The 144,179-nt window shown below is 42.9% G+C and overlaps 4 protein-coding genes across 4 annotated transcripts; 1 reads left to right on the forward strand and 3 right to left on the reverse strand.

Moving 5' to 3' along the window:
* The first annotated feature begins 20,584 nt into the window (after positions 1–20,584).
* On the forward strand, positions 20,585–28,418 carry slc1a2b (solute carrier family 1 member 2b). Its single transcript, XM_041938514.1, has 10 exons — positions 20,585–20,724; positions 22,696–22,848; positions 23,076–23,326; positions 23,495–23,642; positions 24,244–24,370; positions 24,587–24,820; positions 24,904–25,098; positions 25,954–26,088; positions 26,203–26,455; positions 28,347–28,418. The coding sequence occupies exons 1-10, from the start codon at positions 20,595–20,597 to the stop codon at positions 28,416–28,418; spliced, it is 1,698 nt and encodes a 565-aa protein (XP_041794448.1). The 5' UTR covers positions 20,585–20,594.
* Positions 28,419–34,427: 6,009 nt separating this feature from the next.
* cd44b (CD44 molecule (Indian blood group) b) lies at positions 34,428–47,576 on the reverse strand. Its single transcript, XM_041939076.1, has 9 exons — positions 47,165–47,576; positions 40,011–40,176; positions 39,352–39,494; positions 39,165–39,230; positions 37,655–38,086; positions 36,805–36,894; positions 36,549–36,627; positions 36,156–36,399; positions 34,428–35,527 (listed from the first exon to the last, which is right to left on the reverse strand). The coding sequence occupies exons 1-8, from the start codon at positions 47,229–47,231 to the stop codon at positions 36,189–36,191; spliced, it is 1,254 nt and encodes a 417-aa protein (XP_041795010.1). The 5' UTR covers positions 47,232–47,576; the 3' UTR covers positions 34,428–35,527; positions 36,156–36,188.
* A 7,066-nt stretch (positions 47,577–54,642) lies between these two features.
* pdhx (pyruvate dehydrogenase complex component X) lies at positions 54,643–80,687 on the reverse strand. Its single transcript, XM_041939218.1, has 11 exons — positions 80,544–80,687; positions 77,574–77,657; positions 75,420–75,520; positions 69,872–70,080; positions 68,771–68,869; positions 63,458–63,623; positions 62,646–62,793; positions 61,246–61,304; positions 59,564–59,722; positions 56,467–56,531; positions 54,643–55,592 (listed from the first exon to the last, which is right to left on the reverse strand). The coding sequence occupies exons 1-11, from the start codon at positions 80,677–80,679 to the stop codon at positions 55,337–55,339; spliced, it is 1,482 nt and encodes a 493-aa protein (XP_041795152.1). The 5' UTR covers positions 80,680–80,687; the 3' UTR covers positions 54,643–55,336.
* A 4,783-nt stretch (positions 80,688–85,470) lies between these two features.
* ehf (ets homologous factor) lies at positions 85,471–93,797 on the reverse strand. Its single transcript, XM_041939026.1, has 9 exons — positions 93,617–93,797; positions 90,415–90,553; positions 89,703–89,960; positions 88,560–88,604; positions 88,396–88,440; positions 88,232–88,294; positions 88,073–88,117; positions 87,787–87,982; positions 85,471–86,183 (listed from the first exon to the last, which is right to left on the reverse strand). Exons 2-9 carry the CDS (start codon positions 90,488–90,490, stop codon positions 86,084–86,086), a joined length of 828 nt encoding a protein of 275 aa, XP_041794960.1. The 5' UTR covers positions 90,491–90,553; positions 93,617–93,797; the 3' UTR covers positions 85,471–86,083.
* Positions 93,798–144,179: the final 50,382 nt, after the last annotated feature.

Below are 144,179 nucleotides of genomic sequence, written 5' to 3' on the forward strand. Positions count from 1 at the left end.
AAAGAAATATTTGATGCTCTAATAACATTATATAGCGATGGTATCAAACTAAACTAAAATAATGATAAATGAAATGACACCTGGAAGCTATTTCAGGCAGACAGCACAAGAAGTGCTATAACTTTCCTCTCAAAGGAGCTGCTCCCTAATAGGCCAGATTCTTTATCACCCTGCCCGCACTCGGTCTGCTGCTGCCAACAGTCGCTGCCCCCTGCAATCGTTTTCCTTTGGTTGTCCGCTCACTCCTTGACAGTGTTGCAGTCTGGCAGCATCTCCGTGTCAGACAGCGATGTGTGTGTCTGGGACAACCTGGCGATACAACTGCTGCTGGAGCTGCTGCTTTAATGGTTTAATAGTTTCCTGATATGTCACTACACATTTGCAGCACTCAGAACTGCTAAATGAAACAAATTCATTCATCTTTGCTAAGAATAATGCTGCATTCTGCCATGCCCCTTCCATACCTGCAATTACAGCCTTGCATCCTCCTTTTCCTCAGCAATGGCGTCAAAGCTCCAACAAGAATCAGTGAAGACTCTAATTAGTGCCGCCCACACAAATACTGCCACACAGCAGCCATATATACACAAGGGCTCGCCAAGATGTAAAATAAACAAAATACAAAAACAACTGGGTCCTTTTCAAAAATGCAAACTTTGCACTTAGTCATATGTGCACAAGTGGAATATCACCTCAGCTGAAAAGGTGCTCCGCCACTCTCATGGCAGAGTCAGCAACCGGCTTGATTTCTTGGAGCAGTTTTGGGGATCGCTCTTATTACTCCCCATGCTCTCAGTTTGCTTCCCAATAAACTTGAAAGGCATAGGGAGCACCGACCCAAATAAAATTGCAATAACAATTTAGTCTAACTTGAGTAGTCTGACGAGCAGTATGAGGATGACCTTGAGTGGTGCTTCATCACCATCTGGGGAAGTTGCTGTGTCCGAGAGGAGCTCTGTCTTCACAGGCCAGCTTGTGGCTGCTTGTGGATTTTGGTAGGCTGACTGACAGGTAGCACCAGGTTTTGGAGAAACAGGATGCGAGCGGCCGTCTCCCACGTCAAAGTCACATGCTTTGATGACCAATCCATCCTGAACTCAGTGAGATGTTGCAGCTCTATAACAACATGAAGCTACAGTGAGTGCTTGAAATAAGCTGGTTTGAACAAGATGTTGTCTGAGAAAGTGTTTCAGAGCTGCCATGTGCGAAGGAAAGGTGAAAGGCCTGCTGTCAGGATCAGGGGTGGTAATCATTTAAAAGGGAATAACAGTACACATCTCTTCTTAAAGACATGCGTGGAGTTGCGTGCATTTGAGAAAAGACGGATGTACTTGTATCAAGAGTTAGAAAGCTGTGATTATAAATAACCAGATACGATTTCACTGCACTTGCACCACAGAATACTCTTATTAATGCTTCCAAAGTTTATCCCTTTTTCCTCCCTTAGTTCCCGTTGTCCTCTTCTTGTTGCTCAATCAATAGACATGTATCTTGTCACACTGAGCCATTGGTAAGGCTAAAAGCACTAATGCAATGCAGGACATGTACTGACCTGACATGAGGCAAAAACGCTTCCACGCCCCTCTCCTTCATGGGCTTCACTCACTTTGGTCGTGCGGTTTGTGTTTTTGTTTAGTTTGTAACAAAGGTTAAAACGGAATGCATTCATTCCCAGTGGAATGTATAGCCTACTTCACTCTAAGTTGTGCAGCTAAGATATTTTTCTGTTGACCTGCAGTAGATCATATACTAGAAAATTGATAGGATGCTGCTCCCCCATAGAAACTGAGCCCTGGTTTAAATGAGTTTTAGCCTGCAGTGCTACAAAATAAAGGCCAGGAAAACATCAAACACTGGTTAGTAAGGGCAAGAGAGGCTCTGAGAACCTGCAGGACACCATCTGCATGTTAATGCACACTCTAATTAGAATGCTTTCTATGGTTAGGCCCAGGTTTGACGAGTTTCATAAAATATGGGAAACCCAGCTCCCTGCGCAACAACTAATCATGAATAGATTTTGCATCAACTTCAGGTTGTTCAGGCTGTGTGTGTGTGTGTGTGTGTGAGAGAGAGAGCGGGTGAGAGAGAGACACGGAGACGTAGAGAGAGAGGAGTACGGTATAGGCTGCATCTTCAACCAACGAGAGTTGGCATTCCCATGCAGAAGAGACAAAGAGGGGGGAAACGGGCGGAGGTGGGTGGGGGAGTAAAGCGCCGAAGAGTGAGGTGAGGCAGAGCTCATTCAGTGGGATCGTTGAGCTGCGGAGCTCCTCGGATTGTACTGACAGAAAATCCCTCCGTTTGGTGTGTGAAGCGCCCCTGTCCTGGACCGCCGTGCGCCCTGCAGCTCGCTGTGGCTGACCCTCTCTGAAGCGGATGCGTCAAGACCCTGCAAGGGGACAAGACCAAAAAGTTTTCCCACCGTGGTTTTCAACAAAGGTGAGAGGCTGATTTTATTATTATTATTATTTATTTTAGCTTGCAAACAGGATCCATAAACGCGCAGTAGTGGGGATGCGGAGGGTGTGCATGGCTTGTCTTGATCGTGACTTATTGTAGCGCATTTGCTTGTTTATCATCGCAATGTAAAGGTTCATTGAAATAATCGCCTTCATGAAGAAATGGCTGCAGGTGCACCGGGGGCTCGTGTTTGAAGGCAGAAACCACACAGAAATACAAGAAACCACCAGTTTGCAGATCTCCCTGACATCACCCTTTCACTTTTGCTCTTTGTGCAATTTTCATATCCCACAGATACGCATAAATTAAGAAGTGACTACCTGAGGGAAAAAAAAAAGAAAAAGAAAAAGAAAAGTCCCGGAGCGCGGACCGTCAGCAGCGAGCGCGCGCTGCACATTACATTACACGGCTGAACAAAAGAGCTGCGTTTACTCACATCTCGTACTCTTTCAGGGTTTCACTAATTAGCCTGCAGCCTGAGACGCGCGTGCATCAAATAAAAGTCGAATCGATTTGCCGTAGATGAATGATCTAAGTTCACATGCACGCCCAGTCACTTCCAGTCCCATCACAGGGAGGAACGAGCAAAGATGCGCCTCTGCGCGGCTGCCGACGCAGCAGCCGCTGGCGGATCTAACCTCTGGGACAGACGCTTGTCCTCAGTCTCCGGCTGTTCGTGCGCTCGGTCGCGCCTCCAGCAGCCTTCTCTCCCTGCCTCTGCCTCAGTCTGGCGCGCGGCGTTTGCCTTCTCGTAAACTGCCGGGCGATCCAAAGAAAATGAAGTTGTTTTGAACTGAATTATAATAGGAAGATTAACTTTAAAAGCATTTACTCCACAGAAACAGCCGAAGGCGTCAACACGTTATAATGAGCCTGGAACGTTTCCTCGCAACTTTCTGAGCAGAATACAGTAAATCCTGCGGGGACTCTGCTTGTGATTGTATGTTTATTGGTTAACAGTCACCGCTGCTCCTTTGTGCACTGATTGTGATGGCAAATTAGTCAACAAGTGGCATCTTGAGTTCACAAAGTGGCTTTGCTGATTTAGGCTCACTCTGGCTGATTCTCTAAAATAAATCATGTCGGCTGCACGACTTCATGAACTTGCCTGATGTGAAAAAGAAAACAGCGATCTGTAGTTTATTATTCGGTTAAAAATGTTTGCAGCATATTGTATTTGCATGATAACCATGCAGCGGAGCGGTGCGGGGTCTCTCCAGTGTCCATAAGCTGGCTGTGTTTTCAATTTTTCACCATGCAAGCATCATATCACGGAGCTATTTCATTTTGAACTCGGAAACGTTCCTGGAGGGAAAGACGGAGCGCCTGTCACCTTACTATCGCCACCCACCTTTTGAGCCAATCGTAGCAGCCCATTCTCTCGCTCATATTAAAACGCATGGACTCGCACGCACGCACGCACACACACAGTTTTCCAAAAGCACCATCAATGTCACCATGGAAACCAGCTCTCTTGGCACCGACAGTTGATCGCTGTCAGCATTACTCCTGGCTTGTCACTTGAAAACGGGTGCAGGGTGTGTTTGTGGATGCTTCTCTCAGCAGCACGTTCACTCACGCAACCTGGAGATCAGGTGGGCCTTCTCCTTTTGGGTTTTTTAGTGGGCATGCGTTCCACTGGTGGTCCTGGCTGGCTGCACCATGTGCAGGGCCGGGATCAGAAGGGGCCTTGGCCCTCACTGTAATTGCTGGGGGAGCCTGTGAAGTGTCCATGCAGCTAATGCGTTTTGTCCTTTTCCCAGAGGCTGCCCTCTAATACTGTACTGTGGCATTTGCTACCTTACATGAATGAGCACGACAGACATCCGAGGCAGAGTCAGACATGCTGCAGGGCAGGATGAGTCATTTAGTGTATAAATGCATGGATTGAATCTGTTTCTCTCTTCTTCTTCTTCTTCTTTTTTTTTTTTTTAAATTAGTGAGTGTATGTGTTTATCATGTGACAGGGTTGCATGTTGTGAATGTAGCCATAATAACCAGTTCGCATAAATGAGAATCCACATCCAAATCAATGGGAGTCTGTTTGGGCACGTTATGCACATATTTAGCATTTGTTTACAGAGAAGAGCATTGTTAGTGTAAGGGAATTTATGCAGAGACTTTCATGTGCGGGAGCTCCTTTAATCCCTTTTACCTGCATTTGTCGGAAAATGATAGAAAACCAATTATTTCCTGGGGGTTAATGTTTTGCCGTATGTTTTTCTAGGAAATATATTCTATTTAATGTGGGGGATTTTGTCTTATGTTATTGCCAGCTCATAGAAATGCTCACATTCACGCTTCTTTCGAATAGACTGGATGTATCAAAGTAAATGCAGCATTGTGTAGAATTCTGTCAGGATAACTTGAAATTCATTTTTAGATATCATCCAGGAAACACTTCTTCAGTATGGTCACTAGTAGTCAAAATTCAAAGCTACATCAATTGTGTGATATGAATATTTGGCTATATAATATTTGGTTTGTCACAGTAACAATCAATGCTGAAAACAAACTTCTCCTTAGGTGACTGTTCTTCAGAGTGAATAAGTCCAGTGTGTAATCATGAAAATATTAACCCCTCCGAGCATGAAAGCATCAAAGGAATCATGCACGCATACACGCACAGCATACAGAGGCACGGCCAGACAAAACCCTGCAGCGCCGGCGATGTCCCACTGGAAGGGAAAACGAGTCCAACTCATATTCCTCAGAATCTGTTTGGATAACCATCTGTGAAGACCTTCCTTTAATTAGTGTAGACATCGCTCAGGGTACTCAGGCAGAGTAGATGTTTGCATGAACATGTGTGTTTGTGAGTGTGCCTTTGTGTTTAATGCAGGCTGTTCTAGTGTGAGGCACACACACACACACACACACACACACACACACACATTGGGGGAGGGTAGTTGTGGAGCTATGCAAGGCAGGGGTAAATAATATGGAAAGGAAAAGGAAGTAACAACACGCTGGTCAAAAAAAAAAAAAATCAATATCCTGGCTAACTAATAGCTTCTTCATTGACTGTGCTTTACTGGGAAAATCACATTTTACCAATCAATTCAAGCAGTTTTATGGATTGATTGAAAAAGTCGTCTGTGCTTCAGGATTATTAAGAGAGGAATCCACTGGATGGATTTGGACACTCGTAGATGACTGGGAACGGTTGACCAGATGGCAAGTGAGCCATCACCAGTTAGCAGCTATGAACTGATTCAAAGAAGTGGCATTTCCACTGCAGACTCAGCTGAAAGACGTTCACATGAAGTGGACTGAATTAGTTCTATTTTTTGTGTGATACCTGACACTTTAGAAAGCAGGCAGGCAGCTGAGCGTGCTGGCCTATTTTCTTCGCTGCCTTCACATTTTGCACACTGCTCCATAATGTACTTTGGTGCAGTTTAGTGCCTGAGAAAAACAAAAAAACAAAACAAAACAAAAAAAAGCCCAAGAACAATGTGGAAACACTTCAGCCTCTGCCAGACAAACTGAGATTTTACACTGCCAGAAGTGTTAGATAGAGTGGGAGAGTGGCTTTAAGATGTGGGAGTGACGGGAAGATGAGGAGGACAGACTGTAAAACATAGAACTTTTTCTTTGGTTGAAAAGAGATGAAGGATGGAGGGAGTGAGCAGGGGTTGTTTCTCCTCTTTTTCTTTGGGAGCGGAGACCTCTGCCCATGCATGAGGGCCGCACATGCAGCCTGAACGTGGAGGACATGTCACCTGTCTGCGGCCTCTCCTCTCACTGCTGCGTGGAAGGGCTGCGGCGAGAGAAAGAGCGATAAAAATAGAGAGTGAGAAAAGGGAGGTGGGCCACAAGCTGGGAAAAAGTGTAGGAATGAAAGAAGAAGGAAGTGAAAAGGAGCGAGAAAAAGAGGGAAACAGGTGAAACAGACACCAGAATATGGCGGGGAGACATCCACAGTGATGTGGATCTGTGGTGGTGTTGTGTGTCTCCATTCAGGGAGCTTCTCTGTGGTCTTGCTGGCAGTCTGTGGCATCTAGTGCTTGAGTAATCCTCCTGGGAACATGCTGAAGCTGCCAAAGTGCCATCCAGCTCCTCTTTTTGCTTTTCACCACCCTCATGCTCGTCTATCTCTGTCTCTCTTTTACGCACTTTCTCAATACTCCTCTTTCTCTCCCCTTAGCCGTTCCTTTCATTTCAGTCCTTCCTAATTACCTTCATATCATCCAATTTCATTTGTTTCTGCACTCGATGCTCCCTGTATTCCTTTCGCTTTTCTTTGCTTTTCGGGACTCCTCGTCACTGTATTCCTGATGTGAATCTTCCTGATGTGTGGGATTCGTGCTCCTTCCCCTTTTTTCTTGTAGTCTTGCCTATAGAATCAGTGTTTCGGTTCTCAGAGAGCAGAACAGAGTGAGGCCTTTCCCATGGGTTGACCAAACAAAGAGCCTGGCTCCCTTCACTTCTGTATGACTGCACAGGAACAGAAACACAGGCATTCACTAGCGAGTCTGCTGCTGGGCGGCGAAACGATAGATCTCCGCTGGCCATCAAGGCATGTCTTCAGTTTCGCTATGAGACGGCAGCCGTCGTTAAACTGCTCTGTATTATCTGCGTTGATGTGTGAGGGATGGAGCATAATCTCCAGAAGTGGAACCATGTGTGTTTATCACTTTATCAGTGCATAAACAGTTATTTCTGAGGGATTTGCCTTTTAGTGTCTGCTTAATTGTAAATTGTGCATAGAAAAGATTAATTCCATTTTCAGTTCCAGACAACTTGCATTTGGTCTGAGAATTATCATGTGAAACTCACCTGACAGCTGCCATGTGGCAAAAAGACAGCAAATACAGATGCAGATTTAGCAACTTTATTATCATTAAAACAAATGTTGTGGAACTTGCCTTGGTGCAGGGCCGACAACATACAACACAGCATACTAATAAAACAATCATATACTGTAAATAAAATAGATTAAAGTAGACAATAACTTCAATAAAAAACAAATGGCTGAAAACAAAATATATCTTAAAGTGTCCAGATATACCCCCCAAAAAAGCAAAAATAAAAATGTTATTGTAATTAGATGTAATTTCAACTGTTTAGTAGTTTCTAGTCTATGTGCTGTAAAAGTGAAGCAAAAACAGTTTGAGATTGCAAAGTGTGCAGCCGATACAAAGAGCACGTGGGAACTTTTTTGTTTGGTGTCATCTGGTAGACACAGGTGAAAAGTCACGGACAAAGGAGCCCGCATGAGTACAAATAGCCTTCAAGTCCACAAGTTGAAGAAATGTCAACCAAGATAACTAAGATAAGTTATCCTGGGCCAACACATCCTGAATGACACAGTATATACACACACACGTTCCTCTCACCAGTGAACTAACTGGTTCGCTGTGGCTGTAGCCACTCTGTAAATGATTAAATCCGTGCTTTTTATCCCTTTTTTCAAAAGTATTCAGAGTCAATAGAATTAAATATTGTAAATTATCATTTACATGCTGGGTGGGGGGGCCTCAGAGAGGACCGATTCAGTGTTTACTGAGGTACAGTGAAGGCCTCATCCCACCCACCTCTTCACCACTGCCACTGTCCTCCTCCCCGAAAACCCCAAACCACCCACATCCCAATGACACCTGCTACATCGGAATTCAGGTCAGCGGGAGGAGTCACGAAATTGCTCTGAGAGTGATTCGTAAAGGGGAGAGGGGACGGACGGGGGGGTCGTGTTTTGTTTTTTCTCTTGGCACCAGAGGCCATGCCACTGAGAACAATCACCTAATTGTGCTGCAACAAAAGAATCATAATTAAAGCACATTAAGGGATGCATTCAAAACAAATAGCAGACTTCGGCATCGGCACAATTGTCACAAGATGCAGTCTGACAGATTCACACTGGTTATCAGATTGAGCTGCGTTTGTTTATGCCAACAATAAAGCAGAAGGATAATGAACTTTCACTTGAATTTAAGAGAATTCGGTCTCTTCTAAATGTATCACGTGCCCTTAGATAATCAGAACAGCTTTTGAAATATACTTAAAAATACATTAATATGAATAGTTTGACTTCTTTTGAAAAAATCATTTTATCCTGCAGGAGCTGCTCTGCTTTTCTCCTCCTATCCTTCTTTTCTGGAGTAAAGCTTTCATGACAGTTTCATAATGAGGATAATGGGAGGATCAGCGAATGGGGAATAAAGGGGAGGAGGAGAATGAGGAAAAAAGAAAAGGATTTGATGAGTTTCCATATGGTGACAAAGCTGAATATGATTTTCACATTTGAGGTCTGGCCTCACCAGAAGCTGTTCAAGAAAAAAAAAAGCAAATAACAAAAAATCATGTAAAAAAAAAAAAGTTCAAATTGAGGTAAAACTAGTGTCATTGCCCACTTTTACCCACGAGCCCTCCCCATCTCACCCACCTTCCTCTTGGTTTGCCCCCTTTTTACTATTCCACAAATCCTCAATTAAGAGCGTAATGGGCCTCTGAGGCAGGTTTGTGTGCTTCTTTGTTCAGCTCTGGGGGATCGGCCGGCATTAATGTTCCTCCTGAGTATGTAAATAGCCTGAGCCTGTGGGAGCGCAGAGCAGACCTGCCACTTGTCCGCTTAATCGCGGAGAGCTCCGTCACTTTCGGACACGTTGGGGAGCCAAAACGGGACATGCATGAGAACTTCAGCACCAAATACAATGCCCACACTCGGAGGAGTAACCTCAGCACCCATGTCCGCCTCCCGCTTCTTCCGGATAAACCCCTTTTGCTCTCTCACCCTCGGGACTCTTTACCCTTCTACCTTCCTCTCCCCCAAAAAGGCCCTCACCCCTCCTACTCAACGGATCCCCGACCAATCGTCCCTCTGCTTGTGTGCTGCTCCCCACCGCTCGGCCTATCCCATCGCGACGAGCCCAGCTGATAGACCCTACAGTCCGGTTTTGTTTACCTCACCCACTTGTCCAGCGGAACACACAACAATCCCCTTCATTGCATGTTTGTCAGCCCCCTTTTCAGAACTAAAGGAGGAGAGAGGGGTGGGGGGCTTATACAAAAACAAAAACGAAGGAAACAATTAAATTGCCCCTCCTCCCCATGAACCCTGCGCTAGCGGTTTCCCAGCTCTAGACTCTGTGAACTAACTTGGAGGCCTGTAAAGTGGCCCATTATTCTAGTAGGGGTGGCGTGTTCCAAGAGCGGCTTGCCTCAATGGCTGATGAGCACAGAGAGGGTTTTGTTAGAGGGTTTTGGCTCACTACATTATGCACTGGTTAATTAGGAGCTCATCTATCTATCTATCTATCTATCTATCTATCTATCTATCTATCTATGAACGTGTTGATAACATAATAGTTTATCTTCAGATCTATGAGTTGACGTTGCATCTGAAAAGGAGAAAGGATCATAAATATTGTCCAAGTTTCGTGTCGAGTCAAATTAATTTACATTTATTTAGTGCACTGAAATCAGTTTTAACATACTACACACTGCACACAATCCTGCTGCATCCAGATGGATCCTGACATCACTGGGACTCCCGGGTCCTCTCATTGTATGAGGATTACAGTGAACCAGGATTTCGGGGAATTTGTGTTGTACGCCTTAAATCTCGACTGAAGGGGGTTTACCGTCCTCGAGCAGGCTAAGATGAGTGTGCTCTGGGGATTTGGCAGTAAGTGGGATCAAACAGTGGAAATGTGCTGAAAATGTTTTCGCCCAGAGGTTCTGATCATGATTGACTGTGACTATAGGCAGGCTGTCATAATTAGGCGGTAGAAAAAGCCAACGCGGGCGTGTTCGCTCTCAATGGCATTCCAGTGCTGCGTGTGACTGAAGAAATATTTACATAGTTTGACAAAGTATGCGGCGAATAATGACGTGGAAAGAAAAACAATGAAGTGAGGAGCAGCAGCAGGAGTCCCTCTGTGGCTTTTCACGAGTAACAGGCAGTGGTTGGCTCTTATTTTTACAGTGTTTAAACGATATGAGAAAATTGCCCCTGGTTCATGTGTATGGATGATTCTGAAAGAACAGTGTCAGTGAAGTGGTCCTGAAAGGAGAGCAGCCTTGCAGTGTCAGAGGCTGGAAGTCATACTTACGGGTTATGGCAAAGACAAAACAGAGAGAACAGGAGGGAGAGACAGTGAAAAAGTGTGTAATGAAGAAGGGAGATGCATACTGTAGATAACACACACGCACACACACAGTGAGACTGTGTGTGAGAGACTGACAGCTCTGTCCCACTTCCTTGCTTCACTGATAAGCTTCCCCATTGTTTTCTGGTCATCCTTTATGTGATGTGTTTTCCTCAGCGTTTAGAAAAAAAACAAAACAACACAATGCATACAGGGACTATTTGCATCAAAAACGTCTTTTCAACTATATGATGATCATACCTGCATGACACGCAGCCAGTATATACCATATGGTACCATACTATCCCAAAAGCATAGGAGTCATTTAAGCCAAACAGTGCTGTATGTAAATTAGTAATCCATGTCTAGGAATTTCTGTGGCTGTATTGACAGCAGGCAGTACACAGCTACCACACACTCAATACATTTGTCTAAGGTGAGCTGTGCTGGATAATTTGAAACAGAAAAGTTAGAAAAAGGTGCCTTTTCCATTAATTTATGTGGCTACCCTTAGAGGTCGGAATTATGTCATTACTGCGTTTTGGGGTAGTTCAATTGACTTTAGGATTTGATTAAGCATACAAGCGTTCTCTTGTTTTGTTTTAGACATGAGCTAACATGCATTAGAGGCAGTGAAAATGTTTGATTGAATACCAGCCTTTAGGATTTGGTGTGAAATGTGGACTGTATGCTTATGTGCGTGTGTGTATGTGTGTGTGTGTGTGTATGTGTGTGCATATGTGGTCATCCAACCATGCTGGCTGATGTAATGAGCTGTGTGTGTGTGTGTGTGTGTGTGTGTGTGTGTGTGTGTGCAGGAATGCCCTTTCTGTCAACACTGCGGGGTGGTGTGAGGAGAGCGGGGCACTGCCACTGCTGCAGGCCGTGCACAGTCCCTGCAGACTCCAGTGTTTAATTAGTGAGAGAACATCCATCCTCCTTAGTCCTCTTATTGGCAAATCCTGAGTGAGACTATAACCCCCTCACCCCGCCTCCAATACCACAGCACTGGACCAAGTGAGATTTATGACCACAGACAACAATGCAATATTGCGTGTGCATGCCTGCATTCATATGAACTCGCATAAATGTGAGCAAGAGGGGGGTCAGGCAGCGAGTGTAAGTGCATGTATCGTCTACGTATTTTTAAATTTGAGAGTGTGGCAGGTGAGTCCAGCGATGTATGAAACGTGATTTGTGCACTAATCCCATTTCACAGGGCCAGCTGCCCAACACAGATGTCAGAGCTTCATGTATCCACAGATAACCTGATAACGCAGAAACCCTTCATATACTCTATACGTAGCGACATGCTCCATCTCATTCTCCACTTCGATTGATTGCTTTAATCCGCCCTTCGTCCAACCCTTTCTCTCCACCTTCACTCATTTTGTCATCTGTTTGCCATCTCATTCCTTTGTCTCCATCCTTACCTTCATCAGCCACACCTTCCCTTTTCCACCCTCCTCTCTTTTCCCTTCACCCTTCCCCCATACATTGTTACACATCTATCTTTATGTGGTATTCTTGCCGTTTCACCCCTCCCACCCTCCCCTCTGTCTACCATACGCCTCTCTCTCTCTCTCTCTCTCTCTCTGCCTCAGTCATCCCCCTCTCAGCAGCGTAGCGGGTATACCATAGCAGTGGTTGTAGTAGGGGGTGGGGTGGTCCTGCCTCGCTGGCAGATTTAATGAGCTCCTGTGGGGATCGGACCCACGCCATCAAAAGCTGCGTGCTGCTATATAGCCAGCTCTGTTAAACAGATGCGGCTTTGCTAATGATCGTAGCATCGCTTCATATGTCGCCGGCGCGAACGCAGCAGCAGCTATAGGAGGAAAGAGATGGGAGATGACTGTGTCTGCACTAGGTGTGTGACCCCTCATCTGATAGAGGAGGCTGTGGGGAGGTAATCTCACATGACTATGGATGATCTTCGTTTCACCGCTGACCTTTCATCTGTGCAGCTTTAGGCAAAAGGTGGGGGCTGGGGATAGGGGATGCTGGACGGGCAGAAACAAAATCCTTCTGGTCCCAGCTTTGAAGGACACCACTGAAAACACAGCATCACAGTTAGGACTCTTAGAATACGATGGAAGAAAGAGTGAGAGATTCAAAATCTGAGACATGCAATATGAAAGCCAGATAGTTTGGAAATTGCTCGCTTTGAATGCAACAAATAAAGAGAAAAGAGGAGACTTCAAGGTGGAGTTGGAGAGGGAAAGACATGTGGGGATGAGTATTCAATTATATTTGAGCTACAACTGTAGCCCCGGCTGTGAAGTGGGTTGTGGCTGGATTAGATGCCATCAAACTACTGTAAAGCTCTCTGCAGATTTTATCCAGATGAATGGGAATCAACCAATTCATTCTTATAACAACCACTCTTCAGTGTAATGGGCTGTTAGCGCATAATTACAGTGGGATTGGTCACATCTGAGAGACCTATGCAGTCTACAACACTAGGCTCAGGATTCCCAGAGGCTCCCTCTAATGACTGCCTCATTACGGACACAAAGAGTTGCGAGCCAAACAAAGGGAAACCTTAGAGGATGCTGAGGGACAGGCACGTCCAGTATGGTTCAGTCATGCGTTGCCAGGACGCGGATGCGCCCTGACTGTAAAACAGAATGGCAAAAATGGAAGGGAACTACAGAGGTACAGCTGTTACATACAATGTAAATCACTTTGCATGATGGTGACTGACTGAAAAACACACACACACATTTACCAAAAATCGACAATTTGCTCCCAGAGGTCAGTGTACAGTAAGCATGTGTCTGAATTCCTGTGAAAACTTCATCTGTCTACAGTTTGTAGAACAGTGTTACATGCTAATCTTTCAACAACAGTGGTGTGTGACAGCTTCAGTGCTGGAATGTCACTGAATGCCTAGGATAAGCTGTGGTGCAGGCAGGCTCCTTCAGCACCGCTTCTCAGGTCGGTGTGAGCTGAGGAAGTGAGGCTGTGTCACTGACCATGGTACTGAACGCCTGCCCTGCTACCACACATCTGTTTGGAACGGTTAACCCTTCAAGACTGCCCGTACACAGTCAGTGTAGCCCCTGTAAATCACCTGGAAGATGAACAGGTCAGTATTTACAACTGCAGCTAAAATACAAATGTGATACGTGGACGTTAATGGCACAATTTTTTAACACATAGAATCTCCATATAAACATTTTAACTATCAATTTAAAATGCAGATTTGTAGGCATTTAATCATTGTGCAATATATAGGAATTAAAGCAAAAAGCATTTGTTTCTGTTACGCTGTTGTTGATGGCTGTGTGTGGCCTGATTTGACAGATATATTATAGTGTAAAACAGGGTGTTTTCCATTCCCAATTATTCCCAGAATAACCAAACACCAGTATATCCCTAACAACATAAAATAAAAAGATTTCCTCTGTTCTGCTTCATTACAGAAAAAAAAAAAAATCTGATGTACACGAGCACAAAGTAAAACATTACAAATGGACTCATTTATTCCACTGAAACTGGATCATAAAATTGGGAACATTGCTTGTCCATTAGAATGTGTTATTTTCTCTCCATTTATTGATTAGCTATTTCCTTCAAAAGTGAGTGACAGTGTGAATCTGACTTGAGTGAATATGAGTAAAAACCTGCTTCACTCAGTGTGCTGCTTCTCTGGCTCTGTGCCAGTCTTTGAGCAGGACTGTACTCTTGCTGCAAAGTTCACTTGGAAGCGGTTCAAGACGGCTTTCACGTGGACTGCTGAGTGACTCTGCACACCTACGTTGTGTGTCGCTCTCTTAAATGAGCCAAATCGAGAAGTGTGTAGCAGTTGTTTAGCAGTTGTGTGCTTCGGATGGATATACTGTTTGCACACAGTGGACACAGACACAACATACATTTAAAGCATTCTTTTGCAGATCAGAGGCAGATATGAAACACTTGTAAGATAAGAAACACATGATATAAGAACAGTCTTTTTCATCTTTAAACATTAGTCTCCAAGAGGTGTAGTAAAGAAGCTGGTACATTTCTTTTAGGCTTCTGACAAGCGTATGCTGTGAATAACAGGGAAGCCTGGTGTTGATTGTTGCTCGGTATTTGGGGTTATGCGAAGTTCTGAGGCAGCTTCCACCCGATGGGAAAGTTTTTTTTTTGCCTGTTCATAGGAGATATTGTCTGTTAGTAAGCAGCACTCTTTGAAGGTCTTCAGTGTTTTGTTGAGCTACTGAAGAACAGGCTGCATTGCTGACGGAATAATCCAGATTTGCATGACAGTCCATACATCTCTCTATCGCTATCTATCACTAAATGCATTCATCCCGACACCCATCAAGCGATACATAATTGAGAGGCGCAGAGTGACAAAGTTTTCCTTTCTTCAGATGCTGGAATTTATCTCCCACTTCCTATGCACAGCACAACCTGGAGTGTTTGCTGAGAGCTTCATTTGAGGAGGGGGCTTTTTCACAGCTCCCAGGCAGCCAGTATGTGTGAGCCCATTTCTTCCCACTGCATGGCAAGTGGCTGTGAGGCCCAGAGGGGCCAGATATATCCGGAGCCTGGCCCAGCTCCAGTTGTCTTTACCTCACAGTATATTGTGATGCTCCAGTCATGAGAACGGGCATCGGGCCCCTCCAGGGACCAGTGGGAAACTTCTCACTTCTTCCTGTGTGATATTGCATGGATCCCAGTAACCTGAACTAGACAACTATGACCACGCAACCGGTCACAATGCAAAGTGGATGGTAGAGTGGCATTGTATGGCAAAGTGTGTGACAGTGTCTCATTAATTATGCAGCATGGACACCAAAGAAGCCAAAAACCAAAGAGTGTTTGAATGCTTCATCAATTCTTTGTCTATGAAATGAAATTGTCTTTGCCGAGGTAAAGATATAATGCATCTATCTGTTTGCTAATCTTTAAAGCCTCTCTCAGTCTTTATTTGGTGTGTGTGCACGCTGTGTGTTTGTATTCTGGGTGTGCGTGCATGTGTGTGGCTGTGAGCTTCCTCTTTCCCCTTCATCCCCTTCTCTCTAAGCCGCAGAGTGTTGCTAGGACAACCCCTCGTGGTCCTTGCTGCATCGCAGCGGTCCTCAATACCAGCACTCAGGGAACCTCCTCACACTGGGAAGGCAGCATAAAATCGGGATAATCGCCGTCGATTATGGGACACAATGGGCCGCAGCTTCTGAAAGATTCATTCATCCTGGAAAAAGAGACTGTGGAGGGGGAAAGAGAAAGGGGCGCCTTGGTCCCTCCGCTGCTCTCCCACGGTGGGCACAGGCATGACATCAGTGGCCTGAAAGAACTGGCATTCTGGACATGCCCACTGCCCCCCTCCCCCTCCCCTCGCTATACCCTTATACCCCCTCCCATTCAACCCCCCCTCCCTCCTTTTCTCGCCCCTGCCAGTTTGGATGCAGCGCTTGGCCGGGCGAGTTGGGGCCACTGCCACTGTTTGCGTGTGAAACAAAGCCCCTCAGAAGGAAGAGAGAGGAAGCAGAGAGCTTCACATGGTACCAGCCAAGAGCAGGGATGGCTGCCTCGGCCTTCCCCTCACAGGCCCCTCTTTTGGCTAAGAGGTGCTGGTGTGACCCCAGTACCCCTTTCTCCCCTAGTGTCCCTCTTACTTCCCCCTGTAACCCCTTCCTCTCTGCCCTGCTCTCTTGCTCCCATCCTGAAAATGCTCCCTCTTCCCTCAGAGGGCCCTTTGAATGAGTATGACATGTCAAGGGATTTAGGATGAGTGATTTCTCATGACACAACCTCTGCCGGCAGAGATGGGATTCCTCTGGCTTTTGTTGTGCAGTTGGTCATTTGTTTGAGGAGGAAATAGCTTTCCGACACATTTCCCTAATTAGAATAATGTGATACTGCTCAATGCAATGTGAAGTCCCATGCTGCTGGGAGACTAGAGGGAAATCAGCGTGACACCGTCCTCACATGAATCACGTTGGTCATTTGTGCTTTGGAGTTCAGTGCTTTGGAGTTTTACTGAATAGTGAGGACACGTAAATCTATATGTTGTAGTGTGTGTGACCTGAATGTGTGGATCTTAATTTGCCAGTATGTTCAAAGACAGATATTTTGTGTCTATTTTCCCTTTTAAAAAAGAGTATTTTTGGAGTTATTGAGGACCTTATATACACACAATATATTTATATTTATATATATATTGATTATATCTTTAAATCCAACGATTTGGACTTTACAGAGCGGAGGACAGAGTACACTCATAACATTATGCTCCTGGGCCGCTGTGACATAATATGTCGCAGCGTATCTACAGAGAGCAGTAAACATTAAACTATCATCTGCTGTCCATCAGGATGACCTCAAAGCCCCCAAACGGCAACATTATGGATGTTAAATCTTCCATTCGTCATTCCTTTGTCATTTATTCCCCTCTCGGCTACTTACAAAGCACTACTGTCTGCGCTGTGCCATTAGCAGGCATCATCATGCTCATCTCCAGCAGCCTGGCCTTTGCCTCGCTGTCCCGTGTAGCTGGATGTGTCTAGGAGGGTGCTCTATGGGGGGATTACTGTATCCAGGGAATAGAGGGTCTCTGGGGGATTTGACTGTTAAGCTCAGATATTGACTCCTCCCTCCACTTCTCTTCTTTGTAGTTATTTATTTATTTCTAGGTTTGTTGGATGTGCGTGTGTGTGTGCGTGTGTGCGTGTCTTGGTGTCTAGCTGCTTGTGGGTGGTGGTGGTGGTGGTGGTGGTGGAGTCAGGGGGTGGGGGCTGAGGGGGGTGCGCAGACATCAGGATGGGGCAATTCAGGTTGCCGTGGCTGTGACTGGGGCTGCGTCTGGGCTGTGTTGACTCGCTCCTCTCTGGATGCTTTGGAAGAGCTGGTGGACAGCCGAGAGCTGCTAGCTGTCAGCAGAGCTCTGGTGTTTGTCGGCCACCGGCTGTACTGGGGATCTTATCTGCTGACGTCTGGCAACATTTTTGGATGGAGCGGTCGGGATCCCGTTAACGATTTGTTGTGCTGGTTCAACTCTTACAAACCAAAGGCTGGAGATTTGACCCTGGTCGATGTATATAGCACTTACCTCAACTCCAAGAGAAATGAAGTAAGTACTGTGCATCCCATTTACACTCCTGGGCATAATATTTGATTACTTCTTTTACATTTTCTGCTCACTCACTTCAATCGCTTAATGATTCTGTTGCACTCAAGAAGCTGATTTTAGTTGTAGTCAGAGTAGTTATTATTTAAAGTGCATCAGCAGAAACTAGAGGGAACCTCTCTAACCTCTCTAGTGGAGAAGGGAACATGGAAGTATATTAATTTGGGAGAATTTGAACATCTTTCAGTTGGGTTGACACCAGGTGTTGTTTTTTTTTTTTTTTTTTTAAACCTTCATTAATTCTTCATGGCTTTGTGGTCCTGTAATGCAATTAATCTGGACTAAGCCCTGGGCCAAGATTAACCGGTTCATAAGATGATCCCATTAGAGGCTGCGCAGAAGAAGCTGTGTTTGAATGTGAGTGTGTGTGTGTGTGTGTGTGTGTATCTGTGTGTGTCGGTTTGTGAACGTCTTGATCACTTGAGTTATGAGGTTCTGTCAGACTTTTTAGTCGTAGAAACCTACTTTATGAGTGGCTCTTAACATCTTAGCCACATTTCTTGTATTCACAGTTTCTAAGACAAGCAGCTCAGATCCATTTAAGTCAAAGGATGCTGAAAGCTTAAAAAGCTTAACATGCTGAAGGGCAGAGAAAGAATTCATAAGACATGATAACGTGTCATGAAAATAGTTAAGTTCACGTCATGTTAATGAAAGCTAAAATTAAGTACAACAGGGGGAATGTTCCATCTGGTAAAATGATTCTGTGGCATGAAAAAACACATATTTTTTCCTTTGGTGCTGTAAAATGATAGTTCCCTGCTGTAGTTTATTACTCTTTGCAATAAATTTTCACTTTCATCTATCACTGGGTCGCACAAACCCTCTCCCTCATCTGTCTCTGACTCGGTGAGAGAAGCGCTAATGAGAGGATCATGACAGGAATAATATCCGACCTCGGTGATGTCCGACGTCTGCCTCCTCTCTCTCTCCCTCTGAGCTAAAAATAATGAAAGTGGGAGAAAAGGGTGAAAATTCAATTAGCAGCACTCGTCACTCTTATGGAAAGGGATTACATGGTAATGCAACATTTTCGCCGTTTTATTTCCGGGCTTTTTGCTAATTCATTCAGCTTTTATGTTAGGGTCGAAATAAGGCAGAGGTAGAGTGTAATTATGGCTACTGTTTGCCTGCTGTGTCCTCTGTATTTCACACTTTGAAATTAACAAGAGGAGATAGGACCGGTCCATCTGTGTGCCTGGAAGCTGACCATTTGGTCTTCCTATAGCCAAGCTTGCAACGCTGCAATACACAAAGCTGGGGGAGGTGTGTGTAAATGTGTGAGCCTCTGTGCGTGTTCGAGCGGAATTATTAGCGAGCACTTACACAACAACAATAACACCATAAAGAGCCTTTGGTTGGGAGGAAGTCTCCTATTGATTTGAGCTGCCTGTCTTGCCTTTGATCAAGTCTCAGCTTTGAAAAAACTTGACAGCCAACATGATTAATATCTATAAAGTGTTTGGACTTCATCGTGGACCGTGGGGGAGGGTGTGAGGACAAAAAAAAAAAGTCACCATTGAGGCTTCCATTTGTGAGTTTTAAGCCATGACCCCCAGGGTTGAGGTGAAAGGTCAGAGCCACATTTTTTTCTTCTTTGCTTTTCTTTGTAATTCATCGCAGCGCACATTTTCAAGGGCTTATTGTTTGACGAATAGCAGCACAGAGGCGTTTTTTATTTCCCTTTAGACAAAAAAAATGTCAGACCCAGCAAAGATAGTTTGATAGATTGTTCCTGCAACTGGTTGAAGAAACGATGAATATAAAGCCACTGCGCCTCTTTGTCTTTCTCATCCTCGCTCACTTTCTCCGACAGCTCGAGCTGTTGAACACCTGCCTAACTGGCATGTGACAGACACAGCTGGCTCTCCTCTCACTGACAAACCCATTCATACCTCGTCGGGGGCCACAGGAAACTGCTCTGTGCCGCCTATAATCGGAAATCACGTTTCATACCATTAATTAGCCTCCGTGACTGAGCCCTCTCTACCTCCGATTGTATTTGAGGTTTTGTTTGCTGCTATGATCGTTGCCGGGAGAGAGAATGTGTAAGTGGGTGTATAAGTCTTGACAGGCAATATGTTTGCTCCTTTTCTCTGTACTCCATCAAACTTTGTCAAGTCGGCATCTGCCTCACTTTTTCATCGCTGTCTTACATCTCTAGACACTCACCAAGGGCGAGTCTGTGGTTGTCTACACCGTGAACAGCCTCATACAGGAACTAATTAATAAAACGCACATATGGCATGATATGATATTTTTGAATCGCTACGTGTCTGTAATTAGCTGGGTTTGAAACTTCAAAATGCAGTCTACTTCAGTGTTCTGTGTGTGTCAGCGCAGTGCATGTAACGCCTTTAATTCCTGCCACGTCTTCATGTTATTACAGTCAGAACAAATGATGCAATGGTAACGTGCCTGTGGATTCTTACAACACTCCCGACAGTTATTATTTTATCAAAACACAGACCAACTCTCAACAAAAATCTCTAACAAAAAGCTGAGATGCACAGATTTACAGTTTTTAATAAAGTGACTTGGGACGCTTCCTGTCTGAAGTATCGCCCCAAAGGACTGCAATTTTACAAGCAGCAGCTTGGAGTCCACTTCCATCTGTTGGATGCTATAGTAACCGTGAACAGTGTTGGAGTGACAGCCTGGCAACACACTTGAATGCTTAACATTTTTCACTGCACATCCAAAGGATCTCATTTCTGTATTATGCATTTGATCATTTTATGTCTTGTCCTTTCTCATAGTGACCACACATGACAGAGCGTGGCCACGTGGTAAACATACAGGTTAATGATGCTGTGTGGCCACCAAGTGTGTGTTTTTGAAGGGGCTCAGCTGGACAGTTTTGCATTTTGTAAAGGAGTGTTTTGTTTGTTTTTCTGTCTCTCTGTGGCAGTGCCAACAGTATGCCTAAACAAGTTGAGGTGAGGATGCACGAGAGTCACCTGGAGCCCATTGAGGCCAGGCCTCAGTCCAAATGTGCCAAACTCTGCTCCAAGATGTTCAAGAACCTTCTGCTCACGCTCACCGTTCTCGGTAAGTCACCTCATCACCGCTGCATTTTTGTTTCTTTCTCCCCTCAAGACCTGATGAAAAGCAGGGCACGCTAAAGATGGGCACCGACCACCGCTGAGCTCAGTGTGCTGTTAACTCAGAGCTCCATTATGCCGCTTGCTCATAATATGAGGAGGAGATGCCATCTGTGCTTGCTCAGTGTTCCAGACAGTAAGATGACTGGGTGTCCTGACCTTCCCCAGCTCTGTGCCACCTGTTGCTATCAAAAGCTCTCTGCAGCGCTGGACACCCAAACAGCCTCTGGTGGTGCATGAAAAATATCGTGATTATAGCGGTGGCTCGGTGCTCCACAGGCGGAGATTTAATGAAAAGCAGAAAAGGCACTAAAGCAGCGATGCAATTTCTGGTCTGGTCTTGAACCAGATTTGTGTTTAACCAGCACATATCATTTATTCCCCCAGTCTTACCATTTAAAAAACATAGCCTGTGAACCTTTTAAACTGTATAAATGCATATAAATGTGTGTACATGTCATTTATCCATGTGTACCCTGTCTATCTGTAGCCTGCCTGCATGGATGTGTGTTTGTGTGAGCATGTGCAATGTGTACATCTCACCCCACTTGGCAGGACTCTCACAAGGCAAGCGAGCCAGCGTGATCATTGATCATCTGTCACTTGGCAGATAAGAGCCTGAATGGGAACTTGCAAATGGGCCAAAGAGAAGGCACAGGAAATCAAGTGGCATCCAAAACCATTGGGTGTGCAGAATCCGCAGGATGCTGCGAGACTGGAAGATAGATTGAAGCACAGAGGACAGTTTATAATCTAAAAAAAAAAAAAAAAGAAAAAGAAGCTGGGGGGCTTTTGATTCCAGCATGTGTTATTAAACAACGTCTCAGGCTGTGTGATCTTTGGCAGTGGTGTGGTAGCAGAGGAAGTGCAGCCACTGGCGGGGGGGACTGGAGTTTTGTCTTGCAGGAGACAGGCAGACACAGTGGCCAACTACTGGGTCTGGTAGGCAGAGCTTCAGGGGGGTTGGAGCACACAGAGGTCATCTCTAATTTGTGAGGGGGGGTGGGGGGGGGGGTACTGTGTGGCAGGAAAAGAACTGTTTATGGGAAGAGATATGTCAAGGGTCAACAGTGGCTTTGTTAGGGAGGGCCTGAGCTTTAAAATGTCATTGTTTTCAGGCTTCAAGAGAGCGGGTGGAGGGCAGAGGATAGGTGGTGTAGCAAAAAACTGACTGAAAGTAGAAATATATAATATAATAAGGTGAACCTGAGATTAATGACAACTACTGTATTTCTTTTTTCCCCTTTCATTGAATCCAAGTGTTAGTCTCTTTTAGTTGCCCTGCAACAAAGTGAAAAAAATCCTCGAAAACATTTTGGGTTTGCGGGGATTAAAGAGGCTTCACCAGGGAATCTGACATGCTGCCTCCTCCCTACTGCTTCAAAGATCTGATCTTAATCCACCATGAGCTTTACTCTCTCTTAGGAGGTTTCCATTTTATCGTCTCAACCCACTGTCCGCTTTAAAGGACCAGTGTGTAGGATTTAGGGGCATGTAGCAGTGAGTTTGCAGATTGCAACCAGCTGATACCCCTCCCCTCACCCACCCCTACTGTGTCTGCTAAAAATGTGAGTTTCGCTGCCGCTGTAGTTTCTCCTGCACGGGAGAGGGGGGGGGGGGGTCACTTGTCTGCAATCTGCAACCTCACCACTAGATGCCACTAAATCCTGCACACTGGAACTTGAAGGAGAAAATCATGTCTCATTTGTGATTTCATGGATTATATCTTTAGCACAGATTAGCACAGAATGCACCCATAATAAATGGCTTTTCACTTTTTTAGATATTTAATCCAAATGTAATATCTATTTTTCTTCTCTCAGACTTCAACATATCTGACTTTATCCCTGATTATCTTCTCTTTTGCCTTCATACACTCTTGTGCTTACACTCACTCATGCTTGTCCTTGCTCTGCAGGTGTGATCTTGGGAGCTGTATCAGGGATGTTGCTTCGCGTTGCCTCCCCTATTCACCCAGATATTGTCATGGTGATTGCTTTTCCTGGAGATATCCTGATGAGGATGCTGAAGATGTTGATCCTGCCACTCATCATCTCCAGTTTAATCACAGGTGCAAATACGTTATAATATTACAAGAATATTGCACGCTTTAAACATGTTACTGGTGTATGTAATACACCATGCCATGCATCACATGCACATGATTAAACACCATTATGTAATCTCCTAATGGTCTTTGCGTCCAGCCTTCATGGCCTGCAGTATTAAGTCAACATTTCCATTCAGCAAGTCCAAGTAATTACCAGGTAAACAGAATATTGCTTGCTTTGGCTGCAGGTCTGGCCGGTCTGGATGCCAAATCCAGTGGTCGCCTGGGCACCAGAGCTATGGTCTACTACATGTCCACCACTATTATTGCTGCTATCCTGGGAGTCATCCTGGTGTTAGTCATCCACCCTGGCAACCCCAAACTGAAGGAGAATCTGGGCGAGGGCGAGAAAAATGATGACGTGTCCAGCTTGGATGCCTTCTTTGATCTGATCAGGAACCTGTTCCCAGAGAACCTGGTCCAGGCTTGTTTCCAACAGGTAATGGAGGATGGCAACGTCAAGATGATACGCACGGCTTAATGCTGAAGTTTGAGTGTCAGTGCAGGCCCTAAATGATGGAATCCAAGTGCATATTGGTTTATAAAGACTACCAAAGAAGAGGCAGATTCAAAGTCATCACTCATATCTTTCCCTCCTTGAACTCAGATCCAGACGGTCACAAAGAAGGTAGAGGTGGTTGCTGTGGAGGATGTCAATGCCACCACCATGGAGGGACTGGTGGCTAACATTACCAAGGAACCTCAATTCATCATCAAAAAGTCCCTGCAGTTTAAAAGTGGCATGAATGTTTTGGGTATGTAACCAACTGAAAGCACTCACAATATAAACGTGGACAATTAATATTAAACAGGACTAAGAGTCTCCAGCCATGCTAATGGCTTTGTGAGGCTGCACGTAGGCACAGTGGTGCTTTGAGCTGAATGCTAATATCAGCATGCATCATGTTCAGTATGTTATCATTCACATTAGTGCTAAACCGGGAACAGTTAATATCTGTGCAAATTCTGTGCCAGTCCATAGAGGATATTTCTTAGGATAAGTGAAAACTTTGACCTGCTGGTGGCACAAGAGAAAAAGTTAGGGAGTCACCTAAGTCATTAGGATTCATTCTCTGGGCACCATGAATATTTCTACCAAATTTCATGGCAATTCATTCATTCAATAGATGTTGAGATATGTCAGTCTGGACCAAAGTGGTGGACCAGCCAATCGACAGACTCATCGCTGATATGTACAACATAACATTTACAGAATTTCAAACATCTGGACAAACCTAATGTTTTTTGGCTGTAAATGTAAAACCTTTCATCTAACAATAATTCTCTCATGTGGTAGTCACCTCATCTGTCCACAGTGGTACTCAGAGTTGACACATTTATGATTTTCTGTCACAGGTCTGATTGGTTTCTTTATTGCATTTGGCATCTGCATGGGCAAGATGGGAGAGAAGGCCAGACTCATGATTGAATTCTTCAGCATCCTCAATGAGATTGTGATGAAACTTGTCATCATGATCATGTGGTTAGTATCACTTCAGAATCTCATTGACTCATCTTGAAACTCATTGGATTACTTTGAGTCAGAAATAACTGTTAATGTCAAGTTATTTCTCAAGTCATCCCAACATTTTAAAAGATTACAAACACTTGAAGCCGAATTTGTGTCCTGTCAAATTCTCTGTCGTCTGCATTTAAAGCTAAATTTAAAGAAATAACAAAAGCTTTTTCGCCTCATCAGGTACTCCCCCTTTGGTATTGCCTGTCTCATCTGTGGTAAGATCATCTCCATCAAGGACCTGGAGGTGGTGGCCAGGCAGCTGGGCATGTACATGGTGACTGTGATTATTGGCCTCATCATCCACGGAGCAATCTTCCTCCCCAGCATCTACTTTGTTATCGTCAGGAAAAACCCCTTCACCTTCTTCCTGGGCATCTTCCAGGCCTGGATCACTGCCCTGGGGACAGCCTCCAGGTCAGGGCCGAAATGAATGCATTGTTGTTTCTTGATAATTCTACAATTCGTACAAAGTATAACCTGCTCTGTTTTCCCTCCAGTGCTGGTACGCTGCCTGTCACCTTCCGTTGTCTGGAGGAGAACTTGGGCATTGACAAAAGAGTCACTCGTTTTGTGCTCCCAGTCGGTGCCACCATCAACATGGATGGAACTGCTCTGTATGAGGCTGTCGCAGCCATCTTCATCGCCCAAATGAACGGCATCCAGCTCGACCCTGGTCAGATTGTCACTGTCAGGTCAGGAGACACCTATGATGGTTTACCTTTGTACTGTAAACATATCAGATTTTACTAGTTGATCTAATTTGAAATTATGTCGTGAAAACTGAAAATATCATTGCACAAATACTCTATTGTCTCTGGACACATATAAGACCTGGATGCCCTGTGGGACGTAAACATCTGACCTGTATGAAATGCCAATATCAATGAAACATTCCATGGTTTTTAAGCAATACCTGTATGAAAAGAGGCTTCTTAAATGGATTCTAACTTGACTGCACAAAGTCAGACTGGTTCAAGAAAAGCAATTCTCAGTCATGACAGCAAGAACTGTAATTCCCATTATTTAAAGGGGGTTTAAATGGAGCCCCAGGGATGCAGTTCAGCAAACACAAAGCAGAAACTTTATAGAGGAAATGCACTGCTGAGCGTATAAACCACCAGGAGGACAACATGTGCCAGTGCAGAGTCTCACGCTAAGCAGGAAGACGAACACCAACCAAGTATCTGTAACTATCCCTCCCAAATGCTCTTCTGTTAATGATTCAACGATGGACGACCTTCGACCTGACATTTTTATGACATATCAATCCACGAACCCTCAAATTAAACATCGCATCTCTCACATTTAAACCTCTCTTCATTTGCGATGGAGGACCCACTCTGGTGCTCTTTGGCTGCTGCTCTTTATACAAGTACCATAGAGACTGAATGTCTCCGTCTGTAGCTGTGCAGTGCAGCCATTTCACGATGATCGGCGTCTGAGGAGCTGTGGCGGGAGTGGAGAGTCGGCTGTGGAGGACGTGGTTAGGTGTTGGGTTTGGGTTTGGGAAATGTGACTGAGTGCTGCTTTGCTGTGTGTTCATCCAGTCTGACAGCCACCCTGGCCAGCGTTGGAGCAGCCAGTATTCCCAGTGCCGGCCTGGTGACCATGCTCCTGATCCTGACTGCTGTGGGCCTCCCAACACAAGACATCAGTCTGCTGGTTGCTGTTGACTGGCTGCTGTAAGTTTGACATGCACACTGATTGCCCCGTTTGCATCTACGTTTTTCATGCATTTGGCATTTCCTCACTTAATAAAATATGCAAAACCATCTTGCTGGATTCTCTCTCCTCAGGGATCGATTCAGGACCTCGGTGAACGTGGTGGGTGACTCCTACGGTGCAGGCATCGTGTACCACATGTCCAAGGCAGAGCTTGAAGAGCTGGATGCTCACGCGGCTAAATCAGACGACATTGAAATGATGACGAAGACCCAGTCTTATTACGATGACATGAAGAACCACCACGAAAACAATTCCAACCAGTGCGTCTTAACCGCTACCTCTACCGCCAGTGCTAACAATTCTGTCGTAGTAGATGAATGCAAGGTACAATTAATGCTTACGGACATAGAAACTTGTATATAACCCTCTCTGTTGTTGCATGCTCACCCTGCACCTTTGCTTGACTGTGTTTGTTTTATTCATTGCGTCTTTGTACATAATAATGTAAATGCACCCACTGTTATGTCATGACAGAAGTGAAGCAAGAGAACAACACATGCATGTGCACGTATGTATTTCATTCCTCTGGAATAGCAGCTTTTGTGGTGAATGAAGGTCCAAAGCGTACGGCGCTCTCGCCAAAAGGTTTCTAAAATGAAACAAACTGAAAAATGATTAAAGGTCAGTGCATGCAAATGAGGGATAAAGCAGTTAGCCTAATCTGATGTCTGTAACCTGTTGGGGATTGGCTCTAAATCAAAAGGCAGTGACAGATAATCCTCATTATGACCCTGAGGAATTATTTAGCAGACCTCCTATCTATCAAAAGCTCCCACAACATCCATTTTCTCAAAGAACGGCTCTAGAGAAGAATGCTTCCCCTTTTCTCTAATCATTTTAGTTCTCATTTCCCTTTTGTTCAGTTTAATGTCCGATGCGGTTCATTCTGCTTCATCTTAAAATGTAGCTGACTGCAATTGTTTAACACGTTTATTTCCAAAGGGTCGTCCTTTCCTAGAGGGTTTAAAATGCAAAGACGGAAAGTGTTACAGTTAATTAGCAGTTCATATATTCCCTATATACACACATCCACCACTCTGTCACTGAGTCATTCGAAGTCAGGGTTTTTTGCATTTTGACACCAGCTATTTCTGCACATTGTGAGAACCGTGTTGTGAAATCGAAAGCTGTGAAGTAGCTCCCATAATGCGAAACATAATGCACTTTGAATACAGTCTTTGAATGTATTCCAGGCTGTCAGAATAATATATGGGAGTTCAGAAAGCTTGTTCCCTGACACACACACACACACACCCTGGCAGAAAAGGTCTACTGATGAGCCTATTCATTTATTAAAGGATGACAGGTGTTGCCTAGCAACGCTGGCCTGTCACAAGAGTAATCTGTCCATAGTAAAGTTATAGCCTCCTTTCACAATTTATTAATGGACATTTACATATAAATGTGACACAAAGGCTTGCTATTTCCAGCATCCACCATGACTTTTCTTTTCTTTTTTCTGCTCTGTTTTGCCTGTAAATAGTAGGACTCACATTTCTAACCCTTTTTCCAAAGATGCAAACCACTGTAGAGTGCTTGCAAAATAGCTATAACACAACAATGCATTCATTCTGTAGTGTTTGTACCTTATTTTCTATGCAATCTGACTGTTTTATTTATAATTTATTCATTTGTATACATGTATATATTATTTTTGAGTTTTTGGTCATCGTGAATTTGTGGTCTGTTCCCAGGTCAGTAAAAGAAAGTCCACTCTTAGGACTACCATAAGCATGCTCATCAGTGGTCAAACAGGAGTTCCAGTGTTCCTTCATAGTTTTTGCATGTTTCAAAATATCTATGATACCTAAGAGACTGTGTTTTAATTGCCAAAGTTACCAGCTCCCAAAATTACAGATAAGAATGTCCTAAGTGGCTTTACACTTCTGAAATGTTTACAGTCATGTGTATTATCTGAAACGTTTACCTCATCATATGACTCTTCATAGCATGTAGGTAGGTGATTGGTAAAGTTGCTTTTTTGATTGCACAGCAAGCAATAAATCATGGTCAACCAAGCTTTATCAGCTTTGTAAGTGACCAATCAGATTGCTTGGCTGAAACCTTAAGTAACATGATCTCGTAAGTGGGAGCGCTGAATCAATAATGCAGTGTTATTATAAGCTCTTTGATTGAAAGCTTTATGAGAATTGAACTGTGCCTTTTGTCTGTGCCTTGGATCAGCTGTTTAGATTTCACTGCTAACTGCTTGCAGGTAACCTCAGCCACTAACGGCTCTGCTGCGGAGTGCACGCTTGTTGAGGAGGAACCATGGAAACATGAATAATGGCAGCACAGAGATCCCCTGCTCCTGGGCTCCACAAGCTTTCCTACCTGGTGATAAAAAAGAGTGAATGGAAAAAAAAGTCACAAGAACAGAACTACTAATTGTTTTTTTATGTAGTTTAGTTTCTTTTTTTTATTAGTCCCTTTAAAAGTTTTTGTAACTGTCTACCTGACTGATATATAATACTAATTCACTTAACCGTGAAATGATAACAGAGGTATACCTTTACCTGTTAGAGCACAATTATGTCCTATATAGCAGATACTTGCACAACATACTTCAAGGCTTGGGGAGGGAAGGAAGAGAAAAAAAAGTTAGATAAGCTACTGGTAGCAATGCATCTACATTTGGTTCTACATTTCTAAGACGAGCGGCAGATAACCGGGGATGCACTGAGATCATCGCCCAAGTTTCATATAAAAACAGGTGATTCATTCTTGAAATGGCGGAAGATAAGTGGGAGTTAGAGCATTAATCATGACAACCAACGTAATGTTTATAATGAACTTCCTCGCTTTACATCAGCACCATCACAATGCTTCGCTGCTCTTCCTCCCCGGCACAGTCGCTTATCGAAGAACACCACATCTGATTGGTAAACCGTCAGAGCCTCCGAGGTGCGTCTGACTGCTGATTGCATTTGCCCAATATTACCCGCTATCCCTGAGGTCCGGCAAACTGATGAAAGGGTAGGAGGCAGGGAGAAAAGGAAAAACCTACAAGCACAGTCACTGTGGAACTATAAAGCACACATCGTACCACGGAGCCCGTTTTTTTATCCCCTTTTGTTTTCCTGTTTTGTCGACTTTCAAGAAAAGGGACTTTTTTTTTTCTTTGTGTCACCTGTTGAGTGAGATATAAAACTATTTTGTGTGTGTGTGTGATAGAGAGAGAGAGAGAGAGCTGGGGTTAAGAACATGACCAAGTTAATTATAGGGACCAAACAGGCAGAAAATCAATCAACTCACAGAGGCCTTTGAACTGCCTCCATGACGCCGCTCACACCCATTTTTCAGTTTTCTTACAGTGACCATTTTAATCTGAATGGCACAGCAGTTGATTTTTTTTTTCCAATGAAGCCTCAACACTTGCACCACTGCCCCAAATATGAAACCTTATTTAGTTATTACTTCCCCTTTACGGCCAAAATAATTTTGTGATGCCAATAAAAACTAAAATAAATTAGTATCAAAATGACTTTTGTCAAAACAAACACTGAAAAAGATTTCTGAATTAATAGCACAAAAAAGAGATTATGTAGAGCACAAACAAAGTGAAAGAGCACAAATAAAGCCAAAATGCCAATGAGAATAATTTTGAGTCAGTCATGCACATTATCGTTCCACGTCGACACTGATCGTATTCCAAGTTAAAAAAAAAAAGATTTTAATGACACAATGAGGGAACAGCAAACAATACTCAGGCGTGTATGTTTACTCTTTTACAGGGAAAAACGTTGTAATCCTTAAATGTTAACTCGCTCACTAGAGCGTCAAGAAAAAGGCCTCTCAACAGCACAACTTGGACGACGGTGACTGTTGAAAAGACAGTCACGATTTCTTGATATGACAGCATGCTGGGAAGCACATTTAGGAAGCACACAAACATGTATCAGACATTCAAGTGGTCGAATGATCCTCAACCTGCGTACTACCTGAAAGCACAGACGTCACTGAACACTGACACGAGGTGAACCAGCAGAAAAGTGTCAAAGAAAAAAAGACATAGATAGAAGCGGCGCGGCGCTTGGCTGTCAGATGGATTTTTGGCTCGCACAAACACAGACGGATCATTGATGTAACACTCTCGCTTGCCAGCTTCTTGTTTAGCCAGACCTGAAAAGGTAAACAACGTAATATTTTAGCCACCAGAGCTCAAGACTGTTTCTACAAACCCTAGATGCTGCAGCTGTGTGTCCATATTGGTGCGAAGACTTCTTAGGAAACTCAGAGCAGAACAATGGACACTTCACACGCGTTAAGACAGAATGTTGCCAACTATCAGGTAATAAAATAAATATTCCTCTCGCAGAACCAAATGGCTTAAAAAGATCTGAAGACACACAAACAAAGCTCGGACTACTGGCTGTTAATCTTTTGTTGTTTTTAGCCTGCGTGAGTGAGAGGTGAGACTCCTGTGATGTCGGTGTGGATCTGATTTCTTTATCGTGTCCTTCTCTCCTGTCTCGCTTCCTTTCGTTTGCGCTTAACGACAACCTCGCCTTGGAGATGTTCACGTCAAACAAAAGCCAATTAAAGTAACACTAGGAAACCTAACCAACCACTTAGCACAGCACTCTGTCCTTTAGTTCCTGAAACACACCCTCAGAAGACATCCGTCACCTTGCTTTTCCTTAAGCTCGGTTGGCAGAGGTGCGCTCTGACACGACACGCGGCACGCTCGGCGTTCTGCCCTACGCGCTGACGCACGCTATGCACACAGAAACAAGCATGCACACACACACTCACACACACATTCACATGCATTTGTTTTTTTTTTTCAAAAAGCACACACATCAACACACATGCAAACACTCTTGAACCTCGAAGGTCACTACGTTTATAATTGTAATCAGCGAGCTGCAGAGCACGGCACTGACACCCTAACAGGCCCTTTGAGTCTGATCTTTTGACCTTGTGATCTTCAGGAAAATAATAATAAAAAAAAACCTCTCCAGTGAGGAGACAATACAGACCATAGTGTCATCGATGGGGATTGAGTGTTGGACCACTATTATGTTCAATCTCACGGTTTTAGAAGCATGAATAAAATAAAATGATAATTATTTTTTTGCACCACTATCTTAAAAGCATGATATTTTGAAGTGCCTCCTTGCACTTGTGTATATATTGTAGGTAACAGATTTTTTTTTTTTTTTTTTTTTTTTGTCTATTTCGTTCCTTTTGTTTCCTTTTGGGGGGCTTTGAAATGGTATGTAGGAATATAGTTTCATTGCTGTGACATTTTTAATGTAATCCTGTAGAAAAAAAAATCATCTATGTCCTGAGTAAAATTAGATTAGACAAAATGTATAGAGAGGAAATCGTGTAATAAATTGCCTGTTTTTTTATTCTCTAATAGCTGTTAACTAGTTGTTTTACTTACCTGTCACACACCCATATATAAATATCTTTTTTTTAATCTAATGTAAGCGTTCTGAATGTTTGTTCCATGAAGATATAAGAAGTGTGCATTCATTTTCATTGTACATAAATAAATATATAATTGTTCTGTTCAGTGGCAATGCAGAATTTTCCAGAAATTACAGCGATCCTGAAGCAAACACGGTTTGCGTGAAGACGAGAGAGAAAGAGAGTGAGGAACAGAGAAGAGAGAGCGAGGGGAAGTTTCTGGTTTGACAAAGGGGGCCAATGTGAGTTATTTTGGTGGGAAGTACTGCGATAAAGGTTGCCGAAAAGAGAGACAAACAAAGGAAAAGGTCAAATTTGCCCTGTACGTAGGATAGAGTGAGAAATCAAACACGGCGTAGTAGTTGATTTGAGTGACAGAACAAACATCGGACATATTCAACTGCCTGTGACAGTGTAGAGCAACATTCCTCAGGTGACTCATCTGAACCATTTTGTCTTTTCAGTGGAGAAAACTGGCTTTAGTCTCAGGCATCTTTGTTTACCTGGTGCATGTGCATTTAAAGCTGTGAGACATGGACATCTAGATCCTTTAGATTCTGTCTTACCCTGTCTGCATGCCACATCTTCACACGTTTGACCTCAGACGTGCCATCAGCATCACGGAGGTTTATAGAAATCCCACTCGGTAAACTGCCTTTACTCCACTTGCCTTTTTTTTTTTTTTGCTTTCTACACAGAAACTTTATGCACGCACAAACACCTGGAACTTGCTGAGCTAAATGGTACTGATTGAACGGAGACTGATTGACAAAGTATTTCAACAAAGAGCCAGTATATCTTCAAGCTTGTCCTTTTCTACTGAAATGTGTCTTTTTGAAGAAACTCCTAAACAGAGCTGATAACCTGTCTCACTCCTGCCTACAACGCGCTTTCCTGATCTTACTTTTCTAGGCCTTCCCTCTTTGTAAAGCTGTTGTAATTTTGATGTAAAGGCAGAGTGTATGTCTGGAGGAGATACACCATCAAGAAAAAGGACAAAAAAATACATGAATTCTTTCCTCTGTCTATGGTATACATAAAAAAATCTGTTTCTACATATCAATAAGTGTTGTACCTTTGGTGTACATATACAAATATAACTAATAAATGTTGATTCATAACTAAATATTGGCTAATTTGGATTTTTTTTGTTTTTCTTTTTTCTTTAGATCTTGTCACATAGCTTTCACACATGCCCACACAGAGAGATGCATTTTTCACCTCTGCTTCTGTCATTCAGCTGGTGTAACGATGACTCCCAGACAGTCTAGACAATCTAATTTTTACTGATGCGTTATTCTAAAAACATTACTGAAAGCAAAGCATTCCAATATGAATACTGCGACGCAAGCAAACAGAATCTAAAATAATTTGGATTACTAAATTAGGAGCTAAATAGGCTGTTATGGACAATGAGCTGTTGATTGGCTATTTTTAAGCGACACCAGCCTGCCTTCTCATCTATGCTCTATCCCCCAAAGATGACACACAGGGTAAAGACAAAGAAAGCTTTGCTAAATCCAGGCTTGTGTACTTACTGTATATATTGCGTATCAACTCCATACAGAACACTAAGATCCATGTCCAACACCAACTGAGAGATGTACAAAAAAACATACAGAAATGTCAAGTATAGAAATAGACATTGTTGAGGTGGTGGTCCAGGTTCAGATACTGTACCATTACCAGGATGATTGGATATCCAACAGACAATTTGGCAATAACTGAGTGTAAAGGAGAGTGGAAAAAAAAATGTTTTGCGTGTGTTTTAACTTAATACTTTAGTGAAAATCATTTTGCTACAAACAGCACAGCTTTGTTTGGAAAAACTGATTAAACTCACTGGAGCAAAATCAGCCCAGTCGCCAGAAACTAATGTTGGCATTGCATGTTTCTGCAAACCACGGGTACATTAAATTTGTGCATCTCCTATGTATCATATCAACACTTCTACAATAGGTATCAAAGTGACATGCTTCAGATTACTGGCACATGTATATGTGCTGAGTTTCAGCAGGAGGAGGAAGAGGAGGGAATGGTGGCGGCGTGACAGCTAGGCGAGATGACTGCCGTGCAGAAGGTGAGGCGGCGACGGGGAGCTGGAGACGTGTTTGCGGCGACCAAACTGGGCATTTTAAAGGAGATGTCAGGACATTTTCCAGCCATGTTTGCGGCCACCAAACTGGGCATTTTCAGCCAAAACGTGATCTTTTTCCTAACCCTGAAGAAGTGTATTTTATGCCAAAACCTTTAACCAGACCTCAACCGCATGAAACTGAAAATTGAAAATCAAAGAAATGCAGCATTTTGACATATCTGTGGTTTGCAGAAAAGTACAATGTCAACATTTATTCTGGTGATTGGGCTACAGCGAGCAATAATAATAAAAAAGATGGTCTTTTTGCTTGTCTATATATACCCATTAGTCTCCAATGTATCACATAAAGACAATAGCTCATGCAAAAATAGAGAATTATATTACAAAATGATAAGTGAGTAGCAAAGAGAATGCACGTCCTCAAGATCTGAATAATTTAGTACATGTAAGTCAGCTGTGATGGCAGCATTAGACCAGTATTTAATGACTGAGTGCACTGCATAATGCATGCATGCTAAATAAGCAGTAATGAAGACCGTTTGATGATAATACACAGAGTTCAGCACTGTATGGAAAGATGCCACCAAAATGGCTGTCTTTATCCCTTCGCTTCCTGTGTTAACATGTTCTCACATCACGACCCCGGTGCCATGGAAACCTCACTTCCTCCTATGTGGGGGCAACGCAACCGCTCACATTCCCTGTCACGCCATTCACGCGCTCGCTTTTTGTCTTCACACATACAGAGCAATGAGTGAGCGAACACCACATTCCCGCACATCTCTTTCTATACACATTTATTTCATTCATGACTTTACAAATCTTTTTCAGCGATGTATTTTGTTAATTTGTGATAAAACCTGCCTACGCTAGTACATTTGCTACTTCTTCTCAAAATGAATCATATAAGAGCAAAAGCAGGAAAAAAACAAAGTAGAAGAAGTCAGGAACAAAAATCAGTTTGCAATCGCTGTGTACAATCCAGCGTTTCACTGAAGACCAGGAGAGATTAGCTGTCACACAGGGAATAATATTGATATGACACAAGGTATGATATATTTCACCAATGAGAGGGTCAGTAGAAAAACCGCAGCATTTCGTTTACACGTGTGAATGTACAGAGTGACCGGCACATGGAGGCCTGGGCGAGCACACAAGCCTCATTCATCCCATCCCTCCCCCTCGTGAGCACACAGCGTTGTCACGGCCTCTTTCATATGAAGAAACCGTCACCTCGCTGTGCGTTTACAGCACACGGGCCCCCCATTATCATATGTGCCGTGTAGTTTAGCATCTAAAGCTAGGCCGCTGTCACTCACTTGCCTCGACTGAGTTGAAATCTTGTGTTTAAAAAATGGTTAATCTACCATATCCAATTGCTTGTTTTTTTGTTTTTAATCAATGTACACACTGTGTATATAGTATGTATGCATCATCTTTATCACTCTACTTATCCTCAGGATAACATCAGGGACTTCATATCATCATATTCACAACTCTACATAATTGTAGACCATATCAACTGACTTCAGTGGTGCATCAATTGCGCAGTTTTGGATGCTAATCATCAACTTGATTCATACAATATCCACTCCACTTTGACTATTGCAAAATCCATTCACAATTGTTTACCTCAGAGGTACTGTTTCTAATTAAATAACCCTCGAAAAATGACACATTCCTTTATTTAAAAGGGATACAAAGCCCCTTTCTACCAAACAACAAAAAGCACTGGCAGCTATTGCTAAGGCATTTCCAAAAAACATATACTTTATATACAGAGACCAAGAAAAAGGGAACCAAAGCTGCATAAATTAAGGTAGTGACATCCCCAGTTTTCTTGAAAATGGAAAAACCAAACTCCAGTCCACAGGCAATGTCTGAAATATACACAAGGTTACAACAATAAGCAAACGAAACAAAGAAATGAAACATGTTGAAAACATCAACGGTTGTTTTGCTTGAAATGATCTTCTTCTATTTGCAGTATATCAAATAAAATAACCCACTTCTGACCAATGATTTGTTATTTCCCATTTAGGCTGAAAGCCCCTACAATTTAAAATCCACCAATTCCATTAAAAAAAAGAGACTAGTTTGTCATTTGCACAAATTAGACCCTTGCCACCCCCTCCCTTTAAAGCCCAGGTCTCTCCAGCCCCATCATCAACAAAGCATACAGCTGGCAAACACAAAGAACTGACACAAAACACATTCACACGCCCTGCTATGCACCAATGCATGATACCCCACCGTGCATTCAGTCCCCCCCCTGACCTGGCATACCGCATGAACGTAATGCTGCACATGTTGGTTTGAAAGGCCCGGTCCCACTGACAGGCTTTGTACCTCAGTCAGACAATCTTTCTAAATAACACACAGACACACACACACACAGCCTTCCTCAGTGTCCATTCAGTGCTGGCCACCAAAGCAGTTTATACCCCCGGTGTTTGGAGCCCCACCCCCCACCCGACCACCTCCTCGCTCTATCCCTCCTGTCCTCACCTACTCCTTCCTGTCTGCCTCTACACTCCTCTCTCATGCCAGCTGCTCTTTGTCTGGCGACTCCTCTAGCGTGATGACGGTGAACTCCTCCGTGTTGCCGTTCTCCTGGATCTTCTCCTTGTTCATGAGGGTCACCATTTCCTGCTCTCTCTCCTGGGCGTGGGAGCTGGATGCTGATGCCGCCCCGTTCCCCTCGCCGCCATCTTTGGGTGTGATCATCAGGGTCTGTTGTTTGCCGCACCAGCTGCAAGAGCGCATTAAGACACATTTAGTTGGTATTGATTTGTTTTGGACTGTGGGGACAGTATCTCAGAGAAACAAGGGTTAATATTTACATCCAAACGATGGTACATGACAGCTCTATTAGTGTAAGAAAAGCAATCAAAGTCATACGTGTTTCTTTTGGCAACAGCTGCGCACACCAGGAGAATAGCAGCAACTGCCACAATCACTCCAATGATTACCAGCCAGTCTAGAGGGAGAAACAACAAGCCATGAGTTGACAGTATTAAAGCTGAGTCAGTAAGAAATAACAATCGCTCATAAAAAGTGGATCTAAACAGGAGTGCCCTTTTCCCAGCGTGGTCTTATGTGACCGCAATCACTGTGGACGTCTGGGTGTTGGGGCTATATGTGAAGAATTGCTCACTCGATGAACCGCTGTCCTCCTGCTGATCAGACCCAGGCACAGCGGGACCCAGGACTCGTCCTTTGCCATTAGGTTGTTGTGGTTGTGAAGCTGCATGTCAATAAAACAAAAGGTAAACATTAGAAGCATCTGGGATCTGGGTATTTACTGATATATTATACCCACTCATGCAGAAATGAGCACATTTAAAGAATAAAACTAGAAGACATATTCAAAAGTATGCGTGGCTGTATTGCAGAGGGTGTCTCTCACTTTCAATTAAATCGTACATGCATTTTCATCGTGGGGCTGTGTGTGGCACCAGAAACTGCCAGCTGAATTCAGTACACACTCTTATGCATGTCGTGTGTTTGTTTCAGATGCTGAGCCTGATTGTAAGGGAGACAAAATCACTGGGGCCTGTTTTGGAACCATTTCACTCCACAGCTCAACCCAACACAAGGGGGCGTCATGAGTGCTTAAAATTAGTCCTCCCAAAACCTGTTGCATCTGGTGTCAGGAAATGCTGTTCTTTAAGAATATAAATCAACCCAAGTATTGCCATTTTCTGTGATTACTCTATGGGATGCATACACAGGGCAGACCAAATAACAGGGATCTTGCAATTTAATGCAATCCAAAAATTACTATACAGTTCAATCAGCTCTTATTCTCTCTGATACAGTCTCCACATTAACATTTAGAGTTGCTTTCTATTGCACAGCTATTATATAAAATGCACTATGTTATCAGGCGTTATTTCACCCAAATCCTGAATGCCTTAGTGAGCTGTAATCATACACACAAAGCTGCCTGTGCTTGGATTTGTAGCAGTTACGTGTTGATTGATTTCTGCTTGTGCTTTTCTTACGCTCTGTTCTGCCATAATCTCCCTCGGGCTCTATTGTCTCGTTCTGTTGCTCATTTTCAGTGGTGGGTTGTGCTGCCTCTGGTTCTCCGACAGGGGCCATCGGAGAGGCTCCGTCCTCCTCGGAGAGGGGTGGCAGCATCCCAGAACCAGTGGGCTGGTCAAACTCCCCAGGAGTGAATTCCACGGTGCTGTTGTCACTCCTTCCAAAGTGTTTTTCGTCCACAGCGGGACCCTCCGTGGCGGCCTCTGGCTCTTCTGGAGTCAGTTCTGTGGGGATTGCAGTGGCTGACGGGGTCATGATCACCTCCACCTCTTCCCCGGTGGCTACCATGGGGTTACCACCCTCACTGTCACCCTCAGGGGGTGTTTTTGCAGTTGCCTCTTCCTGGCCTTCTGCTGGGGTTGGGGCCTGATGCTGTGCTGAGGGCTCATCTGATAGGTGAATACAGAGGGCCATGCATGGTTAAACTCATATATAACTGATGTGTTTGTGAGAACAACATTAGCCATTTATCAGCAATATCACAGCATCTGTCATTCCACACTGCTGTAAAGCCTGATTACCTCATCTTCTGGGATTTCTTTTTTTTTCTTTTTTTCTTATCATGCCAGCATTCGCTGTATGTTCCAATAATAATACATCATGCACATTAACATGCATGGTAAACAGCACAACCACACACAGCCATTGCTGCAGGTGCTACATAAGTATACAGTACAAAATGAGTCATATCCTGCTTCAGTCATTCAGCTCTGTTCTCTCTGGGTTTTAAACATTAAAAATCACAGCTTTGATTTTGTTATGCTTCTTCAAATTCATGTTAACCGACGGGGCATCTTTCTCTTTGTGAAAGCAGGCCTCAGTTAGAGTGTTCTTCCCTCAGAAGGGCGTTGTTAGACAGCTTTTATCTCAGCGCACTGTGCTACTGTAATTGCCATCAAATCCATGTAAACACTTACTTATGCTTTCACCAATCATTATCCTGTTATTACACAAAACAGTTTAAAAGCTTGCAATGAGATCATGTAAAAGTGCTACCACAGCTATGGATGACAGGTAACCTGGTGCTAGGCTAGAAACTGATCCCTCATCAGCACCCAAGGTGGTCTTAAAAAGTGACCCAGCTGTCTTCTTGTTCAGCCAGAGATGATCTGGCTGAGCTGGATGTTGGCAATGGCTATAGAGATAAGATCATTTGGTACCTAGACCCAGGCGGTTTGTTTTCTTTGCTTGAAGTTGTTCATATAATTACACAGAGGGTTTGTGGATTCTGCAACAGGAGGTTGAATTTCTAAATCTTTTTTTTCAGTTTCATCACAGATGCCAAATATGAATTCATGATCAAGTACTTTTTAGCACCTGCAAATGGTGCATGTTTTTAAATGTTGACATCCAGGAGACAATATTTCAGTAGGTCTAATGACAGAAGCAGATTACAGTGCTTTTGCGTTTTGGGTATATGGTGACAAATGTGTACTGCATGAGGATGAATGGGCATATTTTGCTAACCTGGTTCATCTGAAGATAAATGGTAATTCAAGGTGAAGGCGTGGTCACAGTTCTTCTCAGTCCCGGCTAGCACGTGGAAGACACACAAAGCAGACATTACCAAACTGGAGAAGCAAACTGGCACTTAAGTGATTTGAGCATCATCATCATTTGGACTGCGCTGATGAAGTGGTGTGGATGTGTTCACCTTCGTCATCATAACAGTAGGCATCGAAGGGATCCTCTGCATTTACACGTAAATTAACGATGAACCCAGTCATGTTCTTGGCACAGTTTTCATGGTGCGTGTGTCTGAGGATGGCAATGCTCACGTTGTTGGTCCAGCCGTTCCTGAATGGACAAAACAATGTCATTACTAGAAGACATATTTTTAGAAACTTAGATACTTCTTGAAACAGACTGCAATCTGTCTGCAAGCAACCAGGTCTAAACACACCACATCACGCTGCTTAGAGAAGTAGAGACAAAAGCAGCTGAGGAAAAGGCGTTTGTTTCCTTTAATTCACATTGTTTCTACCACATGACTAAACGTGGTGCGTCTGTGTTGAAAAACTGGAAGACCTGCTTCTTCTTCTTTTCTAGTCTCTTGATGATGTGCGATGACCCCAAGTGCATTTAAAGTTCAAGTTCAGATGTGGGATTTTCTTATGGTTTCTGAGTATGAGTAAGAGCATTTCCTGTGGCATTTCAGGGCTGAAAGAGATCCAAAAGGTGATGAGGTGATGAAAGATGTGAGAGGGCCCAGCTCACGGCAAAATTGCTTTTAAAAAGTCATCAATAAATACAAAAAGTCATGCTCAAAACAATCAATACAAATATTTATCAAACAGAGGCTTGCATTTTCACCTGCATGTTTCCATGCTTTCGTTGTAGGCTGCCTGGACCTGTTCTGGGCTCGCCAATGTGCTCTTCAGCTGCTTGCACACCTTCTCAGCCATGTCAAAGTTCAGGGAGTGGCGGCTTGCTCCCTCGACCAGAAACACCCCGGCATAGCTGCAGCTGCGAGAATTCACTGCAGGGAAAGACAAGGAACAGACACAGGTTCAGGTGTCTTACAGGACTTATCACCAGTTAGATGCAGCACATGGGGGTGGGAGTAGCTTGAGTCGGTAGAGTCTGTCACTGCTTATGTTTTTTTTTTTAACCGTAGCACAAAGAATTTTATGTGAAAATCATTTTTAGCCAGTGAAAAGGATCCACAGTGCAGCCAAAGATTTTAGAGGACCCTAGCTACGGAGGGAATACAAGTTGTTAAATCTGATAACAAAATGATCATCTATGTCTTCAAAAACTCAAAACATACAAATACATTGTATGTTTTGACTGAGATGGAGTCTGTCTGTGAAGATTCTCATTCATCCAGGACATGGTACTCTATCTCACTTAGAAGTGCTCATTGATATTTTCTTTCATATTTTTGGGATCTCTGGTGTTTTCGGCATCCTTGTGCCTTATTTTCCCTGTAGGAAACAGAGCTGCTCACTCATCTCAGCACCCTCCATTCAGACGTCTCAGTTGGTGATTCCCACAAGCCCCTTTCACAACCGTAACATGCATAAGAAGTAAAATCTTGACTTATACATGCGCGCCGTGATTTGCGTCAGTGTTCGAGTGTGAGTCATGAGTTCTCGGGGAGAGAAGCAGCGAAGCATCATGAGACAGGCAGCATGCTCATCTACAGTGTTTAGCCCCCAGGCCTCGCCAAGAGTCCGCTTTCTTCTAAACAAAATGTGCAAACAAGTGTATACATAACAATTAGAGAAGAAGGAAGGATAGCACACACACACTGCCACTGTGGCAGTGGAGAAAGTTTCTTTGTCTGAAATCTAGGTAGAATGCTTTTGAATTGGAAAGTGGTTACAGTAGAATAAGGAAAGGAATATATAATTTAAGAATTGCTTAAACAATGTTTCTTGATACAGGAAAAACCTGTCTGCCATGGTGGCCTGACATCTTTATCTGTCGCAGCCATCGTTTACCCATATTTGGCAGGCGGCAGGCAATTTCATTCCCTGCACACACACTATGCTGTGTGCTTTGGATGCATGGCAATTAAATACTCAATTAAAGAAAAAAAAAGTTTCTAAGCACTCTGAGCACCACACCAACTGACCTCTTTCTCAAAACGCCGGAGGTTTAGCTCTCATTCTGTTGAACTGGCTCTTACTTGAAGGTAAGGCACGCCTGACGTTTAATTAGTATTCAGAAAAGCGTTCAATAGTCAATATTAACTCAAGACTACAAGAGAATCTGAAGAATTTATGGGATTTGGGTGGTAATCCTCAAAACCTGCTCTTTGTAAAAGTAAAATCAATCACTTTTGATCAGTGAAAGTTTGTTCAGAGAAATCTGGCCACTGGTGCACATTGCATCTCATGTGTGATTCTCAGCCTATTTGTTTAAGTTTGCTTGACTAAAGGAGGGAAATGACTTTCCCCCATTGAAATGAAAACAAAAATGCAAACTAAGTCTCGTGAATGAGCAGATGAATTGGCAGCCTTTGTGTGTGTACTCATGGAGATGACTCCAAAATTCAAATAGCCACATGTCCATTACAATACGAATGTAATGCTTGGAATTGGCAAGAAATTTATTTCAGAGTTTAAACTTCTGTGGGGTTTTCTGGTGTGAGCAGGTGAGCATTTGCATTGTGAAGAAAACAGGCCCCAGGACACATTTTAATGCCAGGTGTGAACAGGGCCAGAGAGATGCCACCTGGGAAGAGTCTTGTGATAAAACCAACGACACGCAGCCCACACTCCTGTGACTTTTTCTCCACAGTGATCTTTGCATGGCTTCCCCCTCCCACACAGAAAACAAACTAAAAGTTTCTACTGAAATATTGGGAGCTATTTTTAAAAGATCTCATTTCTATTATTTGAAATAACATAAAATTCATTTTCAATTTCGGGCACCCTGAAAATCTGATCAGGAAACTGATTGTGATTCTGTGCAGGCATAATTCTGACTAAAGTGCTGCATTTGTGCTGCAAAACTCACCTCATAAAAACAATAAATTGCACAGTGCCTCTGGGTTTCGTATCCAATTTTGTTTAGATACAAGAATGATTTGCATAAGAGAAAGCCAAATGTAGGAACCTTTACCACAAACACAGAAGTCACGTGAGCATACACTGAAATCTGCACTGTGCATGCAGAGGAAACCTGTATCTGTTTGGTGCTTGTTTCAACGTGCTGCCATGGTGACGGATGCACGGGTTGTGAAAGACGTCTAATGCTACAAGTGGAAGCGACAATGCGGGAGGTGTGCAGGAAAACACCACACACACGACGCACAGTGCCATTTATGATGGCTGAGCATCACGCAGTGACGATCAGCACTCCACAAAATTTACACTAGATAAATAGAACCTGATGTTTCTCACCTGGAAGATGTTGCCCACAGTATCAGCAGTTAAAGAACCTGCGCAATCATATAACCCCTTGACACCAGACCAATTGAGAACAAGGTCTCTTAATATAATCTAATATTACGTAATTGTCCTGCAACGTATAAGATAAGATTAGAGAAATGCAATCAACTTTATAGTCATTTTGGTTTGTGCTGATGGCACAGGATGTTGTCACATAGAGATCACAAGACCTACTTGACTGCTTTGAGCCAAGAAAATGAAAAGAAAAAGTGCTAAAAATATCGAGATGACAAAGAGGTTTTGCCATGCTGAAAAGTAGCTGTTATCCCAACTACAGATACTTATATCCTGACCCTAAAAATGGTAGCTATTGCCACAACTTTTAATAGGAAATTTGCAAAAGAAAACAAACTGCTATTTGTTATTTAGTGATCATGTTTAGCACCTTTCTGTGGAGAAAGCTGACTTCCAAAAGACCAGATAGGCTAAAAATGGCCCCTGATTTTTCCACTGGCCGTTATGAGTAAACAGAGAACCAGCAGCAGCAGGAAGTTCAGCTCTCTGCTGTTAGTGGCGGTTGGGCAACAAGAGTTAGTGCCAACACTTGTTTTGTAAGGCAGTTTATATTTCTTACTTCTCTCTCTCTCTCTCTCTCTCTCTCTCACACACACACACACACACGCACATGCACGCACACACACCTGAAAGAACCCAACACATGCTGCCACATGGCACAGCGTCCCTGAAAGTAAAGGGCCTTGGCCTTGCAAACATGCCCAGAGAGATCAAAGGGAGCACAGCTTACCATCACTGGGCTGAAAAGGGGTCTGACATGAATCTGAGGCGTGATCATTAGTATGCAAGGGGGAGAATCATGGGTGTCTTTATACAGTGGAGGATCCCGCTATGCCAAGGTACTGACTCTCCCAAAGGCTCCATTGTCACCTAACAGAGTTGAAACCAAGGAGACTGCAAAGTCTGGGTGCACAGAACCTGAGAGAAAGGGAGCTTTAACGCAGCGTCTTGCCAAAACCTCCAGCTGCTTTAAAAGTAATAGACAAGCCGGACTCTCCACTCCCTCTTCACTTTCTCTTTCCCCCATCTCTCTCTCCCTCTCTCTTGTTTTCTCTCATTATCCTCTGTTTGTCTTTTCTATGCCAGCAATAAAGTACAAATTACCCCCTGCATGCAGGTGCGCAAACACACAGGCAGATCACAGATGCACACAAACACAATTTCTTTAGTCATAACCTTTGTGGAGTCAAGACACAGCATGGAGCACAGCAAGAGAGCCAGTATGCTCAGTATCTTGATGTCAAGATTAACAACGCACACAAGGTCGGCTCACTTTTTTTATTATTATCTCTTCTCTGCATTTTTCTCTTTCCTCCTGTCTTACTGGAAATCTTCTCACCAACGTTTTCTCAGCACATCATGTGTGCGGGCATCCCATGCTTGAACACAGAATCGACATATGTCCCACTATCACGGTAAGATCCCGTTAGCCACAGTTGATCAGCTGCTGTGGAGAGAGAGACCTCGTTCCCATCACCCCCACAATGATCTGCTGTCCTGCCTTATCGCACCTGAGTGAAGCTGCTCTGTCAGCAGAGACGTCTTTCCCTCACCTGGTCACAGGTCCACCAGGCCAGTGGCACAGGTGAAACATGAGATCTGGTGCAAATATGTTTGCACACACACACATAAGATTACCTGAAGGTCACACGAAGGACTCTCACTATCTGTTTTTCCTCTCTGCTGTTCCATTTCCTTTCACACCTTCCGCCTCCCCTGCACCTACGCCCATCACATGCACTTCTGAAAGCAGCCCATATTTCTTTCAAATACAAAAGGCAGGGGCACTTTTTTCCTTCTGCCTTTTAATAACCGTTAGCCTTTAAGCTCTCCTCTAAATTAAAAAGCAGCTTTCATTGAATCCAAGCAGATGATCTGTGATAAGACACTCGACCTCCAACATTCTTTTCAAACCTCCAGATTTGAAGATAAAGGAGACTTCAGTGGAAATTACACACATTAATACAATCATTCCACTGCAGTTTCGTTAGCTCTGTGAACTGACAGACTCTAAACACATCTTACCAAACAAAAAAAGCACTTATGTCCACCACAATGTGCACATATTTCATCAATATCATGGGGGGGGGGGGGGGGGGGGGGGGGGGTAGTTTAGCCTAGCTTAGCATATGTACTGGAAAAAAAACCATCTACTCGAGTGCTCAAAAGCACATCTCTATTTGGGTTGTTTTTTACAGAAATGTAAAACAATGACACATTAGACATTGCCAAGCAGTTTTCCCTCTGCTTCCAGACATTATGCGTGAGCTAAATTTTGGCTAACTTAGGCTATACATTGTCTCTTTTGCCAGATCATGGACCAAGGAACCTCTTCCTTTTTGTCCCAACATGCACTTTTCAGTGCCTTTGTGCATAAAATCAAAGTATAGATCCAGGATAATCTGCTGTTATGCCCGATGACACAGTGAGTTAGGAAATCACCGCCTCATGCAGGAGGATGTGTGTACATTACAGAGCTCTTTCTGAGCAGTTTTCCCAAGGACACAAAGACTTTAGTGTACATGGGAAGGGAAAGCAGATGGGAGGGGAGTGCAGGTCGGAAGACTGAAACTCACAAAAAGGTTTTAAAAAGTAATTAGAAGGTTTGACAGCACATAAAGAGATCAGCGAAAACCTGGAACATGAGGACCCTTGGACCATTTAAGGCCAGTTCAACCAGTGTTAAAGGCGCTGGGTAAAGAAGAAAAAATTAAAAGAGGAGCAGAGTTATACAAGATATTGGTGCAGAGCCATTCTGCTTCAAGGTGGTTGATTTGTAGAGGAGGGTACTTCGGTAGAGAAGGCAAACACGTGTCTGAGAGTCTCAGGTAGCAGGAGATGGTACTCAGAGCCTGTACAGGCACAAGCCCTCTTTGTCAGGGCCCGGTCCCAATCCACAGGGCCCCTGGCCACCCCTCACCTTGAAACATAACACGGGTGCATGCAGGAGGGCTCGTTATGCCATGGAGGCAAATGCGGCCACATCAACAGGAAGTTCAGCAGTCGGGCCGGCCCTAGTGCTTGCATTGTTGATCCCGTGCATGGAACCGGCACTCGGGGTCTGTCTGGTCAGTCTGTTATTGCCGGAAGTGGACAATCTGCACTGGCTGTCTACACGGCAAACTCAGAGGGCTTCTAGATCAGATAAAGTTACAGAGAGTTTTGGATGCGCTGAAAGGTCTGCGTGTTTTCATTCTGACAATCAGATCATGATAGATCACGTGTCAGAGACAAGAAACTGACAAATCATCACATTCAGAGTCTCACAGACTTTACAGTGCCATGATTAACTGAACTGGTGAACTCTCCATAAATCCAGTCTTGGTTAACTGGCCTGGCCACGAAGTCCTGCTAGTAATGATGTGCAGGTTTAAGGTTCAAAGACAACGCCTGGACCAGGACGAGCTCTAACCACTACACCACCACAGGACTTCTTGCCAGACACCAATTACTCTCAACACTTGAAGACAGAGAAACGTGCACACACACACACACACACACACACACACACACACACACACACACACACACACACACATAAAAGCTCACAACTCCTCAGCACACAAGGAGCGTTCAGGGAGCGAGCACATGTTGAAGCACAGGGGTGGGCGGGGGAGAGCGGGTCCAGCCCCTTCCCTATTCCCACATACAGTGCACATACAAGCTGACTAGGTAACCTCGTATTTGCCTTTAAATACTGGTCAAATTTACGGCTTGATGCTGATTGTTCTTTGGCGCAGTGCCAGAGGGAGTCTTTGTGAAACAACCCCACCACCACCACCACCATCACCGCCGCCTCCTCAGGGAACAAACCAGACGAACCCAGACCTGTTTGATTCAGCACCAACTTCACCTCCAGAGATATATCGCTCCGAGCGACAAATCCAATCAAAACCTTACACAGAAAGCAAATGTGAGAAAGAGACAAAGAGAAAAGAGGGAGACGGTGAGGGGGGGGGGGGTGCAGCTGGTGCGATTGCTGAACATCCTTTGTGTCAGAGAATAAGGCATTAACCGTGACTCCAGCTATAGCAGCACAGCGAAAAAAAAAAAAAAAACCCACAACAACTCTATTTCTGCTTCTTCCTGAAAAGAAGGACTACATATGAAAGCTACACTGATCATCCAAAGCCCCGATAAATAACTTCCCAGTGTGTGAATGTGTGTGAGACGGAGAGTGAGCAGCAGCGCCTGTCTCCTTTGTGTCTATCAGGAGTCTCAGACTGCCAGACGTGAGCCTGTCTGCGCTGGTGTAGCACACGCTCTCTTGCCGGCATCCACTCATCCATTCTACAAGCAGCAGCAGCAGCAGCAGCAGCAAAGCACAGCCTCTTTCTTTCACTGTCTTTACGTGAACGCTCACTCACATTCTCAACAAGGCTCAAGAAGAGGGAAAAAAAAACAAACAATACGGTCTGGTCCTGGAATCTGGCAACAAAGGAGTGTTGCCAGCCAGCCGCAATTTAAGCAGAAAAAGATTAAAAATAATAATAATAATGTAAAAAACAAAAACAAAGAGCTGTCCACCGGGTGAAGGCACATTCCCCTCACCTTGAAGTTGCTGCGAACTGGCAGAGGCCAGTAATCCAAAGGTGACCCCCAAGAGAAGCGTCCACATCCTGGGCAAAGCGTCTGGCGATGGCTGGGTGAGTAGCTGGGCGTAAAGGTGTGTAACAGTTCTCCTGTGGTCCTGTCTTCCCTCTGCCAGGAGTGACGGGAGGGTTGTGTGTGTGTGTGTGTGTGTGTGTGTGTGTGTGTGTGTGTGTGTGTGCCTGTGCGTATGTGTGTGTGAAAGAGAGAGAGAGAGTGAAAGAGTGAGAGAGCTGTAAAAAAGGAGAGAGGAAGAGAAGGAACCTGTCACTGTGGAGGGAGTCGCTGTGAGTGTCTGGTAGCCGCCGGAGCTGACTCAGACTTTGCCCCAACTTTTCTATTCTCTGGCCGAAAGACACAGAGCCGAGTGGCACACACGCAGAAGGGGAAGAGTGGTTCATGTGAGCACACACCCTTCTGCCTCTCCCACACTTGCCCCACCTCCCCTCCCGCCCCACCTCACACAGCCTCCCCTCGCCTCTCTCGCTCTTTCTCTCCCCTCTTCCTGCCTCTACAGTTTGCAATGGGTAAGAAGAAGGTGATCTTTCCTTCTGTCTCCCTCCTTCCCCACCGGCCTCCCCCCCCCCCCCCCCTTCCTCTTTTCATGTTCCTGACAGCAACAGTTTCTGAGAGCCCATCTGGTCTTTTGTTCAGTCCTCTCACCATTTTCAATTCATCCGATTTTCTTGTCTCTGCTCCCTCGTGCTTTCTGTCTCTCTCTCTCTTGCCGTACGTCTCAGTGTGATCCTGTGCCACCAACTAAAAGAGGACACATCCATTTCACAGACACGCCTCTTTTTATAGTTCAAAATGTGTTTTTATGCATCCAACACATTGAGTGAAAACTCTCTGTGTCTAACACCTGTTTTACCTGCCTTCATCTCATTGCACTGATTGGCCGGCATACATACATTCACCAGAGGAAAGACGTTTAAGATGGAAAAGCAACCGCCATGTGAGCTACTTATTTAAATCTCTGTCTACTGGACAGAGGAATAACAAAAAGAATGGTGATGAAAATATGTTCCAGTCACGCCTCTAGCTAAGAAGCCCCCCTCATATAGGACCATGCCTGATACTATCTGCAACATCTCAACAACCACTTCCATATTTTCCACTCGCCTCCACTCTTACCTCGGGTTCAACGTTTCACTTCAACATGTGACGGATGGAGTCATCTCAGGTTTCTCAGGAATCTCCCCGGCAACAACTTTGTGCTGTTTGATGCATGACTGGTCTGCGATTTTGTGATTTAACCATTGTAGAATATCTAATGGCTCAGCATGGCCAGCAACTTTGTAGTCACGCCTTTAACTGGCGCTTCGCTCGAACACATTTAGTATTGCGCTCAACAGCTTGTGGCACTTAAATGACAGTATTTTCTGCTCATTCAGCCGATACCAGGGTGGGACAAACAAGGGCATCTGGGGTAATGGGTAAATCTTAAAACCACATGAACACAGATTCCTTGCAGACGGTAGATGTGCTCATCAACAGGAAGGTTCTGACACACACACAGCTGTGAAACACAGGAAGTGTAAATATAAAAAAGAGTCTACAGCCATACCAGCGTCTTTGTAAGGCAATAATGCCTTAAAGCCCAAAATGCTAACATGCTGAAAAAGGCAAGCCTAGCATGTCAAGCAGGCTTAATGTTTACCATGTTCATCTTTGTTTAGTGTGTTAGCATGTTTGCTGCTTAGCACTGAAGAACAGCTGAGGCAGATGGGACTGATGGGAGTTTTGCAGGTATTTAGTTCAAAGCCAAGGTCTTGGACAAATGGGCTTGGTGATGGCACTAAATAAAAAGTTAAGGGATCACTAAAATGATTACCATTCATCCACCGTGGACCATGAATGTCCACACATTTCATGACGATCCATTAAATAGTTCTAATAATCGTAAACCCATGAATATCAACCTCACTGTGGCTCCAGAAGGTAAGTCACAGGGTCACCAGTGTCATTAGGATTCATCTTCTGAGGGCCATTAATGCATAACACTTCATGGCAATCCGTCTGATAGCTGCACCAACCAAGTGAATGACAGATTGAGATAGCTAATCCCTTGAGCCGAGGGGCCAGCATGGCTGGAAATATTAGAATACACCTGAACACAAAGACTGGAATAGGAATAGGAGGAGGAATAAGTGGAACTAATAGCGGAGCAATGCTGAAGACACTGAGAACAATGTTCCCCCGGTGGATCACCAGGACAAGCTGCTTGGCTTTCTTCAGCCTTTACTGACCTGTGGTCTGGGGCAAACCACAGACCGGACCAATAGACCAAGTGGTTTCACAAGAGGCCATGAACAACAGAGAGGATGATGGTCTTTGAGTGAATGCAAAGACTAGGATGTAATTGGACAACATTTTGATTTAGTTTGGAGGACATATTACAGATGGATAACACCGGGTTTTGGCAATGATTTCACACACAGATTAAAACACAAGTCTATTTTCAGATGACTGAGCTCACACCAACCCAAGAAACGAAGATAAAAAGGAAGCAGAGTACCAGAATGATTCACACCTCTTACCATGCAGATCCCAGTCACTTCCTGTTTTAGCTGCTGCCATGGCGACACTTGTTTATCTGAGGTAATGACAACAAAGAAACAGGCATATTTACAACAAATGTGACCGTGTACGGTTGCGTTCGGCTCAAGGTTTTGTTTTTCCATCTCACCCAGATGGAAATGTTCCCAAGCCCATGACCTGTGGTGCGTAAATAAAGTTTGTCTTGCCTGCTGTTGAAATGTGTTCTTAGGTATGAAGAATCACGTAAATACGGCTAAGCTGAAAGTAGTTTATCGTCTAATCTAATAATAAAAACAGCTGAAAATGAAACCCAGACAAATAAGATAATGAAAGGAAAAAAAAGAGAGAGAGACTGTGAAGACAAACGACTGTCCAGCCTGAGCTCTGTTTCCCCTTCAGAACAATGTCTGTCCTAGTTTCTCTCTCTGGAGAAACAACATTGACACAAGCTGCAAAGACGATCAACCATTTTAAACAATAGTTGGGTCAATATGTAACATTTCCTGTGAATGATAAATCTCTTTTCAAACAGCTGAACGTACACACTGTCCCATGTAAAAAGAAATAGGGTGTCTCGTCAACACTCGAGCACGCTGGACAGCACAAAATACTCAATCACTGCCAGCCTATAGAAGAAATATAACCCTTCATGCTTAAAAGCTTGTGTGAACATAAATGTGACCTAATGCCTAAGTGGGTCATGTTTCTCATTTAAGTGAGAATGGGTTTTGAAAGACGATGTATAAATGAGAGGGATGGATGCAGTCTATTTGTAGCCTGACCAGCATGATAATAACCAGTTAACCAAGGCTCTGAGGTTATTATCTGGCTAGTTTTGCTGTGTGACATAACAGCAGTGCACCAGAACAGCTGCGAGCTGGGCACTGCTGCAGCCGAAATTAAACACCAGACTGCTGAGTCTACCAAGAAAATTTCCGTGATGGTTACACAGCGAGGACGCACACATGCGCGCTCGTCAGACGTCCTTGTGGTCGGGAATCTTGTGGTAATGGCTGACTAATGGCACCTCCTCAGCATTCCTGTCAGGCAACGTGCCTTTTTCCCTCCGAGCGGCGCAGTCACTGGAATGCGACTGGGAGAGATTGGGAGATGTCCATATACGCACAGAGCAGTGAGATGAAATCCACCGTTCACCGTCAAGCCACCCAGTGCGAATGAGTGCTTGCGCAGATGTGATGTGATGATGAGGATGGTGCAGTGTACACTTAGTGTGAAAAATCAAGATGGTCACAAAGATGGCTTTGGGGGGGGGGGGCATGTGATCTCTTGGGAATTATCAGACAGATGTTTGTGTCTTCCTGTAACGACTTACTGCTGAGATGCAGTCAGAAACCCGTCAGCGCTGCCGCCTGCCTGTGCTGGAGGTCTCTGAGGAGGTGAGAGAGGTTGTGTCCTTGTTGTGTATCTTTGGCCGCTGGCTGAGCCCTGCCTCACCCTGCCTCACCCTGCAGTGTCTCGGGCTGAATGAGCTATCCTGGCGTCATGGGAGCATGACTGGAGTGCTTCAAAAGGCCGGGCTTTGTGCAACGACAACAAAGCAAGGGCCTCGCTTGTGTTTGGGTGCTGGGACGGCAGAGCGGGCGTGTTTAGACAGTGAGCGTCACAGAGTACTGTATAGCCATCTGGAATGTCCTGTGTCATCCCCAATCTGGGTCGTACTCTCAGCCAGCACGGTGACGATAACCCACAGTGATCTCACAGGTGAAATGTTTACGGACGCCGCTCGGTTTCTGGTTAGGTTACGCGTGCTTCCTTTCAAACAGGATGCCATGAGCTGAGCTACGATCGAAGCTTTTCTGAGAAGCACAAAGGTCTAAGTGTAGTATAACTCGGACAGAAGGAGGAAGTGGAAGTACGAGGTGGAAATTTTGCGACGGGCTTTGCGAGCAAAGTCTGCATCCCAGTTAAAAGACGATTGAATAGAGAAGTGCTGGTAGTAAGGGAAAACGGGGAGACCAGAGGAAATCCTGTCAACAATGGTTGAACAAACTTGAGCGTGAGATAATGTGGACGAGAGCAAGCCTCTCACCAACCCTGGTGATCATTCACAAAGCCTGTTCACACAGGGAAAAATGTGTCTGTGTGTGTGAGACCAGAGAAAGAGACAGGGAGAGACCCCTGAGAGGCAAAACTGACTAAAATGGTTCATTATTGGATGATACAACCATCAAGTTCCTTTTATAAGGGGGCAAATTATTCATCGCTGATCTTTTTTTATCCTTAAACACACTACCCCTTGAGAAGAAACCCATTAAAAATCCATTCGACTTCATTTTATTGCATTTGAAATCCTTAGGAGTGTGAACACACAAAGGGTTCCAAGCTTTGGGACAGCCCAGGAGGGCTGGAAGGGGCCGGATGGAGGCTTAGGAAAAGGGTGGGGTGCAGACTCTGGGACTGCACCACACACCCCCACTCCATGCTATTTTTTCAGTCAAGAGGTGCCTCCAGCCCCTCATTGGACGTGCAGTCGAAAACCCTCAGACATGCAATTCAGTCATTCAGACCACTTCTGCTTGGGCCAACGAATCCACGCAACACATCTGAAGGACGTCCAAATATCAGCACAACAGAAGCGCACGCTCACACACTTTGGTCTCCATAGCAACTGCCTCCACCACTCCACACCACGCTGCGTGTCCGTGAGTTTGACCTACACGCCAGCCCGAGCCCTGCACTATCTTCAAGACCCTGCGCGCAGTCCATCAAAACGTCTGTGGGAACAAATCTGATTCCTCCCGTCTGGCGGCCCTCTTATCCAGCTGTTACACATAACGAGATTGCTGGGCAGAGATTGGCGGGCGGCGGCGAGGAGAGTAAATGTCACACTGTGACAGGAAAGCCAAAGAAATGTCAGATTCTGTTTTGGTGCATTTTGCAGAGCTGATATCTGGAAGGGCATTGTTCAACGGCTCTGCCCAACAGTTCCAGCAGTTGTCAAGCTGATAGCAAAATGCGATACAGCAGGAAGTGCTAATAAAGGAACATGACTTCACCATCTTGACATACAGAATCAACCAAGGGGACATTAGACCCAAAAAAGGATATTGCATCAAGAGCAAGAATTATCTGCTTCATCTAAAAAATATTAGGCCTGAAGTGTACTGCATACCAATGACACAAGGAGGCTTTATCTCATTAGGCTTGAAGGTATGATGGTATCAGAACATGAGACAACATTTCTGAGAAAATTTACACGTGGTTAGCACTAGGTCTGAGCATTTTAACACTGCTGTCCTGCCAGTGAGCTGCTGTGGTAACAGCCATCTCATTTATGGGTGCTAGAAAACACAAAATACCTCCACAGAGTGCATATAACAAGATTGTGTTCACTTCCTGCCTTGTGTGATTTTTTTCAAATGTGCTCTGATGGCAGCTCGCACATTGGTTTTGCCTTCTTAAGCAGCTCTGTCAATTTTTGCATTCGACTTGATCTCAGGTTGATCCATGAAGCTACTGTATCTCCGCTCAGCAGCTGGTGAAGCTGTGCGCACAGATAAATACTTGCACAATACAGCGGCTGGATTATGAGCACGGCTCACCAAGCAATAACACATTTTTACTCAATAAGGAGGAGATTGGGAAGGGATAAGTCTGGCTGAGGCTGAGAGCAGATGATGTCAGATGATGGAATATGGCCTCCAGTGTGCTGTAATAATAGACATAACTTACAAAACTGAATGATGCGCAAATATTTAAAAAAAAGCCAATGTCGGCCAAAAATTCCAAAAGAGGCATGAAAGATGAAAAGGCAGTTTTTATAGTGACGTTTCAGGCTTATAAAAATCACAAAATGAGAAATACATGAAAAAGAAGCTGCACGTGCACATCAGTGACTCTTCTCCACGTTAATGTTTGGTGATTATGACTCAAGCTTAAATGTTAAAGGGCAACGTTTTTGTCTTCTCCTCACTTTTTATTTGAGTGGACCTTCCATCACCTTGGCAACTAGCACCGTGGAAGGTGTGTGTGTGCGCGAATGGCTGGCGGACGGTGTGCACACTGTAGAAAACAGCTGGACTGTGCCAATTGCCTGTTCGCCACCCCCCGTCCCCTGCCTGTACGTCTCCCTCCCGCAGGATGCACACTTCTCTATCTGATACCACAGCAACCACAGAACAAAATGTCCTCGATTCACAGTCATTAGAAAAGTGGTTGGTTAAGCGCATGAAGAGTTGCAGTCATAGCAGTAGTAGTAGGGAAAAGGGCTGTCGGAGTTTCTATCAGACAGCGATTTTCACTACAGATCTGGCCATAATAGCATTAAATATTCATGCAGTTCCTGTACCTCTAGTCCACTGCTACCTGCATAGTCCACAACTCACTTTAGGTCATTTACATTCTGAGCCAAAAATGTGGCTCCCATAATGCAGCGCATAAAGAAGAGGCATGAATTTAAACGTGTCTTAGCAGCGTCTTTGCATTGTCAGGTTGCATTAAAGGCACCTGTGTTCTTATTGTAGATGCTGCAACTGTAGCAGTATGTGTGGAATGGAAAATCTAAGTCGAAGACAAGAGAAAGACTGAGGTCACAACTTTCCCCATTTCAGTCGCTCCTTCCCTCATCTCAAACCAAGCCCTGCTCATGTACATCTAGGATAAGCTCTGCCCGACTGGCACTGATACATATGTAAACAGCTGTTCTGCCCACGCTTACAGCAAAGATAAACATCTGCCAGCAGAGGCTGACCTGTATACTCAGCCCAGCAAATTATCCTAATTGGCTTCTATGAAATAATTATTATGTAATCTCTTTAGATTCTAATTAAATAGAAACAGACACACACAGACAAACACATCTGTGGTTTCCCTGGTAGTTGTGCAACATCATGAAGGTGGGGAGAAACATGTTTTAATGAGGCGCACAGACATTTCAAGGTTGAACAGTGTGTTTTATTGGCATCTACAGACACCAAAAACTAAACGATTGTGTGTATTTTTTATACACGTTGACTTACGAGATTAGTTTTAGGCATGTCACGACATCTGTTTCAAATAAGTTAAAACATATTAACATGAACAATTAGTTCAGTTGTTGAATTCTGTTTGAACTTTGCAACAACAGGAAGTGGTTTATCTTATTAGGAACAGCGTTGCCACTGATGCTCTGTAATAAATATCTTTGACAAATGAACATGGGGGGGTTTTACAGCATAATTTGCATGTGTATTAACAGTGACAGAGAGGATGCACTGGGATCGAAAAACAGAACTAGAATAACCACTTTATATATATACACAACAGTGGTCTGATTGAACCACTACCTCTATTACAGTGTGTGGGATGCTACGCCTGTCTTGGTAATATTTGGCAATGCTGCTAGGATCCTTGACCACTCTAGCAGAAGCCCATTTTAACTCCTCCATCACAAAGCCTGGCAATTATCTATCAGCGGCAAGCCACAAATAGAAGTTTATACTATGTACAAGCCTACTTCGTAAGCCTTAATCCAAGCACGAATGGGAATCAACATTTTAAGAGCTCTCTGCTTGTGAAAGCAGGCTTTGTCATGCAGGTGTTTCTTGATTTCTCTTTTTAATCACTTTCACACAGCTATCTGACTTTGCTTTTTCAGGCTAGGGCCATGCGCTGCGGTTGTTCTAGGTTGGCACGGAATTTGTCTAGAAACCGCGAGGCTAATTCGTCATCCACCACTCGTCCGTCACTGGACAGTGTGACTGTCATCAGCTGCTGGGTGCGCAGGGTCTGGTCATCCTCGCACAGTCGCAGCTCGGCCCTGGAGGTCCCGACGGCAAGGATGCACGCCTGGGGAGGGTTGATCACGGCGCTGAAGCCACTGATACCGAACATCCCCAGGTTAGAAATACTGAGAGAAACGGAGAAGGGAGTGGGGAAGGGATGGGGTGGGGAGAGAGAGGAGACAGTAGACGTATTACATCATTAGTCAAGATCAGCAGGGGAGAAAATGCATAAAAATTAACCAAGTGGACATAATAGTGGTTCTAAAACCAGGTCTTTGATACAAAAGAGTGAATAAAAAATTAGAGGGTGAACTGAGTATATAAATATAATTGGCTGAACACCTTATTTCACAAAATAGAACACTGATCAGTAGAGATTGATACTGCAGCACCAGCTGCAAATCTCTCCCTAAATGTTGTGTATGTTGAGCAAGACTGACCCGAGGGCAGTCTGCAGTTTGCCTTAATGAGAATTCTAGCTCAGGGGGATGGAAAAACGAATAGAGGAAGGGAGTACACATATATCCTCAGGAGGACAAAGAGGGCTGCATCTCCATAGGAATTCATCGCTCCTGCCTGACACAGAAACCCCATTTATGTCTAAATGACACCATTAATTCTAATGAGTTGAAAAGCCTCCCTTTCACTTTTCTGCAATTGATGGCACAGTAACGGATGGCACTTGTCGCCCAAGACCACGTTCAGTTCAGGCCTGCATGAAATGTAGAATATGCATTATGTATCGACTATCTGCAAAACCGGATTTGAGTCATAATAGCGGAAATTTATGATGGCTATCTTATCGCTGAGCAACCAAGGAAATTGTGAAACAGAATTTGGTTAGAAATGAAAGGGCGACTTTTCCCGCACATAAAAAAAAATCACTTTATTGAATTGAGAAAATACTAAAGACTGAAAAAAAAACATTATGTTTTATAATGTTATGACTTTCCATACACCTCTTCTTTACCTAAAAGATGATGTGTGTCCTAGGTTTACCTGAATGAGCCTCCCTGGTACTCCTCAGGAAGAAGTTTCCCATCTCGAGCCTTCTGGGCCAGTGCCTATGGGAACATTACACATCAATCAGACTCCTAGTGTCAGAGAAGCACAGGGCACAGTACTGGTTAAATGCTGTTTCATGGCAATCCACCCAATAGATGTTTAAATATTTCAACATGGACCAAAGCGGTGGGCCAACTGAGCGACGCACCTCTGACAATGCCAGCCTGAGAGCCATGCCCCTCGCATAGCGAACAAGCCGTAAAGTCCAAAATGGACATATTTTCCAGTGAAGCCAGACACCATTAAATATTCTAATTAATGCCACAACATCCTATAAGTTCTGCTGCACTGACAGGTACCAAACCTCGTCTATCCTAACAAGTCAACTTCTTTTCTCTTCTTTTATTTCCCCTCAACTTTTTGAGCAGAGCAATACTTCTAAAGTGTTCAAAACTCTTCAGTCACAGTTCTGTACCATTCAGACCTTTTGGTGAAAGGCCACAGGGGTCAATTTTCAAATATCATGTTCAAGAAAGTGATTAAATGTCCAATAAATAGCGAGCACCGACATAAATGGAAACTATCAGACTGTGCATTGCTAAAATGAAGAGAGGGAATTGACAACACCCAGATGGGAAGATGAGACATCTGGCAATGAAACGAACACATCGCTGCAGCCAGGTTCTGTGAATTCATGTTCTATCAGAGCATGAGCGAGAGTGACAACCTTGGAGAAAACGGCGTGTCTGTCAATAAAGAGCGAAGTATGTTGATGGTGTCTCGTGTGAGAATGTCTGCATGCATGTGATCCACTAGACCTTCACTAAGAAGCATTCCTTTGATTCTCTACTGCAGGACAAGTACAGGCCATGTTATGTTACCACAGACCTTGCTGAAATAACAAGTAGGTTGAGACCGCTGGATGACCATCATGTCTTTATTCAAAATTAACTTTATTCGCATGGAAATATATGTAAAGGTCAATGCCCGACCGCCACAGAGAGTGGAGAATGCCTCACAGTAGCATGAGACGCTGTGGGATACGGTGAGCACATTTGGGATAAGAGCTTTAAGCACAAAAGCTGTCTGATGTTCCACTCTATCACATCAATAGCCAGCAGCGGCCTCTCCATGCTTTATTCAAACCACATGTTGATTTTAATTTGACACCAATAAGGACTTGCAAATGTAGATTTAACTCAAGGCTGCAGTGTAGCTTTGAAAAGCAGTGGGTGGCAAAGCACATTTTGAAGGCTTAAGTGGACTGAAATGTCCGCAGTATTAGTGCCTGTGCTTTATAACAGCTGCTGTGTGAGCGTGCTCTCGTGCAGTGATTGGCTCACTAAGCGCCAACAGGTGTGCAGAAAGTTTAGCTCACGCTAGATTATGTGACTTGAAGTAACCAAATTGTTTAATAAAGATAACATACATAACAAATGCAGGGATGCATCTTTTCCTCTAGGGCTCACCATAAGGGCAACAAACCAGAAGGATTTCAATTCTCAAAGCTTGCAATGTACACCTGCAGTCCAAGTTACACGTGCATTTTGGCTTTTCAAAGACAGCTTGACAGCTTGATGCAAACTAGCCACTATTCTGGAAGCAAAAATCACGCCTCGACTAACAAAAAATAACAAAAGCGGTAACTGTTCAAAACATGATTTCTTAACTTGCTGGAGAACAACCAAAGTATGTAAGAACTGAAATCCTGGCTCTGAATGAGACTATACATAAGAGAACACTGAACATCATTAATCAAAGGACAAATCAGAGGACAGATTATAGATTATTGCAAATTATGTGTAAACTATGAATATATACGAAAAAACCCTCTACTATGAGCAAAAAAGTAAATTAAAACAGAAATAACGCACTCAAAAAGGGATGACAATGAAGAAATGTATAAACCGAAAAATGGGCAAGGTGTGTCGAATTGTGATAAAATGCTTCATGAACGCTACTAATCTGTGCAACCACATGTTGGGGCAACCCATCAGCACTGAAGCACCACATTCACTGCTAGCATTACCGCGCTGAGACATGTGTCCAGACAAACAGACAACAGCTCACGGGCTGAAGCAATCACATCTGTTGCAGTATCTGTTTGGGTGGATTCGTGCCATTACAGCACAGTCATAAAGGCTGGAATCTGAGTGTCTCAGTATGTCTAAAACCTAATTACACACCCGACCACTCCCTCACTCAACAAGCCTCACTGACACACACAGGCAAACTGTGTGTGTATTCCCCAAAAACTACCACACATATTCGCACTTCTGCCACACTGAAATGGGTACTGTCACTACATGCTGAATCAGATATCACATTTTCACTGAGACACGTCAGCCCTGATCATTTAGGTATATTACACTGAGGTCACTGCTGGTGGGTGAGACATTACTGCATTACCCTTTTCTTGAGAAATTCATCTATTTGACCTGTGTGTGTGTCTTTAATGAGACAGAGAGTGAGACTCATTATCAAGTGTGTGTCTGTACATGCATATTAGACTTTGAGAGCACATTTATGTGCGTTTGCAAATAAATGACTGTCCCCAGCTGCTGACTGTGAGCAGGAGAAAGAGCTGACCATTGTTGCCGTGCACTCCATCTGTGGCCAGAGACAGCTGAGACCTGCAACCTCACAGCCCAAAAATCAAACTATCCCAAACATAATCACTTCTCGACAGATATATCCAGTTAATTTGAAGCTGCTTTCTACTCAACATGATCTAATGGACAACAGGAAAAAAAGAAAGAAGAAAGAAAGGACTACTTTGTATGTAAACAGATCTAGCCAGAAGGCGAGCATAACTATACAGATGTCCGCAGAGTTTGTTTTCCCATACAGCTGGGCTGCAGTCGAGTCTCAACTCCCTTATCTATTCCCACGTATAAATCAACAGCAAAACTCCATGTCGTCACCTGAAATGATACACTGAACACCCCCGCAGCTTCAAGTTATAATCTACCCACAGAAAAGGCTTTTGGAGACAACTCTCAACAAGCTTACCTCATACTACATTACACCATAATGAGTTATAATGTTTTTTGTCTTTAATTCCTCTTACCGCTGTGATTTTTTTTTTTACCTTAGCATTGGCTGAGATCTCTTGGACCCCTTTGTTTGCAGCATCCTTGATGATGGGGGTAATGAGGCCCTTGTCGGTTGCCACTGCGATTGAAATGTGGATTGAATCAAGTGCACGGGGTCCATCACCGGACCAGGTGACATTCACTTCTGGCATCTCCTAGAATAAAAAGCCAGAGTTCAGCCCAGGTTCTGACAGACACTAACAAAGAAAAAAACTAGACAGAGTGATGAAAAGTCTTCCTGCTTTTATAATTCATGAGATTTTCAGCTCATGAATGTGGAGAAGCAAATCACAGTCTGAAACAATACCAAATGTACGTATAATGTGACCTATAGCCTGCATAGTAATCAATAATGATAAGTCAGAAAGTCAAAAAATCCTGATTTTGGTGGTGTATGTATACACTTGCCATCAGGCAAGCAAATCTAAAAGCAGATTTACTGTCTCTATATATATATGCAGTTGATGTGTATGCATAAAAATCTGCAGATTTCGAATTAATTTGATCTTGATGAATCTGCTGTGGTGGAGCCTCGATAACAAAAAATCAGTTTTCATTTTTCTTTTAAACAGAGAAACATTGATTTTGAATTCTTGGGCTATGAAAATGGAAAAGTACAGCAGAACACGTGCACAGGTGAACCAAACTTGGCCTCAGAAACAACTTCCGGATGCAGTTAGGTCAACGTGGGGGAGACTACAGTTCCTTATGCCAATTTTCTGATGTTACGGTGTTACACAAGTGAAGCACATTTCTCAGTGTAGTGCAAGAGCCAATCCATAGAGGTATTTTGGCCATGTGAGACATTGTACTCACAGTAAAACATAATGTCCAGACTATGTGGGAGCCGTGTGGTGCCTTCGCACATTAACTGGGAATGTACACTTTTTGTTCCACATTCCTCACATTTACTGTGACACATGCACCAAACAGCCAGGTTTATCAGCTGCCGCTTCATCTTCATACAGCAGCGTTACATACATATATCCCTGCAGTGTGCGTGGTGCAATGCAGAGCCCCCATGATGTCAGGCACATGTTAATGCTTAGGGCCAACATATTCAGCGAGGCACATAATATGCCATGATAAGTAATAAAGATAAGTAGACTATAAGAAGTGCTGTTCTTCTCAGACAATGCAGAGACATTCCCCTCAGACATTCCTCAAATCATTGTCAATCATTTTACTTCTTTATAGCATTTATTTTGAAAGAAAAAAGGAAGCTGTAAACATGCATTTTTTAGATTCATGTACTCCAATTTGTGATTTTTTAAAGCTGTTTAGGAAAATGGCTGAGAGTTTAAGAGTTTCCTCAGAATTTCCATCAGCTGACATAACTGAAAAATGTTTGAATCTATATTTAGTCTCGCCTTGTAATGGAAAGGCTACCGCGTGATTCACCGTCAACATTAAACAGCAATGAGAACAACAGAGAAACCTTGCTGCAGAAATAATACAGATATATAGTGACCAAATGTTGCCTTGGAAACCATACACAGTATGAGCACCAGGGTTTTTCTTAAGCACTGACAGACATAAAAGAGCACATACTTGCAGGTATAACATTTCCTATCCATGTGTATTACTGACATACACATGGTTAGAGAATGTGCAAAGAAACATGAACAGGTTAAATGAACAGATTCCAAGAAAAGAAGTGACTCTGAACAATACTTACTTTAAGTGTAACAGCTGCCGCCTTGATAATGAAATCATTTACAGACACTTTGATTTGTTCTGAAAAGACAAAGGAAGAAACAGTATGTGAGCTTGTGGTCCTAACTGCCTGGGCTGACAACAAATGGACATATGGACATGTACTGAGTGCAAGACCTCTAGCAGATACTACGCTACCTTGCAATGGAGGGGGTGGGGGTATCTCCTATATCTACATGAGCTGACTCCAGCTGATCAGAATCAGGGCCTCTCTAGATGACTCAGTCACTAGCATTTGCTCCACTCCCCTCTCTGTGTGTGACACCAGAAGGCCAGGCGGGCAAGGCCTGGCATCGCTGCCAACTTTTACTAGTGTCCCATTAGTGCAGTACCAGACAGTTATGAATGCTCTGAGTGGGATGATTAACGAGCTAACCGTGAAATCGCGCTGCTCCTGAACAATGAGGGTCCGCAAAAACAACCGGGGAGAGAGAATCCCTCAGTACACACACAACCTCGCTAATAGGTCTGGAATGGCCGTCCCATTTCCTCCATAACAGAGACAGGACCCGCAGAGATTTAGTGTTTGTTTGACAGCTAGGGAACGTTAAGCTAAATAAAGCCAATTACGTGACGGAGTGTAGGACTAAATGTTTAAAAATAGGAAACTGACATAGCACTCTTGCTATATCAACACGACCAATGGCCCAAAGTAAGCACAGGTTTCATTTCAGGAATCAGTGAAAAGCAGCCGTTGCGGATGAATATTTTCTTGCCTGAATAAATGTTCTGTTGTGACACATGAACAACGTTCACTTTCCATAAACCTTCCTACACCTTTAACACACATCCTGATGGGTGTTGCACAAGAAGCTGCGGTTAGCTGACAGTTAACTAGGGAAGTTGCTAGGCAAGACTGTGAGACTGAGAGAGTAAAAGAGCAGCTTGCCAACACATGGAGAAGACACTGATAGAGCCGGCTAGTATTGTATTCATTATTTAAGCTCTACCAGTTTCAATTCATCCATACAGCACCTACTTTACTTGACTTAGTAGCTCATTTCCTCTAGCTGACACTGCCCACACATGTCCTTCTACAGAGGCCTTCGATCATTCTCCAGAGTCTTTTAATACTTTTCATTTGTGCTGTATGTATGACAAAGGAAGGTGTGGTGGTGCGTTGCTTGTGTGTGTGTGTATGTTGGTTTGAATGAGACAAACATGACTGTGAGGACATGTACCATGACCTGTCCTCTTTGTCAAACGAACAGTCATGTGAAAACCCTGAAATCCAGATCTTCATGGAAATGTTTCCGACCAAATGTTACTATCAGGCATTCACTAAAGGACATGTGCATGTAAAGAGTGGTGCTAATGCGTACACACACACACACACCCCTCAGAGTTGTGTGTCTTCTTTACCTTTGGCCAAGTCTTTGCGGAGGTTCATGACAGCAGCCATGTCACAGTCGACCGAGGCGTACGCATGGGGGATGGTGGTCTTCGACTGCGTTAGTCTTTGAGCAATCACACGGCGGACGTTTGAGGCTGGGATCTCTGTGAAAGTGCCCTGAGGAGGAAAAGTGGAGGGAAGGGGACGTTAATAATTGAATGAGGATAAAAGGGCATTTCGAGAGAGACGGGGAAAGTCGAATTGACGAGAAAAAGAGTGATAGACATATCGCTGCTGTCATCAATCAATCAATAAATGCTTGGAGGTATTGACAAGCTTGTTACAATGAGTTTGTGATTGGTTAGGAGTGACTAACTGATTTTGTAAAAAATGTGTGCATTTGGTTCAATAGGTAATATTTTACAGCATACACACTCATGAAGACTACAATTTAATACAATGCAAAAAAACAAGAAGAGCTGCAAACAAGGAGTTTGTTTTTATCTTTATTTCCAATTTGGAAATAAAGATAAAATCTGATTGCTGGTAATGATATCTGTGTTCCACGTGGATACCAAAGCAAAATTGAGCTAATATGTGAATACACGACTGCAACACCAAAAACCACAAACAAATACACACAGAGGCAAGACTACAAGAGTTAAGATGCCAAATACAGTTGTGGAATACTCAAAATCATCATTCGTCCATCCCATCAGGGCTCTGACACATGCCAAAAATGGAAGATGGGATGGTGTAAGCGTCTGTGTCTTGGCACGACCACAAAAAAATGTGTTTATGTGTGTGAGAGAGAGATAGAAACAGTGTGCTGAGTGCTCACCGGTGCTCCTGGTTTCCCTGGTACAGACAGAGGGGGTATGTTGGGTCTGCTGCCTGCGGGTGGAGGGGGAGTCGCCGGGGAGGGAACAGGACTCGGGGCAGCCGAGGCAGCCATGGCTGGGGTTGCTTTGGGAGCAGGAGACATCTTCAAGAGATTCAATGCATCTCTGTTTTAGAAAAAAACAAACAAACAAATGATATATATGGGCATCATTTTATACAGTAATTCTTAGATTTCTATTGGTCGGAAAGCCAAACATTAACTACCCACTCTCTCATGACCTGTCTGCCCTGGTGATGATCTGCAGAATAGGAATTGCTGTGTGTGGGATTCACTCTTTCATGGTATGATATGCTGTAAAATACACCTGAACCAATATGGCAGTCAACACAAGTGAACACGTTTCAACAATAAACACTGCAATACATGATATCTGGATTACATGACACATTTGCAATGTTAAGACATGTTTAAGCACAAACATTTACTGTACATGGAAACAAATGCTTTCCAGCTTCTTCTGAAATGTTTTGCAGACTATAATCAAGCTTTTCTATCAATTTTATATGGGTCCATCGTTAAACTTTCAAGCCAGTGGAAAACTTTTCCTTTTCATCATGCTTTTCCTAAACTCTGGTATTTATAAGGACGGCCTATTTTTTTTTTTCCACTGCGAAACTAAATCAAACTATTTCCTTCTGCATGAAACTGTCATTCCGTAATTTCTTCATTATAAATGAAATTACAAGTGTGTGAAACAGCACTGGCACAGCTCATGACAGTACAACGATGCATTATTCACCCATACTCTCCCACTAGGCAAGCTTTATCTGGTTTGTATTTGTGTCAGGCTCGTACAGAGAGGTAACTTTCGGTGAACCTCCGGTGGATGGGTGTCATGAGAATCATTTGCTAGTCACAAAAAAAACCCCATCAGGGTAAGACCAGGAAGGATCAGGTGTCAGCTGCAGCAACGGACAAGCTTATTCAAAACCTTGGCTTCGTTATCCTTCCCACTGGCATGGACATCCCTACTTTTCATCTGGCATCTATTTCCTACGGTACTACAATAAAACAGATTAATTAATTTTTGGTACAGACACCTAGTGTCATGTTGCATAGTTATAGGACACACTTAACGTGTCCGATGAGGGTGAATTCTCCACATCCCACAGCTAACTCAAGGGATTCTTTCTCCCTCAATCAATATCAATTATATCACACTGGGCTGTTAGAGTTCTCTGCATTTCTAGTACATCAAATCACTGCTGTTTCAGAGAGGTAGCAGAGGAGTATTGAGAGACAGGGAAAAGAAAAAAAAACTAAAGAAAGAGGGAATCATGATTTACTGAAAGATCTGTCCTGGGTTTCTTTTTTTTTTTTTTTTCACCCATTAATTTTGGTCTTAGCAGCCAAAGGGGTAGGAGGGGCAGGTATCAGGTGTGCCTGCTTGAAGCTCTCTGTTTCCAGTTCAGTGCACTGGAGTCCACCTACCCACACGCATCCAGTCCTTTGTCTAGACCAGCTGCCTCTGACCTCGCCATGCAGCCGGGAACAGTCTGGGCCCCACAGCTATTTTCTCCTTGTCCCTCTCCGAGCTTCATCTTTTTTATTTCCTCTTGCACACTACCCCCACCCCCCCTGCCCCCCCCTCCGTTCTCTCACTGATAGGAGTATTTGTTTGTGGAGGGACTGAGGCAACTTGGAAATCCCCCAACTAACCTGAGAGGACCACATTGAGGGCTTAATGATTACAAAGTCCCGCATGATAAAAGGAAATAAAAACGCAGCATAGAGAGCTTGACAGAGCTAGCAAATTAACAAAAAGATGACACATACTAGATTAACCAATATTGCAAAAAAGTAAACAAAAGAAAAAAGGTCTAACATTCAAAGTTGTGCAAAACCTTCCTTATTTTCAGTGAGGATGTATTTGGAATATTCCTTTAGAAATATACAAATTAAAGAGGAAGTCAAGTCAACAGCAGCCCACAGTGGCCACTTGACGATGACGCCATAGGTAGCTTTTGTGTAGCTGGATGGCATGTGCTATTCACACTGACCGTTTACACCCCTACTGACAGCCAAGGCAAAGGAGCCTCTGAAAGACAGGGAGAGGGTGAGTAGAATATTAAAAAGGGAACGAGGCAGCTCTCACATGCACATCGGCACACAAACATACACAGATAAAATGGGCACCGAATGTACACACGTGAATAAACTTTGTCTTCTACTGCCACCTAGGACAGGCTAAGATGGGAGAAATCACTGGACTGGTGTGCAGGATGCATCCACATTTGAACAACCCATGATGGCTGAAACTGAGTCCAGTGTAAAAGAGGATTATGTTGTAATGTGATTGGTGAATTGTTGATGTAGTAACATCACTAGAGAAGCATCATGCATACACACAGGATGTTCATCAACAGCACATCTGAATTGCAAAAAACAAATGAAAAATGGGTCCCCACATCACTTCACCCTTGAGGAAGTCGGCACAAATTGTAGTACAGTTTTAGAAAAACAGTCCCTTGTTTAAAATATAGCCTCAGATATATGTCAATACCTTTACATTGTGGTTTACCTATAACATTCTGCATGAATGGTTTTTAAATAGGTTCCTGGTGTGTTCTGACTATGTGATTAATCTGAAGTAAAGTCTCAACTTCAGCTAAAGAGCAGCTCTGGTGCATGAGCTGTACATGCCAGAGAGTCAGGAATCAAGAAAACCTCTCTTTGTTAATGAATACTGAGTTGGTCAAGGTCAAACATGTCATTAAAAAAAAAAAAAAAAAACGACTCTTTTGGACCAGCCCTCATTGCCATTTAACCCCTTTTTGTGTGTTTCCGAAGTGCTAAACGCAGTACGAAGCAAGAAGTGAAACAAGCAGATGTCACCATACATACACTCTTTTGATATGGAGCTGCTGAATATGTGGTTTTCTCATCATCATTGAAACCTATACCTGTCACTGTGTTAGCCTTGCCTCTTGGCTAACATTGATAGTGATGACAATGATAAAAGATAGAGGGAGAAAAAAGTAGTAACAGAAATGTGTCTGTATTTAAACCTTGCTATGGATTATGTAACATGCTATGATCTCATCTCTGAGTTGCGTGACCTCTGTTATTCATGCCCACTATAGAGGGGCCTAACTAGAGCATAGGGTGGAAGGGGAGGGGTACCTTTACCCGGTTTCAGTCTTATCTGATGTGCCAAAGGACAAAGGAGGAGAAATCGGGTCTACCCTGCCCTCTCATATAGGAGCTCAGCCTGTATGAAACTATTCTCTCCAAGGAGATTTGGTTTCCAACAAGAACAGAACTGTTCAGTCTCACAACATGCCTAAGCCATGGCCTATATGTCTAGGTTCAGATATTCTGTCCACCATCAATTGGCAACTCTATGTGTCAGAAATATGAAAAAGATTTGCTTTGATTATGTTAAATAGATCACTTAGCTTAACACTAGATCACAGAAAACATCCTAAAAACTTATTGTACTTCTATGGTTGAATCATAGATGGAATTAATCTATTATCAGTTTGAAGGACGTTTCTTTTTGCAATCATATTGGAAACCCCACGTTACTGATTTATTAGCAGGTTTTTCAAACTAAGAAACATTTGTATTCATCACTGTCCTTTCCTGAAGTTTCCAAACAGAAAAGCCACATAATGAAAGAGGAAAATACACCTTTCATTCCCAAGCTAGGTAGTGCCTAAGAAGCAAAGCTTTGTATAGTTCTTTTTGTCTGTGGCTTGGCCAGCACACTGTTTGGAACAGCACATCATTTAATTCAGGAAGGCCTCTTAGCAAAGATACGCAGTGGTTTTTCTTAAGCCTACAGTATTTGCGTCCAGTCTTTTATCTCCTGCAGAACATTGCTCTGCTTTCTGTCACCAGACGGCCTTCCTTTCTGAAGACTGTCTGAGCTAATTAGCTGGCCAAGGTGTCAGTATGCAAATCTGCAGTCCAACGCATGGTTTAAAGAGAAGTAATTGAGCAATCATGCCAAATCAAATCACTGGAATATAATTAAAACGGCATTACTAATTAAACAATTCAAACCTCAAAACCTAAAAATCATGTTGACACCCACATAGCAGGCTTGTGTTTATTTACCAAGCCTATTAGTTACAACTTTATACGAAAGGAATGACAGATTAATTAAAAAAAAATCAGAAGTGGCCTTTTCTCAACAGTTTCCTTCGTGCTATTTAGGAAACTTTGAATCTTGAGTTTCATTTTTCATTTCAAGGGGCACACCCCTGGTACCAGACTTCTTCGATTCTAAATTTTGCTAAATAAGAAGGCATATGAGATGCTCTCTCAACTGCAAAAAAAAAAAAAAAAAATGCTGTTATTGGAATTGATAAGATGGATGTTTGTACACATACAAATCACAGATAATACTATAAATCCGGCTTGAAATTAGCCTTTTTTGCTACATTTGAAACAAGGTATGCCTTAAGAGAAAAGGCTTCATTTATTTATCTGAGTTATCATTCTTTACAGTGAATGGTTTATGAAACTTATATATTTCACTTTTACTGGCTTAGACACACATCCCCGAAAACATATGGTCTGCGTTTCTATGGTCACCAGTGGGTCCTGGAGACTGGGTTGCTATGGTGACTGAAGTTGCGTAATGAGATTCCCCAGCAGGGTGTTGGGTGGGTAACAAGAGCATTCAATCAGCTTACTGACAGCAGGTAGCCATTAGGTAGGTGTGTGTGTGTGTGTGTGTGTGCGTGTGTTCACAGCTCTCTGTAGTGTGAATTCACCACATAACAGGATTAAACCACCTGAAATCTTAACCACTGCATTTCTTCACTCATCTTGTGTCATTTTAATTCACACTTCCTACACAGAGGCCATAACCTGCCTTAAACTGTTTGACATCGCTTTCCTTCAGAGATACTGGAGGGTTATGGCGGCCACAAGGGGACCCTTCCAATCTGAGCCCTTATGCCTATTACAGTGCTAAACAAGCACTACTGCTGACACATCACTTCTCGTGTAGATACGATCTAACAACAATTAACAGGAAGCCAAAATAAACTATCCATTATTCTAAAATTAAACTGCTTTTGAATAATTAAAAAAATAATATTGACAAACATTTCTATGAGGAACAAGCAAAATAGTTTTAGTTTTGCTTTTCATAATCTCAGACTGGGTCCACTGAAACTGATGTCTGCGTGTTTGTTATGTAAGCAGGGAGGGCTCTGTATGACACAAGCTGCATTACGGAGGATGTACATGGAGAATATAAAAGACCTTAGTGCTGACCCATTCATCTGTACTCACTCCTTGGTGATAAGTCCTCTTGGTCCAGTAGGTGTGGCCAATTTTGGGTCTATACCATGGGTGTCCAGGATATGCCTTGCTGCTGGACTCAGACGTAGCCTGGACAAAGAAGATAGAGTAAGGCACAATTTTACAATAGTTGTACCGTAGTTCAAGTTGTAAACTTTCTGATTTTGATTTAAATGCCTAACATGAATCATGATTGTTTTAATTACAGAGAAACAAATCAAACTCAATCTTATTTTCTGAAGTGTTAGAAAGTCCCAGTCCAGCAAAAGATTATTTAAATCATTTCCGTCTGGCTTTAGAATATCATAGCCTGCATTCACAAAACAAGGTAAAGGACCTATTACGTTGCTTGGATACCAAGTTTTCTTTTTTTTTCAGTTTTAGTTCCACTTGACCTGACTGACTTAATATAACTCATTCCTGTGTCTGTCTCCTAATAATCATGCTGGCTGCACAACACCTCCACCTTTCGTAGTTCACCCCTGTCAAGATGATGTAGCCAAGGTGCAAATCTAAATATGTGGATGGGCTCAGCATAAAATGTTTGCATAACAAATAGGCCCTGTTTGTTCTGTGGCAGCTCTTTTGCTTTCCACTAGAGTACGTATTGTGTAAACAGGGGTAGGCAGGATCTCACACATTTTGGAATGTGAACAGACAAAGATGGTCTTAGATGGTGGTAGATAATGGAAAACCTGGAATCAGCATGTCCGTATACTGAACAAGGTACCAGCTTTAGTTCATACGTCATTTATCTTTATGTTACTGAACCTCATTCACCTATGACTGTTTTTTTGGAACATCATAAAACTCAATGACCACAGTGTTATCATGGTGGTTGTCCATTTATGATGCCTACATGACAACCAAGACAAAACATACATCATAATAAACCAGAATAGTGTTTGAAATGCCTTCAAGCTTATTTAGGGTCAATATTATAATTTTTTGGGCTGAAACAGCATATAAAAATGCTGTTAAGATGACTAAATTGCAAGTTTTAATGTCAGCAACTGCTGAGAAGATGTGACCCTCCACTCCGGCCAGGCAGGTATGATTTTATCTGCAAAAAAGACGAAAGGCGACACTCACGGTCCCGACGTGGCTGGTTTCGCTGGAGAAGGTGGAGTGGGAACAGCAGGGGGCACCACTGGGGCAGCGGCTGCAGGTGGAGCAGGTGGAGCTGCAGATGGGGCTGCAGCCTCTGGAGGGGGGATCTCAACCTGCTTCCAGTCCTGCCCTTCCTCCACCATGAGGGCAATGAGAGTGCCCAGGCGCACATTGCGACTGCCCTCCTCCATCTGTAAAGAGGGTGAGAGATACGCTCATATAGTAAGAGAAGAACAAGAGCTGAGACTTCTAGAATACAAGAGAACGTCTCTTGTATGAATTTGAAGCAAAGAACTGATGACAGGAAAGTGATGCTGATGTTAAGTCCAGTGGTCCGATACTATCACGATGTGTATGTATGTGTGCATGTATGGGGACCTGTGTGAAAAATGACACTGCATTCTCATTCACATCAACACCTGCCTGTGCTGTAATAGGTTCGTGGAGTGCAGTGAGTGTGTTTTCATGTTGCTCATAGCTGTCAACTATTGACTTACTATCTTGTTACAGAGTAATCCAAATCCATTGCAAGGCTTTTGCCATCCTCCCCAAGCCGTGCAAGGTGTTGTTCCTCAGTCAATATTGATCAGTCTAAATGAAAGGCCATGCACAATACACAGGGTTGGGCTGCTGCACTTCATCTCTTTTGAAAAGGTGCCCACTTAGTGAACAGCATCTTTAAGGTGTCGCTCGATACAAGGACAGAAGAAGAAGAAGACAGAAATCTTTTTGCCATCTTCTTCCAAAAATGGCAAAAAAAAAAAAAAAAAAGATATCAGATCCTGGCTGTGTTGTTGTATTCAATCATCAAAAACCACCACTGATCAGCCAAGAGATGAAAACCAGCATTTTTTAACAACTGTCCAAATGAAAAAAAATATGGTATAATTTTACAATAAAGCGGTGCAAATTGAAGAACCATTAGTAAATCCACCAACATACTCCACCTCCACCCCCTCCCTCTCACAGGCTTGCAAAAGCAGCACTCCAGTGATAATATCCATCTGACTGGAAAGAACAGCAGAATATATGAACACCTGAGCTCACCGGCAGAAAGAGCTGCACTTCCATGCTTATTCTGTGCTAATTGAGTTTAATGTCGACCTGTTTGTCCGGCAGCAAGGTTATGAAGATACAATGACATACATGCAAATCGACTTACAGGTTAACCAGCAAGTAGTACTGCACTGACCAGTACTGTTTTGGGGTACTAACATTTACCTAGTCAATTTAATAAATGCTAAAATAATGACGTTTAACAGGCATCTAATACTTCCTTGCCACCAGTGGACTTTGCTGTAAAGTAATTCCTATAAAACTATATTATGGTAGTGAGCACAAAGCTTTATCAACCTACAGCTACAACATACTGGCCAACAAAACAAGACTACGGCCCAGGTTGTACAACATATTACCGACAAAAGTGTTTGGATAAAGTATAAACCTGGAACAATAGGCGTGATGTGTGATTAACACAGAACTGCTATGGGAGGTGATGGATGGTTATGGTAAGCATAGGGGCCTCCTGGGGAAATCCGGATTTCTGTGAATTTCCACAGAGAACCCTCTCTTCAGTCCCAAAGGGATTTTTCCGCATGGTAGAGACTAAAGACGCAATGTTTTCCACAATGACTGTGGTATCATGACACAAGCAATGCTGCGACATGTGATATGCTGACAGCCATCCAGATATCCGTGTGTAACTGAAGAGGAAAACATATCCCTAAAGAGACAGGATCCATAATATACTCCATTTATCCACTGCAGGATTTAATGTTTCCACATTACCACTCACAGACAGGGTCCGAAATTCACACACACTTGCAGCTGACTCTATATGCCCATACAAGCACCATCACAAAAACTAATTCTATAACTATGCTGTAAAGTCTTAATCCTCTCCCTATTATACTCCAGATGAGTGTTAATGAAATTTTGGCGTCCTGATTGGATGAATATCTATCACAAAATGTAGAAGTGAAATTTCTAAGATATCACTTTGAAGACCAATCATTGTTACAGCTTTACTGACACAACGTGAAGCTTGAGCAATATTTGACAACTCTTGCCAAGAAGGGCAGTAATAGTGTCTGCAAGGCAAGATCATTTCTCACAAAAGTGGAAGTTTGACCAAGTAGTAGTAGAAGTATGACCAAGAGTACTTTCATCGTGAGACTTGCCACACACAAAAACACAACATTGCTATCATAGCTATTGGGCTGATTCTCACTTTAAAATCACACGCACTGTATATAGTACGCATGGTGGTTAGTTGCATAAACAGATGCTGAGGATACTGTGGTGGTGTGGGGCTCAACACTGCCATCAAATGGTTATAGAACACACTGAAACCTATGGGAAATATAGATGATGCTCACACCTCAGCTTCTGCAAAGAGCACAGAGTGTCGAACAGATCTCAGATATGGCTCTTGAGGGACCTCTGCAGAGCCCATCAGCTCGGCTAATGATATTACAAAGTCAGACTAGACCATTTATGAGGTTTAACCTACGTATCGCCCAACTATTATCATACAGCCATACAGTCTAAACAGTTCAGTTACAATAAGCTGAGCCTCGACAGTCTTCGACATCCTTATCAACTGTTGGTTGCTGCAGCTGTTGTGTTCAAACAGTGTACAGTGGAAGGCAAAAATCTAAGCACAGATCCACCCCACCTGATTGTGTAATAACGGAAGATAGATTTATCTTAGAAATGCATATAAACAGAAAAAAGCTTTTTTTTTAAGGAGACAGACAAGCTTTGTCTCTGATCAATAGAGCATGATAGATATCGCACAAAGAGGACTGCAGTCACATCCTTTGTCTTAACAATAGCAGTCTGACAGTCCAATGTAATCCTGCACATAAAAACACAAAGACACAATTCAAGCTGTAACTCCCGAGTCGATTCATTCCCTCTGAGCATCCCTCCCTCTCTTTAGCTTTCTAACCATATAACTGCGACAGTCCGGGTTTACACTGTCAAGGAATCTTTATCACAGGTCAGCTCCCTTTTCTGATCCCATATTTTTCCGCTCTACGCTCTCTCTTTTCTCTGAAGGCCAGATGCCATAAAAATAATGTGTTACCTTAATCCCAAGCACCTTTCCCCCAATGTGATTCTGGTCTTTCTTGAAGGAAAATATGGAGAGTAAACTCTAATTTAATTCAGCCTTTTGGCCAACAGGCTGGAGCCAACATACTCTCACCTTGAAATGATTTGGTTAGACATTCTCAGGCAGACAAAAGACACTGGCTTTTCACCCATTTAGACCGAAGAATGCTGCATGGTTGTAGAGTGATTTACACTCACAATTGATAAATTGATCCCTTTCCGACAGTGTGTGGAGACGACGAGAGGATGGGAAACAGAAAGATAAATGGGAAACTGACAGGTTAGCACTGCAGAATGCGTTGGACATCCTCATCAACCTATCTATCTATTCAAACATCCATCTGTCAGTCCTTTCTGTCATGTAATTACTTATATTAATCACCAACTCGTACACATTCAACAACCTTCTTGTGGCTGAACAATTAACCAAAATATTATTCTAATTTCAGTATGGTCAAGTGCAATACCCAAATTGCAGCTGCAACTTTTTGATAAGGGTAAAATGTGTCACAACATGACATTATAAATGAAGCATTATGGTGCTACAGAGATGCCCTTGCCTGCAAATCATATTCCCTACATGCAAGGGAACGTGCTTGGTAGGTACAGAGCCTGTATTGTTCAGCACAGTACATATTCATTCATTTTTAAACCAGCATTCTGTGTTTCAAGCTCAGTAGCATTCATATCTACACACATCTGAACACAGAGGATCTACACTATGAATCTACAAACACATGCTCGTCATTTCCTTACAGGCAATGATTGATTGTACCCAGGGCAGATTTTCAGATTGAAGCCCTCAGGTCAGGGTAGAGCAGTGCAGTAAGAGTATAATGAGATACAGTAATCTCTAATCTACCTCCCAACCTCCACATCTCAATAAGAGTTTGTTCCATCCCCGTCCTATAACCCCCCCAGCAGCCATGGTTGGAAATTGGTATGGGTCATAGCAGTTCTTGACCCCCATAAATAACCCCTGTGGAGCACAGGAAGTCCCACATCTACTGCAGCCTGTCCAGGCATTTTGCCACAGGCAGGTAATTATGGTAGCCTCTAAATTAGAAACCTACTGGGCGCTTGGAGATCTACAATTACACCACTAAGGCCTAACACACTCTGACCCAGACAAAGTGGATGCCACATTGGCCATGCCATGCAAGGGGAGTGTAAAATCTCTGAAATATTGCCACTAGCTGCTGTTTTTCTTATTAACTATACACACACACTCTCTATCACAGAGAGGGAGAGAGAGAGAGAGAGAGCTGGGGGACTTATCTAATGCAGACCATCTTTCTCTGCCAGCTTCAGCTCTAAAGCCCCTACCCCCAATTCTTGGGTGGTTGCTATGGAAACTACCTCATCCCCACAGTGGCGAAGGCAAGGATGGAGTAAGGGAATGTGAGGGGAGTATGGAAGCAAGTCAAGTGAAAAGCAGGAAAAAAAGAGAGATAAGCCTGTGTTTTATAATTGGCACCGGTCCCTTCAAACATTAATTGATTTGCCATTTCCATTTGCTAGCTTAGAATCTATGTATGCGCTCATTTGTGGTGGGCATTTGCGGGTGCAGACAGGCTGCGTGTTTGTGTGTTATTATTATTATTTTTCTTTATGGTTAAACAAACAGACACATCACCTAATTGCAGTTCCTGCTCCACTTGGGCTTCACCAGAATATTAGCATGTCCAAAATTGCATGGCCAGGGAACATGGAGCAAGGGTTCATGCTTTTGTGCATGCACAGAAACAAGCATGGCAACACCTCTCAGTCGCCTCTCGGTTTTTAAAATAGGGAAGCTAAAAAAGTGAACTTAAATCTTGCTTAAACTACCAGGAAAGAATGACCTCCCACTTCACATACGGCATTCAGAAATCTCGCAGATCAGTCAAAAAGCAAAAGAAGATTAAACAATTTCATCTTTCTGTTCTGGGGGACGTACTGATGAAAGACAACTGATCGCTCCGTCTTTGGCAGCCCATTAAAAATTCAAACGACAAACAGCGAAATGTGGGGGGGTTGGAAGGAGAGAAGTATTTGTTGCTGCAGACACCTCGTCAACGCTTTGTTGTCAGTGTATAGGGGGAGCAGATTTAACATGCGTAGCCAATTAGCACAAGCAATGAAGGATGGTTAATTATAAGAATAAATGTGACTATTAACTCATTTCAAAAGCATAAAAACAACTACTGCAAATCGCTGACTTTACATCGTTCGAAGGCATAATAACAGAAGTGAACACAATTTAAAATCCTGGTGCAGACACACACTTAAACACACAGCATTTAAATATTCCCTCAACCCGCCACTTTCACCAAAGCCACACTCAGGGCTTAAGTACACTTGTTATTTGCAGATAAATTCCCTTATCTAATCATCTCCTGCAGAAGAGGTTTATGTTTTTTAGCTCACTCACCAATATCTTTGCCATGATACCGTCGTCGTTAGATTCCATGGTAACAACAGCCTTGTCAGTCTCAATCTCACAAAGGGCATCACCTGCTGCCACTGCTTCCCCTATAAAAGTACAGAAACACATTCAAGAACCTTCAATTAAATATAAACTTTTCATTTGGCATTTTAAGCACCTCATTCCCAAACAATCTTTTCATCACGAAGGGGTTTTTGACCTCAGTTATAGTGCAAATGATTCGTCTTAGCTGTGATTGGCAATGCTTGAATCATGATCATCAGCAGCATGTTCAGAACGGCTGCTCTTTCACAGGCACTTTGCCCACTCCGAGAACAAATTAGCTGCCATAAAAATCTAAGGATTCCACTGCAGGGACAAAAAGGTTATGTGAGAAAATATCTGCTCGGGCTTTGGCCTACATATCAAATGAAGAGCCTAATCAATGTTTCATGAGAAAGAATGTGTGATACGGAAATGCAGTGTGTCTGATAGACGAGGAGATCTTTGTCTATCCTTAGAATCCCAGTAGATTCCCACTGGTCCACTACACGAGAGGGCTGGAATATATTAGCATCTGCTTAGCAATGAAAGAGGATGGCAATTAGTAGCCACTGGTTCAGTTCTTCCATGCTCATATTCTAGTTTCATTTTGAGCTACACCTGTTTGTGAAATAACTCCAACAGAAAAATACAGAGACAAATGGACCATATTGTCTCCATGGACAAAAAGGAGAGCAGAAGAATAAAGGAAATGCTTGTAATAAATCAATATCTTAAATGTTGGAGTTAAAGAATGTTTTGGTTATATTGTAGGCTACAGCACTTGCTAATGTCTCATGTCCTTTTGCACTTGCAGTAAATCTATTTCATGGAGAGAGTCAAGAGGAGGCACGGGATGATTGAATCATCTTTGTGACATATGTCCACGTGTTAAGATGCGAGGAGGTAGCAAGGTATATGAGATCTGGGTCAAGGGTCATCCAGATCTGACATCTGGTCACATCTCTATCTTCTGGGAGTCAAGTCATGTAGCCAAGAGCGGGGAAATCGAGGACAGTGCTCTGACAAAAGCAAGAAGGTATCTTGTAAAACCTCAAATGAATGCCTAAATTGAGAGAGACATGAATTTGTAGGCTATGTTTAAGGTAGAGAGATGAGTGGGAAGGAAAAAAAGGAGGAACAGGGTGGGGCAACGGAAGGGTAGATGGGGATGGGTGAGGGGAAGGTTGAAAGAGCAGAGGGAGTATTGACGTTGGAAGCCCCTGAGAGAGAACAGCAGTGGAGTCGAGATTGGATTTGTATGAGGTTTTAACACCGTATGACCCCAGGGGTTAGGTGTGATGTGCAATATTAAAGATTAAACAGGCGACCCCAAGCCTTTTCACCTCTGCTCTACCAGAAAGGCAATGGACACAACAACAAAAAAATACTTTGGACTACATAGGTATGCAGGGCAGGGCTTGGTTAGCAAACATCACTAGCACATGTTTTGAAGAAAACTCAAAAAGGGCAACTGTGTGGAAAAAACAGCTTCTTTTACCATTCCAGGGAGACCGTTTTATTTTCTTCTAATTCAGAAAGCTAGAAAACAGGTGTAGAATAATCACATTCAGTACAGAATAAGCTATGATGAATTAAGAGGTATAAAATGGCATCCCAGATGTGTTTTTCCTGTCACTGAGAATTTATCTGTCCACTCTTTCCCTCTCTCTCTTACACACACGTACATTTCTCACCGCAAGTCACAGAAGCACATGGCAACACAGCCGAGCAGCCAATCAGAATTCAGTGTGCTGCCTCTAGATAAATGAGAGTGCGGCTGAGGCGCCTGGCTGAGCAGAGTTGCTAAGCAGTGATGAATAGTGACTGCCGTGTTTCCTTGAGCCAATTAGCCACCAGAGGCCTTCAGGTGCTCCAGCGCTCAGGTCTCTGCCTTACAGAGCAAAGTGATGTCATCGAGTAAATTATTACTAATGTTGGTCCATTGTTGTGTGAGGTTGTTACTGTGGGAACTATATATATTTGGACTAAACTGCTAAAACTCTTAGATCTAACCTGCTGAATAGATGTATTAGCAGGTTAGTTACAAGATGTCAAGCAGAAAAAGTAGGTAATATGAACTGGCAAATGAAGTCCTGTGTCATGTGTTTCTCTTACCTTCCTTCTTCAGCCATTTGACTATGCTTCCCTCCTCCATGGTGGGGGAAAGAGCAGGCATTTGCACTTTGAGTGCACTGACACCTGCAGGACAGACAGAGAATGAAAAAAAAATCCATAAAAATCATATTCAGAACCTTCCTACAGTAGGGTCAACATCAGCTAGGCTATGTGAATGTCAAAATAAATTAAGCAACCCTCCAATGAGTAGCAATGTTTGGCTACAACATGGGTTGGTGGTGGTGGTGGTGCAACATGTTCAACTCAGCAGCAGAGGACAGGAAGAGACTGAAGACAGCTGGCAGGTCACTTATGTAATTGTGATCCTGGCTGACACTGCACCAGAGGCTGCAGAGGCACTTGTACTCTCGCTACAATCAAAGCCCCCCACTGTCACCAGCTGCTGTCACTCAGACGGCCAACGCTCAACTGGCTTACAGCACTGGGTCTCCAGACTGCCAGAGGAAAATCTGATTTGCTACAGCACACGCAGTACAGTAATTGTTCTTTAAATTAAGAAATGGTTTCAAATAACCATTACATGTCGGATTTTCTCAATCCAAACTTATCCACACGAGAGAAGTCACAACCCTTTTGGTAAAACGTTCTCCTCCCTCATCTCGGGCTGTTGGGATGCCTCCTGCTCTGTAATTAGAGTTTAACTCTCCTACTCTGTGTTTCCTTGTCACTCGCTTCTTCTGCAATGGTTTATCAAACTAGCTTAGAGGTGCATTACCTGCACCAACTGTTGCTCTCAATCACGTGAGAACGTGGTAAGCAGTCCAGCTGCCCAAATTACATTACTCTGGGAGGCAGCTGGATACAGGAGATCATGCGAGAATCATGAGATCACAAGCTCACGTGAGAATCCGGCCCTGATTCGCTACGTAGCCTGCCCCGAATACATAGCAGAGACATTAAAAGATAACTCCTGCAGCGGAAACAGTATTGTCAAATCTGTACCGGTGGACACATTTCTACCATTGAAAGGTATATACTGTCATATTGTCCAAACCTACTTGAGATAATAAGATGCTGCTTTTACAGGTAATATAAACAACATACATAAGAAGTTTGAGCTTTCTTTGTGTGTCCCCAAAGTTTAAAAAAGCATGAATTCAACACAACAAATAAAGAACCAAGACAAAAAGAAATCCAGTTAAGTTTCTTTTTGTTTGTTTTGCACAAATTAGGTGTTGAGGGGTTTTCTGCCTGCTTATCTAAAAAAAAAATTCCATCTCTCCATGAAATTGTGCAAATCCTATGTTGTCTCTGGCCATGTTGTGTGTTGCTGCCATCTGCTGGATATTTGACAACATCACAAAACTTATGTGCACCTATAAGGGAGACTAATATATTCCAATAGTATCAACTGTTTTGTTATTTCACCTTTCTCATATTCAATCAGTATCTGAAAAAATAAGAAAACTAATCAATGTTGGTGTGTGTGTATAAAGAACAATCTGACTCTTTTCTCATAAGCATGTAAAAATATTATTAATTTGCCAAACTGCAGACTTATATAATTCAGACTTAGTATGATTCACTTCTGTGTGTGTCTGTATGTGTGCAGAACATTTTGATATAACTTACTACTTCCACATGTAATTTTTCCCGCAGACATTCTAACGTGCCATAGCAAGAAAAACACAGGTATGATTGATGACAGAAATGATGGCTGCATTCTATTTAGGTGCCATTTCCAGACTGTCTGCAGAATCAAAGACCTGTTAACTACCAAAATCATGAGCAGCATATTATCAGATCGATATTTATAAATAAATGGAACATTTTAAAGAAAGCCTATCATTCACTAAGTCTTAGTTCTCAACATATTCACATTATCCTTGAGTTTCTTGCTTCAGCCAATGATTTCTGCTATGACCTTTTTCTCGGTGCCTACTGCTGATGGTGAATACTGGCTGCCTGCCAAGCAGGAAGTTGTTCCTGACTGATCCTCATCCCAAAACTGAAGTAAGAAACTGTTAACTATTGATTCTAACATTTTTTTCTGGATCCATGAAGCAGTCGACATGCTGAAATGTTGTACTGTCAGAATTTTTGTGGAACTGTTTATCACTTCCCAAACTGATTGTTTGACCTGAACTGATTGTGTGATTTACCTACATCAGTCACACACTTAATTCAATATAGTAGTGTGGGACACTGCCTGGGGAAAGTTAACAAGACCACAAAAACAACAGGTGGAAGGACCAAATGACCTGTCTTGAACCGCATCAGCATCAGCATCATCCATCTCCATAATGATGCACATTACAAACTGTACTCAACATAGTCTCGCCGATATTCTAGACAAAATTATAGTATTTTGACGATTGGAATCAATAAGGTATTTTTAAACGGAACAACGACAATGTCACAGTGGGAAAAGCACTGGTGTTAATAGCAATGGATGATGGCAGACTTCTGTTGATTTGCTTCAGTTTGAGGGGCCTGGTATTGCGCACACTGGCTCTCTGTCTCACACTGTCACGGATTACTGTGACACCTGAGCAGAAAAGAACCATCTATCTTAAGCGTACTTCTATCTCTGATTTCCTTTCATGACTAGTCAAAATGTCAGCTGTGGGGAAGGCTTCTGAATGTTGGACATCTATGTATCTCATAGTGTGAGAAAGCTTAGGAAAACCACAGGTGGGATAAAATCATCTTGACTCACGTTATAAAGGAAGATTCAGGCAATCTCTCCAGAATGTACATTTTCGCATCATTTATAAACCCCGCTTCCCCGTAAGCAGAGGCTAAATAAAACCCCCTCTATTCAGGCTGAAATGACATAACAGTTCTTCTGTTTAAATAACACTGTTAATAGCATCATTCTACGAAAAATAATAACGCAGTAACTTTAATTGCACGATTAACGGAAGTAGAAAATGATGATAGTAAGTGTCAGCGGCTGCCCGCATTGACAAGGACAAAAGCCACCGTTATTAAACTGTCAGCACTTACCGAGGAACCATGGTGACTGGAAAAAGTGTCTGACATGCTCCTGCCATGGCTGTGTGGCCCACAAACATTTATTAAAATGAGATAATTTAAGGCCAAATAAAATCCCTTGACGACCCAGACGCAAGGAGGCAGCCATGTTGTCGTCCTCCGTCGGTGAGACGTGTCCATACACATGCCTGATAGTAAAACAGCGGGGACGGGGAAGAGTGGTATAATTTTAAAATAGAAAAATAATTTTGTTCGTATTATCAACTCTAGACAGTTTTCAAAGATATTAGATGATTTTTGACTTATTTTACTTGCACTAAAAATATATTCATGTCGTATTTAGTGTTAAACGAGCAGGCTATTAAGTAGTAAGTCTTTTGGGTCCTTCGGGGTGCTTTATTTATACAGTAACTCTGTTGTGTTTAACTGGTCGAATTCTCCAGTGCTCACTGATGTACTGCCCCCTGCTGGGAAGATTGTTAAAGACTCTGTGTCAAATTGAAATTAATGTAAAAACATTTTTTGTGAGGAAAATGGCTATTGCTCATAATTTAACTACTATGAAGTGCTGTAGCTCCATTTCTCACTGGTTAATAAACTTGTTTAGTGTGCATTGTCCATATTGGTGAATGTCAGATCCATGCCAGTAACATTTATATTTCAAAATGTGATATGATTTGATTTCTTAGACTTCTAGTGATTCCAGTGTAGATGATGACAAAACTTTAATTAGAAATATAGAGATTAAAGTCTGCAATGTATATAATCCACATATATAAATGTAATATGCTTATTTCTATATTCCTAAGTATTAGGCACTAGTGCTCTGCTGTTGATTTGCTAGAGCAAACTCCTACATAGAACATAAATCAATCAATAGATAAAAACAAATAAAAAATAACACAAGTCCTCTTTTTTTAGTCTCTAATACATTTCTTAAATCACATTTGTGTTGATTCCTGAAAGACCATATAAAATTCCACAATCTGTAAGTGTGTCTGGCTGGGGGAAGGTTTATGTCATGGCTCAAGAACAATGAAAGAAGGCAAATCATCAGCAAAATGTAGAAATGTATTATGTCATGTAAATGTTACACTGTATCTTAATATCCAATCCATCTGAATCTACCCTGATGAAAACAAACAATATAATCTGCTATCTTTTCACTTGCAAGGGGAGAGAATAAGATTCAGGCCAAGATGCAAAATTACTGTGATGTGATATGACTTAATGATACAACAACTCTTCTTTATCATAAATAAATGTGATATTTCTAAGTTACAATTTTGCTTAATTACAATACCTTAAATACAAATGTGCACATTTTTTAACAGAAATGATTTGACATACAACAGAACCACGTGTTTTAAAAATTCACATTTGTATATAAAAAAAGAAAGTATACATGTGCACATATGTATATACTGTATTTGCATATGTTTGCTTTTTGTGACGTCATTTTTTAGATTTTGTGATGATGTGATGTGCTTGGAAACAAGGAAATCCTTGGGTGAGGTACTGGTCAAAAGTACACGGGGGAAACAAAGATTAATGGAAAGTCCAAAAATCCGAGCAGGAAACTGGCTTCATAACAGACTGGCATGACAAGATATCTCTGCATCATCACCAACACTTCCTCGTGTTTTTGTCTCATCACAATACAGAAAAGACCTGGCTGGAAATTACACTTCAGTATCAGCTGTTTATGTGAGCGCGGCGACTTCGGGGATGGTTTTAGTGTAAATGCGTCAGGAGCCGTTTGATTCTGAACTCTTTCAGATTCGTCACATTGGCATTTAAACTTTGGGTATTTTCTTCATTCTACCCTCGCTCACATGTTACTTTTTCGTTCATAGCATCATAAAGTTGTGTGTTATTTCTAACTGCGCAGTGAACTGCGACACAGCACCCCCAAAAAGTGAATCTGCATTTGTGACGGTCCTAATCTGCCCGACTCACAGTTTGGGCTGAATGCCTCACAGGTCCATTTGAGTGTGAAGAGACAGTGATAAGGGGGCCCGATTAGCCGAGGATGTGTATCTGCTGAGAGAACACAATAGCCCCACTGAGCAGGCACGGGACACAGACACCAAATCCCAGCTGGCTGTCTTTATGCCCATGCTCAGGCTATCTTTCATCACTTCCCTGTTCTTCCTCCAGCACATATCTGATTGAATTAATGCACTCCCTTTTTAAATAATAAAATAGCCCTTGCGTGGCTCATTCAAATCTGAAAATTATTTTCTCACAATAACAGATAAAGGCACTTGTGGACAGATATTGCATATTGTTTTTGCCAAAACAAAGGCAGCCATTGTTTCTGTGCAGCCTGTACCTGTACACACATGCTGTTGTCATCTACCTAGACAGCCGTCTGCACCGTTCTTACCATAATAGCTGATGTGCAACAAAAACACTCACCGCCTAAGTGAGACTCATGGATTAAATAGCTCTTCTCTGCAGCATTTGTGTGTTTTTCTTCCTTCCCAGATCTATTACAACCGGTTTGGGTGCATGTTTGCCTTCATGCCATCAGTGCCAGCCACTAGCGCCCTGCAACCGAGGACCTGTCACGCTGGTTTCACGGTGCTTTCCCAAATTTCTGAGAACAATGCACTTCTCTCATTTACAGTTGGTTCTCAGAACCGATGAAGCGATAGGCCTCAGTGAGTCACATGCAGAGCCCCTCACACACGGCGCTGCGTGTGCGGGATCTGATTTGAATCAGGTGTCAGTGGCCGTCAGTGGATCCTCACACGCTGAGGGTATGTAAAGCCTGGGTTTGCATTCACAGGGCGGTGGTCTGTTAGGAAAATCAAGCTCCTGGCTCTTTGTGCTGCAGAGGTTGGATTTGCCTAACTGTTCGCTTATCTCCGCTTAGTTCCATCAAACATGGCACCGTATCACAGCTCGCAGCACATTACTCAGAACTGAAAGTGAGGCTACGTTTCAGATTAGTTTTTTTTTTCTTTTTTCTGCGGCTCTGATGATTAGATGGGCAATTTCATTAATTTCTCAGTTCATCCCATTGTGCTGTTTTAATGCCCATGTGCAATCCATAAAGTCTTAATGGTATGCTAATTGAATGCAATGAGGCATTTGAGGTGAATGGTAAATAATACATAAATCCTCTTCAGAATGCTTTGCCTCATTTGTTTGTGGCTGCTTAACAGTCATGCTTTGCAATGTGGAAGTTCACATTTGAGATATTTATGCTTTACTTTTCCTTTTCATGCCTCTTTCTACATCTACACCGTGACAACTCAGAGGGAAATGTTGTACTTTTTACTGCGCTGCATTTATCTGACAACATCAGTGACTGGTTACTTTACAACTTAAGATTTTTACACACAAAACATATGAAGCGTTTACATGATGGGATGTTTTCTTATGAATTCAACTACCCAACAGTTTACACAAGCACAGCTGAAATGATTTACCCGCTGATCACAAAGTCAGCTGAAACAAAAAATTCATTTGATATCTGTCAATAAAAGTCATTTTTCATTGAAAGACGTTTCATGGTTCCAGCTTTTGCTTTTAATAATTGTAATCGTTTTAATTTATGTTTTAGCAATTGTAATACTACTATTATTAATATATTCTGGATTTTTACAAACCAAACAATCAATCGATTAATGGAGAAAATAATCAGCAAATCGGTTCAGAATGAAAATAATCATTAGTTGAAACAGTTGAAAATGAACTCAACCAGCTGCAGCTGTGAAATCCTGCTGCTACATTAATGCATGAGTAATAATTGAATGATATAAATAATAGTGTAACAGTCACAGGGGACATTTTACCACATGATGAGTATTTTTTGCCTTTAATACTGTGAGTACATGGTCCTGATTATACTAATATACTCACTTTTAAGTCATTTTCAGTGCAGCACTTTACTGAAGTAAAGGATCTGAATACCTCCTCCACCACTTTGCTTCACAGCTATTAAGCCCTACTTCCTGTTATCATATAGGGGTTTAAAACATACCCAGCTCCTCATGAGTGAAGCATCAATCACAGCTGTGTTTGATTTTGTGCACGGTTCAAATCTGAGGTGTATAACATGGGTCATGACAAGTGCTCCTCTAGAGAAACAGCAACGTGCGATTGCTCCATGTGAATAATGTCACATCGCAGAATCAAACAATGGAATATGATGGCAATATAACAATATCGCAATCAGCGGCTCTTAACTCGATCAATCAGGAGCAGTCACTGCTCATATCATCTACTTCATCCAGTCGTCAAATCGCAGCAGACTCCTCCAATCAGAGGCGCTTTCCTGCTGCTGGGAAGAAACGCTCTGCTAATTGTTTACGAGTTCCACCCGATCTGATACGACACCTTTGTGGCTGACGTAACTCTCGATAATGTCGCTTCTCTCAGCTACTTTTAGATGGTGGAAGTGATGCGTGTGAGAGCAGAGTGACAAAACTGAACGGGACGCAGCGGCGGCGCAGTGGGCAAGTTTTCGGAAGCCATCGGGGAAGATAATGACAGAACATGATGTCAATCAATGCCGCTCTATGTAAAGGAGGGCTATAAAAGGCAGATAAATTGAGTGTAGATTAGACAAGGATTTGCTTGTGAACACAGGCTGAAGAAAGGAGCCCTTTATTGACTCTGCTTTTATCTCATTGGCCATCTAGGCCCGGCGCCTATGGCACGCACCGGCCAGCACTTAGCAGTGTGGCATTTCACAACGTGGTGATAAAACAGAATGAGTGCACGGCTTTTCAAAGCCAAGCACGTGGCGGAGGAGTGGGGGCAAAGCTTACGGCTGCCGATCAAAGTCTGGGGATAGACAATATTGATCAAGCAAGACGAGCTGCAATTTGGTTGGTGGATTAGACCCACAATGTTGACTGATATGACCGATCAGAATAATCTATCCTTTATCTCACAACAGTTAGAACTCATGGAATAAAAACAATGACAAGCTTTATTTGTATCAAACATCAACATTTTCACACTTTCTTTCCAGCTCAGAGTAAACATGCAGACAGTTTACCACTCATTTATGCGTTCTGGCACATCATCGTGCTCATGGAAGGCTTTTTTTCATCGTTTCGTGTAGTTTCTCTGCAGTGGTCGAGCATCCTTCCCAAAGGACGCTTCACAGTATAAATGCCAAAACACTCAACATACATACGTATCGGCTTGCCACACGTGTTTCGGATGCTTGCAACATGTGCTCCTTTGGGAAAAAAAAAAAAAAAAATAGAACAGCAGGATTCACAATGTTTTATGTTGGCTGGCAGTGTTTGATTTTCTTATCTGCAGCAGGGTTCTTATGTAAACACGGGTTTGACTGCTCTCAGGCTGGCCTAATAAGCACGTTTTTAATAAGGCGCAGTGAGGAAATCTCAGTGCAGTGTCACAACAAAGGGGGGAATTTAAAAGTGGGGAAAAAACAATGAGGCATGACATACATCAACAATTTGTAAACAGTTCAAACCAATCTTTATCAAAAACAGTCAGTGAAAAGCACAGTGAAACATCACATTTGCGTCCAGCATCAGAGGAAAGATAAATTAGTGAAACTGTCACTTCTCGGACTCCCTCCATCCTCGCGCGTTCCTTCCAAACTTGTAAACGAGTCTGCGTCCGTCTACTCGCTCTAGGATTTCTCTTTTGTAGTAATATCTGTAACAGAGGACACATGAGCTGGCTGGTGAACTCACTTCATAATCCCTGCCCTGCAGACCATCTAAAACGTGTTGGAAATCGTAAATATAATGACGATGATGATGACTAATTGAATTACTGGTGGTTATTTTTCTCTTTTTTCCTCTTTCTCACTACTTAACTTATTGTTCAGTCTTTTGTCTTTTCTGTCTTTTGTATGTCCTTTTTCTTTTTCCTGTGCGAGCACGCAGAGTGCAGCGTCAAACCAGAGTGAAATTCCCTGCATGTGCACACAGACTTGGTCAGTAAAGCCGATTCTGATGTCTGGACCCACACGTCTCAAAAATATGCTCTGAATCAGATGAATTGCAATTTATAGTGTTTTCAATATTTAGAGGATAAATCTGGTGACTCCACCCTACTGACAAGTACTGTCTGTGTATCCTGGCATGGTCACTTGCAGTGTATTTTAAGTGGATCCCACATACACTGAACTGGTGGCATAGCTGCTTACTAACAGGCTGAATCCACAGCTAAAAACAGTCCCTGACAGATGCACAGTTTCCTCCGGTTTGAGTAATGCTCGCAAAAAACTACCCTAACCAGCTGTTTTAGTCTGTTTCTCAGCCTTTGGTGAAAAATGATATGTTTATGTGTGGCCTGAGAGCCACAGAGAGTATTTCGAGAAAGGTGTTTCGCCAGCCTTATCATCGTATCATCACCATGTAAAATTCTGTTTATTTCCCACCGTTATAACGTACATAATTTGTGTAATCCGAATGAACTGATTATTATGCATTTTTTTTAGAGGAAGCTATTGGATTATAGCTGCTATATAATGCTTTAATCAGATAACTCCGCCCTTATGAGGGTGGAGCAATAGATTACTCCTTTTTTCATTCAGTGTCTCAGTATCAGTTTCTCATCTCTATTCTTCAAAATACGTTAGAAATGTCCCCTCAGCCCGATCACATGAATTCAAGTGCAAGAAAAGCTACGTTAGGTTAGTGAGGTAGCTACGCCCCTGCTTTTGTTATTCCTAACACAGAGTATCAGTGTGTTTGGTGATGCCATCAAGCTGCAAATTCCTCTGCTGCACCACAGTAAAAAGCAAATCGGCTTTGCCGTCACAGTGACAATACCTGCGGGCACATTTTGTAGTTCCCAGTGGTTTGCACTACAATGAAATTAAGCTCATTAGATTAGCTCATTTGAATGTAAAGCTGTGACTATTGCAGGAGCCAGGGAGATTTTCTGAGGAGAAGGCCATTTCAGTTCATTTGAGTAAAGCGAGATCGTGCAGCAGTTGAAAAAAACGAGTCCATTCTGGGTAATCAGCGACGGGAAATGGTAAATATGTGTCTTAAAGGCTTGAGTTCACCAGTTATAGATGTGTAAATCTTAATGATGTCACCTAGAAGCGTCTGAAGTTGCTCCAAAGTGCATTTTGTGGTCATTACAGTGCGTTCTTTTCAGTAGCAAGTGCATTGTGAGATGCTTAACTAAATTGGATGAGGAACAAAGCAGTGTGAAATCTCTTCCCCATCACTGATTTTACAAGCTAACACCAAACTAAAGACTGCCCTTATAACTAAGTAACAACCTCTACGCACAGGCGTACCTCATTGCACGGCTTAGTTTCTCATAGGTCATGCTGCTGTTATTCTTCTTCTTGCCCCATAACTGCGCCACCGCCTCCGACTTGAGGAAGCGGAACACCCCCTCCGTCCGATCCTCCCACTTGATCAGGCCTGGGTTTCGCTCCGGGTTCAGCAGAATGTCCCTGATGAACTCCCACAAGTGGGTCCCCCTCGGGTCTGAGGGGAAAGGCAGCGGGTTGAGTGGCAGGAACGAACACATCCTTAAACATCTGTTCCAATGATCAGGAAGGATGATCGATTACTTACTGTGCTTTTTGACCTGGTGAGGACGACTGAACGACCTTTTGATGTCTGAGACAAGCAAATCAAATTATTATGCTTGAATTCTTTTACTCATTTGTACTTATTTTCCTGTCCTATTATAAACCAGACAGTGTGAAGGTGCAGGTGTTGTGGATTCCTCACCAGGGCTAGACGGGGTTGGAGACGCGACAGGTGCGAGGGGGTGAATCGAGGGATCGTAGATTTCTAAGTTAACAGAAGGAAAAAGGAATTATTTCATTTATTTTATTACATGAGTCAGTAATGAAGCATCAGTAGAAATAACACAGCAGGCATATTCACAGTACCTCCGGGTGGGTAGCTGACATCTGGAAATGGACACGAGAAGTCTACTGTAAAGGGACAAAAAAGGAAAGTGGAAGCAGACTTTATCAGGATGGATGATTCACTTTATCTGAACAATCTGTGTTTTTTTTCTTTTCTTGGACGATAACCTGTTTGAGAGACTCACATTCTGGTTTGAGCTCCAGCTGCCCTATATCCACATGGTACTGGCCTGCGCAGGGACGAGAAGGAAGGAGGAAGTGAATTCTTAGCACAAATCTGAGAATTCAATTTGTCAGCAGTGTGCCATATTCAAAGATTGATTATTCCCTTTCGCTTTAACTGTGAGACGTCAGACAGCCATGAGCTAAACCCCTGCTTTAAGTGCTGAAAGCCTCTTCAGGGCCCTATATCGCGTGTTACGCTGTCAGGCAGCCGGAGATCTTCAGATTTAGTAGGACAGTGTTTTACGATTCCCCCAAAACAGGATGGTGCCAAAACATGAACTATTTTCATAAGAAATATTGGTTGAAAAATGACCAACGTACTCTCCTGCTGTGGTTAAAATAAGTACAGCAGAAACAAACATTTTTCAACAGAGAGCAGCAGGAGAAATCTAATCCAAATTTTGACAACCACTGACACTAACAATTTCCACAGCCTTACCCCTCATGGGCTCAGGTTTTTGTTTGGCAGTAATATTTAATGCAGGAAAATGTCACACCTGTTCTGATACACTGAGCTGGGTTCTTGTAGGCAGTTTATAGGAACAAGCAGCATTGTGCTTTAGTTTGGTGTTGGTGAAGTGTTGGAATGAAAGGAGGTTAAACTTGTTGTGCCTGGTCTGCTGCCATAACTGTTTGTTTAAAAAAACCAATAACCACATAATGGCAGACAAGAATTTGAGTCGTTTTATGACTCTAATTTCCTTTGAGTCACGTTCTCTACGCAAGAGCCATAGTCAAAAGCCCGAAGGTGGAGCCGGAGGCCTGTGAACTCCAGTTTCTTTACAAAAACCCCCAAACTCTCATTCAGAAACAGTGTTTGAGCTTGTTTATCAGCTTCACATCCCCTCTGTGCTTTGTTAAGAGACCCACTCTAGCAAGAACAAACAGCAAATCCATCATATCCCTCGCTTTCAGCAGCTCTTTGCCCCTCCACAGCACCATGCAGTGCGACCCCTGACCGGCGCTGTGATCCCTCACCAGCAGCGCTTCAGCAAGACTCTGTTCCAGACCCAACTAAAATCACCCAGCCTCTCCTTTATTAGGACTAATCATCTTCCCTTTTTCCCCATCAGCCCTCCCCCCTCTCAGACTGTCAGACGCACCGCCCCACTTGAGCTCTGTGATGTTGTGGAAGAGAATGGGTCCCACGCTGCCAGCAGCACGGATGAAGTCCTGGTAGCTCAGGCTGCAGAGCTGATGGCCGTCCATATCGAAGCTTTGGAAGGGGAAGGTGGAGGCGTCAATCTGGTGCATGTCCATGACCTGCTGCAGCCACTCCCACACCTGGTACTTAGTCCAGAACTGAGGCGTGGAGTCACGGGGCCACATGCGATTTGTGTAACCCGACATCACGATGGGAACTGCGGATAAACATGAGGGGTTGTGTGTGAAAACACTTTACAAGCTGCATTCATCTGCATCAGTGAATTAATTCTGTTTGCGAATGAATATGCATCTGATGAGGGAAACACGAATTCCTTCACTGGAGGTATCTGTCAGTAATTAATCTGCAGAGCAGTTTACTGAAAGAGCTGCTGAGCTCCTTCTCAGTCAGGAATCCTGAATTCATGCCTTGTGTTTCAGAGCTGCGGGCTCACCAGGTGAGCAATACATCAATATATAATTGTCACATAATTTTCGTTTTTCACTGCAGTTTCACAACCAATGAGAGACCTGAAAACGATGTATTGTCCTGAAGCATTTTAGGATATTATTCAGTCAATTTCATTAACTGAAATACGTCAGTGAAGAGTGCATACGTAATGCCAGGAAGGTATACAGCGGGCCTCATTAAGAGGGTGTTATGAAGCTCACCATCAGGGTAGGAGTTGGTTGGCCCCCAGGTAGAGGTCAGCTGGCTGTCCAGGGTGGTGGATGGAGTTACACTCATACTGTAGCTGCTACACGCTGATGTACCATGGCCCAGGGGCTGAGGCAGGAGAGGGGGGATTTACTGTACGGATGGATCGAAAAGGAAGCAGTAATCGTTAGCACTTTAGGGCATCCAGCGACACACAAAACAAGTATGCGTGAAATATTTTAATGGGTACATTGTGATTTTATATATTCAAATGTAAATTACATAAAAGATAATAATGTGTTGTTTTCTTGAGGACATCAAAGTTGCAATTAATTTTTCATGGATTTTCTGTTTATGCTGTTTATGGTTCATATTTTTCTTTTATACCATAGCCATTCAACATATTTACATTCAGCTATTATTTCTTTATATAGTAGTTTAGATTACTAGAGGCGGAGTCCGCCATCCCTGCACTTGACTCTCACAGGAGGCCGATGCATGCATGCAATCCAGCGCAAATTTTATCTGACAGCCTGGCTGTTCCCGCTGTCTTTACGCCCCATCAGAGCTGTATTAAGTTTCTGCTATGCAAATGCTGCAAGTCCGGCCGCTGCTGCGTCACATTAAAAGACAAAACCAGGGGTGAAACAGGCACAGGAGATGCGACGTCTGTCACAGAAGTAAGCCATAACTGTGATCTGTTTAGTAGCTGTTCAACCAGTGTTTTCTGTATGATCACGCCTTTCTTGCCATTACCATGGCAACCTTGGGTGTCACCAGATCAACGTGGAAAATTTAACGATCAACTTTAAAAGCATAACATCTGACGATTTTGCATCTCAACATCTAAAAACAACCAGACCTTCGTTCTATATTTTGTTGAGTTGTGTATTTCCACTATCCCAAATCTTTCCAAGAGGGTTAAAACCCAGAGAAATCTGTAATTCTATTCGAGCTGATTGCCTGTCAGAGGCCTTTGTCCCCTCTAGTTGCTGTAACTCCCAGGGAAACACCTGAAACACCAGATGATACATCAGAGAGTGAGGAAGGAAGTCAGTGAAGTAGCGGGCTAGCTGCTCTATATATAGTGTCTATAAAGACACTATTGTTCGCTGTTACTGTATTGCTCACCCCTGATGGAGCACGATTATTCACTTTCATCGGCAGTGGCGGTTGTCAACCACGAAGACAACTCCCATGATCCCACACTGCTTCACAACGTCATTCCAGTTTTGTTTTGATTGTGTTCTGTGATTTTAAACTGCTGAAATGAATAGATTCTTTTAATCGAATGTTTTCATCTAGCCGTGCTTGACAATCTATCGACGGGCACTAAAAAAGGTTAACACAAAGGAATACTATGCCAGCACAGTTTATGGGTTGTGTAAGCTGTCCATCGACCTGGGACAGTTGGGTTTTATGCTTTAATGGACGCCTATTTGCACGCGACACAGTGTTTAACTTACATTTAATCTGTTTGTCAGTTCAGTAATCGTGTTTGTTTTGGACTGCTTGTGTGCGTGTCTTTGGTTCAGCAAATGCTCAAAATGCCTTAAGTAAGAGAAGCTGCTGCTGCTTGAGCTACTGATGTTATTATATGTTCCACACTGCTTTTTCATAATTACAACTGCTTGTTTCATTGTGAGCTGATTGAGTGGCTAACATAGGCTGCGCTCCCTGTCACGCTTCACATTTTCAGTTAGTGTTTAAGGGTTTTCAGTGCTGTATACATACAGAGGTAAATAAAGGCATGTTTCAGACTTAACCACAAGTACATTTGCATGCCATGTAAATAAAGCTTGTCAGAATTTCAGCAGCTCCACTGTTTTGCCAGGCAAGAGGCGGAGAAGTGTTGCACACCGCCTATCCGGTTTTATGTTGCTCTATGTGAGTTACATGCAAACTGAAGCCTATGAATGATGCATAAAATGCCACATTGTTACTTATTAGTTTAGTTAATGTTTTATTATTACATGATAACCATTTAGCCAAAAAAAAGCCCCATTCAAGTGGTAACATTTTCCAACATTTAAACAGTTAAACCTGTTTTTGTAAATTGTGTTTTTGTAAGCTGTCAAAGGTCACAATTGTGAGTAAGACCTGTTTCAGATGGACACACACTCTTGACTCAGTGACCAAAGCTTCACCCGTGGCCTGGAAAATCTTGGTCACACCTTTATGGTAGGTTATAAACTCGTCACAGCAAGCCCTGTTACACATTTCAACAGTAAATACCATGTTGCCAGCTAAACACATCTGTGGCACCAAGACAGGCATCTGAATCTCCTTAACGATCTGGCAAATAAGCTTCACAGCAACCTAAAGTCAACATCCTGAATGAGATTTCCCTGGCAGATACAGTAGGTGACACATGCCGTCACGCAAAGGTAGATTAGCTCCTCAGTTGACAATCTGCCATGCGGTGTGTTACCCCTCACTGCCGTCTGCCACTGCCAAGCAGGTGTCTTGTGAACAAGGCGGCAAGCAGTTTATGCCAATGCAAAACTATAGAAGAAGAAACTAGGCATAACAACATAGTTGCAATATCAATCGGTCAACACATTAGCTGGGTCATAGGGAAAAATCTCTCCGCTACACAGGCCTGAGATAAGCCAGGCTTATCTGAAGAAGTTGTGCCACCTGTCTTCAGACTGTTGCTTTCATTTCAGTTGTAGTGGCTTCAGCACTGCAACTAACTAGGTTAGTAGTTTTTCAGCTTTAATTCTGTCCATTTTCGCTGTGTTTTCTCACTTACCCATCTACTGTACATACTGTTTTTGAAGCTTTGTGCCATTCAAGGACACATTTTCAAAATCCTACATTCTTTACAGTCTCTAATTTTCTTGAAAATCTCGGATGGTGTTCAGTGTGACTGCTGTGGTGCTGTGGCACACATACTGGTACAATCTTGGCTTTGACATCGCTCTACGTGATGAAGATTGTTACAACAAGACATGTGTGATAGGTGGAGGTGTAAACACACAGAAAAATGTTTTAAGATTAAAAAAAAAACTTCCATACCTGCACAGGCACCATGAACAGAACACATTCAAAGGCCAATAACATAACATGTTTGTAAAAAAATGCTTAATTATTTTACACTGTGATGGCTTTAAAACACACTGAGCCTATTGGACAAGCCTTCAGTTCAATCACACAGCATTCAGTCATCTTGGAAAGCGCTGCTGGTTGCCCAGCTCCAGTATGGCAGCCTACCAGAGCAGTAGAATGGGCCTGATAGACGTCTCACGCAGATCCACTCCAAACCAGCCTTGAAAGAGATCAATACGGTTTCTGGAGATTCCAACACTCTTGAGGTTCAGGCTTACAGTGAGAGCAGGTGAGTCCCTTTGCTCCCCAGATCTTTGATTGAACAGAAGAAAGCATGCAGGCACACTAGGTGTTGCCCCACCACAATGGGTGTTTTATCCTTCTAACTTCCTTATCCTGCTCCAATTGGCTACCTTGCCACGCTCATACCAGGTAGGTATTTGCATAATGCACACCCACACACCAACAACACCTAACATAACTTTTATATTCCCCATTGGCACCGCTCCCTCAAACACACAAAACACGCGCTCACTCAAGCAGAAAAGCACACACTGGCGAGGAGACACATACACGGGCATGGATTCAAACACTCGCAAGCCTACAGAGGGGATGTTAAGTCATTGTTCATATAGTTGCTTAAAAATAGTGTTTAACCTTCAGAGAAAACTCCCCCTGTGTTATAATGTTGCACAACATTTGTTTTCCTTATTTCATCATGATGAACGAGGCGCTGACAGTTTAGGTAAGAAGCCCTGAGAGGGTTTGTTTCTTTTGCCTCTCTGAGAGTAGCGTGGAAGAAAAACATTAATGTGACTGTAAGTAAATGCCATCACTGGGGTTACACATTTACAAATGTGTCTAATTTTTCTAACACAGTGGCCTCTTTCAGCTCTGAGTTTGCAAACAAAATCCACACTTTGCATCTGTTTGAGGGACGATCACTATTTAGAGCCAGCTTATTTTAGCCTCACCAACAACTATGGATGACCTCAAAAATGTCAAACTCTGATCAGCTCTTAAAATAGCTTCCTCCGGCTGGCATGTGGTGATCTACAGGTGCCTAAGCGGAGACTGACAGATGACTATTAGCTTTGGTATCCGTCCCACAAATACCAGTGAGCATCACACAACGATTACAGCAGTGAAGAATCAAAAGAGGCTTAATTATGTGTGAATCTTTGCCAGCGTTCATATATGTTAAACTATTTTCCTGTCAAGTATCGCGTAGCTCCCTCTGTGACGTTCACAAGATGTGCTGTCTCTGAAGAGGACATCAAATAACATTGCGATGTTACACTGAGCTAAGTCAACGCCAGTGCTGTTATCCAAAAGATAAAATCATGCTTTTGTTTGGATCAGCCATTCTGCTCTGCAAGCCTGCAGCAATAAAGGCAGACGCTAAGTGTGAAGGTGATGATTTTTTCTTCTTTTTTTTTTTCTTTTTCAAATTCCTCAAAACATGTTTGTCCTGTTTTGTTGTTCTTTTCCGGTTCGCATCAGCCAAATGCGGAGCATGTCGCTCCAAATCAAAACCGGATAGATTATACAAACACTACCCATGCAGAAGTAAATGTGTCAAAAAAGCATTTGTATTGAACTTAGTCACCCTTTATATCCGCTGTTGCCCGACGCTGAAAACAATCAGAGGGAGTTCAAACATTCTATTTTTGCTTGACGCCAATTAGGGTTTGGGCAAAATGTAGCATCTTTGATCTGAGATCTAAATCTGATCTGTAGCCTTGTACCATTACAATACCTCTTGGGACCAGAGGCGCTAACAGTATCATGTTGATAATTGAAGTGACTTTGAGCGGGGTTGAACTGTATAATAGGCTGAAGCTGCGAGAAGTCTGACTGAAAGTATGTCAGGTTTCTCTCCGAGCTTCTTCAGCAGAGTCATGTGGAGGGAAACAAGTGATGCTGAACAAATAAACTAATTAAATTGTTCTTATATATATTCTATATATAATATATATAGAACACAATCTCAAGAGGCTCACATTAATGGCCTTTCCTCTTTCTATAGATCCCAGTTATCAACATACTGTCTCAGTTCAATCTCACTCTGTGTGTGTGTGTGTGTGTACGTGTGTGTGTGTGTGTGTGAGTGTGTGTGTGTGTGTGTGTGTGTGTGTGTGTGTGTGAGTGAGAGAGAGAGAGAGGGAGAGAGCAACTTGGACTCCTGCCCACAGCTCAGGCTCAGAGGTAATGAGGGAGTTCAGTGCTAGCATGATTATCTCTGAGAGTTCCACTCATTTCCCCATGCACGCCAGATCGCTACAGTCCTAATGGTAAACCTGACGACTCCCGATCTCACTGCACACCTGATCTCGGCTCTCTGACACCGCCATATCCGCGCCACTTACGACTAAGTCGCCTCTAGCCCTCCCTGCAGCCTGTCTGCTGCCTATTTGTAACGCAGGTGCTATTTTCTGGATTTTTTGCAGCGGTTTCCCATCCTCTTTTTAAAGGGTAAAGTGCCTCCAGGGTGTAATTTGGGACCTAAGGTGCGTTTGGTGCCGTCCCACTGCGAATGCTTGACCAGATTTTATTGCAGTAAGATTAATACGCCCATCAGTGGTGAACTAAAGTCACACTCTTCTCATTATGGCCAACGGTTTGGCCTGCTTCAACTTCCTCTTCTTTCTTTTTACTTTTTTTTGTTCTTTCTCTGTCACACTTTTTTTTTTTCCCGCTGTGTCACAAGGAGAGCAGCATTTGGCATCTCATTTCATGGATCTTCGTTCTGCTTTTTCAGGGTGGATGTGGGTCGACATATGCAGAAGTCCACTGGGGGGAATAGCAAAAGGCAGAGACAGAGTGGGAGAGATCAAAGTCTGTCATATCAACTCCACTCTCTGTGAGTCAGCCTACCAACATCATGAGAGGCAGTGAAGACATCCTCCCAGACACAAGAAAATGTCATCAAAATGCTGGCATTATAGACAGTGTCATCTATTTTTAAATAGAGAGTCAAGTAGAGGCTTATGTCACCATCCAATAATAGCACGCTACTGATCCATCTATAAAGAGGCTTATAGCTTGCTTAGTGGTACTGTGAAATATTAATGCTTTATTTGAGGATGCGGTCAAAAGTTTCCCTTTGACAGGAAAGGCTGTCAAAGCTGTCAGTCAGAAGAAACAGGCGAGACAGGAGGAGGGTACGGCTTGAATGCTCTAATGAACAGGAACTTATTAGCAGGAGTATGTCTATTACTGTCCCACTTGCCTCCCCTCTTTCATTAGCTGCTTATCACGCTGTTAGTGTCTTCTTTAATACTTCACATTTTGATTAGCACGATCCAAGGGGGAAAGAGGGAAAAAATCTTTTTATTAGTGTCAATTACTGCTACAAATGACAATTTCACTGCCTAAATTGTAATTTTTAGATTCCTCCCCGTCAAAGAACAATGGCTGTGTAATTACAGTAATGAGAAGTGCAACAGAAAAATGAATTATTCACAATCCTCCCCCTTTCTTTTTCTTTTGAACTCCCCCACGTCTATTTTCTTGGCATCTTGGCTGGCTATATTAATCACAGTGCGTGGAGAACACACGTTCTGCATGTCTCACAAGTGATGCGCTCAGGTGCAGGAGTGCTAAAAGCATGGCGTGAATGATGTAAAAGCACCTTTTCACCTGTCCAGGAGCTTCACCGCATTGGCAGGGTGCAGGTCTCCCCTCCGCCCGTAGGTGACACTGTTGCCTCACGCACTGCTGAGGAGCTCTGAGAGAAAGCCTACTGTTTATGATAAGTGAGCAACACAGATGTGACATGATAATGTGCAGGCAATGAAACATGCTTCCTGACAGCTGCTGTCTACGATGCCTGTGGATGGTGGTGCTCATATAGGTTACAATAACCTAGATACACTATCTCCAGCAGCTCCTGAGGGACACATCACGCAGGCGTAAGCAGGGTACATGAGAGACAAAGAGACATGAGAGACGAGAAGGTGAGTCAGACCAGACTTCAAGGAGCGCAGGTCCAATTTGTTTTGACATACTATAGCATGGGTTTGCCATTCACAGCAAGTGGCAGCCCCTTGTCTTTAAATTAATGCATCTCAGAGTTGGACCACCTACACAGTTCTTCTTGGGCATCAATGACTGCTTGTCTCTCAGTGTCCTAACTATTGCATGCACAAGACATCAATGAAACCTTTAAAGAAAGGCGGTGAAACCTCCACCCAGGCTGCCACCTCCAGCACCTCCAGTCATATTATAGCAACATCTAATAGAGCCTGGTTATAACTAAAAACATTTATTTGTTAAGGATGTATTCTCATAATTAGGGAATAACTTTTCCATGCATGCACTTTGAAGTTCATACTTAAAGATGCTATGATCTGTATTTTTATATGACTAATGGATCAAAGTAATAAAAAGGCGTCGCACATAGTGACAAATTCACAGATAGCTATCACTCGACTCTCCTTCAGCTCTGCAGAGCAGAACTATCGACACTAACTGATTGTTTTGGTTCAACATCTCCCACCTTTACTGTTTTGGTTCCCTCTCTCTGCTCTCATCGGCGCCATATCGCGGCAGGCAGCTGTTTCCAGCGGAAAAAGCTCTAAAAACTCACTGTATGCTACCGAGCAGCAGACAGACAGGCGGGGTTTGCCGCTAGCTGGTGAACACAGTGGAACTTTTCGCAGCCAAATTGCCAGATATTTCACTCAGGAGTTGGTAGAGAGCAAAACACAGCCAAAAGGAAAGTCAGTATTTGACTATTTGTCAGGTGGCCACAAACTTGACTCCGAATGAATACTAATGTTGAGCTCGGCACTGAATAAGCGTACTCCCTAAATGCTGGACTATTACTTTAAAATGCGGTTATTGGTACTGCCTCAAAAGCTTAGTACCTCAGCGTGAGCCCATAAAAACCATTGTACAGTGCACAGCTAAAATTTAAACATCATGACCAAAGGAGTGGCTGCACACAAAATACAAATGCCGGTCCATTAGCATAGAGACACACTAGAAGGAAAGCAGTGGAACAATTCAATGTCTTTTTAAACAGCTGAACTTGCTTCCCTCTCTCTTAGCAGAAGCACATCTCAGAAATCTCTCTTTTACAATAAGAGCTCGCTGCTTCAGCACAGAGAGCAAAACCGTGCTGTTTGTAATGAATATAGAATTACATTAGAAGGTGGCTGACAACTACTTGCTCTCATCCTCAATTAACATTTCATTGTCGAGTCTTAAACTGCCATGGCTGAAGTGGCTTAGCTGAAAAAAATAGGAGTTCTTAGCCAATTTCTATCTCAGGACGATCAAAGATAACACGTCAAATGATTGGACTATTTGACAACTTGACATAATAATCACACTTAAATACGTAGAAGAGGTATTCTGATTCACTGGGATCACTGAGTATTCACTGTTAATACAAATGTACTGGACAACTGGAACTACATACTGTATCAGTCAGTATGTGTGGTGTTTGCTTCATTCACATTTTGGCTTATTTTAGTAAAAATAAGAGATTTTGTTAACTAAAATCAAAAATCATTTGACTTAAGGCTTCATCTACAACTTCAGGTTTCAAATCATCTCAATCGGTATGGATTCACTATTATGGAGACTCTAAAACAGCAGATTTGCATTTTGAAATGTATAAAAGACCAAAGGAATTTAAGTTTTCAACCTTAAGATGAGCGAGTGCAGCACAAGTCAACCTCCATAGACAGTCTGCAAGGAAACAACTGAAATTTTCATCATGAAAAACTACCATGGCAGTATGTTTGCAAGAGTGAGCTCGGTGCAGAGCCACTGGTGGTGTTGCTCTGTGACATTCTAGCCAGCATTTGGGTGAAATCAGCGCCGAAAAGAAAGTAACAGTGGAACAGACATAACAGTACATGAGCTGTCTGATTGTGTAATTAGTCGGGCGTTGGCAAGGCTTATGGGTATTATTGTTGCCATGGAAACATACAGTAAGTGTCTCATCTTTGTCCACCCCTCATGAAATAACCCCCCGACCCAGTAGGCCTTCGGGCTTTTGGCAGTCAAGAGTGGCTAACTTTGGTTAGATGAGCTGTTGAAGCAGAATACCACGTGACCACCGCCTGTGAAGGTGGAGCCACACAGTCAGTTACCCAAAGACAAAGCAGGGGGCTGATATTCTGGTCTTAATGAATTAACTGTGGTGCCTTCAGAGCTGTCAACCTTTTCCTGAAATTACTAGATACCCCTTACTGTGTGCATATGATTCTGGTCGTATGATAATTCAGCCAAACTCCATGTTGGAGGGCAGATTAATCAATTTTGAGCCTCCCCTGCTGAGTTAAAGCTGCTGTCGTACTGTAGGATAATACATTGCAGTTGCACACACTTAACAGGTGAATATGCACACAGGGAAATAATAGAAATCAGAAAACAGCAGGCGGCCATCATTATGAGGTATAATGGTTGTAGTTTGTCATGTTTTAGCAGTGAAAGAGAAAGTGAGGGGCATGATTTTTGGTTTTTGTTTGAATGGTATTGGTGTTAATCACGTTTTGGAGAAACTGTTCACACAGTTGCCTTGTGGGACTGCAGGGAGCTGAAAGTTTAAAGCATAGGTTCAGATTTTTTTTTTTTTGCAAGTATTGGGGCACGACCCTTAAAGAAGGGATAGCCAGTTAGTTAATTCAGTCCCAGTCTTAATAATGTTACATATTTTATTAGATACTTAATTACTATCAATAATGTAGAGCATCAGCCCCAGTATCAGAGGAAAAGTAAAGTTTCACCCAGTGGTTTAGATGGTTAGTAGAGAAGTTGCTCTGGAGGAAGCAGTGCTGTTTCTGGGATGCGCTCAGTCCCATGTAGCAGCTGATACGTCCCGTCCTCCCTTTGGGTGGAGCACCCTGGAGCTCTCGGGCATTGTTGGGCATTTTCGATCCCATGTGGCGACTCGGCTCGAGTTGGCTGCTGCCTCTCGCAGCAGGTGGGTGGGTGATCTTCACGCACCCACGCTTGGCTTGGTGCGCAGGATTCAAAGTTTCTTCAGTTGTAACTTTTTGGTGCGTGAGAACACAGACCGGAGCAGGCTTCCTGAAGAAGGTTTCTTTCTGGCCGAGTTGGTTGGACGCTGGCCTTCAGCACATTTGGAGTTCCAGGAGGGAAGCGAAACAGTCTCCGGGCGAACAGCTAGCAGCCGGCTCGCCTGGGATGAGGCACAAGGCCACGGGGCAGAGGGTCAAGAGCTTTGAAGTCAAGAGACTGAACTGAGGAGCAGAACTAAACCGAGGAGAAGTTTGGCCTCGTCTTGTTGTAATCTTCTGTAGAAAGCAGCTCCAACACTCCCACTCTGTATATATATTCTCCTAATTCTTTTCTTTTCCCCTTCTCTTTCCTAAGCAACCACATTACATCAGTTATTATGGCAAGATGCATCCATATATATATAAATCTATATGCATATGTACACATATACACAAGGCAAATCAGTGATTGAAAGCAAAATCAGTTTCTCTGTCCATTTTTCCTTTTGTGAGTCTTGATTAAATCCAGACCATTCTGAGATGTGCAGGCCTTTCAATGGGTTTGTGTGAGGCCGGTGCCGTGAACAAATGTCCCCAATTGGCCAGCTGTCTGTTAACTCTCCATTAGTGTCATCCTTCAGTCAGGACAGGGCCTCTTTTGTGACCTGGAGGTCGTATGAACAAGAGGTCTGGGAGAGTTCATCAGTTCTCCGTGAAAGACGTGATTGTTCATCATCAGGTCATCACACTGCGGACGTTCAGCTGAAACTTTTATGTCCGAATTAGCCAAATTTCAAACTTCTAGTCTTTTTATGGTGAAATTGTCTCTTTGCGTGAGGTCTACTATCCCTCCGCTGCAGCACAGTGATGAAACAATGTCTGGCCACACACAAAGATCTGAACATTAGCACAGAACAAGAAGTATTTTTAAAATCACCACTGTCTCTTGGCATGGCAATGACAGTATGGTTATGGTTAGGGTTAGGGAAACATTGTAATTATGGCAAAATAATATGTACTAAATATCTAAAAAAGTTAGTTGGTTAGAATTAGGCAAACTAATGCAGCTGTTTAAGTTTAGGGAAGGATTGTTATAATAAAAAATCTGTTATGCTACATGCCCATTCACCCCGACCTCCGGCACAGCCTTACACCACTGTCACAGATGCGTGTATGTCCGATGTCACACGTACGCTGACACGCTGACCGTCTGACTCCGCCTAATCCAAAAATAGGCAAAGAGGAGGAGCTGGGGTGGAGTCGAGGTAGGCTGAACAAGGGCTTGTCGTTGACATAATAACATGACATAGCGGCTAGCTGTCACTCAAAACGGCCATGCCCGTAACCATGCATCATATCATAACTTTAAGCCTTAATGCAATTTAAACAGGTGAGTTGCAGAAATATTAACCTCACAGCTGTCATGAACGGGAAAGTTAGCAAAAGAGACCCAAGCTGTTTTTTTATATCAGGCTGTAAACATGTTGATTTGGGCTGTAAAGCTGTGCATTGTAATGTGGAGGTCTACGAGATTTGACTTGCTGTTGGAGCAAGCCTCGAGTGGCAGTTTTTTGCAGCCTCAGAATGTTAAGCGAGATTTAATGTTAAGTGAGATTAGATTAAAGTGAGGCTAAGCATGCAGAAGATTAATTTAGGACATTCAATATCTTTACACGCTACACATGTTACACAGGAGAGTGTGAAGGGGTTTGAGTTTCACTGTTTTGGTATCGGTGGTGTTTTAAAGTTTAAGTTTTTAAGTTTATCTACTTTATTGATCCCAAGACTGGGAAATTATTCTCTGCTTTTAACCCATCACTGGGGAAACACACTCACATGCAACATGCATCATGGAGTGAAACACACACACTCAGCAGTGGGCTGCAATCAAGCAGCCAGTGGGGGGGTTAAGTGCCTTGCTCAAGGGCACATCAGCTAGTGGAGGGGGAGGGAATACTCCACCACACCCATTTTTTTCTGCCGGTCCGGTGGGGGAATCGAACCGGCGATCTTCCGACCACAAGCCGCTTCTCCAACCTCTAGGCTGCATGACTCATGCCGTAAATAAATGTTGGAATGTGCTGATGCTGATCTAAAACTGTCTTGAAACATGTTTCACTTGTTCTCATGCTTCCACTTCCAAAATAGCTGTGGACATTGCCCATTAAGCCTCTGAGTATTAACATTCACCAGTTTCTATTTAGGGTAGCTGACTCTTTGCAATGATGCCATGCACACTTGAACTTATTGTTATTTAAATGCAACAGCGTGTTTCTTTGATAAAGGCTATTTTACCACAAACAAAAGCATGGTTACACGTCTTTCATGAAGTGTACCAACACTCAAATAAATACAGTGACAGCTACTCCCCTAATAATAGAACTATTTGTGTGTGCTGAGCTTCGTCCCTCATCTGTGTTAGCTCAACATAGTGCATTAAGAATCAATTAGCAGAAATGGGAAGGGTGGCTGCAGACAGCACACGCGCAAATTTGCGGAGACAAACAAACAAATTCGTAAATGAGCCCACAGTTTGTTCTCCGTTCACTATGACTTAATGACGCGTTTCCAGGCTCTGCTGCTTCGTGATGCTTCAGATCAAACGTCTGGCTCTCTAGTGTCCAAAACAAAAGAGACAAGCTCATTTTTATACTGGACTTGCTATCCATCAAAACTGCAAGTACAAGAAAGGCTGACGAGCGATGCATCAGTCGCCACTTGCTGACCTGTTCCCCCTAAACAAGCAGCCAGCAATGGATGATAGAGTGAGAGGGAGACAGAAAATGATGAGGGGAGGGATAAAAGGAGTGTTGTTCCAGGACATGTGAATAACACATTTGCATTGGAAAAGTGACTAATGACTGAGCCCTTCAGCCTGTCACCCCCCCCCCCCTCCTTTTTTGTCTAACGCTGCCTTTCTGTCTCTCTCTCCGTCTCCATCATGAATTAATAGGTTCTCAGCAGGGAAATTTAAACTGTAATTTGAAAGCTTTTATGAACAACTTTGACAGTCTAAAAGTGGCAGACTGTGCCACCTGCAGAGCAAACAAACCAGGGGAAAGAAGTAGGATGTGAGAAAGCGTATAGGAAGACATGAGCGAGTGAGGGGAGGAGAGCAACAATTAGCATTCCTGAGGCTGCATGTGTAACTAATTATGTGTGAGCATTGTGACAGGGAGGCTGTTGAGTGCGGTAATGGGATCCCTGCTGCTTAATGAACATGTCACAAGCTTTTGTCTGAGCTGAGGGAAAGAAACAGTCTTGATGACCAGTGGGTATCGGACATTGTGCGCGTCGCATGTGTTTTTGTGCATTGCGTGCATGCATGCCAACAAGGCCGTTTGCTAGATAGAGCAGGTGGTAAACAAGTTCTCACAGAGACAACAGTCAGTCTCTCTTGCTAACATTATTGACATGAAACATATTGTTGCTGGTTACACACCTACTCTTGCCTCAGGGCTTGTTTTCACAGTATGAATCACTTACCCAGGTCCAGCCCTTTATATTCATGGCTCTGTATAAATCAGCTCTTCATTGGTGTGACTTTTGCTGAAACATGGGAATGTAATCTGAATGACAATATGAACTATATTATGAATGATATGAATGGCATGAGAGCGTTCTATGAGTGTGCACATTGCTCAGCCAGTGAGAAAGACGTTCCAGAAAAAGGGGAAGGTTAACAAGCTCTGTACGGATCTAAATCTTGACTATGAAGTAATCAGACTTTCAGTCTTTGCTTTTAATGTAATTCAGAATTGTTAATCATTGCTGTGCAAAAAAGCCTCTTTGCTGGCTGTGTATATCAATAATGGCTGCAACATTTGCATGCACGATATCATTACATCAACCACCATTCAGTTTCTGTGATGCCCTACATGGCCTTTATTGGCTGAAACTAAGGAAACAAGGCAGGATTGGTAAAAAAAAAAACCCAAAACAAATTTTTTAAATTCTAGCTCATCAGTTGGTCAGTCTACCACTTTGGTCGAGATTGTAATGTCTCAACAATATTGGACATTTTCAAGGACATTCAAGGTCCCCAGAGGTTGATCCTACAGACTTTTTTCTGATCCTCTTACTATTCCTGTAGCCCCACCAACAGGTCAAGATCTAAACTTATCAGTTGAAATATCTCAACATTTACTAGATGGTAGAAAAAGAAGTACTCAGGTTCTGAAAGTACCAATACAACGATGTAAAAATACTTTAAAATCACTATTAAGTAAAAGTATCATAAGCAAAATGTACTTAAAGTATTAACCTCTTAACGCTGATTGTCGCAAATTCGCATCATACCGCTTTAATCCACATTGCAGCCGAATCGCGCATGCATTCCTCCAATGCCGGTTTGTGCACATTCAACACACACCTAGGAACCTTTTGCAAGCACCGGTTTCTCGTTGGACCAATCAAAGTGACAACTACAGCCGTTGTGTTGTTGTATTGTAATGTAATGTAATGGTTGTAAGCCAATTTTGTGGCTTTTATGATGCACATTTCTGAATTTTGAAAAATAAAAAAATATGCAAATTAGCGGCAACAGGTGTTAATGCTTGAATGCAAGCATTAGCGCCTGTTGTCGCTAATTTGCATCATACCTAAATTTATATCTATTGTATTTGCTACAGAAAAATGAACAAACTCCTCTTAATTCAGGATCAATTTGAAATCAAAAACACAAAGAATTATTTTTTTTAATATAATTCTAAATGAATTCAGGCGTCAAGGGCATAAAAGTAAATGGCTTTAAATTTGCCCAGTCCTTTCATTTATTACCAAATACCTGCAAAACTAATTATATCCCTATTGTGAAAAGAGCAATATGGAAGATTTTAAGTTTAAAAAATTCAAAAAAGAATTATGAACACAATATGGAGAAATAAAACCTCTGTCAAAGATGTGTAGAGTTACAGAAATATCTACAGAAGTTAGCATGCTAATCAAGTAGCCACTGTCTATCCTGTCTTGTAATACCACAGGCAAGATTGAGAAACCGTGTCGTCCAGTCTGCCCTCAGTTTCACACAATTATAAAATAATCTGCACAGTCTGCAAATCTGAATGAGAACACAGGAGAGAACAGCTGCCTGTTGTCTGTAGCCGCTCTCCACAGATCAGTGATAACTCTCCTGTCGTGCATGATTTCATGTTTGAGTCATGAATGCTCGCTGTGTTAGTGATGTGGAATTTGACACCAGCGTTGGCTAGCAAGTTAGCTTTATAATGCTGATAGACAGCCTCGGGTCATTCATTAGCTAACTCAGCAAACATTCATGATTTTAAATGTTGCACCACAGGAGGGTTATCACTTAGCTGTGGAGAGCAGCTACCAGACTCCATGTTCAGGCTGGTGAACATCATAGAGATACTTCACAACAGATGCTGCACTTGAGCTTGTGAGATGCGTCTCTGTCATGTAGCAGAGGTGTTCTGACCCGCTCAAATAGTAGAATATGTCACAGTTATGTGCTGCTTTTGAATTGAATTAAAAATTGAATTGAGCCACATCAAGGGCCTGATTTTGATTAAACTCAGAAAACACATATTTTTGTGCATTTCTACTAAATTCATTTAAAATAAGAAATATTTGTGTGTGCATTGGAAATACATTTGTGCCCCTTATTTTGTATATGTGGATTTGTTTGACACTTATATGCAATGATAAATACTTTGTGTGCATTGGAAAATATTGATGTGGAGAATCATTTGTAGTCTATCCTGAAATACATCATTGAATCCTCCTGTGTGCATTCATTAATACTGAGACTGATCTGACTCCATAGACACGCTGCTAATCTACATTTTCCAAAGTTTGACAAGTCCTCTTATAAGGTAAAACACATACAATGCAGAGAAACTCCTCAAATACAATTAAGTCACCATAATCACTTTCTCGAGGCGACAGCGAGAAGAGAAAGATTAATGGCGTGGAAGAGATGTGAGGGAGGGGACGTATTCCTCACCATCTTGCCCCTCTCCCTCACTTCCTTTCAGCCCCCGTCCTTTTGAACAGCTGAAAAGTCTGAGATACATTATTGGAGCTAATCAGAGTCGAATGAGGAAAGCGCTGAGGTGAGACAGCAGAAATTACCTCCCTCCTCAGCCTGCCTGTTTTCTGTGCCCTCTTTCACTGAGCCTCTGTCCACATGTTCTCTGATAGAGGTGGAGGGAAGATGGTGGAGGGGGATGATGATGGTGGGGGGAGTGCAGCTGAGGTGTAGTCATAGAGCTGTGACTGCTGCACTCCTAAGTCAAGAGGGTGATGAAATAATTCTCTAATACAATGAAGCGAGAATGAAAAGAAATGGAGGTAACAATAGAGGGTGATTAAGACTTAATATAATTTATTTTTTCTTCTTTGTTGTCCAGATGGTGGCAGCCCTAACCAATCTAATGTGTTTACAGAATTTACTTTGACCAGTGATCTCGTACAACATCCCCTTACATAATGATAAAACCGGCTGAAGCAGACTTTATAATGGCTTCAGTCTTCAGTTATGTCTGGTTGTGTGGATGTTGTGTGCAGAGCTGAGAGTGGACCACAGCCTCCTCCTGGTCCAGAGGCAGCAGAGGGATAAACTGAGCGTGCGCCCTTGCCGGATTTCCTAAATCGAGGCACGGTGCCAGCTACAGTCAGCAACCTCCTACGTGCTTACAGTAAAAACGCTGCAAGATTTCCCCTTAATCGTATCAATCATATCAGCAGCCACAGAAATCTTAATTTCCTCATACCACCCCCTGAGATGTGTTTCCTCATTCCCTCGAGTTGTGCGTTGCTGGCTTTCCTCTCAGCAGAGGCTTGCTGATGCTCGGGGGAATAACAAGCAAGGTGAGATTGGAGCAGAAAAACTGGATAAGGGTCTGAAAGGTGATCACAAAGAGGTTAGACAAAGGAAGTCTGTGGCAGCTAATTGGAGATGTCTATCCTTTGTAGTTTGTTTACTGCTTGTTAAATAACTGCTAGGTGTGTTTGTTTCATATGAGTTTGAGACAGTGGACAGACACACCCACCCACACAAACAAGCAGCGCTGGCCTGTGATACTTGCACCAGTATACTGTCACCTCTTCAGCATCTGTCACCTCAGAGGACGATCACCAGGTTTTACAAAGCAGTGACAGCCCCTCTGCCCGTTCTCATTGTCCCTGCTGGCACACCACTTCTCCCGCTGTCCCCTTGCATTATCTCTTTACACGTGGCGCTCCTAGCCCACGGATGGACAACAGGGCTTAAAAGGTTCATTAGGATTTATTTTTGTTCATTTTGTGGTCTGTCTATGGAGTGTTATGGTGCCACCACAGCAGGACTGACCCTGCGGTTCAAACGCTCTAACAGCCCATAAACAGAGACAAGGCCTGCAGATGACAACCTGCCACAGCCCAGGCTCCGTCATCTGCAGCTCACCAAGCCCTTTAAATAGGTGTCTGGGGTGTCATCGTCTCTGAGGGCTGCCTTATGGGGAGGTGTATAATAAAACCAAGACTATAAACCTGAGTGTAAGTGGCACAGCCTTGCCTGTGGCTCATGCTGCAACTTTTGAGCACCAGCAGAATGCGGTATATGTCTGTTGTATGAGAGAGAGAGAGAGAGAGAGAGAGATAGAGACAGAGAGAGAGAGAGAGAGAGAGAGAGAAAACTAATGAAAGAGAGGCTTTATGATATTGAGGCAGTAAATCAGCATTAATGTCAGACTGATGCATTCTCTGCACATCCTTCATGCATGCAAGTGTTTTGCACTATACTGTATGGTACATTATTAGAGTAACTTATGATATGTGCATTATGTGCATTTAAAAGCCTTCAAGTGTGAATGGAAATTAAATTGAATTAAATTAGATTTACCCCCAAATTGAAACTGACTGCTGTCTGCTTAAAACTTCAGAATTATTGGTCATAACCACTGAGCTGTTTTCTCTGTCTGAGGTTTACTTAGTGTAACTTGGAAGTTCTCACAGTCTGGCCAGTAACGATGTGTTTACAGTGCTGGGGAGAGATAGTCTGTCTTAAGCCTTGGCTTTAAAAAGACTTGTTTTCCAGCAGCTATAAGTGCATACAGCAGTAGGATCCAGGGAGAAGAATGGCCAAGAGCCATCTGTCAAAACCAGAACATCATAAGCAGCTGCTGTGCTTTTATGTATGTGTTGACTTTTTTTTATTTTTTATTTTTTTACATTATTTTGTTGATGTCTTGACCCTCGAATCCAGATGGAAGCATTCAAGTAGCTGGGAAAAATAATAAATAAGGGAATAGAGGCTATTCACAGTCCTCCCGCTGATTTATGAATGCAAATGTTGTAAAAGGGCTGGTGCACAGATTTAACAAGCTATGTGTTCTGTGTATCTGCGAAGGATGAATGACTGATGCGGTTATTTTTCCCTTCAAATCGCTTTTTTCCATGATGTGTAATAGTGATGCCGAGGGGGGAAAGGGTGCAGGAAATGATGCACCGCATTACAAGACTGGTGGCTGATCTTGTTTTCTCTCAGCTGCCGTATTGTGGCGTATTGTTAACCATCACATGGATGGCTGTGTATGTGGCTCTTCCACCATATCTGCGTAATGACCACCTTCCTGTAAAGGGTCCCTGTGAGAGTCATTATCCCTGATCCAATCGTCGATGGCAGGGGAAGGGGATGGAGCGGACAGATGTAAGATGACAGGCACTGTGCTTTCTGATGTCCCCCACACGTCTCCAGGGGGAAGACTCACAGCCCCCACTCTTACGACGAATCTGCAGAGCAAGAAAAGTAATCAAGCCTCTTCAGTGTCAAACTCAAGGATTATGTTTTCTTTTCTGGGAAAGCCACATATTTACTCATTGATGTGCTCCTTGAAGGGCAGCCTACCAGTTGTGTACAAGATAACATCCAGGTCACAGGGGTTTAGAAGACAGTCTCATCACACACCACATGTTTCATGACATTTGGATACGGTATTTCTGTTGGGCATGACTCGACCCAGGGGCTTCGTGCATGGCACAGTGCATTGCTTTGGCTTCGTATGCATCAGCAGGCTTTGTCTTTTTCTTTGTAGGAATCAAAGAGCACCAACAGTCAACACACGCACAAACATGTGCTGGATATTTGATTGGGGAGTGCTTATTTTAAAAGGTGTGTGATAATCACTGCAGAGCAAATATGAGAATTCAATGCAGCCAGTACTCCAACAATTTTACTTATTTTAACAACCTTATGATACATACTCAAGTCAAATAGATATGCATTATACAGTATAATTGCATTCCTCCATCACTCTGAGTTCTACATGTATTCATTTAGTGAGAAAACTCTTGAACTCAGTATGTATTTAACAATAAACTTTATAGCTGGAATTGAGACAATCAGACATCAAGAGGTCTGTGTCATCAATGGAGAGAATAGATCCTTGAAATAATATAAGAAATAATAAATAGAAGATTTTCTTTTGCTGCTTTAAAGCCATCAGAATGGTCAATATATAACATCATAGACAAAAGACAAAGCTTTAGCATTAGATATACAGTAGATAAAGACCATCCTTTTTCTGTATTTATTGTTTTATGCTTAGTTGAAAGGAGACATTTTCCCACAAAAATTCAGTCCTGCATCCTATAAAGCAGGGGGTGCAAAACTGCCGGCCTCCAGGACCATTTGATCTGGCCCGCGAGGCAATTCATAATACAAAATAGCAAAATTTTTCTCAGCAATAAAGAAAATAACATAAAATAGTAGACTAGCACGTTCTGAGCATCTAGCACCAAAGTCAGTTTGTTCCACAGTGTCAGTCTGCCTTGAAGAATCAGCGGAGATGAAGGAAAACCTGTCGTGGAAAGTGATAGCGAGTGTCTGTGTGATTTGACCTTCATGGTGGACATTACCAACAGCCTCTCAGAGCTGAACCTCAAGCTCCAGCAGCTTCTCAGCTCTCTGCTAAACTACAGGAACTGAACATATTCGCTGTTTAACGTGGAACCAGCTGATGTGTCTGACGACCTACAACATGAAATCATTGAGCTGCAAAGCAATGATCTACTAATGTGAGCAGTACTTTTCAAAACTGACTCTTGCAAAGACCCAGTTCCTCTCAAGACTCACTGACCCAAACCTGGAAAAGCAGCTGCAAGTGGCATCATCATCATCATCATCATCACCATCATCTGACATCAGACACCTCACCATAGAGAAACACGTCCAGCCATCGCATTCGAGGTTAGTGTGATGAACATGTGTGTTCAGCAACCAGGGATCCTGCCAAGGGGATGCAAAAAGGTCTAACGCCACCCTCACGCAATTGCTGCACCCCCAAGTGAGCCCCCTCCGCTTCCCCCATCACATATGCATAATAAGCTTCTCAGGTGCTGCCCAATTACCAGTGGGCTCAAAGGATGTTGTAAAGATTGAAACTGCCCTTGATAGGGAAAAACGGTCCCCCACCCCTGCATTAAATGAACCATAGCCTTATCATACTTTATTAGCCATGTGCAGATTTTGTAGTAATACGTGTCATATGGGAAGATTTTGCAGATTTGCTAAGTAAGACCAGTCTGTTTGATAAGCTGATAAAAAAAGTCATCTGAAAGGCATTATGTTTTGCCCAAAATGTACTTTGCTGATGCAAACTGGTTGCATATGAATGTAAATTCATCGAAGGAAAGACTGGAGGAATTATGGCACACTTGAGAGTACAGCTGGATATGTTTGTGTATGAATTAACGAAAGTGTTTTGTTCTGACTGGCTGGAATTTAGTGCATTCTGCTCAGAAGTGTTGCTGTGTCTGTGTGTGTTTTCTTTTTACAGCTGGCTGAGTTGCTCTGCTGCAAGGAGCCATGTTTCCTTATATCTGCCGGGCTGCACAGCCAGCCTGTGCCTGCTGACTCTGTTCTTTGTCAAAGTGGCTCTGCATTTAAATGCAATTCTCCATAGTCAGGTAATCTGCCACTCTGTTCTGTCTTTTTAGGGCCACAAAACATTGCATTTTGCTTTGTGCTTTTCCCTCTGTGTTCAAATGAGTGTTGAAGTTTTGTTGAAGTGCTGTAATTTGGCTCAGTCTCAGTTTGAGGGTCCCACTGACGCACAAAAGTTACCTGGAATCAGGAACAGATAAGAGTGGAGATTATTTCTCTGCTCATCTCTTTGCTGTGTAGAGTTTTGTTGTGACAGGATGGAGGGTTTCTGCTTTTGAGACATATTCGTTCGACTCCAGTTAAGAGATGTATGCTATTAATTTGTCACTAGAATTGGCTTTCTGTGCTCTTGCAGAATGCCTTCGCTGGACTCTAAAAAGATTTGTTTCAATGACAAACAATTAAATGCTCACGACCATAAAAAGGAATTAGATTCAGAAGGAAACTGAAGGATTAGGCCTTTGTGTGTGTGTGGCGTGTCTTCTTAGTTCAGTTTTGTGTGTCTTTATCATTGACTTCATTCATGTGATGATGATGCAAGCAGCACTGGAAATCTCCTTGAAAATCTAAGGATTATCCTTTCAGCCAATGACTTGGCTATAGAAAAAGTCATGTGCTCCAGCGTCCCTTTCATTTCTATTATCCCTTTCTTTCTCTGAGGCCACAAAGGAGGGAAAGGATAGTAGAGAGCACACAGGCGTAGGCACAAGGTATAGTGCTTTGTGACTACAACATGTCCAATAATACCACCTTCAAACTGGAATTTTGATATGAACTGGCCCGCATGGCCTCCTTCTCTGCTCATTCAACGCTGAATGCAGCTCTCATTACGTCGGAGCTCAGTTCAACACATTACGTTAATGTTTAGATGGTCGCAGAGTGAACAGCTCTCCAATCTGAGTGTCTGCAAGTTAAAAGTATGTAATGCATTTTCCATGAGATCTGGATCTTTTTTGGGACATCATTATTTGAGTAGTTTCTCTGTTTACTGCCACCAAGCTCATGCTTTCATTTCTCTTTGCACTAATGCCAGACCTCATGCAGTTATTGTATTGATTTTTGCTGTGTGCCAGTGTTTGTGTGGACCCGGTGGATACATAGCGCTCTATCAGCCTAGTCGTGTTTTAACTCTTATTTAAGTCCATGCCTGTAAGCAGTGGTCTGGCTCTGGAGGAGAAAAAGTATTGTTCTAGTGAAAGGTCACCTCGTTTGGGAATGATGATAAAAATCTAATTTATAAGAGTAGTTAGGAGATATACATTATGAATACCATGAAATTCACCATAGAGAGGGCAATAACTCACAGCCTCAGAGATGGTGTTCATAAATTAGAGTTCAGAGGCATTATGGGGCACTGTTTGCACACTGACCTGAAAATGCTTAATTACATGCTGGTTTTTGTCCCCTTGCCTAATAGCAGGCCATTATCTTGGACTGTGTGAAAAACCTGATAATAACAACAATTAATTTGAATCATAACAAAGCAAACCTAATTAGCAGAGGTGAGGCTGAAGATTCTTTCTCTGTGTGGCCTGTTTCTGCATTCACCGCGATAGTCATTAGGGAGAGGCTGCAGGTTGCTGATGATTGGCTGAGCTTGGCTCAGCCGACTGTACAGCACACTTGTCTTTTCTGACTGCCAGGGAGATGGTTCTATCAAAGGCACCAATCGGGCAGCTGCAGAATCAAATAAGATATGTGTGCTTAGCGGCATCTCTGCAGATTAGGCGGCTGAATAAAGAGAGAACTATGAAGGAGATGGAACAGGTGCGAGATAAAACGGCACCCTGGAGGAACATCTCCTGGAGGCCTTGACAACTTCGCACAGACACGCATGCACAAACACTCGACACGCACACATATATAGACACACACTGGGGGAGGGTAGCAGCAAAGAAAATGGCCTTCAATAAAAATTAGCATTTCAAGCTTTGTTTATGACCTTGAAAGCAACATTGCTGCTTCACCTCACTTGATTCCCTTGACGCACGCAAGTGTACGGTACTGTAAAAATCTCAATCCATCAAGCCGCATTCAACAGGTTTCTTGTAAACCGTTGCAAGGATACATTTATATGAAACATTAAACACAGCTCGGCTGGCATTTGGTCTCTATTTACCTGCACTTCAGCGTGACCCCAATTACATTAGGTAAACTGCTGATTCAACTGACAGACTTTTAACAGACTATTAACAATAGCGGTAATAACATGGACTGAGCCTTGAGTAGCAAAGGAGCGGGTTTCTCTCTGACATGTTCATGTGGAAATACAACTCTCTGATGTAACATGATTAAATCATGCCACACGTCTGCTTCTGTTCTCTCTGTCCTGATGATCATTGACTGTCCAAGCGATTAATTTGCATGTAATAAACATGAGTGTTGGGTAAGCGAGTTTCACGTCTGCTGCATGTAAAAGTCAACTCAGATGAGCGCACTAGACTGGTGACTCTTTTCTATATCTTTCATATCACATGCCAGCTATGAAAGCTAAAGTCTGTGTTTTGATACAGCTAACATTTCTTCTCCTGTAGCCGTCAGACAGCTGCTTTCTTCCGCAGGAAAAACACGGTGGGGCCAGCTCAGGTTTGCAGCGGCACGCCATGACAAACTTAGAAAAGGATTATGTAAAAGGGTCACACAAGTCTGGAATGATTTATTGCCTTTTGTCTCTCTCTCATCGTGGCACTGAGGACTGTGTAATGTATTCCATTTTATTCTCACTGAGAGTTCCATTGTCTTCTAATGTGGACGATTGTGCATGGGTCGTACAGGACAGCTCAAGTGCTGTCAAGCTGTCCTTTATTTCACACATCAGCAGCCCCTGTGCCGTCAGTATTACAGGCATGACGTGAATGCTTTTTGGATGGTTGATAGATTGTAATACTCACAGACAGAGGCGCAGCGCACAATTGGCTGCACGTGAAATATAATTTACCTAGTGCGATATCAAGACTGGAGAATAGTGTGACATTTCGGGCCCTGCATCCCATCTACATGCTCTAGAAAAATGCGTGTCGGTTTTTGGAAGGTAATGTGCGTTAGGCTGAGATAAGTCATTGTAACACGTCGTCTTTGAGGTGCTCTCTGGGGGAATACAATGAATAAATCAAGTGTTATTGAATATACCAGACTTTATTTGAGGCCATGCAGTTACTCATTATGGGAGTTAACTTTGTGAGTGTGTGCTTTTTTTAATACGCGCATTTTCAGTGACCTTCAAGAGGAAAAAAGTCAACACTGGCGTAAAAACATCTGATTCCCCCGGCGGCGAAAAGTTACTTCTCTTTCAGAAACACTGCTCTTTTTATCACCTTGTTTTTCCTGATGAGTAAACGCAACATTACTTGGCCATCACTTTCTTTGCACTTTCTCTTCGTCGCTCTCTGCATTTCTCCTCCGCTGACCCCTCTCTGTCGCTCCCACTGCAGACACCTAATGCCCTCTTCCTCCACCTGGCGCCCTCAAACACGTACCTGCCCTTGACCGACGAAGTCGCCACTCAGAACCCATCTTATGTCAGGAATGTCATCTTCCACTTCGCAAATCACTGGTGCAACAGCTCTGTGTGGCAACAACACACCATTAGTGGTCTCCAGTCAACATGTGCATTTTCACAAGGCTGGCAAAGGAACTCTGCAGGGAATTATCCACCGTGTGTGTGTGTGTGTGTGTGTGTGTGTGTAGGGATGGGTGCGTGCGTGTGCTCTTCATTCCCTGTAAATCCCTTGAGAAAAAGCATTCACTCTATCTAAGAACACAACACTGAGGGCCGGTCACACCTCATTAATCAACCAGGAATCCTTGTTTTTCGCCGCCATACACCTGTATCCCCTGTAACAATCTCCACAAATCTATCAACACATAAGGAAGAAACAAGGGCTGGTCCGTCCGCTGCGTGTACATACACACACGCGTGTGTGTAAGAGGAAGGCGAAACTAGCTTGATTTAACCACAGCTTCCATGTCTTTGTCCTTCCCCGTGTTCTCCTTGTGACTGCTGTCCAGGTCAACCCAGATTTATAATTGGGTCCTGGGTGGGACACTGGGTACATAGATAATGGGACTCCCCCATCACACACACACACACACACACACACACACACACATATATATATATATATACACACAACCCCATCTTCACCTATCATCCATTTTATTTCTTCAAGGCAACACACAACCTTGTGCATTTCCCTTGAACCTATTAAGAAGAAAGCTAATGTGCCATCATGCTCCCAGTGCATCCACCTATTAACACATGATAAAATGAACTCTGACCATCCCTTGACTGATAGCTCGGTTCAAGGCTCCTTCTGTCTTCACGTTTGGTTTTTCCGTGAAGCTGTTCCCACAACCGCCTCGCGTGCTGGTCGCACAGCCCTCTCTTCCTGCCTCCGCCGTAACCACAAGGCCGTAAACAACAGGAGCTGCCTGGAGAGGAGAATGAAAGCTGAGCGCGAGTATTCACCTTCAGGTGAGGTGGCACTTCACACGATCCAGCGTGGGAGAGTGTGTGCTTTCCTGCGCGTTCCTCTCGGTGCGTGTGTGCTTGTGTGACTGAATTATTAATGCTTGACAAATGACAGCCATTTTGAGCAGGACCTTCCACTCGACATCGATTAAATATAAACAATGCGCATGTGTGAGGGAATATGTTTCTACCACTGCCACTGGAGCGGCCAGCCACTTTTAGCTCGGGAGAGAGAGCCAGAGATTGTGGCTGATGGCAGCAGTGAAATTTATGGTGCCAGACAGTCACTTGGTATGCAGGGAAGGGACAGGCAAGAGCGTTTTCACATAATTGTTCCATCATCATCTTCGAAGCGATATGCTTTTGTTTGTAGGCTTTTTTTTGTTCTAGTGTTCTTCTGTGTGTATCTTTGTGTGGTTGCGAGGGACAAAAAAAAGAGAGAGCGAGTGGCAGAAAAGGGGGAATACAGAGCGAAAATGGAATATAGAGAACACATGAGTGCAAATTTGTGTTTGTAAGGGAGAGAAGTGGCGAGCTCGAGTAAAAATGGGATATAAAATGTATGACAGCGCTTTGTTTGTGCGCGCGTGTGTCCGTGTGTTCACCTGTCCACGTTCACCTGGGAGGGAGAAGGCTGAGAATGAGATCAAAGGCAAACAACTTTATTGGCAGTCTCCATAATTCAGCAGCTATACCAGGGGTCATAGTCTTTCCTTTGAGGTTGAGCTGCAGAGATGAATCTTTAATGCACTCCTGCCTGGGAATAATGGATGGCACGGGCCGGCTACTACCCAGAGCTGCTGCAGGAGCTGGGAGCGGTGGAGAAATGAATGGGGGTGTAGTGGAGGAGAGTATCTGGAGGACATGTATGGACTGTGGGAAGACAGTGGAACGAGCAAAACGAGGGACGTGCGGAAGAGAGAGTGCAAGAGTGAGGGGTAGTTTATAAAATATGTCAGCTCTCGTTCATTTGTGCATACCTTGGCTTTCTGTATGGATGCTGTATGTGTGCAAGCATGCACTACATGCTTTATCACAATGCCTCGCTGTACGTACATGGGCTGAATTTCCCCGGATGACAGTCTTTTCACAGCTGCCTAGCTCCGAGGTGCCCTTAGGGTAGGGGAATGATTGAGCTGCACCACCCGTCCCACCGTGACCCACTAAGCCTCTCTGCCCCCTGTGGTCCCCTGGCAGTCCCGCCCCTGTCCACCTGCTCCCCCTGCACCTGGACTGGTGCAGCAGACTCAGTCGCACACTAGAGCTCAGTGCACTTAGAGGAAGGAAAATGTTCAGGGCCTCCTAGGGGAAAACGAACAAACCTGAGGCAACGCAGGTAATGCAGAACTATGGGTTTAATACCAGCATAAAGCTACTGACGATCTCTAAACTATAGCTCTCTGAGAACAATCCTTGTTATCGTGCTGTTTCCTCACCGGCGTTAGATATATTGATCTCTACAAGATGTGGCCTTTCCTGTAAATTCCGGAAGTCACTGCTCACTTGGACATTGTCAATATCACTATGTAGAAAGTCACCAAATGAGTCTAAGTTTATGTTAATGTCGCATTGCTCATATGTTATCTCCTTTATATGCTTCTCTGTACCCATAAACAGGCTATCTCTAAGTTTAAGTACCCCATGTTTATATCCCTGATGGCCCAGACGAGCTTTAGTCCTTCTGATGTTTAGAGTGCTGTCAGAGCGGTGTCACGCACTGCACTAACACGCTAACGTGCTGCATAGCTGCGCCGGAGGGGACGGAGAAGAAACTATCACAGCGGAATAGCTAGAGTTTGTATTTTCCTCTCAGTGAACTAGTTTGAAGGTATATTGCATTAAATCAAATCCACAAAGTGCAGCGTATTTACTAAAAGTAATGTATTAAAAGGGGAATGTTATATTATTAGAGAGAGAGAGAGAGAGAGTCACACAGTGTTGTGAAACTGGGTCACCCGCAGCCAGAATGTGGAGCCGGCTCGTCTGAGCTGAAATGAGGTATAAAATACAAACAAATGAGCTTGCGATGCAATAAACCGAACATCACACATTGCCCCAGCCCTTCCCCTCTCTCTTGCACACACACACGCGCACACACGCGCACACATTTCACATTTCAGCTTGCTCAAGATTACATCTCAGCATCTTAGTCAATCAAGACCTCCCATTTTCTCCATCATCCCGATCTCTAACGCAGCACAGGGTGGAGGCGAAGTGAGGTGAGGTGAGGTGAGGGTGTGGTGGTGGGGGAGGGAGTAACAGGTTTGTTGGGTGGTGACAGAGGAAGAGAAGGAAGAGGAGTGCGAGACGGAGGGGGGAAAAAAAACAGGTGTCTGTAATCCGACGAGAGAGACGGAGAGAGAGAGAGAGAGAGAGAGAGAGAGAGAGAGAGAGACCCTTACCCCTTGCTTAAGCTCAAAATATATTCCACGTTCAGCGGGTGTGAAAGCAGGCAGCTGCATGGCAGCAGAATGCTGAGAATAGTGGAGGAGAGTTCATTATGGAATGACATTGACTCAGGCTGATTTGCTGAGACGAATCAGATTGCAAAATGAGACATATGCAATTTTTTTCTCCTCTCTATTCCCATTCCCTGGCGTGCAATGAAATATTAACTCCTCCTGTATGGCAGCCCCTTAAATTGCATGCGCGTCTCACACAAAGGGCCTAGCAAATGTGCCATTACCTCGTTTTAATCTGAACCATTTTCCCGGCTGCCTGCCTGCTCTCGCCTACCTAGAGGACAGATTGTTGATCTGAGGGATCGAAATAGGGAACAGAGAGAGACAATCCTATTTGAGAGTCTCAAATTCCTCTCGCACCTCGATTTAAGGACATCCATCAGCTGAGGAGGACCGGGTCTTTTATCTGAAACGCAGCCAAATGTTGGAGATGAACTGTCAGTAAGCACGCAGTGACATGAGGATCTGTTGTCGTGTAAGATGCAGATGATTGTAGCTCATATCTCCGCAGGCATCACACTGACAAAAGAAATCTGCAGTTAATCTGTGTCTAAGAAATTTCTTTTTTACTCTGCTATTTGTACATACATAACACAATAAGACAATAGAGCACAGTATGCTGTAATGTAGGGCGGGATGGCATGGCTGCTTTTTAAAATTAGGCATTCAGAGGGAGGAGAATGTAAAATAAAAGTCAAATCTGTGTGAGATGGCGAAAACGTTAGACACTAAAGGTAATTAAAAACAAATGATGTGCACTGACAATGTGAAGATATACAAACCGGTAACCCTACTATTTTGATCAACAGCACAGATATGAACTTGTCAGGTCTTGCCGGACCCCCCCTCTGCATTGGCATTCATTCAAACCAATGAAAAGGAAGCACATTTTTTTCACGCAGGACTGGATGACTGACTGAAAGCTTTCTGCACCTTGGTTGGCCTGTAGTCATCAGAGTTGAAGGCAAACGAGCAGTTCTCCTGTATGTCCCCAGCTTGACTACAACTCCTGTACTTTTCACTGTGCAATTTCTACCTTTAAACCTCCTGCTGAGTTGCAGGTGAATCTGACCCATTTCTGCTTTTCAGTTGTCTAAAATAGTCCAGTGGTTACCTTCTCTTTTCCTCCATGAAATTCTTTGACTTTTCTTCATCTAGGGTCACGACTTGAGCTGTAAAATTTGGACACAAGGATGTGTTGTGGAATGTCTGGACTGAATTCACATGATGATGTTTATTGGTCAGACACGGATGCTTTCATGTACATAAATTGTTGTGCAGACATAAAATGAAAATGTGTCTTTCTTTGGCCCAGACTGAAACAATTGGATAGATCGCTGCAAAGTTTTGTACAGAAATTCATGATCGCCAGAGGATGAATCTGACAAGCCCGGAGGCACGAGGTTTCTGGACTCAAATGCAGAACTCAGACACCACAGCAAGGTTTCAAAATCAATGAGGAATTTATTTAACAAAAGGCGCTCAGGATAAATGATTACAGCACATACAGCGTATGGCTTCAAAGTACAAACAAAGGACGCTAAGGATAATTTAGAATACAAAAATCAAAACTCAAAGAGGCTCAAATGGCTATGAAACACAGTAACAAATGAATCAAGACTAGACTACAAAAATACTCAATGATGACTTACTTACAAACAAAATACAAGGCACGAACAGGAAGACAAGGATCACGAGAGCTAGATAAATCAAGGCTTGATACAAGGACATGGCACGAGACAATCTGGCACAGGACAAAGGGAGACGCGGACTATATATACACGAGGTAACAATGAACAGGACCAGGACCAGAACATGGAGACAGTTAGGGCGGGGAAGACAATCAGACAGGCGGGAAACACACCGGGAAGTCAAGGGCCTGAAACGAGAGGAGAGTTAGGTTTCACAATAAAACAGGAAGTGTACGACAAGACATGACGCTCGTGAACAAAAACACTTAACAGATCTGACGAGACATGACAGAATCCTTTTAAAATTCTGAGATTTTTGGCATTTAGTCAAACGTCTTGACAACAATTAGATGTATTGCAACGAAATTTAGTTCAGACATTCATGCCCCGCTCAGGATAATTTGAAATGAATTTGGTGATTTCTTAAGATTTCCCTGTGCGCCACCATCAGGTCAAAATTCCTTCCATTTCTACACTTTTTCTACGGTGAACATACTTATCAATATATCTCCTTAGCATCAGAATGTTAACATTGTAATCGTGAGCATGCAAGCATGCCGATACTACCGTTTAGCTCAAAGCACCACTGTGCTCATACACAACCTCGCTGGGACACAAGCGTGGCAGTAGACTCTTAGTCTTGTTTTCCTCTGTGTTTTGAAACCCTTGTCCTAACTTGACTTGGATCTCCTATCAGGCTGCATGACACTAAGCCGCACAGTGCACAGTTGATATTTTTCTTTGCAAAATCTAAGAAAACATAGTACTGTTTAGATACATTGAAAGCTCAGGCACTGATTGTCACAATGCCATAGTTTGTAAAAGACAAATGTAATGTTTATTGGAAGTTGTTGGAATTATTTCTTGTAAATATATGATGGTATGGCTTTTCCTTTAAGTTCACTTTTTGACGAGCCATAATAAAACTAATTACTAATTCGAACTGATTATTTTCCTGTTTGCGAGTGTATTTAAACAGTCTGGGCCAATTTGACCAATAGCCTGATGGGTGTAATGTTTTTTTAACATAATTATGAGGGTTAAATTCTCCCCATATCTTTGTAATTATGACACATTATGAAAAGAAAAAAAGACCAGCACTTCTAAAATGACAGATAATCGCTGTGATTAATGGGCTGTCATTGTCACTGCATCTTTTCCTGAATCTTAATCCCCGACCACCTTCCTTCTATACTGCTCGTTTTTCTTTGGACTAAAGCTTTTTATACCTTGAAAAGGGATCCACATACAAAAATGAATAGGAAGAAGCTCTTAAAAATGATTCTTTGACTTCAAAATTCATGTTAGCTACTTAAGCAGTTCTGTAGGATCAAGTCTGTTACCCGTGGTGTTCCTGTAATAGATTCAAACAAGCCTGATAATTTCCCAGCAGTCTAACTTCATTGTATTCTTAGTATCTCAACAATGGTGCCACTACTACACCTCTGGATCCCCTCCTAATGCTTCTCTCAGGGATTTTGTTGGGGCCTAATTAGCCATGTTGATGGATTGTATAGACTGTGTGCTATGCTCCTTACGCAAGGTGGTGGGCTGTGGGCTGTGAGAGTCCCTAGAGTCTATGTTAACGCAGTAGTTCCTTTTCAGAGAGTGCTAGCCATTAGCAGGCCTCTCACCCAGCCAGCACAAGGGATTATGGGAATAAAGGAATGAGACTGCGTGACCTTGGCCTCACACCGCCACTCCAGCGTCAGATCGCATTGGGGTTGTGTGTTTGTCTGCAGCTTTGAGTGCTGTGGGTGCGTGTTTATGTTGGGAGTGCATGTGCTCTTCTTCGAGCTGCAAGGAAAAAAATGGAGAGAGGTTCACACATAAACACTTCCTTCAAGGGCAACCCTTACAGCGCCGACCACCTATTCTCTGAGACCTGTGTGCTCTCTTTGGCATCAAGTCAAACAGCAGAACAAGTGAGATCTGAAAATGACTATATGAAAGCTCACCTCGCTGCACACTGAGACGCTGACATTCTCCCCGGGATGCGCTGAAATTTCAAGGGAGACAAATAGGGAATGGGGAATTGCACCTCAGAGCACTCAGCAGGAAGTTATATTCCATCTTTTGGTCTGTCTTTATCAACCAATCAATTAACATCAAAACCATCCCATGGAACCCGACAGCTCTGCAGGAGCCTTCAAAGCCTCATTCCGGTGTTAGCTTGAGACAGCACTCCTAGCTGACAATGGGTTGTGCTCTGCGAAAAAGGCCAGAAAACTGAAATGAATGCTCTTCCTTTCTATTGATGTACTTTACCTGCTGCTGGATAACGTGACCCAGCAGCAGATGATGTCTGTCACAACTGATCCGTTGTGTTCAGCCCTTATGCTCTGTTGCCAACAGCTCTGTTTAAGGCGAATGCCATACATCCATCACCCGCTGAGATGAACTGCTGGTGAGTAGAACATTTACAAACCATTTGCTTCTTTCCCTCTGCTGCTGTCTCTCTCCCTCCCGCCCTCCGCTGTTCTCTACCCGTCAGTCTTATTCTTTATCTGCGGCATTTCTTTCCCATTCCCCACTAACGCAGCACATGAAGCGCGCGCCCCAACATGTGCACAGATGTGCAAATATCAAGTTGTCTGCTGCAGATGGTGGTTGCACTGATAACCAGCAGAGGGAAACAAAGCGCTGTGTCTTCCCCCGGTGCAGCTGCTGTCATGGTGGCCCTCATCTGCTGTTGTCATGCATGCAACAAGCGTACCATTCAAAGTCCCTTATCATCCTCCACCCACAGAGGTATGTTCTGAGAGCTTGTTAACCATTTCAAGCAAAATGAGCTACAACCAACGCAGAGCGTGTTTATGCTGAAAATAATTGTTTGCAAAAAAAAATATTAGTTATGTTAAAATCATGTTCTGCATGAAGACATTTTATTAGCGATCAATCAATTACCATTAAAGACATAGAAGTCGATGAAAGTGTATTACGCTGCTGAGCAGTTTAAAACTACAGATTATGTTGAGAGGGTGAGGCTGCACTCCACATCATTCATTCTTGCCCGCTAAGCAGTATAGAGGTACAGGTGATCATTCTCCAGTCCAAAAGCTTATTCTGCAATGCATTTAAAATGAATCAGACCAGAATGTGTGAGATGGAGAGGCCCATTCATTATAGTTATCTGCACAATGCTAGAAAAAGATTTTTCTTTCACCCATATCATTTTCCTCCACAATTCCTTTTTTTTATTCATCACCGAACATACTTTGCTGTTAACTAAAAGGGAACATTGTGTGTTAGGGTGTCTTGACCTGCGACCTTATGATCTGGGCAGCAGTGGATATAAATCCCCCCACCCCTCTTTCGCTGACTTCATTTAAATAGTGCACATCATCGGAATACATTATTCATACAATCAACTTGCTAATCATCTTTTTACCGAACATCATCTGGGGAACGGCTATTTTTACTTTGCTCATTTTGATGCCTTGTTTTCATTCGCCTCCAGCTGAGCAGAGAGTGACAATAATAACAATTAGGTAGCTGCACAGCAATAGGTGATGTGAGCATCAAAACAACAGCAACACATTGAAATATAATCCAATATGGAACAACAACACCTACAGCTTCAAAAACACAGAAGAGTTGGACATTGAAAGCTTAAAAAAGAAATCAACGGCTTTGTTAGGTGTTCCCTTTATTGTGTACACCCTGTGTGTGTAGACACCTTTATTAATTTAATGTTCATCCTGTCTGGCTCAAAAGCGAGTAGCAGAATGCAAAATACCATCTAGACCTGAACTTCAGAGAAAGTACTTTGCACCTAAAACCCCAGAAAGAGTAGTGACGAGCTCCAGGAGGCAGGCTAATACGTTACGACAGGTGCCAATGTCCATCATATCACTGTGTTGATATGCATGCTGCTGCTGTAAGCCAACACGGCAGGCCTAGTCTTCCTTCTACAGCTGACCAATCACTCAGCGATGACAGGCTGAAACAGCATTTTCAGCAGCAGAGACGGTATGGCTCCGTTTCAAAGACATATACTGTAGACTGTTAAAACTTGGAACAGCCTTCTCATAATGGCAACATCAAAGCTGCGCTCACTGTCGTAAGATTCAAGGCAGCTTTGTAGTGATCAAGGTGGATGTGGTTGGACAACGCTCGTAAGTGAATCTACACAAACACATCATACATCGTCTTTACAACTTGACAAGGCGTAGCTCAAGGAACCTGATGAAACCTCGGAACAAAAGCAGCGAAGTAAGAGGAGTCAAACACGCAGCGTTACTCTCTCTTGGCCGTGATTGTCTTTTATCAGTTGTTATTTCTTCATTCTGTTTGTTTCTCTATGGTTGGAGCCAGAAGGTGGAATACTCGTTAAATCTCATTGATGGGGGGGAAATGCAGGGTTCATGCTAGTTTGCATTTCATACTTGTTTGATGTTTTCATTTCGAGTGGCTCACTGTGTTTTTTTTTTTTTTTTCACTTTCTGATTTCCTTATTCCTTATTTTATTTTATTTTTGGGGGGGCAGGCAAAAGATTCATATGAAGGCTTAAAACAGGCTCTGCGCGGGACAGATAGCAGAAGGAATTAACAGCCATTTCACGCTAGCACCTCGGTCGGCGAGCAGGGCAGTGCGAGAGGGAAGCAGCCCGGGTGCAGCCGGGGCACTGACGGCCCCCGAGACACTCTGTAATTGTACTGCTCTGAAGAGCAGGTAGGTGTGCAAATTACCAAATGTGCCGTGTAAGCCCATTTCAGCCAGCTCAATCACTGTCAAGCATTTCCAAGTTTTGAGCAATTTCAGTTTTGGTTCATTTCTGGATTTCTCAGTGTTGTGAATGGAGCAGAGTTTTTCTTTCTGCTCTGGTTTAAATACGGCAGAGATGATATGTAAGATGTGCCCGGCCTCTCTCCCCAGGGAATGATGCCTTTTTTAAAATATCTCTTCATCATGATATATTCATGAAGTTTGTTGGATCAAAGAAGCCTTTAACTACTGTACATATGGACATTACAGTTACTTGACAGCCCTGGAAAATTAGTTTTTTAAATTATTAACTAAATTATAACACACAAATGCCTGCCTGCTTAATTATAGCTGATCAAATAAGATCATGACCATTTTGTAAAGTGGAAAGACTTCCTTACATGTCGATCAGTATAGCTTTATCTTTCTCTTCATAGTCCAAACCATCTCAAATTTCACTTTGCTCCATGTCCAACTTTTCACTAGACAGAAATTCCTTCCCCTTGATGTATTGCCTTTATATAAGAAAGTGTCAAACCTGCAGGAATGTGAAGGATTGCAGGGCGACCTGGGAGCGCCTCGGGGTGGGCAAAAATACCAGCTGATGTCACCCGGGCTTCCGCTAACAGAGCTGCAGCCTCTGTAGGCGGTGTGGGGTTGGGGACCAGAGAGGGAACAAAGGAAGTGCTGACCCCTGGGTGCATGCCAACAAGGTGGTGCTACAAAGCAGTGCAGACCGTACACAGAGTACGCCCGGCACCGTGCGCTGTGATTTCTGCTTGGCCTCCCCAAGCGTTCGCTGTCATCCACAAGCCACTCGTGGGTTAGGTGCCAGGACATCGAGGGCGCAGGTCCTGCGAGCTGTCAGGTGTGGAGAGTAATGCTGACTGAGCAGGGGTTGGGGGTGAATAGTCCACATCACTGACCCGAAGCACTGGAACATTAGCGACGTCCTTACAGGAGGTAAGCTCATTGAGAATCACTTCCTGTATTCAGCACTTTGAGTACAATACCTGTGTAACATTTGGTTACAGTTATAAACAACTGTATTGCATAGTATCACTTCAATTAAAGTAATTTATTTAGCTTTTTGGTGATGCGCATATGCAGATTGAGTCTCATTTGTAGTTAGTCATTTTGACACTCATGTCTTTGTGGTAAATATGGAGCAACAGCCAGCAGCCGGTTAGCTTAGCTTATAGCATAAAGACTGGAAACAGGGGAAACAGCTAGCCCTGCGCTGTCTCAAGTTAACGAAATTGTCCGAAAGCACCTCTAAAGCTCGCTAATTAACACGTTGTATCTTGTTTGTTTTATCAATACAAAAACTAAAGAGTGAAAATGACACAGTTTAACTGCTGCCGCCTCCAGGAAGTTACTGCCTCCAGTCAAGAAATAGTCTGCCACATAACCTCCCCAGTAAAATGGTAATCTTTCATTTTTACAGTTTGTTTTTTTGCTGGCTGTAGCCTAATATTTACCACACAGAAAATGATCTTCTCATCTAACTCTCCAGCAGACAGTGAATAGCATATTTCCCAAAATGTCAAAGTTTTGCTTAATGCGCACTGCTGCCAAAACAGTGAAATCAGGTGTTAATCCCAAGAGGTTTGAACATAAAAGCAAAGGTAGATTTCTTTTCATGTTTTGTTGTTTCATAAATCCCATATAGTACATAGCCCATATATTATTCATGGTGATGCATGATGAATGTGGCTTGCTTCTTCTCCACAAATTGCCTTGGATATGTTTTCTACATTGCCTCAAAAGTCAAGATCATAGCTTATAGAGGATTTGAATAAATTCATAAAGCCCACAGTGTGTATTTGCCTGCCTGGCTTGGTTCAGTGTTACACAACAGCACGCGGGCTACTTTGATCTCGTGTGTAAATGGAGGAATACGCCGTGACCCAACATCTACTTACTGTGAGAGTCGCCGCTGACACTCAGCCCATGCAGCCAACAAAATCAATGCAAATGCAGCAATAATGGTCCTCCACCATCAACATCTTCAGCCACGTGTTTTGCCACTCCGGCACACTGCTTTGGGCAAAAATCCTGTATAATTAAAAGCGCAAATTATTTTTTTATTTGGAAAAACGACTTAATTTAGATTGCACCAGGGAGAAATTAAATCTGTCTGTTAAAGTGTGCAGGTGTGTGCAAGTGTTCAATAATTTATGCCTTTTTTTTCTTTTTTTTTTTTTTTTTGCAGGCTGGAGCCAGAATGACATTTGCAATTCAAAATAATATCCACAATAATATCCACCGAATGAAACAGGTATGGTCTGACATTTTAACTGATTGATTCATTATGAATCAACTAAATTCATCCAAAATTTATACCCACACCATGTTTCATATCATTAGCTATTATTAGATTATAATACTGGTCACACTGCAAATTTAAAACGGAGGAACAGGAAAAAATAACAAACTCAGGAACCTTCCTGAGTCACGTCTGCCACCTCCACATGTCGAGCTGCAATAAAGGGGCATATTATTAAACATAAGGCTGATGTCTTCATACTAAATCCCTGCTGTGTGGACTCAAGTTAGGTTTACCTACAAATTTGATCTGCTTCTGTCCCGACTCGACATGGATCAGGTTTTGCAGGTGCTGCAGGGTACTGATCACTAACACACACAAGGATTTTCAAGTTTCTGTTTCTCTTATCTTTTCATCCACAATCTTTCTCATACACTGCTTTTTGACTTTTAGCCTCTAACTTTGCTTCATAATAGACCTCATACCCGAGGAAAAGGAGCAGTGTTTGCCAACAGTCTGAGAGATTTGGATTGATTAACTGTAGCCTTGAATTGATTTGTATGAACATATTACAAGTGATAGATTGAAATGGGTGTAAATGTGCAAAGACCTAATTCTGCCCAAATTAGCATAAACACAAAATAAATGTTATTTAAGGAAACTAATTTACCAAATTCTGATTTGTTTTCGAATACTCTCTCTCAATTTTCCACTCTGGGGTCTGGATATTCCTCATTTTCTTTATCCCATTTACCATCTATAAACCTGTCAGAGTGAGACATTACAATACAATTCCTTTGTCAAGTCATGTTTCTGTGATGGCTGAACAAATGCCTCTGCGATAGCAACAAAGGATAGGGACCAAAACCAAGGGAAAAAAAACCCCACTTAGTCCAGTGCCCACATTCCGCCACATTCTGTGGCTCCGAATGCCACTCAAATGACGCTCGATGTGGAGCGTTGCGGTGGCCACCAGCATCTATGGCGACGAACGCACCTCAACTGTAAAATTGGGCGGGCATGTTGACCCACAAGCTTCCGCTTGGGCCGCGGCTCCTCAGTATTCAGCCACCCAACCAGATCAGAAGCAACGCCGTCTCCTCCACTCATCTCACAGCAGAGAGCCTCTCTGCCCATTTCACTCAAGTGCTCACGGTCCGCAGCGCAGCGATAAGACAACCTGTTGACGTGTGGCACCTAACTCTATGTGTCATGGTCTGGAGTGTTTTTCATTCTGCGCTTGTCACGGCGGTGGGTGGCCGGTTGCCACACTCGATTGGTTCTCTGAGCGGACAGATACTTCTGCAGTGTTGTCGAAAAAGAAAATGGAAAAAGAAAAATCGCTGAGATTCACCAACAGCAATCTATGTAAGTGAGTGACTTGAGCGGATAGGCTGCTCCAGTTCTACTTTGACTCATCACCCAAGCACAAAAGTGATGAATGTGGACTCCTAGGCCACTGTAGACCACTGGGTGCAGGGACTAAAGATGAATAGTGCTTTTACTTTCAGCTGAGTCATCTGTGAAATCCTGGGCCACAGCTTCATATTCTGCCGTTTTACAACTTGCACCTCTCTCGCAACACACATCCTCTTTTCCACTGGCATTATTTGCTCTGGGAATATATTGAAGTCGCTGCTAATGAAAACACAAACACAGGACAGCAGGCATTTAGGTCCTCATCCCTCATCTGCCGAGGGAGCCGAAGAAACCGAGCTCTTATCTAAATGTTGACATTTGAACCTGAGAGTAATATCTGGAGGAGTTATGGTTTTAAGCTGTCATTAACGGTCGAGCCGATGGATCGAAATCAGCAGTCACCCTATAGCAGCAGACTCGCTGCCCTTAGAAACACGGAGAAGTGGAGGGGCTTGATGAATAATATATCCAAAAGGGAAGGCGATATGACAGCAGGAAATTAAACACACTAATACTGGGAACGGAGGACAGGACGATCAGGACTTAATTAAAGACTTTGAGGAGTAGAGGGCATGATTTAAGGCCAGAGATATACTACTTTCCTGCTGACATCAACGATGAGCTAAGGATTATGGGGGCACGGCAACTGGGTGTGTTTCGGGAGACCTTGTGCCCTCTTATGACTCTTGTAATGAGTTGCTATTTCTGCCGTGGGATAATTACCACCCTCCACACGTTAACATGATGTAAGTGTCTAGAAAAGAGTCAGCTTTCTAATAATACTTGTGTTGCCGAAGCGGTTTACTTCACCTCCCGCAGACCCCTGTTGTTAAAACACCGGACCTCTTCAAAGGAGCCAAAGCGAAAGACGTTTTATAGGCACGGCTGTTTAATTACCTGGAGGTAAGTAGCAGCATCTTTCCTCGTGCAGCATCCCTCTTGTTGTACAGTAGCGATTTAATAGAGACGCACTTCACATGACAGATGTCGGGGTGAGCCGGACAATCGCTCAGACAAACTACAGGTACAATCTATTACACAAGAGGAATGACGGAAAAGGGGAATAAAAGCTCCACTACTCTCCCTCAGCTTTTAACAGCCGCATGGAGAAAAGGTGGCTCAGGCTGCTCTTCTTCCTCGCTGACATGTTTATTTTTATTTGCACTTTCTGTCCGGACAGCCAAGCATAATTCCATTTTGAACGTGCTGCCTTGGCGTGTGGCGACTGCGCTCATGATCGTATATGATCACATTTGACCTCGTCTAATGACTGACGTTTTGCACATATGCTGAGTGAACTCATCAGAGCAAAAGGAGGAATTGGGATGATATTTACCCTGCGCTGGAAAGTGAATTGCTGCCATGTTTATGTATTACGTGCTTGCTACATTAATAATAAATAGCAGTAGTAGTACTATGAAAAATGAGAGGATGTGTTCGAAGAATTCTCCCCTGCTGCTGCCTCCTGCTGTGACGCTTTTGAGTGTACAATTATAGCATTTTTTTTTTTTTTTTGTTCCATTTCATTGATGTTTCATTTTGTCATCTGCTTGTCAGCTTTTACAATTTTAATTTCGTGGAGCTCCAGTCTTTGAAATACCATCATCTGAGGGGGAAACTTGTTGCTGTTGGGACCGATTCAGGTTTTGTTAAAATCTTAATTTTTTCACCGGCGAAAGCTTGTTGCTGTGGCGCTCATTCAGGGTAATTCAATAAGTCCTCATTAATGTTCAAGATATTTTTTGTGCATGAAAGCCGATGCAATGCCACTTTGAGGCTGAAATAGGCAGCAAGAAACAATCAACAAATGAAATGACAACTGATGCTTTTCTTTCTCATTGAACTCCCCTCCAGTTCCTCCTCTTTCTCTTCACCTCACTCCCCTACCTTCACTTCCCCCCTCCCACGGATAGCGGATGTAAGGTTGATAAATGGAGCTAATTGTTTTATGGCATGGCTGGCCTGATGCTGGCAGCGCAATCAGGCTGAATGAGGAGGCCTTGGGGAGGCCATTACCCTTCCCATTGTTATAAAGGACAGGACGACGAGGCTAGGCCAGTGCACTCTTGAGGGACTGGGTCACTGACAGAGACCCTCTAGCGCTGTGTACTGTTACAGAACACACACATGCACACACCTGCTCGTCACCTCTAGAATTAAATAAAGACTTGTGCAGTTCAGACTGTCTCAGTAATGACTTTCACAACACGACTTCTTCAACACAGCAATAGCACAAAGCTTGCTTTAGTCTCATTCACGTTTAGATAACCTAATCACTATTTTTGCATTGACAGTGGATCAAATGAGTATGTATAATGTGGAAGGGGTTGGTAATGGCGACCAATCCACAGGGAATTACCAGCCAACTCTGCACTTTTAGAGCTTTTTAGCGTTTTTAACTCAGTGTTTCAGTTTTAAAGCCCCCAACTTTAATGTTTTGGTTTGCTCTGAACAATCTCATTTCATAACACGGCAGACAGCCGTTTCCAGCAAACCTAAATCAGATAAACTCTTATCTTCCCGTCCATTACCAAACAACAGAGAGACAGAGTTAGCGACTAGCTGGTGAACTGAGTGGATTACTTTGCTGCAACAACACAAGATAATTCCCTAAAGCAACCGGACCAAAAAAAAAAAAAAAAAAAAAAAAAAGAAAAAGAAAAGGAAAGTGAATACTGGCCAATGCAAACATTCATCAGGTGTCCAGAAACACAAATCCGAGTGAGTGCAAACAAGTTTGCCATATCTGCTTGTAAGACGATAATATGTCTCCAAGTGGACCAAGCTTATAGCTTATTCACGATCAAGTATTTAAGTCAAAGTGACAGACGATAATTGCTTTTCTTTACTGTAGCTGCCATGTTTCCTAAGGCTTAACCAACCATAATTTATTTTGCAGTTGCTGATCTGTCTCTGACCTTAACCATACCGTAGTCGCCATGTGTAGAGAAGGAAATTGTCATTGAATGTTAGCCAGGATTTGTCCTGCCTTACAGACATAAGTTGACTGTATGGCACTCTTAAAGTTCCATAAGGTATGCTGATGATTAAGTTACTTAAAATAGCCTACGTGGCTTGGAGCACACAGTGGCTACTCACTAATGTCAGCAGATTAAATCATGTCTGTGTGACAGTCGGACAGGTTGTTACTTCACTCGATCCTCCAAAATTTTCATTTAGTCGTGAGTGGTCTCATCTTCCGGAATTTAAGGTTCAGATCATCGTTCTTATAGAGATAGCACTCAGGCAGATAAGGCACCAGTCTCTCAAGAAATAACCATGTAGCACAGGTGCAATCAAAATGACTGCTATTTTAATAATGACAGCAGGTACAAAGGGTATCACAATTGGAGCCATTATGTCCCTGATGTGCAGAAGCCTCTTCAGAATGACTTCTTTTTCTGTTTTACACATTTCTATCAAGGATAAAGTCAGCAGAGCAAAGGTTGTTACACACTGCAGGCATCCGTGGTGGCAGGAAGCGCCTCATAGAGCTGCCTGAATTCCCATCCACTATTTTTATGCACGTCTTGAATTTGAGCCAAAGAAAATCTGAAGGTAAACATCAGGTTCATAAAAAGTTCATACGCTTAACTGAGATAGAAAAGTTGGCATAGTGATAAAGAGAAGATGTGCTGAAGTGAGATTGAAATAGTTTTCTGAATAAATGAGGCCGTGGTGGGATTGCTGGCGGTGTAAACACAGCACGCAGCAGCATTCATTCACCGGTTACACACCTCCTCGCCGCCGCCGCCACTTACTCACTGATTCATATATCACAAAAGCTGCATTTGATGGAACACATTAATAAAGTGGTGCACTTGTGTCGCTGTTGCTGAGGAGTTGCCGGAAGCATATTCTGACGTAGCCTCGTTGGGTCCTCTCCTCTGATGGAGACGCGTGTTAGTTGGTATTGTCCCGTGTCACATTTCTTTCAAAATTCCAGTAAAATATGTGCGACAACAGAAATATACCCACTCTGCCTGTGTGCTGTCAACAGTGACCGCACAACTGAAAAGTCCAGCTCCGCTGCCAACATACCGCAGCAGCCGGCCGCATTGAGGAACGCTACTCTTTCAGTTTATAGCCAATATGAACCGAGTCAGGTGTTCAGTCAGGTGGACGGTAAAGAACATGTCCCAGGCTGTGGACCAAGCACGGACAATGAGGTTGGGTGATAAAAACACTTGTATTCCCTGACCAAACACATTCACTCTGCAGTTAAGAGTGGAGGTATGGTGTCGGGGGAAAAAAAAAAGGAGTGACATTCAACTGTGGCTGCTTCAACCGGTGGAGGCAGCGTTGTCATTTGATGAGGCAGCACATAGCATGCGGCGGTGGGGGGAGAGCGTGATGGGCAAACTGAGGCAGTTTCACCTGACTGTGACCAATGGCCCCGCTGTCCGTTATCTCCCGATCCTTCAGCAGAATGTGAACCAGGGCGCCACTTTTATTGGAAGTCCTGACCTGCCTGTGAAGAACTGGTCAGGAAGAGCAACAGGTAACGTTCTAGCCAATCAGGTGCAAGGCAGAAATAGGCCCGTGTCAAGGTAGAAACAAGAAAACTAAAACTAAAGAATAATTGCTCTGATTTACTAAGAACTATCTGATTAAGCCCTGTTGCTACCATACAACAAACTTCCTTTCCAAATTCCAGTTTCACTTCTTCTTCTTCTTTTCTCAGGTATTGCGTCACCTGCTGGAAGTAGCAGAGCATGAAATACAACTTAACAGGGATTTACTAATAAAAGTACTGCTTTATAGTAAGTTAATACTTTCAGCCACCCGTACATACTAAAACATCACCATTGACAAACAATGCAGTTCATGCAGACGCAGAGGGATCTTTTTACTCTCATTGTGAAACATGATCTGCCGTCTCATGTTGCGCTCATGCTTATTACATACTGTTCTTCGCCTTAGCCACGAACACACAGAGTTTCTGACACGATTAGCCGTTTCATTTAACTGATTCTCGTTTTTCACACTTTCCTCTTGTTATTTGTCAGAGATGAACTAATTTTCTCCTTCCCCAGTTGTGCTCATGTCCTCGTGTACTTACAGTTGCAGCAGAACAATCACTTTGGATTTAACCGTGGTAATCTCTCCCCTAAGAGACATCTTGAACAAGAACATTTTCAGGCCCGTTTTGGCATAGTGTGTCGGCTTTCAGTTCCAGCAGAAATGTGTTCCAGTGTCCTTCCAGCTTGGTCATTAATGTTTGTGCGAGGCTCGCTTGCACCATTGTAAAAACAACACACACGCTGCTGCTGCTGCCAAGAGAAACACAAGTAGACCACCTTTCCTCGCGCACTAACAGTGGAAATGCTGACTTCCTTCCAGCTGTCGCTGCCTATCCAAATCAAGGCCGCACTTTCCCTCAACGCAGTTTTCTCCAATCACCGGAGCAGATTACAGACATAGCTCATCAGCCTCACAATGGCAGTGGATATGAAGGCAGTTAGCTTGTCAGGGGGCAATCAGTGCCAAATCGAGCCTCTTCACGCTTTACTTCACCCTTGACCATTAGTTAACCATGATTGTCCCGCTCCTCTAACAAGTCCCCAGCTCCCTTTGCCTCTGGAAAGTCACGATGCAAAAGAAGAAGAAGAAAAAAAAAAGACAAGTTTTGTGTGATGTACATAATGTTGAAGCATAAATAGAGAAATGCGTGATGGTTAAAATGTATATCTTAGAGCTTCTTGTGTTAATTTGATGTCTTCACTTTTCTTTTCTGCGGAGCAATACAAATGAACTAACAGCCTCGGCGCAATGAGTTCAGAACCATTACTATGGTGATAAAAATGATCTCAGTGTGAGTTTAACATATAAAGAAATTCATTACAACAGCATTTTCTTTGTCAGACAAGTCACAAACAGTTGTCAAGCTAGGTACAAGCGAGTGAGTTTCCCCTGAAAATGTCTGTATTATGTTAGTGGGTAGAGGTAATTATCGATGGCTCTCTCCCTGTAGACTGATAAGGTGGCCGAGCTGACAGATGGATTGCTGTGCTCTGCATATCTGGGGTTGGAAACATTGATCTCTGGGATTAATGCTGGCCCCGGAGGAGTTGATGGCAGTCAAATACTGTTTCTGTAATTATACATTTACATGTGGCTACTATCTTGAAAGGTGCTGACATGCACATTTTAATGTTGCATGGCTACTCAGGTGGGAAAATAATAGAGCCCCCCCCCCTCACTTATTTTAATATTACTTTGCAAGATGAAAGTAACCAATCCATTCGTCACAAATGCGATGATTTATATATCTAAAAGATTTACAGAATCTTTTTGTATGCAACCACATCAAATTTACGATCGCAGGTGAAAACTCAGCACTACGTTGGCAGCTGAGAGGCAACGCCCAATCACTATTTTATAGTTGCAATGGTTGCTGATATATCGATAAGCTCGCTTTGGAATTCACCAGGCTGTTATTTAGGCTGACCTACCTGAATCAGTACATAAATTTGTCACGCTCACCATCATTTTGAGGCCGAAGGATTTAAGGCAACTGCAACAGCAAGCACTGAGATCAAAAAGATGGTTCTCGCAAACCAGACATCGCTGCATGACGTGAATGCAGAGATCAGGCCAGGAGAGGATGTAATCAGTGCAGGGCAGGGGCCCACGTCCTCCCTATGAGGGGAGGGTGAAGCTGTAGGCACTCCGTGGCTTCAGATCCCGACACGGGCGCTGGGGAGTGTTGTTTTGACAATCCTGATAATTGCAAATGGAGTTTTTTTGAATTACGATTGACAGACTAGCTGTCTCTATTGGAAAGAGCAGAAAAAACACTCCAGTTGTCTCTGTTTCCAAGTGATATTTTCCCTTTGGGATGTCCACGTTTGTGTTCATGGATTATAACAAAGCATAAACAAACAGCAGCAGATGTTTGTCGTGTTTGTCAGTGTGTATGGTGAGTCGGGGAGCTTGAGCTCGAAGCACTCAGCTCATTGAATTATTTAAGTTAAAAGTTGCATTAGTTTTTATCTCACTTCGCTTTTTATTTTTGGGTTCTATTCAGTCGAGTTTGGTCATTTCTGTTTAGTTTGTTTAAGCAATACAAACATAGAATTAGTTTAGTTTTCATTACTTTCAGTATTAGTTGTAGTGTCTTTCTAATCACATGGGGTGTATTTGTCAGATTTAAGAAGTTCAGAACAGAACTAAATGTTTTTTCACACCTCATTTTAGCTTTTAGTTTAGTTTTATGGAACAATAATAACCTTGACGTGAGTGAACCATATATTCTTAACTCAATTAGGACGGGGATAGCTTGGTGCAGTATGAATGCAGCTCTGTTGCTCATGATGTACCAGTTGAATAATTGATGTTGGTGTTTGCTTCTATTAATTGGCAGAGACGCAGCGAGCACTGATTCCTGTGAAGGACAATGATGCAGTGGCTGAAGATAAGCCTCCTCAGTAATTACTATTGACATTACTTTAAAGGTAAGCCATGAAAGAGTTCCTGTGGGGTATTAGTCTTCTGTTTTCTCAACAATTATACAGCAGCAGCAGAAAAAAAAAGTCATTCATCGGTTGAAAAACAAGAACAAGAATCACGTTAAAAGAGGTTTAGAGAAAATGCATCATTACACTGTGGTTGTCAGTATGAATTCCTTCTGGACTTGTCACAAATACAAGTCAATAAATGGACAGACAGGAGTGAAAATGAAATTACACACAGTTCATGGTGGATAAATGTCAAAAGTGGCTTAAGTGAAAGTGACGCTAATCATTTTACTTTATAAACATTTTTGTTCTTACAGAAACTATTGATTGCACTAATAAAAGCAGACAAATTAAACAGAAGTGTTAGGGTTCCTTAAAAACACTGGTTTGAACGGACACTCCAGGAAATGTCTTATCAAGGCACAGTGTACCGAAGTCATGATTTGACTTCGATACATACATTAGAGAGTGATTTCAGAGATTCCTGTTGCAAGCCTTTGAGATATTCCTCCGTTTCTTATTACATCCTTCATGATGCACAGTGAAACATTTGCACAAATAAGCTGAGAAAGGAACAAAAAAAACCCACAAAAAGCTACGGACACAACACAGAAACAGTGGTACTTTTAGCTGGATGCTAACATTTAGCATGGTAATGTGTTCGCAGTGACAATGTTAACATGCTGATGTGTAGCAGGTATTATGTTTACCAGACACATCATATTAAGCATGATGGCGTCCCAACATTTGGTAATTAGGACTAAACACAAACTACTTTTGCAAGTATTTGGTCAGACACTGAAAAAACTCTAATAATGGCACATCAAAGATACTCGATTCTATCCTGTAGGAAGATGAATGATTTCTGTCCGATAGTTGGTGAAATACTTCATTCAACACCACACCTACGTGTGTCTAGTCTAACGACATAAGTCCATGAAGAAGTTAAGCATCTGTTCAGATATTGCTCAAAGTCTAAGAGCCAAGTAAGTAGCATTAGGAGCTCTGGGACGTGCCAATGGACCGGGCAGCTCGGAGGACATGCTGTGATTGTGTGAGGCTACTAAACTATTGCTTAATCAACAGACTAAAGACAAAGCAAACCTTATTATGAGCAAAGCCCTGACTGCAATGCTACGTTCCTATAAAAACTCCAAGCAAAAAGAGATTTGTACCCTCCACCAGGGATGTTATCGATTCCATCCCTGAATATCAAATGAAGAAGTCAATAAATTCATTTGGTGAGAAAAGGGAAGCTAACTGTTGCTAATGGCTTTTCTAAGTTTCAAAAAGAAACTTTGGCTTATTCCTGTTGTTAATGATATGACTGCACCACTCGAAAGGTCAGGGGAAACACTGAAGTTAGAATTCAGAACAGAGAATATTATCACATTAGGTTTGAAAAAGAGTGCTGTACAGTACTGTGGCCTGTAGATATCTGGATTTATGTGTTTGGGTGTGTTTATGTGTTTGCACTTATAATGCTCACACGCTCAAACGCTAAGCAGTTACACAAATACGGATGCTTTGAGCTACGCAAAGTTGATTTTTACACTCTGCTGCATTCAAAAGTGTGTCACCTGAAAATCTGAACATGGCACGGATGTGAGCTGCAGTTTCACTGCGTGGCACTGTTAAGCACAGTGTGGTCTGCAACAAGTTAAAGCTGCCTTCTTTAATTTGTCCTTCTGATCTGTCTGTCAGTGTCATTGCCGCCTGGATTGATGAGTCTCTTGCTGCATTGCCCCTTTAAGGGCACTGGTGTCGTCATGTAGTTGCTGATGGACATTGATTAACAAGACCTAGTATAAAAAGAATAAACATACTCTACCTGTAGTGTAACCATCAGCACTGCTGCTCTGGCAAATAATAATCTGAATGTGTTTGCATGCCTCTGTGCGTTGCACACAGTTGTGCGGAATGCGTCTGGAGTGTTTGGTCATTATGTTGTTAAATTTCTGCTCGGATGAGCAGAGCATCCTCACAGCTGGGCTTTAGGTGGGCTATGGCCCACCGAAATGATAGGAAGCTGGGAGGCAGTGAAGTGAAGTGACTCACGTCACATTCAGCTGAAGGGCCCTTTCCTGTCAAGCTTGATTTGCCATCATCTGTCGTCCTGTTGGAGAGACTGGTAATGCCACTTATTCTACCAAATATGCATGTATCAGACCAGGTGACAGAAAATAGTAATCAAGGCTTGCTATGAGACATCACAACAGCATGTGCTTGCACTAAAATACTGCTCCCATCAGAGGCGGCACGACGGGAGCAGACAGTTGGGCAGGCGCATTTCAGGCTGATGTTATCGACAACTGAGTGAGAGGAGCTAAATTGATATTGTCCCAACATTTTTCTTGATTGTGTTTTGTTTATGTTTGCCTTTGGACCTGCACCATTAACTCATTGTCCCTGTTATTATGGTGCAATACCACTGCCGTGTGTGAGGCATATGCTTCCATCAAACTCTCATTAACCTTGTGTCTGATTATGTCCTGCATGGCGAGATTACTCTCTGAGATTCCCCTCACACAACAGAGTGGCCATTTACAGCTCAATGATGATTAACAGTCCAAACAAACAGTTGCCCTCCAGGCTGAGCTCAGACAACTGTGACTGCAACGTGCTCTTCAGGTGCTGGAGAAAACAAAACGGCGTGTACAATATTTACACGTTTTTGGTCTCGAAGTGGAAGGGATGCTAATCATTTCTAGTTTCTGTGATTACATGAAGGGAGCAGAGCCCAGTGATGTGAAAGAAATACTTTGATATATTGGGAGATTTGAGATATTGCAGGAAAAAAAAAAAAAAAAAAAACATATGTCAATATATATATGAATATGTCAAAATATGTACACTATACTACAACATACATCAACGATGAATAATAAACAATATAAAACATTTAAATGAAAGTATGTAACCTATGTCTATTATGCTACATAAATAGCAGCCATCTATAGAAATATCTATTGTTTAACAATACTACTACTGCTAATACTAGTACTAAAGTAATACCAATAGTAATGATATAGTAATAATAGTATAAAGCAATTAGTATTACCTAGTAATAATAATAATAATAATAATAATAATAATAATAATAATAATAATATAGTAGTAGTAGTATAATGCAGTATAAGTTCTATACATATACACCATTGTATTGCACCATTGAATTATTGCACAGCCTGTTTTTTGCTAAGCTAACTATGCTAACTCCTGGATGTCTGTAGCTTACAAACATGGGAGTGATGTCAACCTTCTCATCTAACTCAGCAACAAAGCAAATTAGTGTTTCCCAAACTGCCAAACTTTTCCTTAAAGTCTTTAAAGCCTGATTGCTTCTGACTGCGAGAGCCTAAAAACGAATGCTTACTGGGGATTTTCATTTGAGCAAATATTTTTTTGTGTGTGTGACTGGTAACAGTATTGCTCTTAATCTCACCCCTTTTACAAATGTGCCACCGGTGCACCTCCTCTACTTAGTGCTGCTGTCAACAAACAAAAATCTGCAGGTCACGCCCTGAATGAGCAAGAGCGATAAACCTGCATCTGTGCTTCGATTCACGAGGCCACGAGGTGCATTGTTCAAACAAACGTTTGAACATAAACCGGCTTGGTTTCCCGCACACCTGATGGTATTTCTTCACCACGGAGGTCAGTAAAGGTTTCATGTATTCGGTGAAAGTCTTCTTCATAGAATGTTTGTGTGGCATCGATGTAGGCATGGCTCAGATAGGCTGACTCATACAGACGTGGCAAAGGCATATCTGACTGCCTTTATACAGGAGTCATCAGTGTTCACCTTCTATCATAATTGCCTCAAACGACTTGATGAGAAGATGAGCTGAGAGATGCCCTTCTATTGCGGGGGCCGCTGTGTGTGCAGGAAAGAGCCCGTCGCATCAGCGTCTTGCCTGCTCGTAAGCTCGTCGTCAAACAGTTTATAGACCAAAAAATTCAACAGTTAAACTAAACTAAATAAATCCGCATCACGTAGACTAAAGGGCATTTGGAACTTAGTCAGTTTTTCTGCCCTTTGCATTACATTTTACACAATTTCCTTAAATGCACTGCTGTTTCACACTCAATGGCATTTCCTCACATTTGGATTTTCTCCCCTCTCGCGCTTCACAGATGGCCTATGAAGAGGTCCATTAACACTCGCCGCAGAGAGAAGCTGAGATGAGTTTTAAATGCTATAAGATGGAGAGCCATCTATTTCCATCGAAGGGCAAAGTGTGGAAGGTCAGCACTTACACAGCTAGTGGCGGGTCCAACTCCCCTTCGCTCAGACAGTAAATAGATGATGCGCATTATACAAAATCTGAATTGATGAAATTATGCCATTTATGCCGCAGCATTTAAAATTTAAATTGACGCGGATAAATGGGGTGAGGGTCCTCCGAAATGGCGGGCTATCTGTTTGCATTCATTACGGGTCTAATAAAGTTTGCTGACGTGCATGTGATTAATATTTGTTTTAATTTCATTCAAGCTCTGAGTTAACATACAGCAATCAATAATTAATGTTTTCAGTGAATATTCATAATTGCGCTGGGAGAGAGTAATTGGTGAGCAGCACAATGGCCCAGATTCTCTCGGTGTGTGAGAAAGGAAAAGTAAACATTTACGCCATCTCTTTTGGTGGAGACAGAGCAGTGTTGGGAAAGTTTGCGCAGGCATCAACACACTGAACAAGTTGTCCATATGCTTAAACAGGAAGTTTAGCACAGCAGTGAAAAACACACACACACACACACACACACAAAGAGCCAATATGATCCTCATTTATATTTTTATATCGTTGTAAGATTTGTCATGTAATTACTTTTAAAAGAATCAATAACTGTTTTTTCAACAGCCAACAGGAGGCCTGATTATTTTATCCCATGCTCTGGCACCCGTCCATCCGAGACTTCTTTAATGAAATGGATTAGATGCAAAGAGAAATTTGGAAGATGAGCTGACTTTACAGTTTTACTCCATGTGAGGCAAACCCTCAGACTCCAAGGTTAAGTGAGGCGAAGGGAAATGAAGTGAACATGGCTGCATTGTTTGTCTCCTGAGATGCAGAGATGAGGGGGCAGGGTGACATTAACCACTGAGCTGTGAGGAGAGCAACCGGAATATAGAGTGTTTCTGTATTAGGCCAGTGATCAATTAACATCACGATAAAGTGCCAACAACGAATGAGCAAAACATCTATTTAATGACACCAGCATCATAAGTCATATTTTTCTTTATTTATGTAAAGGCAGATGTGCTCTAAGCATTTTAAGATGGAAAAAGTGGTGTCAGTGTTTTCTGAAGAAAGTCCAGATGTTAGGAAAAAACAAAGCGCACATGGCTGTTGTTGCTAGATGAAGGCCATATGGATGAAATAGCTTAAATACTCAACAGAAAGTTTGGTTAGGTCTGAGCCAAGCATTCAAATTATTCACCTATAGTAAGCAACAGTCGCCTGTTTCCCACCCCTTTAAGAGGAAAGCTTCATCGGAGCTGCTTTTTCCTAGATGGGGGCTAATTTTCTTCTTGTGAAACTTCCTACAAAAACATTTTTCCTCAGCATCAACCCTTATCTACTATAAAATACTATGTGCAGACAGTGCTGCCTTCTTTAATCCACGATAAACTGATCACTGCTTGATGATTGCTTGAGGGTCATAGAGAAATAGAGATTTAAAAAGATGAGATCTGAAAAAAAGCCAGCCTGCAAGGGTGGGATGAGATCTGCCAGCAATGCTAAAACAAGGTCATACAATAAGGGCAATACCAAAGAAACAATTATTGATCTCGTAGATTATCAGCTCTCTGATGAATCGAATAGATTGTTATCTTTGTCATGATTTTCTGAAGGTTCCCCAGAGGCGCATGATGTGCACAGTCTGCTTCTTTTGTCTGCTGCTAACGCTGGTGACGCGCTACAGCAGCAGCAGCTCTTCAGCACCTCTTTGTAATTCTACAACGAGCTTCAATATGCTCACAACCATGCCACCCGTATGGTTGGTCACACTCGCTCCTGAGTCCACATCAGCCCCGTCCACTAGCAGCTCACTAGGGTCCCAGGTCAATAACACAGCATCAATCAGCTATATTAATCACAAGCTGCAACACCCTCCAGAGTCGTTTCAGGAGAACTTTTTTTCTCCAGAACTTTACCAAAATATCTTTTCCTTTCCTCGTAGTAACTAAGTTTGACCTTGTAAAGAGAAAGAGTATCTTTGGCAAAATAAATGACTGTATATGAGATAGATGAGAGAAGGAGTTTATAGGATTATGATTATTAGATTATGCAGAAAGCACACCAGAAAGGATTTAGACTCTCGTTAACTGTTTCCCTGTTAAACTTTGCTTGACCTTCATCTTAAATTTGATGCTGAATTATGGAAACATAACAAAGATATGTGGCATAATAAAACCTGAGACCACAACAACCCAGGAAATAGACTTGCTACGACTGTATAATTTACTCAAACGGACAGACATCTCTGTTAATATGCAATTTAATCACATCAGAAAGTTCCTCAGCTTCACTTCTGGGTTAACTGTTGGTTAATAGCAAATTAAACAAGGAATAAGATGATGGACCACATCATTTTGAAGTTGTAAAAGTCATTAAAGTAATAGTTCAGTAACAACATTTGTTACAGAAGCAGTTCTGCCTTTGCCAGCATATAAAGGATGCATGTCGGAGGACTGTGAAGTACTTCTTTGTTTGGCTGTTTGCTTGCATCACTGTGAGAGTGAAGGTACTTGGGGAAAAAAAGCTCAATTTCATACAGGCTTTGGTCTCTAATGGGGCTTTGTTGGCTTACCGACTCACCTTATCAGACGCACATATTCAGCCAATCACAGTAAGCTGCCTCTCTCTAACTGTGTTTATTATGAACATTGTTTGCTTCGAAGTACTTAAGACAACTTAGCCAAGAATGCAAAAGTCTAAAACTTTTCTTATTAAACTATGCCTGGCATGTCCCAGTCTGATCAGCGTCAGTAATCGTGTTGACAGACCAGCTGGTCAGGCTAATTTCTACTGTACATGTGGCAGTGAGTCACACTGAACACGTGGAATTCCCTGAACAGAAGTGGAACTGCGGAGGTAACCGTTCAGAGAAGGTGATCAGACTATTTCCTGATAAACACAATTGCTTGCTGGCTGCCCATTTTGCCTGGTTTCACTCGTGATATATTCCACCACAAACTGAAAAAGATGCTGCAGTTAGCAACAGTAATCCGTTTCTGTCGCAACTGTTTATGTCCCTCTCAGTAAATGAGCATGGCGGGACGTCACACCGTGTCAAAGCTGGGCGAGGTCCACCATGGTCTGTTGAAACTGACTGTGCTCAGCTGCGATGTTGCATTGAAAAATTATGCACTGTGAAGTGCTGCATTGCTTTGGGTGGGGACAAAGCATGCAGCAGGTTCTGTATGGCAGCGCTAGTGGGTGTAGTTACTCACTTAGTCTTGATTGTAGCGAGCTCCTATGGAGACGCTAGGCCAAAGCCTTTGAGATCAGTGAATGAAGACACATTGGAATGCATGCTGTCCTCAACTGACCAGTGCGCAACAGCCACCAGTGGATATTAAAGCCAGTGAAGCTTGTTTTACACTCAGCCGGTCAGTCCAGGATGAATCAGTATGGTAGAATGAGCTGTCTGTATAACTTACTCCTTCTCCTGCCTGCCTCCACTTTACCCACATACAACACTTGTGTGTTGGTGTGCACGATGACTTTGGTCAATAAGACATCGCGTAGCAGCATCGGCCTTGTTTGCCATATGTCCTTTTACCTTACTAACATTACACCCATTGGAATTTCACAATAAGAATCAAAATAATTTAATGTATTGATAATTTTATTGTTAACACACACATGCAAAGACAGTGTACATGACTGCGATTACTGGTTATTAATCTGCCCAATCTATGGTTCGCTTGACACAATATGACACCTCTGTCTCCTACAAGATACGTTTGTATGCGACTAATTTGCATTCATAATTACGTTGTGGTGACAGGTTAACCGCTGCCTGGATTATGTTCAGCGACAAGGTTTCTTTGAGTGGATGAAACGCTCTATTTATGCACTTCACTGGAGTAGCAGGGAGGTGCTCCAGGTGGATGGCGGGCGTAGGAGTGCAGGACTGTGACGCCACAATCCAGGCTTCAGGGCCAGACTCCTGGGTGTGGTTTGGTTTACGTTACAAGTCTCATGTCACTGCCGCCTTTTTCTGGACTAAAGCAGAGCGTAATCGTTCCCTAACCTTCACCAGGTGCCGCGAGTGCCTGAACATAACCGTAAAAAAGCTGAATAATGCTGGAGTCACTGTGATTGAACAAATTAAATACGCTGTGAGTCAACACACGTTCAGCATTTCTGCGA

The sequence above is a fragment of the Chelmon rostratus genome, chromosome 6 (assembly GCF_017976325.1).
Source record: "Chelmon rostratus isolate fCheRos1 chromosome 6, fCheRos1.pri, whole genome shotgun sequence".
NCBI lineage: Eukaryota > Metazoa > Chordata > Actinopteri > Chaetodontiformes > Chaetodontidae > Chelmon > Chelmon rostratus.

Bases quoted from the DNA above. Each gene is read 5' to 3' on its own strand.
- cd44b (XM_041939076.1), bottom strand. From the start codon at position 47,231: ATGTGGACGCTTCTCTTGGGGGTCACCTTTGGATTACTGGCCTCTGCC. The intron at 40,177-47,164 runs GTGAGGGGAATG...CTTTCCCTGCAG, and splicing joins CAGTTCGCAGCAACTTCAAG to TGAATTCTCGCAGCTGCAGC. The intron at 36,895-37,654 runs GTAAGAAAAGCA...ATTGACATGCAG, and splicing joins AGATTATGGCAGAACAGAGC to CTTCACAACCACAACAACCT.
- pdhx (XM_041939218.1), bottom strand. From the start codon at position 80,679: ATGGCTGCCTCCTTGCGTCTGGGTCGTCAAGGGATTTTATTTGGCCTT. The intron at 62,794-63,457 runs GTGAGCACTCAG...TTTCCTCCTCAG, and splicing joins CAGGGAAACCAGGAGCACCG to GGCACTTTCACAGAGATCCC. The intron at 56,532-59,563 runs GTAAAAAAAAAA...ATGTTCCCATAG, and splicing joins AGATCTCAGCCAATGCTAAG to GCACTGGCCCAGAAGGCTCG.
- slc1a2b (XM_041938514.1), top strand. From the start codon at position 20,595: ATGCCTAAACAAGTTGAGGTGAGGATGCACGAGAGTCACCTGGAGCCC. The intron at 24,821-24,903 runs GTCAGGGCCGAA...TTTTCCCTCCAG, and splicing joins GCCCTGGGGACAGCCTCCAG to TGCTGGTACGCTGCCTGTCA. The intron at 26,456-28,346 runs GTACAATTAATG...AACTGCTTGCAG, and splicing joins TCGTAGTAGATGAATGCAAG to GTAACCTCAGCCACTAACGG.
- ehf (XM_041939026.1), bottom strand. From the start codon at position 90,490: ATGAGTGTAACTCCATCCACCACCCTGGACAGCCAGCTGACCTCTACC. The intron at 88,441-88,559 runs GTGAGTCTCTCA...GTCCCTTTACAG, and splicing joins GCTGGAGCTCAAACCAGAAT to TAGACTTCTCGTGTCCATTT. The intron at 88,118-88,231 runs GTGAGGAATCCA...TGCTTGTCTCAG, and splicing joins TCCAACCCCGTCTAGCCCTG to ACATCAAAAGGTCGTTCAGT.